Source organism: Mytilus trossulus, chromosome 9 (genome assembly GCF_036588685.1).
Source record: "Mytilus trossulus isolate FHL-02 chromosome 9, PNRI_Mtr1.1.1.hap1, whole genome shotgun sequence".
Lineage (NCBI taxonomy): Eukaryota > Metazoa > Mollusca > Bivalvia > Mytilida > Mytilidae > Mytilus > Mytilus trossulus.
The window spans coordinates 15,887,326-16,003,183 of record NC_086381.1 but is presented as its reverse complement, the minus strand read 5'-3'; the positions used below and the strand labels follow the sequence as shown (position 1 = coordinate 16,003,183).

At 32.1% G+C, this 115,858-nt stretch overlaps 3 protein-coding genes across 4 annotated transcripts; 2 read left to right on the top strand and 1 right to left on the bottom strand.

Moving 5' to 3' along the window:
• Positions 1-14,482: 14,482 nt before the first annotated feature.
• Positions 14,483-71,280, bottom strand: LOC134685205 (uncharacterized). 2 transcript variants are annotated; one of them, XM_063544704.1, is made up of 24 exons: positions 70,998-71,280; positions 70,780-70,868; positions 69,550-69,656; positions 68,944-69,127; positions 67,231-67,370; positions 66,763-66,915; positions 65,857-65,988; positions 58,313-58,429; positions 57,206-57,325; positions 56,220-56,312; positions 55,675-55,809; positions 54,238-54,489; positions 51,892-51,990; positions 50,171-50,570; positions 27,439-27,528; positions 25,438-25,576; positions 23,062-23,185; positions 22,593-22,633; positions 21,530-21,621; positions 20,914-21,040; positions 19,666-19,871; positions 16,821-18,701; positions 15,973-16,080; positions 14,484-15,089 (listed from the first exon to the last, which is right to left on the bottom strand). In XM_063544704.1, the coding sequence occupies exons 1-23, from the start codon at positions 71,002-71,004 to the stop codon at positions 15,982-15,984; spliced, it is 4,827 nt and encodes a 1,608-aa protein (XP_063400774.1). In that variant the 5' UTR covers positions 71,005-71,280; the 3' UTR covers positions 14,484-15,089; positions 15,973-15,981. The 2 variants fall into 2 exon arrangements, with proteins under 2 accessions (XP_063400775.1, XP_063400774.1); XM_063544705.1 differs by lacking the exon at positions 15,973-16,080 and having other exon boundaries at positions 14,483-15,089.
• On the top strand, positions 42,972-46,742 carry LOC134685207 (uncharacterized). The gene is made up of 2 exons (XM_063544708.1): positions 42,972-43,782; positions 45,433-46,742. The coding sequence occupies exons 1-2, from the start codon at positions 43,577-43,579 to the stop codon at positions 46,109-46,111; spliced, it is 885 nt and encodes a 294-aa protein (XP_063400778.1). The 5' UTR covers positions 42,972-43,576; the 3' UTR covers positions 46,112-46,742.
• Positions 71,281-71,286: 6 nt separating the features above from the next.
• On the top strand, positions 71,287-114,116 carry LOC134685206 (glutamine and serine-rich protein 1-like). The gene is made up of 15 exons (XM_063544706.1): positions 71,287-71,421; positions 77,885-78,016; positions 82,984-85,554; positions 86,229-86,323; positions 88,671-88,750; positions 91,309-91,462; positions 92,481-92,621; positions 99,081-99,226; positions 101,714-101,829; positions 102,853-102,950; positions 104,928-104,993; positions 105,586-105,699; positions 106,773-106,868; positions 108,211-108,297; positions 112,460-114,116. Exons 2-15 carry the CDS (start codon positions 77,908-77,910, stop codon positions 112,496-112,498), a joined length of 3,912 nt encoding a protein of 1,303 aa, XP_063400776.1. The 5' UTR covers positions 71,287-71,421; positions 77,885-77,907; the 3' UTR covers positions 112,499-114,116.
• Positions 114,117-115,858: the final 1,742 nt, after the last annotated feature.

The following is a 115,858-nucleotide window of genomic DNA, read 5'->3' as shown; positions in this document are numbered from 1 at the left end:
CAACCCGACCAAATAAAAAACAACAGCAGAAGGTCACCAACAGGTCTTCAATGTAGCGAGAAATTCCCGCACCCGGAGGCGTCCTTCAGCTGGCCCCTAAACAAATATATACTAGTTCAGTGATAATGAACGCCATACTAATTTCCAAATTGTACACAAGAAACTAATATAAAAATAATACAAGACTAACAAAGGCCAGAGGCTCCTGACTTGGGACAGGCGCAAAAATGCGTCGGGGTTAAACATGTCTGTGAGATCTCAACCCTCCCCCTATACCTCTAACCAATGTAGAAAAATAAACGCATAACAATACGCACATTAAAATTCAGTTCAAGAGAAGTCCGAGTCTGATGTCAGAAGATGTAACCAAAGAAAATAAACAAAATGACAATAATACATAAATAACAACAGACTACTAGCAGTTTACTGACATGTCATTAAACAAGATTGCACACGCTGAAATGTCTCGCATTCTTCATAATCATTGATATTATGTTGATAGACCTGAATAAAAAGCTTTATTACAACTGTGACATAAACTCAACATTAACCAAAGAAAACGAAACATTGATTAATGAACCATGAAATGCGGTCAAGGTCAGATGAACCATGCCAGGCAGACATATACAGTTAACAGTTCTTTAGTACAACAAATATAGTTGACTTATTGCTTATAAATTAAGAAAAACAGACCAAAACACAAAAACTTAACTATAACCACTGAACCATGAAAATGAGGTCAAAGTCAGATGACACCTGCCAGTTGGACATGTACACCTTACAGTCCTTCCATACTAGACCTATTGCTTATAGAAACTGAGATATGGACTTGACCACCAAAACTTAACCTTGTTCACTGATTCATGAAATGAGGTCGAGGTCAAGTGAAAACTGTCTGACAGGCATGAGGACCTTGCAAGGTACGCACATACCAAATATAGTTATCCAATTACTTATAATAAGAGAGAATTTAACATTACAAAAAATCTTAACTTTTTTTTCAAGTAGTCACTGAACCATGAAAATGAGGTCAAGGACATCGGACATGTGACTGACGGAAAGTTTGTAACATGAGGCATCTATAAAAAGTATGAGGCATCCAGGTCTGCCACCTTCTAAAATATAAAGCTTTTAAGAAGTTGGCTAACACCGCCGCCGCCGCCGGATCACTATCCCTATGTCGAGCTTTCTACAACAAAAGTTGCTGGCTCGACAAAAACCCCGTCTGTATCCATCACTGCCCAAATGCAACTTACTTTAACTAAGAATACATTCCAGATATGACTTATCTACAATATATCGCCAGTCCGTTGAGTATCAATTTGTTCTTTTTCAAAATTTGACTCATTGTATTTTCATTAACCTTCTGATATTCACTCGACAAAATAGGGTCACTAGAATATACACCAAGCCATGTATACTTCATGTGTACATGTCTAATGAGCCTGACCTAACGTAGAAAATAAGTTAAGTCGCAGAAACTTGACCTAGGGATAGTGTCCCTGTGGCGGCGGCGACGGTGTCAGCTAACCTGTTAAAAGCTTTAAAATAGTTCAGAAGGTAGAAGACCTGGATCCTTCATACTTTGTATATAGATGCCTTATGTTATAAAGTTTCCATTGTGACTACTAAAAAAAGTTACCATTTTGAGCATCTTAATTTCTCTATTATTATGAGTAATCGGACAACCATATTTGGAATGTGCGTACCTTGCAAGATCAACATGCCTGTTAGACAGTTTTCACTTGACCTCGATCTCATTTCATGGATCAGTGAACATATTCACCCTACAGTTATTCCATACAACATATATAGTTGACCTATATTACTATTAGTATTAGTAAAACAGACCAACAACAAAAGAGGTTAAGTTTTTGTGGTTAAGTCTATATCTCAGATACCACAATCAACAGGTCTACTATATTTGGTGCATTGAATGATTCATGATGTACATGTCCAACTGGCAGGTGACATTGACCTCATTTTCATTGCTCAGAGGTTCATAGTTAAGTTTATGTGTTTTGGTCTGTTTCCTCTAATACTGAGTCTGTGAGAAATAGGTCTACTAAATTTGGTGTATAGAATGATTGTAATTTGAAATTGTATATTTGGCAGGTGTCACCTGACACTGACCTCGTTTTCATGGTTCAGTGGTTAAAGTTAAAAGTTTATGTTTTGGTCTGTCGTTCTAATACTGTATACAGGTCAACTGAATTTGGTGTTTGAAAATATTTTACGATGCACATGTCAGTCTGGCAAGTTTTATTTGATCTTGACCTCATTTTATGGTTCAATGCTCAACGCTAATTTTTGTTGTTGGTCTGTTTTACCAGTACTAATAGCAACAGTCAACTATGTGTTGTATGGAATAACTGTTAGGTTAAGAGCCAGTCTGCCATAAAACCATGCAAAATCTCAAATTTCGTCCAAATTAGTAGTAATAACTTTGCAACATTATATATATTTCCAAAATCTTTGGGTATTTAGGAGTTAAGATAAAAAAAAAAATTTTGGTTAATTCACACGATTTTCAATTTAACAGCCTTATTTGCATATTTGTGAATTATAAAAAAAATAATGCCAAAAAATCACCAAAATTTAGGTACTTTTTAAAGGTCTGAATAATTGATATATCTCTTAAATATAGCATTATCTTGTTATATTTTGCAAAGAACATTATAAAAAAAAAGAAAAAATGCATTTTGACATACTTCTTACCTTTTGGCAGGTTACCAGAGAGATTCGTGCAACAGATGTATTAGATAACTTGCATGTAGTACATGTACTCAGTAGGTGTTTTCTATCAAGATCATATTTATTTTTTTAAACTTTTAGGATTTTTTTAAAGGTGCATATCAGTTCTAAGACAAGTAAAAAAATTTAGCCTGGCAAATAACGGAAAGTTAGTAAAAAATGCCCCCAAATATCTATAAAATGCACTATTGTAATAGTTTTTGGACCTTAACATTTTAACTAAAACTGATCAAAGTAGACTTATATTTCGGACAATAACTTTAGTTTAAGTGTATAGATCTTTATGATTTTTTTCAGAAAGTTCAATACCACAAAAGAAAGCTTTGGAACGATTTAGGGGATGATGGTCCCTAACGTTTAGGAATAAAGGGCCCAAAAGGGGCCCACAACAAGCATTTTATAGTTTAAGGATAATAACTTGTGTATAAGTATTTCAATTGCTCTGATATTGTATCATAATGTTTAAAACCACAAGTAGAAGGTTTGGATTCCTTCAAATGGGTCATGGAATCAAAGTTAGGAATAAAGGGCCAAAAAGGGGCCAAAAACAAGCATTTTTCTTATTTCAAGACGATAACTTGTGTGTAATTGTATGGATCTCTTTCAAACTGTACCACAATGCTCCATATAACAAAGGGGAGGCTGGGATTTAGTTTTGGATTAATTGCCCAAAATTTGTTGGAATAAGGGGCCAAAAAGGGCTGAAAAGAAGCTCATTTCTAGTTTCCAAACAATAAATTGGGTTTAAGTACATGTATATAGATCTCCCTGTAATTGTACTACAAGGTTCTATACTAAAAAGGAAAGGATGGGATTATTTTAAGGGTTATTTATTGCTGAAAGGGGGGTTTCAATAAGTTGGGGGGGGGGGGATTTGTTAAAAACAAATAATGGATTTTTTTTTTTTTTTTTTTTTTTCAAATTTCAAATTTTCAAAATTTTCAAGAAGAAATCTTCAATTGCACAGTATTGTGCAATAGATTTGTTGATCTTTGGTCACATTTATTTTGTAACAAAAACCTTTTTTTTGTCAAAAATTCAATCACAATCCAAATTCAGACAGCATCAAGCTTGAACATTGTGACCATATTTAATTTGCCCCAACTGTTCAGAGTCCAACCACTGCGGTTGTATAAAGCTGCGCCCTGCGGAGCACCTGGTTTTCACATACATTCAATTGATGACAGTCTTTTAAAAAGCTTGTTATATGAAACAGAGTTGTGAACATACTTGTACTTCAAAAAATCTTCCTCTTTGAAACTTTTGATTGGAATGCAACCAATAATAGGGCCAATCACTCATTGAGTGTCTTGATTAGAAAGTTGTGTCTATTAGAGCGTATGTAAAAAGATTGTGGCCTTTTTTTTTTTATCTACGAAAAAAAATTATGTTTGCATATATAATGTGCCATATAAAAGTTTTTGATTTATATTTCAGATTAAATCAAGATAAAAGACATTTGAGGTAACCCCACTTCTTCAAAAATCGAAAGCTTTTCCAAAATTATCTTGAATGTTTCCTCTCCAAAGAGCATCTCTTTCGTGTTTGTTGATACTTTGAGATTTTGATTTTTAGTCCCCTAACGGCTAACGTCTAAGTGGACTTGGGTTTGCACTTCGTGTCTATCAGTCTGTCTATCTGTCAGTTCGGCAAATCAGTTTTTTTTGTGCTTGTAGATTTTGATTTGATTTATCATGACAAGTTACAGGTCAAATTCATTATTCACGCTTTTCTCTTTGTTCAGTTGAAGCCCTTTCTCTAGAATTAAATTTTTGATGAAATACTTATTCATTAGAAGACTTCTGTTCAAACGGAAATAACTCATTTTTTTAAAGACAAAATGACATTTTGAATGTTTTTTCTTTTCTTTGGTATTTAGTGATTCAATTTTGTTCCAGTTTGATATTTGTGTGCAGAGTTTTGGTTCTAGGACATAGGAAATTCACTTAGATAGTCAGAATTCAACAAGTTTTTACGTTTTTGCTGGAAGATTTTGTCTCGATATTTTTATGTAGTTTACATTATGACAAATTATAGATCAAATTTTTGTTCCATTACAATGAATTTGTAACGGGTTGGGGACTATGTATTGCCACGTATTACTCGCAGAATGCTTGTTTTTATCAAAAAATGTTCAACTCTGAAAAAATTGTTTAATATTTAGTTAAAATAGATATTGATGACTTTATTATGTGAAACTTTTTTTTAGATCTATCATACTTTTACTCTTTTTTGCTAATACCTTCATCATGTTCAAACATGACTAAAACTTGTATTGAGACCATTTTGCACGTTTTTCTTTACGGTAGACCACAATAATATTACTTGTATATGAACAGTAAAATCTTACCATTTTAATGACAATATAAAAAAGATGATGTGGTATGATTGCCAATGAGACAACTGTCTACAATTAAGAGACCAAAATGACACAGACATTAACAACTATAGGTTACTGTACGGCCTTCAACAATGAGGAAATCCCATACCGCATAGTCAGCTATAAAAGGCCCCGATAAGACAATGTAAAACAATTCAAATGAGAAAACTAACGGCCTTAAGTATATAAAAAATGAACGAAAAACAAATATGTTACGCATAAACAAACGACTTCCACTGAATTACAGGCTCCTGACTTGGGACAGGCACATACATAAATAATATGGCGGGGTTAAACATGTAAGCGGGATCCAAACCCTCCCCCTAACCAGGGACAGTAGTATAACAGTAAATCATAAGAACGAACTATAAAAATCAGTTGAAAATGGCTTAACTCATCCGATGGACAAAAATACAAGTGGACGTGGTAGGGTAATTGTATTTCTGCTCAACAGTTTAACCATTTATCTGTGTATATTTGTTTTTATACAACCGAAAAAATTGAAAACAATTGGTCCTACATTGGTATGACGTTGTCGTTGTCATCGTCGTCGTCATCCTAAGACATTTTGTTTTTGCACTTTAGTAAAAGTAAATAGAAATCTATGAAATTTAAATACAAGGTTTATGACCATAAAAGAAAGGTCTGGATTGATTTTTGGAGTTTTGGTCCCAACAGTTTAGGAATTGGGGGCCAAAAAGGGTCCAAAATTAAACTGTTTGCTTTCATAAAAAAATGAATTATTGGGTTTCTCTAATATGCCAAATCTAAAAGTGAATTTAGATTCTTAATTTTTGGTCCTGTTTTCAAATTGGTCTACATCAAGGTCCAAAGGGTCCAAAATTAAACTTAGTTTTATTTTAACAAAACATTAATTCTTGGGGTTCTTTGATATGCTGAATCTAAAAATGTACTAAGATTTTTTATTATGGGCCCAGTTTTCAAGTTGGTCCAAATCGGGGTCCAAAATTAAATTTTGTTTGATTTCAACAAAATTGAATATATGGGGTTCTTCAATATGCTGAATCTAACCATGTATTTAGTTTTTTTAATATTTGGAATTGGTCCAAATTGAGGGTCTAAAATTGAAAATTATTTGATTTCTGACATCAAAAAATTGAATTCTTGGGGTTCTATGATATCCTGAATATAACCATGCATTTAGATTTTGGATATTGGACCATATTAGGTAAATGTTAAATTTTTTTTTTTAAAGTTTTTAAGTTTAAGTTCTTAGACCACACTCATTGTGTTGTGTCAATTGTTTAATCCCAATCCAAATTCAGAGCTATATCAAGCTTAAATGTTCTGTCCATACTTTCCCTAAATGTTATCTTTAATTGTTTTTTTATCGTAATAAGGTATCATTTGCCGAGCACCATTTTCTAGCATTTTGTAGATGAATATATAAGCTTCATGAAAAATTACATTTTATTGAAAATAAAACATGATCTTACAAGATTTAAGCCTTTAAAAATATACAAACTTTGCCATTAGTGGCAAGGTTTCGGTGCAAAATATAGTTGACATGCATTTTGTGTCCGGACACATGGACACAACGATAAATTACAAATACTGAATACAGTAATTCAGTTTAACATAGATGCTTGATTTAATATAAATGACCACATGACAAATGACACAATTGAAAATTCAATCAGATTCAATTTTCTTAAATAAATAAATTATACTGCAAATCTCTTTTTGCATTGTTTAGGCACCGGACCCATCCATATAGAACACCAATGGCTATACTAATATTTAAATTTTAAATCATTCCTGGATATAATCAAGATATTGAGTGAATTAATCGTCAATATAATACAATATTATACCCTTGTATGAAGTATGAAAAGGGACAAACTTGCGTTGGCCAAATTCTTGCAACTTTTATTGTAATCAGAGACATATAATACAAAAATCAAATCAAATCAAATCAAATATTTTATTATAGTCTCACCTCTCTACATGTACAATACAAACATGAACACAATGTAATGAACTTAAAATACGAAATGCGCATGCGCACGTACAATCTATTAATCCAGGGTACAGGGAAACCACTTGAAGGTGTAGAGCCGACTTTTAAATTGGTCCTCATGACTATTGATAATAAAATCAAATGGCAATGCAACTATTTCAAAGTAAGAATATGTATTATATACCTAGATAATTATCAGATATCTATGCGTATTAGACGTTTCACACTCGCCTGGCGTTAATGTTCATAATTATAGCGAAAAAATGGGGGAAATAAAATATTTATAGCAGTATATGTAGTATAACACTAAATGATATAAAATATTTTAGTATAACACTATTTCAAACTACTAAAAATATTTTATTTCCTCCTTTTTTCCGCTATATTAAAGAAATTGCAGGCGGCTGCATTTCTGTCAACTGACCTGTATCCTGTGGGTGTTTCACAATTCTCAGGGTTACCTGTGATACTCGCTAGTCCGTTAAATAACCCAGGAATTCCGAAAATGATCCGTTTTCATTATGATTCCTAAGCCATCAGACTGATTTCTTAAAGGGAAATTCCGCGATTTTTTACTTATTATCTAATTATGTTCATCTTAACATAAAAAACACATTTGCAAAGTTTTAAATTTTTATTCCTTCTAATAACGGAGAAAATCAAGTATTTGTAACTTTTTTGGTTGAATTCTCGAGTGGGTCGTGACGTATTAGCCCGATTTATTGAATTCTGGGAAAAAATAAAATCTGTTTAACTCTTATAGCTTATGGACAATATACGTAATTAAAAGCGCACAGCTGACGAATGGTCGAAGTTATTAACCACAATATAAGAATGAACGAAAGTGAATATGCATATATATTTCGTTTTGTATTGATTGAATTAAACTCCTATAAAATTATCTCTAGTAAATGTTTTTGAATAAATTTAATTAATTATTGTTGAGATTTTTTTCATAAAATATTTATTGAACATTTTTACTGATATTGAACTGAAAATATTTCAGTTCTATTTACCGTTATTGTTTTGATAATCATTTCAATGCAACTAATGTGTGAGCAGAGTGTGTATATTATTTTGTAAAGGTCACTGTATATTTCTCGACTTGAGGTCAATTCGTTTACCTTGTAGCTATTTAGCCGCAGGTGTGAGTTCAAGCGTACACAGGTATAAATGTTGTTATTTGGAAAGGATAAACAGAAAGGATTAGAAAGAGTATATGCTGTCATGATGTTAGTACACTAAGATTTAATACACGATGAGAATAAAGATACAATAATTAAATTGTGTAAATTAATTGAAAATAAAATTCAGATTCGTAATTCCGAAAGTGTATAAAAATAAAAGGAAACAATTTTTGATTACTTTCTTAGCGGCAATTGGCGTAAAGATTCAAATATGAAGCAAAAAATAGTAGTTTTAATCTTTAATAAAAACTAAATGCAATATTACCCAATTTGATATACCATTGTACATCTGTTTGATATCATTGACTTTACCGGAATTTCTTAACTTGTATTCAAATCTGGCTGTGTTTAAATGCTAATAAAACTATTGCAATTTTAAAGTTTTTAATTGACAAAAAAATACAACACAGTCTTACACCCATGGTACAATATAGGGCTTAAATATAGCTCTCCTCTTATCACTTTCCAATTACATAATAATAACATACAACATGCATATTTTTTTTTAGTTTCTTTTTAACATTTTATTCTTACATAATTAAATTCATTTGACAATCATTTACACGAACTTTTTGTGAAAAGAATACCAAATATCTAAGCTAAGGCATTATTTCTTTTGAGGATTTTTGAGGATTTAAAAAAAAATTCTATGATAATATTTGTGCAATGTTGAACATGATAGCCGTCATTAATCCAAATAAGTAATACAGTAGTTGTAATAAAAGTTATATTTTAGTCATGCATAACAGATATTGACGAATTTATAATAGTTCGTTCATACATCGTTGTTCATGCAACAATCATTATTAGTATACATGTAAGTTTCCTGACGTATAAGAGCCATTGAGGATGAGCTCCAGAGAAAGCAGACTAGTGGCGTTTCGTTTTGTTGTTTGTTGGGAAAGGAGAGGAAATGCAACCGCTTGTACAGATAAACGACAGAATTACCATACAAGCATTTATAGTCAACACAATCAGAACGAGTTCCCATCGTTAGACGGGGAATATGAAGGCTTCCAAGAATGAACAAGTGACATGTCTAACTCTGAACAGTTAGAAAACAGACTATCGACATCGACCGCTTGTTCTTGATATTTGAAACTGTATGCATATATATACGTATACGTTTATGATACAGTGATGAGTTCTTGCGTCTGACAAAAACTAAATTCCTTCATGGTTATATCTTGCCATATATTTATATTGGTTTGTAAGGTGATTACTCAAAATCGTTATTTGAAAATCCTGTTTGTGAGATGTAGATTCATTTCAATACAGAAATTTCGTCTATATATTTCACAAGTGTATAACACGGAGAAGCTCTGAAGGTTCAATACTCCCATTTTGTTTGGGTGTGAACCATCGATGTTTACAGCAATATCAAAGAATAAGGTGATGATGGTAGAAAGAACATGGGGGTCATGTGGCAAATATTACATGCATATCGGACAATGAGTTGTCAATCTGTATGAAAAGATTTTCAATACAACCATATTATTGAGAAGGAATGTTTACATGCTATACTCTCGTACTAGTATTACAGGGTTCTTGTGGCGTTCACCTTAGACACACATCGTTTTAACGATGTTTAAAAAAAGACAGAACCAATTTAATGTCATATTTCCCTATTTTTTTAAATATAACTAAAATTCTTTTATCTGACAAGAATACCCCTATTCAGCGAACACGCAATTTATTCTTTTTTCTGTTATTGAATACCAAGAAAGAAAATAAATCCCGAAATTAATTTGAAACTTTGATACTCAAAAGTTTCCCAGCAAAATATTCACATCCCCTGGGGATAATTAGTGTTCGTCCAGTGGCATATATAACAATTGTGATGACGAATTCCTTCCTTTGTTCGAGAACAATCTTATTGAAATATAAATCTGTGATTTTCCTAGGTCCACAGCTTCAATGAACCAAAGCAAAAGTTATACATCGACCTGTATTTAAATCAAATTGGTTCTCTTCTTCTTTTGGTATACAACTGTAGTCTATCTATCGACATTCGATGATTACATACTGTTGGCATACGTGGACTAGTCTATTTACAACACTTTAACCCCTATTTATTCAAAATATATGTTTTTTTTCTTATGTTCAATGTATACACGTATATACTTTAAATTGCGCTATAGTTCCGTAACTTTCTATCCAGTCGTATAAACGAATCGTCGGCAAGTGCGTACATTTTTTTAAATCAATATTTCTGGTCTGTTCCAATCTGTCCTTCACTATTGACAATGACTATATATTACTTGTGTCCGCCTGTGTCCCCTCATTTCTAGAAGTTTTATATTGAAATATCACTGTGTCCAGTTGTGTCCACCTGTAGCCAGCAGATTTTATAAGTCTTATATAGAAATTGCGTTGTGTCCACTTGTGTCCGCCTGTATCCCCTCATTTCTAGAAGTTTTATATTGAAATAGCACTGTGTCCACCTGTAGCCTGCAGATTTTATAAGTTTTATAAAGAAATAGTACTGTGTCCAGCTGTGTCCGCTTGTATCCCCTTATTTCATAAAGTTTTATAGAGAAATACGTTGTGTGTCCACTTGTGTCCGACTGTATACCCTCATTTCTAGAAGTTTTATATTGAAATAGCACGGTGTCCAGCTGTGTCCACCTGTAGCCAGCAGATTTTTAAAGTTTTATATAGAAATTGCGTTGTGTCCGCCTGTAGTCAGTATTTTTTTTAATGTTTTATATAGAAGTAACCGTGTGTCCAGCTGTGTCCGCCGAAATCACAAGTTTTATATAACACTTGGGCTTCTGTAGTAACCTTGTGTCCAGCTGTGTCCGTCTAAATCACACGTTTTATATAACACTGGGCTTCTGTAACCACTATAATAGACATTGATTGTTCATCTGTTTATATAGTTACATACATACGTGTCCATGTATCCCCGGACACAAAATGCATGCTAACTATATTTTGCACCGAAAATAGGACATATCTAAATTTTGCTCAATCGGCACTTTTTCAAAACCATGCAATTTCGACCTGTCAGTAGGGGTATTGAGAAATCTCACCACTTTTTGAATTATCATTATTTTTTTTCATTTCAAGTTGTTTGTTAAGATATATGTTATCATTAAGCTAAAAATTTTCTACAAAACAAAAAAAATCAGGTCAAAATACCCTAAAATAGGCTTAAAATGGCCATTTTTCAGTACAGAAATGGACAATTTTCGAATGTTCGGCATACACAAAAAATGGCTGAATATTTTTTCAAAATATTTTGCACAAATAGTTATTACATACAAGGTATCTAAAATACAAAATATCAGCCTGATTGGAATATTTTGGATAGGACCATTTTGCATGGTTTTATCACAGACTGGCTCTTAACAGGTCTCCATTCAATCAAGACCTCATTTTCCTGAATCATTGCTCAATCTTAAATTTTCCTTGTTTAGCTTATTACATAGATACTTTAAGAAAAAGGTCAACTAAATGTTATGTATGTAATGATTATAAGGTGTACATGTCTGTCTGATCTTGGCTTAATTTTCATGGTTTATTGATGGCAATGTTAATTTTACCTGGTAAAGTTCGTTTCTTCGATGTACAATAGGTCAACTATACTGTAAATTCAGAAATTATTGCGATGTTTTTATTATTGCGAGGTTTTTATTATTGCGAATAATGGGAGTTGTAAACGCAATAATTAAAACTCGCATTTTGAATATTTTAACTGAATTAAGCATGACTTTTCTCAAAATCGTAAAAATTAAAATCGCATTCAATTGTAAAATGACAAAATCGCAATAATAAATGCACGCAGTAATTTCTGAATTTACAGTATTTAAAGCATATTTGGTGTATGGAATGATTGTAAGGTGTACATCATACTACATGTAATTCCAGTTTGGTTTATCTGACCCCAACCTAATTTTCTTTGATCATGTTAAACTGATGTGATAGTTGTTTTAAAGCCTTATATTTAGGACTAACAACATAAGGCAAGGGTTAGTAAAGAAGGCAAGACATTTCAGCGTGTGTACTCTTGTTTATACTGTAAGATAATCTACTATGGTTATCATGTTCTTTGGTTGCTGTCTCAAGTTTCATCTCATTCATATGAAACAACAAAAAAGGTTCCCACAAATTTTACAATATGAGCTATACACCAAGATTGGTGCAACTCATGGTTCAGTTATGTTTGTTATGATACAGGTATAAGATAGTTTTATGTTACTAAATACTATGAAGTGCATATGACAAAATAAATTTGCCACACTTGCATTATTAAAGAGGTGTAATTTTCTAATGTTCAGTTGTATGCCCCTTTATACTAACCTCATTGAAGATTCAAGATGGACTATTGGTTCTTCTACTTTAGTAGATTTTGTTTTCTTTATCACAGCCATTTGCATTTCTTTCCAGGTCTATCATAAAGGAGAAACAAACGACTGATTCAGCATTTATCTTGCTTATAAAATGATTTGTCTGTGCAGATATGTGTTATATATAAGAACAAGCCTCTCATTTTGATATGCCTTCATCTTCATTTTGTCAATTTGTTTTCAACCTGTAACCTCAGTGGAGTACAAAAATCATGGCCGAAAGTTTTATGACCTATTCACTCTATCTGCCAAAATATATTGGTGTTTCATAGTGTGTCTATTAGCTTTCCTTCAACATTATTCAATCGATAGCACACATAAACCAGTCAGATTTGGATTACTTGGATACTATTTTTGAACCAGTATCTATTTATAATCATAGAATGGTAAAGAGCCAGAAGTTTACCATTTTTTTTAAAATGTTATTCCAACAGTTTGTTTCATCATTATGTGGGACAAATTGAGGATTTTTCTGTTTCGATGGAATTCTTTTTGGTCAACTGCACTAAAACTTTTTTGAAGTCTAAATTATTGGCGGTTTGCTAGTCTTTTGAATGAATTTAACCTATCTGATTAAGACAACCCTTTTTTTTTATTATTCTTTTGCAAATGGAACAAGATGTTTGGCCAAGAATAGAAAAGAAATTGTACAAAAATGTCATTTATTAAAAAATACACAAGTTATCATCTGATCATCTAACATGTCTAACACACTGAAACAACATTTCAGACTGGTTTTATAAACATATGTATAATATATATCTCTCTCTCTAAGGTCTTTTGGAGCCATAAAATAACTTAAGTTCATATTTCATAAGATAGGATTTTTATGTTCTGTATGTATGCATGCATTGTTGTCATTTATAAGAATTAAGATATTCATGATTAATCATATGCAATCATATTTTGTATTTTAAGTAACTTCTTTTGTAAATAAATAGTTTTTTCTTTACAAAAAATACAGAATGATTGCATAGATTAAAAAGTTTTGAAACTTTCGTCAGTAAGCTGAATGTTTTTTCAATCATGGATTGCAATATTGAAAGAAAATAGATGTGAGAAGCTTCGTAGATACTGCATTCAGTGGACTTCATTATGTGCAAAAGTTCGAACAGATTAAAGGCAAAACCCTTCATCTACTTTTTTTCCCCAAATTTTTCAACAATTCAACCAGAAAATATATTTCCCCCCAGTCCTCTATTGGCTAACTTTTTTTATTCTTTCATCGTTTGTACAATTGGTAACAACAATAAAGGATTCTTAAATTTGTTTGAATAATTTTTCTCTTTTTTTTATATTATGTTTTGATGCCTAATATCTTTGAATACAGTGCTCACTAAAAGAAACGTAAGAAATTCCTTAACAGCTCCACAAAAAAAGAGATATCAATAAAATGTATTTCATAAACTAGTCCATCCTTCATATCAGAAAAATAATTCATTCTTAACATTCAAAACACAATAATCATATTTTGTTTCTATACATTTATACAGCATTCAATAAAAAATAACAAAAAATGGTCTTAAGTCTGAATAGTTTAAATAATTAATGTTAAATGATGAAGTAAAAAAGCAGTTCATAACAATGGTTTTCTGAATGTTCTAAATTCATGGAATTAGATATTCTTTTTACTGCAAAATGTCATATTATTCAAATCATTTTTTTCTCTCCATTAATGCCATTTATAATCACGTTATAGTTTCCCAAAAATCTCTCCCTAAATAGTTTAAATGTATAAACATGCAAAACATAATTTTGTTTTTATGATGAAAATATTTTAATTAAACTTTAAACTTTTAACCAGCCCCCCCCCCCCCCCCCCCCCCCCCCAACAACAACAACATGATTATAAATCAAAGGATTTCTGGCCCCTAGTGACACACTTTTTTCTGGAATAGCCCTTAGCAAAACAATTTCCCCCTAAAAAAAAAAAGAAAAAAAACCCACATGAATAAGAATTAATTTTAACACACATAACAAAATTTAATATGAAATTATATTAGTCTTTAAGTAAAAATTAAAAAAAGAGCTGTCAAAATTTCATTTTTAAAAAATAAATCGGATCAATGCTTAAAGCTACCTTTGATTAACTTCCTATTACAAGTATAAACTGATGATGTAACATTGTATCTGTGTCATAAATCTAAAGATTTAAACATAAACCCTGTATCACATGCAGATATTTATAATATCACAATCAATGTGAACCAGTTTTTATCATTGGTTCTCCGATTTAATAATGTACTCAAATTTTAAATGTTTATTAGTCTGCTTTTTATATAAAAAAATATTTCAAAAATTTCCTCAGATAGAAGGTTATGACATAAAAGTATTTGTTGTGAAGATATGCTAGACATGTAATTATCACAGTATCTAAATCCATCATCAGATCATGGTAGATTTCCTTCTTTGTTCTGAGATAAACTTTGTCCTTTCTGAAAAAATAAATAGAACACATTTATTTATACAAAAGATTTGTACATTTGTTCAGACACATGAATTGCCTTCTGGTGTGATCAACCTACAACAAATTAAAATATTTTTCAAATAGTTGTCAGAATCAGGTTTACATATTTCATTGTATTATATACACCAGAAATCAATTACCATCACTTTTTTTGCAAAACTTTTTCAGAATTTTTGGTCTTGTATTATTGTATTCCATTTTCCCTTTAACTTTTTTTATTCTAGCATCACTTGAGTCTTTTGCAGACAAAATATGGATCTTTCCTATAAAATTAAAAGCTTTGTATTTTTAACCTTGCTTTTCTGTTTTATATCCCCTTTTATCATGTTCAAGGCAAACTCCAGTTAAATCTTTTATTTGTCTCCCTTCATTCACAGCTTGTCTTAGGTGTTGAAGCATGCCCATATGAGACACCTTGTAGTAGCTGGTGCATAGATGTGTATTTATAGTGTTAATCTCTCACAGGCATTATTCCCCATTCTTCATGTTAACATATTGCTCAAATCAACAAAATGAGGGAAATTCTATATTCATGTTTTATCATGTATTTTTTCAATTTAGAATGAGAATATGCTAGTTATCAGGGCCTTTTATAGCTGACTATGCAGTATGGGCTTTGCTCATTGTTGAAGGCCGTAGGGTGACCTATAGTTGTTAATGTCTGTGTCATATTGGTCTTTTGTGGATAGTTGTCTCATTGGCAATCATACCACATCTTCTTTTTTTTATGTAGAATGCAGAATGAGTGCCTGTACAGTGACCACAATACATGCAATATGTCTTATATACTTAAAGGAAGTACAAATTGTGTTACAGTTGAAATCAAATAGGTTTTACATGTATTATCTTACACAATTCTATCATATACTGGGAGATTCAGGGTGACCTTCTACAGAACTTTGAGAGTTTGCATGACTAACGGGAACAATGCTGGAATCTTCAATGAATTCTGTTATAAGCTGAAAAAGGAATGCTACTGTAGTTAAAGCCATGCAATGAGAAGCATACAGCTAAAAACAAAAGTCAAACTAAAGAACTAATAAACCAAATGACATTAAAATGATATGTGCATTGATGAAAATAGAAAGTATGATTGTCTGAAATGGTTGAAACAATCAGTGATCAAAATGCAGCAAAGGAACTTGTATAAATCAATATTAAGGCAAAAACATTGATCAGAAGGAAACTATTTGCAATAATCAAAATATTGAATATTCATTATTTTCTTGCAAGTGTCGACTTCTGTGTTACAAGAATAAACAGTGATTTATAGCTACTATATTTCATGGTTTTGAAAAATTCTGCATACAAACATAATGTATTGGAGGTTTTTATGTTGTTGAACACCTGACTTTGTGTTTTTATTTTCTATACTCCTAAAATCCATGAGAATAAGTACATCAGGAATAATAATTTGAAAAAATAAAGCATTGGAAAGTTGATTTTCTAATAAATAATGTAACTAATGTAACTAAAAGGTAAGCATGCCATGCATTATGATCATATTTGTTGAAATTATAATTGGGCACATTGAATAAAAAAAGGCTTTAAATGAAAAAACATGGGACTGATGCATGCTGGTGTATTTATAGAAAAAGATAATATGAATCTAAGTTCACATGAAATTATCAAATCTGTACTATTCAAACTTAGTGAAATGAAGAAAGCTAAACAAATAATGAATCCCATGATAACATACCTGATCATCTTTCGTTGGTGATTTCTGTAGTAAGTGAGATGGAATATTAAGTTGACCAGACAGAGTTTTTGACTGTAAACTTGCAGCAAATGTAGACACTTTGTCCATCATGCCCTTTGACAACCCAGAATCACACGACTCTTGTGAACTTGAACTTTCTGCTTGTTTTGAAGATTCTGTTAAATTTGTTTTTAAGATTTCAAATAGATTTCCTTTATCAGGAGAATTTGAATGTGCAATTTTATACGGTGGAAATATATCACTAGAACTGGTACTATTTACCATATTTTGAGATTGGTTGTTCACAGAAGCACCGACTGAATTGTCATTATCACAACACAAATTGTCTGCCGTATCGGTTGAATCAGAGGATCCCATGAATTCAATATTAGGTGGTGATACACGACTTTCAGATTTATCACAGTTTTCAAACACATTATTAGAAGGAGAATGCCCTATCACATGTAGAAGTTTTGGTGGCAGAATTGATTTGTTTTCTGGACTGCCAGACAGTTTACGTTTTGGCGGAACCAGTAACGGTGGTCCCATTAGAGATTCTTCACATTTTTTTATGACCTCTGTCTGCAACACAGAATCCTGGGATTGATTAGTCTTTTGTGGGTTTTCTAAATCAGAAATATTTGGTATATTTCCTGTGACTAGGACTTGGTCAGTACTAACCTGCACAGGACTAGATTTTACAACAGTATTTGTATGTGGAGAAAATGCTGAATTTTGATTGGATAAAATGGGAGATGATAAAGAAAATGTCTGACATAAACTAGTAGCCGTGGCTGTAACTGATGGCCGTACAGACTTTGGTAAAAGACTACCATCACAAACACTGGAAATTTGTCCAACAGATTTAAGTAATGAAGATGGTTGCACTGTTTTAATTGCTGGAGTTACTGAACTTGCTGCTATAATAGGTTGTGTAAGAAGACTAATCGGTTGTCCTGCTGATTGTACTGTACTTTGGTTCATAACTACAGGCGATGCCTTTGCAAGTATAATAGGTTGTGCAGAAGTTTGCACTGTAGTCAGTCCACTGACCTGTCCTGTTGATAACAGGCTATTGTTTTGTCCTGTAACGGCAGGTGTCATAACCTGACCAACTACATGAGAATTTGATCTGACGGCTGGATTAGTACTTCCTGTTGGATTAACCTGGCCACTTGTTACCATGATAGCACTTTGTTCTGTTGAAGTAGTTTGACTACTTGATACTGCCCCTCGATAGATTATTTTTGTTTTTCCAGAGATATGAATTCCAGTTGGTTTACCGTCCAACAGAAGCATACCATCTGATATACGAATTGCCTTCAATGGTGTACTTGCAGGCACTGTGGGTTGTACTGGTGATTTACCCTGGCCCAAATTAGGGGACATAATCCTTATGATTTTTGGACCAGTAGGAGTATTGACGGTGGCTATACTTGATGGAGAGGAGGCAGGCATTGATGACACTGGTAAAATAGCTCCTCCAGCTGACGGAGGTCTCACTAATAATTTAGGGGATGCATTAAGTGTATTCATACCACTATAAGTCACATTTGGTAATTTAATAGTTGTAGTTTTCTCGGGTGATTGTGATATACTATAAGCTGGTTTCTCAATGATTTTCTTCTTTGTATTCATAGGTGTGGTATTAAACTTGTACACAAATGTTTTGCCATTGACTGTTAATATTTTGGTTTCGTTAGTTGTTTCTGTAGATTCTGTCCACACACGGGAGGCAGAATTAGTTTTATTTTCAGGGTTTTTGAAAAAGCGTTCTCCATTTATTACATTCTTTGAAGGGGAATCAGCTGATAATTCAGGAATAAGTCTTTTCTTTCGCGTGCTAGAAGCATATTCATGCCCAGGAGTTGAAGTAAGTTCCTGTAAAATATTAAACAATTATTATTATCTTTTCGTATGTCATTCCTGTCTTGACCTATTACCTTCCACATTCTTTATTTACCTCCATGTTTTTAATATGCTTCAACATCCTCAAACTTTTTTTCAGCAGATATTGGCGATTACAGCTATCCAATAAAACAAAGTTAACTTAAATTTTTAAAACTTTAAACAACTGCTTTGTTGAATTTTTTGGGAAAGTTAATTGTAAATACATGTAATCGTATGCCAAGTACAATCTTTCTGTACCACCAGTCACTCATGATGATCCTGATTTACAGATTGCAAAGACTAAATCAGACATCATGTCTCATTAAAAACATCTTAATAAGATGAAAATGAGATTGATTTATATCATAAAGTGTTAACAATGCATACCGTATCAACACTCTTTGGTTGATCCAGGAATGATATTGAAAAAGCCATATAATATTCTCTATCTAAAACCTGAAGTGAGACTAGAATTTTGTTTTCTGCATTGTAATTTGGAACAAATCTATTTTAGGATTGAGTCTTCCTGTACAAATTGGAACATTGCTGTAAGCAATCTACTCCAATGTAAATCTAATTATATAACAGTGCTTGCATCAATGACTGGGAGCATTCAAACATAGTGTATGATTGTTTTACTTTTACATGTAATAAACTATTTATTACTCTGTGGTATTTTTAAAAGCTAGTTACTTTTACAGTATTGAGTTCCAATGTACTTTTTTATGTGACTTTTGCTAGCCCATTATTTTGGTATTTAAAAACAGTTAAAACAGTTGACATCTTAAAATATTAGTTTAATTTACATGTGTATGTGGTAAATTACTTGTCATTTGGTTCTAATTATAGATCTTTAATATTCTGTATCAAAATTATTAATGGAACTCTTTGTTTTTCTTTTCTTTTCATTTTTTAAATGTATGATTATCAAGAAATAATTCCTTTCATTGTCTACCTCAAACTTGTCATCATCAAATGCCCCTTTAATTGTATCTAAGGCTCTAGATGTTGCAGCTCTACGAGGACGCCATTTCTTCTCTGTTTGTATGGCAACGCTGCCATGGAAATCTTCATCATCCTGATCTTGGTCAGTTTTGTCTACATAAATCTTGATACATTTGTTAATGTATTTCCTCAATCTGGTTGCCATTCTTCCCAGTTCTGCAGAAAAGTAAAATTGGATCGTTAATATTTCAAGACAACCATTATAGTTGAAAGTTTGAGGGCATCTATCATAATCTAATTATTTTTTCAGAAAATAATTTTCAAATTAGGGACCAAAACAGTCATAACAGACATGTGATTATAAAAATAAAATAAAAATCCAAAATTAGTTTCAATTCGTAAATATTGAACCAGTAACTAAATTTTGATAACCATGCTTTTCCAATAACAAAACTGTCATCATTATTTTAAGGACACAACAGCTCCTTCTAGTTAATGTTTTGATACCCCAGATGATAAAGAGCTAAGGATGCTATTCTCTTGTAGCTGTGTTCACACCTGTCAAGCATGTGACTATTAGATGAACCTCATTACTTGATAATTTTAGCAAAGGATGTGAATTTCTGATGAACACCAAATTTAGCTATCAAGAATCTTCACAGGAACATATTTGTCAAGTTTATTTCTTTTTGTTTAAAAGTACTTGAGAATATGTTTTTAAAAGCTCAGCCAATCAAATGTAAGAAAATGTCTTTTGTTTGACATATCAACTCCCTAGTTACAACACTTGGAAAGAACCGTGTAGTAACATACCTGCCAAGTTTTGGTTCAATCTGATCAGTTCTTCTCTAACAAATATCAAAATTTCATTAGGAAATAAAAATAAAAAACACAACAGATGATAGGATATATCAAAAGATAAAGGCCAGGTGAGCTAAAAAGTATTGTGTCTACAGATGGATAACAACAGACTATTACCATAGTAATACAGTGAACATAAATAAAGGCAGCACTAGTCATAGCTGGGCCCTTAGTAACTTGTTGGTCAGTGTGAGTCAAGGCTCTATGTTGGAATGCCGTACTTTGACCTTTAATTAACTTTTATAAATATTTACTTGGATGAAGAGTTGTCACATTGGCACTCATACCACATCTTCTTATTTATATATGCTAATCAAGGAGTTCATGAATACAAATATTTCTCAACTATAACATTATCAGTGAATCTATTTATGTCCTTCTTCCTATTGTTACTCACCACTGTCAGCCCCACTGAACTGGAAACAATTGTTGATCATCAGATTAAAGTCTGCCACAAATTTCTTTGTCGTCCTATATCCCCCACTTGTCAACCTTTTCTCTATTGTTGACAGGTCCATTGGTTTCTGTTAAAAGACAATCTATGATGTTATTCTGTGGATTCCATCAACTTTTTTTCTGCTGCGTTTAAGATTATCAGAAGATTCTTATTCATGAGTTATTAATGAATGTTTCTTTAGTACATGTTTTCTGATACTTATAATAGATGGGAAAGATTGTAATGCCTTGTTTATGTATGTTAAATTTAACCAAGAGTGTGCATATTGTCGCGTGTCTAAGAATATACCCATGTAATTAAAAGTATCTTAAAACAACACAGTAGGTGTCTGACAGAACAAAAAAGATTACAGACAGCACAACTCATCACCCTCGAGCTGCTGGCCAAATATGAAGTCCATCTATTCAATTCTAATTATGTATTATATGTGATGAGGTCTTATTTATATGAAGTAATTCTGTCGGTTTCAGTGGGATGAAATATTTGTTGGTCAAACACAAAACGACAGATAGACAAGGTAACGTGATATGTACAATGTATATAATAGTTTATTTACTTTTATAATTTCATGATATCCTGGAGCAATTTCTTCTTCAACTGGGTCCAGAAAAGGCCAGGAATCTTTATGGGACTTAATTTCTTCAACCACTGAAATAAAACAATTTTAAAATTTGCATTCAAAAATATATTCATTGTAGATGTGTACAAAACTAATACAACATTCTAACATGACGTCCTTCAAACGCTTTGAGTACACACCCGTGGTAAAATATGAATATATTTGTTGGGCTGTTGCGATTGTACTCCCACGTCATATGATTATTTATGAATGAAGTACACGACGTCATAATATGATGACGTAATAATTTAATAATTTTACGGGAAAATACACGCCTCTGATACCGAAAATCATCACAACAAGGAAACGTAAACAAACGATGCTAAAATGTGGTATAAGCCCTTTTTTATATACATAGAAGATATATATGTAAATTATCATTAAAATTCATTCAAATCTATCTAAATATGTTATTGTAAATAGTTTGAGCATGTCACTAATTCTGTTTGCTCCCGGTTCTTTACCGCCAATCTAAAAGTGCGTTAATTTATGGGAACGGCAAATGTTGTCTCCACCTAGAGAGCTTCGATCCAAAAGAATTGCCGTATTTGTCTTATTAGAATCGAAATAATTCATGGGGGCTTGAATATATCTAGATTTTACCACGGGTTGTCCCTTTATGCCGATATTTTACCCCTCGCTATCGCTCAGGGTAAAATATTTGTCATAAAGGGCCAACCCGTGGTAAAATCACGATATATTCAAGCCCCCATGAATTATTTCTTAAATAATCAGGATAAAAAAATACAAAAAAAACCTCTTACTTGTTATAAATAAATACACTTTATAAATCTGTTCTGTGTTCAAATGAAATTTCTTGCCATTAATGTACCTTATATTATAACACTAATGGAAATATATTCTATGTTACTAAAGAACAAATTGTAGGATTTTCCAAAATCTTTTGCAATAATGTCTGTTTATCAATATGAAACCTATCATTATGCAAAATTATAGAAAAACAAATGGGAGATAACTCTAGCAGTACTCCAATACTTACTTTTCTCCATATCATCCAAAGTTTCTCTGTCCAATTCTACTCTGTAAAACATCAAAATAGGTATAAAATAAAACATTAAGTGAATGAAGACTTTATAGAACCTTCAAAAGAATAAGTCTGTGACAATTAACAAGGGGCTCCCAAAAGCATCAGCAGTTCACCTGGTGACAAAAATAATTTCATTTGGATATTATTTTCTGGTAAAGCTATATATTGTTGTTCTCTATTGATCTTTTTTTTTAGTAAAAAATAAGTAAATGAGTAAAACATTAATTCAAAGGCAAATAAAAGGAGTTATGGAAGCCATAGATTTGTTGTCATTTTTACTTGGCTTAGCCTGTTATAGTTGTTGATTTTACACACATGATCAAACTTGAATATAATGCAATTTCAACAAATCTATGGCTTCTATGAACTATTTCGTATACAACCTATATGTGTATTGATCAGTGTAATAGCAACTTCTTACCTGTCATCATCTATGTATTTACTGTTAGAGGAATTTCCTGTGTACATAAGTTCTGGTGGAATCTCTTTACCCAGAGCCAGCAGGGCAGCTCGTTGTTCTCTCTGCACCAAACGGTTTTGTCTATCTGAAATAAATCAAGTATGAAAATGATCTCTTGAACTTCTTTCATACGACGTTTCTAGGCTATATATGAACAATCTTAAAAGAAGCTCAGTTTTCAATTAAAAAGAAAGCAGCAGCAAAAAAAAAAAATATAACCAGATGCTCCGCTGGGCGTAGCTTTATACGACCGCAGAGGTTGAACCCTGAGCGGTTGGGGCAAGTATGGACACAACATTCAAGCTGGATTCAGCTCTAAATTTGGATTGTGATTAAATAGTTGACACAGCATAGGTTTCTGACACAGAATGAATGTGTTCTAATGAACTTAAAATTTTTGTTTTCTCTTAAAGCAATTCACTATGCTGTTGAATATTAATCCTCTCAAAAAAATGTTTGAAGAAATTTTCTTTTTATTTATGAAATTTCAAATGAGAAAAATTGAACCCAATTTTTTAATCACATCCCCCTTTCTCTTATTCCAAAACTAATCTCAATTAAAATATTCTAATGGAGTTTGCAACAATAACTACTCATTTAAATACATCATAAAATATTAAGATGTAAAAAACTGCTTGTTATCACTGAATGGTAAAGATCATTTAAATTTATCAGTTGGTAGTAAAAAGTGAATATACATTGTATATTGTATATAACAAAGATTTAAGTTGATTCTGGACAAAGAAAGATAACTCCAATTAAAAAAAAATCTTGCAATAAGATATTTCTTGCTTACTATTCTGGACAAAGAAAGATAACTCTAATTTAAAAAAAAAAATGCTATTTCACAATATAGTGAAATTAGATATTTCTTGCCATTGCACAATACTGTGCAATTGAAAAGACTTGCTATTGCACAAAACTTAATATAATAATTTTAGATCCTGATTTGGACCAACTTGAAAACTGGGCCCATAATCAAAAATCTAAGTACATGTTTAGATTCAGCATATCAAAGAGGCCCAAGAATTTAATTTTTGTTAAAATCAAACTTAGTTTAATTTTGGACCCTTTGGACCTTAATGTAGGCCAATTTGAAAACGGGACCAAAAATGAAGAATCTACATACACAGTTGGATTTGGCATATCAACGAACCCCATTTATTCAATTTTTGATGAAATCAAATAAAGTTTAATTTTGGACCCAGATTTGGACCAACTTGAAAACTGGCCCAAAAATCAAGAATCTAAGTACATTTTTAGATTCAACATATCAAAGAACCCAACCGATTTATTTTTTGTGGTCATAAACCTTGTGTCAAAATTTCATAGATTTCTATTAACTTAAACTAAAGTTATAGTGCGAAAACCAAGAAAATGCTTATTTGGGCCCTTTTTGGCCCCTAATTCCTAAAATGTTGGGACCAAAACTCCCAAAATCAATACCAACCTTCCTTTTATGGTCATATACCTTGTGTTAATATTTCATAGATTTCTTTTCACTTTTACTAAAGTTAGAGTGCGAAAACTAAAAGTATTCGGACGCCGACGACGACGCCAACGTGATAGCAATATACGACGAAATTTTTTTCAAAATTTGCGGTCGTATAAAAATTATTTTACACACTATCGATACCAGGGATAATTTTGAATGCATTGCATAGCATTGTATCATTTTTTGTTGAAATCATACCACAAAATCATGTTCAAATTTTTTAACACAAAGTATTAGATGTTTATTTTTGCACACTAGATCACTTTGAAATAGCATGTTATACCTTATCTAAATCCTAGCGTAAGAAGACTTTTCTCAAAATTTGTGATTTTTAAACAAGACATAAGTTTTCAGCTCATTTAGGCCAAAGTTATATGTTAATTTGATATAAGGATTTTGGATATTAAGCACATGCAAATTTGATATAAGAAACTAGGACACTGTGGATTCATTATTATTCATTTGATACGAATTTTCATGGTTTTCATGGGAACAGGTGAACAATGAATTCAAATATTTAAAGAACTACACATTTTCTACAGGCTTTGTAAGCCCAGACTGGGATAAACACGAAATCAAATATCCTCAAAAATGCAGATTTTCCTCAATCCACAAAAATTGATTCCCACAAAATTAAATGAATCCACAGTATTAAACATTTGAAAATTTGACATAATGAATTTTGATAATAAGAAGGCTACTTTTTCACTTGACAAAATGAAATTTGATATTGAGAAGGCTACTTTTTCACTTGATAAAATGAATTTTGATAATGAGAAGGCTACTTTTTCACTTGACAAAATGAATCAATGATGATAGCAGACATAGAAATATCAATGTACCTTCTCTAGCTTTTTGTCTTTCTTCTCTCAATCTCCTTTCTTCCTCCTGTCGCTCTATTTCCTTCTGTCTTTCTCTCTCTTCCTCCTCTTCTTTTCTAGATTGCTCTTCCAACTGATGTGATTCTTCCAATATTCTTTCCTTAAAAAACATGTATGCAACTTTGAGGATCAGTACAAATTAATTTTTTCAAACCGGTGAAGTTGATATATATATTGTTTTTCGCTTTTTTAATATAAATATATTTATTATCATACATTGTGTTGAGTCCTTCAGGTTCTAAAGTTTTTAATTTTTTCATCCAAAAGCTTCTTTAGTTTTTCTGTAAGTTTCTGTCCCAAATACTCTTTCTATGGCGGTAACTTTTAAATTTGTCATTGAATGATTGTTCTGAATGAAATGGTTGGCTACTGGATCTTCTGTTTTCTTTGTTCGTATTTTTGAAAAGTTCAATAGCATTCGTTGATATAGTGTATCACCTGTTTGTCTAACTTAAACCGTAATGGCCGAAACGTTCGGGAATTTGTGTTGAAGTTTTTATTATACAACCATTCAGAGACTTTATATATATATATATATATAAACCTTGTGCAGTGATCTGGAAGGTTTTTTTCACAATGGGCCCAGGGCCCCTCAAAAATAAATTCAATGGGCCATTTTAAAAAATATATAATGGGCCATGTTGTCAAATGAGTGGGCCATTCGAATTGACTTCTGTAAAAAAATAAAAAGAATCATTATTTTCTCATGTTTTGGAAAAGAGGTGTTGGTACAAGTTTACCTTCATGATTTTAAATAATATTGTTCCTGTGAATCTGTAATTTCAATGAATATACAATAACTTCTTCCAAAACGGACAATATTAAAGATAAACCTTTATTTACAATGTTTAAACTGTTACTGTTGCCTTGGCTTGTTCATGTTCATGTTTTTTTTTAACATTAAATTTGGGTCTTGGTCGATAGCATACTCATTCCAGACGTTCCGTATTAGAGGACATTTCAGGAATGTCCTCTGCACTTCTTGTATTATTATTATTACTTCATCAAGATGACATGAATAACAGTAGAGAGTACCATTAATTGATAGAACAAAACAATAATTCGCTGAAGTCATGTTTACAAAATGTCAAAACGAGCCAAAGACCAAAAAATGACAAGGACAGTTAAGCGCCTTTTATGGAGACAAAAACTATATTTATAAAAAGGCTTCAGGGGTTTTCAATCGTAATAATAGCAAGCTAAACTAAATTAAAAGATTATTATTAAAGTTAAATCTCGTCTGTAATAGCCATTTCACAAATGTAAAGTTGTTTATAAAAAATTATATCATGAATGATGGTAAATTACGTTTTTTGGGTTATCAGTTAAACCGCATGGTTCTATTATTACCATAGGAAAACACCCGAGACGTTAAACGGCATGGTTCTATTACCATAGGAAAACACCCAAGACGTCCTAAAAATATATAGGTGCTCCTATGTTTGGAGGAACAATATACAGTTGTGTACACACACATGGCGGCACGGAACACGATCGGAAATATATTTGACGATATCTAAACGTTTCGAAACGATGTGAAAAATATCATGCGCCACATGGGCGCTTACATTTGTCACTCTATGCGCCATTTCTGGTGAATATGCGCTATAGGCGCAGGGCGCACGTCCTTCCCGATCACTGCTTGTGATCTATAGTTGAAATGAGAATATTTTCGAGGCAAGAGAAATCTGAGCTACTGCTCACTAATTATACCCCTGCTAAATGGTTTTGGCTAAAAAAAAATCATAAATGTGCACATCACAAGTTTTCTGCAAACAGCAGGTATAACATTAAAGGAAATGAAAACCTGTTGCATGGTAAAGCATTTTTGTATGAAACTTAGTGCCTTATAGCAAGAAGCTATTACATGTACCTGTAGTTCCTAAAGAGTGGGAGTTTACTAGTATTTTGAGAACTCATCTGTCTACCATTTTAAAATCTTGATTACATGACTATAAATACCTGTTCTTGGAACTCTCTCATCTTCATAGTAATTCTTGCTGACACTCGCCTAGGAGCCATTTCTGCCTGACGTTTTCTCTTGTCATGTTCCTGAAATGAAAATGAAATATTTTTAAGCCATGTACTCTTCCTATTATCATACCTGCTGATAAATTATTATATCTATATATACATAGATATAGGAAGATGTGGTGTGAGTGCCAATGAGACAACTCTCCATCCAAATAACAATTTAAAAAGTAAACCATTATAGGTTCAAGTACGGCCTTCAACACGGAGCCTTGGCTCACACCGAACAACAAGCTATAAAGGGCCCCAAAATTACTAGTGTAAAACCATTCAAACGGGAAAACCAACGGTCTAATCTATATAAACAAAACGAGAAACGAGAAACACATATATATTACATAAACAAACGACAACTACTGTACATCAGATTCAGTTTACTACAACATATTTTAGCTAAGATGCATCTATAGCAGTTCCTGCTCCACTTGAAACACCTGTCATATATCTCATTCCAGTTAAAAATTAACATAAATGTCAATCTCGCAAACAAGGGAAAGATTCTCCATCTATAGGAACTGTATGAATGTTGCAATACAGAAATGGAAAGTTTACAATGAGAAAATTTAAATCATTTTCTTTTGTCTAAAACAACCTGGATGGTTAATTTCTATATGATAGTAGACTTAATGGTTTCTGTGGTATCCATTATTTAAAGTTTGTTGGGATAGATACCATTGTTTCACCTAACATCAATTATTTAGTGAAAGTACTTCATCTATACAGCAGAGACTGAAGTTGAAGGTTGATGCCAGCTTCTATTTATTGTTTAGAAGCTCTTGTATAAAGCAATCCTCATAAGAATAAAGGAACAAGTTGGAAAGAAGAGTTCACAGTTGGTTACCATAGGAATGTTGATAGACTTGAAAAACCTGTCCTCTGAACAATATAAATAATAAAATTTGTGTTGTACACAAAAATATGTCTATTGTAAACAGATACTCCACTCACACTATCAGTTTCTATGTTCACTGGACCGTGAAATAGGGGTAAAAACTCTTAATTTGGCATTAAAATTAGAAGGATCATAGCATAGGGAATATGTGTACTAAGTTTTCAGTTGATTCAGATTGAACTTTAACTTCATCAAAATTTGCCTGACCCAAAAACTATATCCTGAATACAATGGAATAGGCTTAAATATAAATTTTTAATCAGAGTTGTTTTATACAAATAATAAGTTGTACAATTTGGAGACAAGATATATTGCATCTGCAATTTAGCAATTTAAAAGTCATGCTAGAATAACAAGTGAAACTGCGAGCTACTGCTCACTGATGATACCCCCGCCGCAAGTGGATAATATAAATAGTGTAAAAATATGCAAGTGTTCGGTAAACAGGAAGTTGTCGAGTGATGTATCTGAAAACGCATCACACGGTATAGGTGACTAATATAAATCCTGAAACCAAATTTCAGAAATCCTTGTTTTGTAGTTCCTGAGAAAAGTGTGACGAAAATTTTCAACTTGGCTATCATGTGTAAAATCATACAAGTGTTCGGTAAACAGGAAGTTGTCAAGTGATCAATCTGAAAACGAATCACACGGTATAGTTGACTTAGATAAACCCTGAAACCAAGTTTCAGAAAGCCTTCAGTTGTAGTTCCTGAGAAAAATGCGACGAAAAAATAAATAGTGTAAAATATGCAAGTGTTCGGTAAACAGGAAGTTGTCGAGTGATGAATCTGAAAATGCATCACATGGTATAGCTGACTTATATAAATCCTGAAACCAAATTTCAGAAATCCTTGTATTGTAGTTCCTGAGAAAAGTGTGACGAAAATTTTCAACTTGGCTATCATGTGTAAAATCATACAAGTGTTCGGTAAACAGGAAGTTGTCAAGTGATCAATCTGAAAACCCATCACACAGTATAGCTGACTTAGATAAACCCTGAAACCAAATTTCAGAAATCCTTGTATTGTAGTTCCTGAGAAAAATGCGACGAAAAATATTCATGGGACGGACGGACGGACTGATGGACGGACGGACAAACGGACTGATGGACAGACAGAGGTAAAACAGTATACCCCCCCTTTTTTAAAGCGGGGGGGAAGCGGGGGTATAATAATAAAGGCAAAACACAACTAAATTCCTCTATTCACCAACAAATTGTTCAAAAACATAAGTAAACAAAAGATAGACAATAAAGAGAAAGCACTGAATCTCCTCAGCAACTTATATGACTAAGCTCTATAAATAGACAACAGAAATTCCCTAGTATAAATAAGGCAATCTATTTAAAGTTATGACAGAAGTTGTCATGTTTCATTATCAGTCAATTATTCGGCAACAGATGGCATCTGTGTTGTGTTATAAATATAGGTCTATGTAATAACACAATCAACTTATCAATTTCTATAACTATTCAAAAGGAAATTGCAATGACTCCATCTACTTTATATAGATATAATGCAATTACACTGGCTGCTTCATTTTATATGATGGCAAATTGATAACCATTTGCCAACAGTTCATCACAATTTAGACAAAAATTAACAACTGGTAAAATTCCTATCGACCCAAAAATACACTGAAACATATAACAAGTATATATTTTTCAGGGAATATCGTTTTTGTAATATTATACAGAAAAATCAAATTTCATTATTTTCTAGTATTTCAGGAAGTTATGACATCAAAAGTAACAGTCACGCTTTGTGAATAATGTTCTCAGAATCATCAATATAAGAATATATAATAAATGGTGTTTAACCTTGGGATAGGCTTGTCAACGTATATCCACAGCTGGTATTCTCTCAACCATATTCAGGATGTTATAAGAATTTGTATATGAACCCTGTTTTGTAGAACATGCACTTGTTGGGTTGATCTTAAAAGTGTGTAAGCTCATAAGTTAACATTGCAGTAAGTTCATTACACATGACCACTGTACCGTGGAATCAAGGTCACACTTTCTCTTTGCATAGTTTCTGTAGTAAACTTTTACATTGTAATCTTATCTGCTTCACATCAAACTAGTTTACCATGACCACTGAACCATGAAATCAAGTCAACACCATACTTTGGGCCTCTACTTTGGATAAATAACATAATTACACCAATCTAGCAAAAACCTTGAATAAGGTTAACAGATGTAATACAGGAGCATCCAATTTTCTTTGACTAAAACAATAAATTTGTTCATCCAATTAAACTGTCCATATACACTTGGTGATTTTTCATTCCCTCCTTTTTTAGTCAATGGGTCTGGTATCAACAACTGATGAGCCTATCTATTAGGTTGCATTTTGTTACTGCTATCAGTTTAGAAACACTTCATGGTAACGGTATAAACAAGGAATAGTTCTTTGAAGATGATCAAAATATATATCATGGACATTTGTATTATTATGTTTCTAGTGGTCATGTTAAGAGTCTTGGAGTCCTAGTTTTCATATAGATTAGATAACATCCTTTCATCATGGTCAAGACCAAAGACAATTTAGAACATTAATGAATCATTCAGATCTGTAAAACAATTTAATTTTTAATTTTAAGTAGATGACACTAACATTATTTTTTTTACAAGAACATACATATATTGATTTAATCAAAACAATTGAAAAAATCTGGGATAATATTTCTTTTGATCATAATACAAAACTCTTGTATTATGATCCAAAAAAATATGTAAAATTCATGATCTCCCTCTATTATATTAATATTTTATATTTTATTGTAAAAAATATTATCAAAAGAAATAAAAATCTATATTTGTGCACAAAAACTAACATGGTAATTATAAACTACTTCAAACCTAAATGCATATAAACCCTGAGTGCAGCACATGTTCTATATCAAGTGGGAGTGACACAGAAGTAGGCTAATTCTATCGCACACATTCATAAGTTTGTAACACAACTTAATACTCGTCCTTGAAAAAATACTACTACCACACTTTTCACAAAAAAAACCCGTACTATTGAAATTGATTGTTAGTCATACCGGAATGATCATAACTTTAACGCAAAAATTTGTTTGATGAAAAGAGCCGCTGATAGCAAGTTTAGATCTTAAGTATACCACTGCAAGATTGATTGATTATTGTCTGCTTTACGTCCAGTGGCAAATATTTCATGCATATTCAGAAGACCCTAATGTATATTTACCTACAGTAATTTCCCTTGTTTGTAATTGAAACATAAAAAGTTTCCTAAAAATGCAAATACCTGTAAATAATACAACTTACTTTAAGTTTAAGTAAACCAAGTTTTGAATCCCTTTTTGAGACAACAACAGCATGCTTTCCAATCTTGTTTTGTTTAGGGATCTTTTGATTTTTGTGCTCTCTAATGTTTTATATGTTTGGCAAACCTTGGTCTTGAGCTTACCAGAAATGTCTTGGACTGCCATATTTTTCTTTCTTTGACTTCCCAAATAGTACTTTTGATTATACAAATATAAGTTAACAAGCAAAACAATAGAATTAAAATTGTTAACAAAAATAGTATGACTCTTTCAGACCCACAGACCAGGTATTTGGCACTCCATAGTTAAAGGTTAATGTAAACAGATATTTGCTTAACAAAAAGTCCAAAACAGCATCAATCTAGATGAAGCTTTCTGGGGATGCAGACTCTCTGTGTGATTAAAAGGTTAATAGAAATATTATTCTTAATTTAAAATCTGTACTCAACATGCTGAAACAAAATTAGCATCTTTACAAGTAATAATATAATAAAGCACAATAGAGAGTTGTCGTTAATTGATCAATTCGTCCAGTAGGCAGAAATATGATGCTGAAATGATTGGGAATATTGGTACTTTTAATTGTATAAAGAACTCCAACAAAATATTGTTCATTTTATAAAATGTCAATTCCAATTGTACTCCCCCACACACCTACTTATAAATTCATCACTGTTCATTTCTCATTCACTATGCATATATATTTAGAAAGTAAATCAAATAAAAAACTATCAGTTTCCGTAAATTGATCCCAACTCGGTCAGAACAAAATTAAAAAGAGAAACAATGAAGACTTAGAGTTGTCACATGAAATTAGGCATCAGTTTACAAACCTACATATGCATTAGGGGATGTGTGGTTTGGCAAATTTATAATAGCCAATACTTTTCAATGGGACAACAACCCAACAAAACCATAACACATTGCTGATAGTCAACATTTATGAGGTCTTCAACAAAGAAAAAAGTGATCAAAGATCTTCCACCTAAAAAAGACATATATTAACATAGAACAAGACGGTGTCCATAGTACACATATTGCCCCACTTGAACAATATCACTTTCAATGTTCAGACAGTGGACCATGAAATAGGGTAAAAACTCTACTTTGGCATTAAATTAGAAAGATCATAACATAAGTAACATATATATGTACTAACTTTCAAGTTGATTGGACAACAACTTCATCAAATCTGAAGTAGGACGGACAGACGAATGTACGCACACACCATAAAACATAATGCCCCTAGGTTGGGCATACAAACAATAATAACTGATCAAATTGTTGGCATTGGACAGGCACATGCAATTGTGGCTGCTTTAAACTAGGTCTATTAGATCTAAAACTTCTTTCTATATTCTTTATTAGTGGAAAAGTATTTATAACTAGTCAAATTGTCTAAACCTTGACTTTAGTTTATCTACACTTCTGAAACACAAGGTGCTAATGTTCATTCATTTTCTGTGGTGAATTTTCTTTTCAACAAGAAATGGCTTTCCCATTGTGAGATGTTACAAATTTGCAATACAAAGTTAATGGACATAACATTTGTAAGAGGTTTGTCCATTAATTCTGATGTCCTCTTCAACAAACACCATGATGGGATAACAAAGCTTTAATTAATGAATGAGTAACAACTTGGCATTCCTTACTGACATCTGACCATTTCACTACAGTTCAAGTAAACATTTACAATTTAAACATGGTCAAATAACAATGTAAAAGCAAATAGTTTTTTTGCAGATTTAGACCCTTATAATATTTATTAGGTTTAGGTATGAGTGTGACAATATGATAGGCTAAAAATATATATATAAATATATATAAAATATATTTATATTGATGATTATATATTCTTAAAATGTTTATTAAATTGAATAAAATAAATACAGGGGAATATCTATTAAGAAAAACATGACCTTGTAAAAGGTTGTTCAATTGACCGCTGGGTTGCATATAACATGTTTACATGCAGACCAGGTGGTGACATATAGCAATAACAATTAGTTATAACACTGGACATACGTGTATTCTTCGAACATCAATTTCCAGGTTGGTCAAAACATGTCAATTAGAGTCAACTTAATAGATATTCATCCCTGCATCTTTTGATTTAAGACTATGATGGTCAAATTAATAGAAACCTTGACGCTGTTTATATTCTGTATATATACTTGTGTATTTTATGGTATTGGACACATCGACTTATGCAGCAGTTAATAAACTTATAGCAAATACCATCTTGTTATAAGACTCTTTTTGGTGAACCGTGCCAGGACGAATTCTGAAATACTAAGGTACGTGTGATATTTTATTTGATAATCTTAATTATTATATTCTCAAAAATGGCTGAACAAGAATTTAATGTAGGGTTAGTTTTTCAAAATTTAGCAACACAAGTTCAAAGTCTTACTCAAAAGTTAACTGCAAACGGTGTCAATACGATAGTTGAAGGTTTTGATGGTTCAAATTCAGAAATATTTTCTCAATGGATTCGTTCAATAGAAAAATATGCAATGATTACAAATTTAAGTCCAAATGATTGTAAAATGATATGTTATCAAACATCTGTAGGGCCAGTTAGTGATTTCATTGCTAGGTGGTTAAGAGAAACCGATCAGGAGAATAATAATTGGGAAAATCTAAAAACTCAATTGAATTTTCGTTATGGGCATATTCCTGATGCATCATATGCATTTGAGCTTCTGAATAAGGTTAATCAAAAAATTGGCGAAAATGTTCCAATATTTGGAGAACGAATTTTAACTTTGGCAACAGATGCTTTTAGGGGACAAAATATCAATCAACCAATAGTTCAACTTCAATTAGTTAACTTTTTCATAAATGGGTTGTATCAGGATTATTTGAGAATGAAAATAATGCGTGAAAATCCACAAACTTTGGCTCAAGCAGTAAATTCGGCAATGGCTGAAACACAATTACGAAGAAAATTTGATTTGAAAAAAAATAACGGTAATGAGCGTAATATAACACCAATGGACATATCGCATTACCGAGAAATAGGTGTGAAATGTAACAATTGCAACAGATTCGGCCATAAGGCAAAATATTGCAGGGATAAACCGAAATTTCATGTAAATGTAGTAAGTTCGCGTGCCGAATTACATGTACCCCGAGGCAATTCTAATGACAATACGATAAGTAATAATGCAAATACATATCCTAGAAGGTTTAATTCAGTACAACACAATTTTAATGACAACACGATAAGGCATAATGCAAATACATATCCTAGAAGGTTTAATTCTGTACAAAACAAGTCTGACTTAACAGGACAACAAAGAAGAACATTCTTCTGTTGGAACTGTGGTAAACCAGGTCATTATGAAAGAAATTGTAGAGCAAGATCAAATGAACAATTTAGGAAACCAAGGGAAAATTTAAACTAGAGCGGTCTCTTTATGCTGAAGCCAATAGGGAGACTTTTAAGGGAATTAAGGGAAATAAGATGTTTGAGAGAAAAATTAATTATGGATATACAAAACCTGTATATAATATATATGAATCATGGTTAAAAAAAATAAATAACAAATCAACAGACTTTAACAATGCATGTTCTAACAATTCTACCTATCACTGGAATAAAAATTATTATAAAAGATCTAACAATCGTAAATCAAAACCGGAAGTAAACAAAGAAAAAATGGCGCGAAATTTCAAATCAAAACCGGAAGTAAACAAAGAAAAAATGGCGCGAAATTTCAAATCAAAACCGGAAGTAAACAAAGGAAATATGGCGCGAAATTCAAAATTCAGCGGAAATAAAAAGGTTAGAGCGCGAAATTCAAATATTCAAACTAGAAATATTGAAACTTATCAAGAACGAAAATCATTTAAAAATGTATCAGAAAGCAAAATTGAAAATGAATCTGAACAAGTAGAAACATTTGAAATTAATTTAGCGGGAAATCCAAATTCTTGTTTGATTAAAATTGCACATATGAAAGTTAGAAGTTTAATTGACAGTGGAGCTTCAGTATCTTTATTGCATAATAAGATTTACAATTCAATTAAAGGATTACCAAAATTAGAAAAAAAGAAAGTCAATTTACAAGGAGTTAACGGGGCTTCTTTAAATGTTTTAGGAAGTATAAATTTAGACTTTAACATGAAAGGGAACAAAATGAATCATACCTTTTATGTAGTATCTGACATGAACAGAAATGCAATTTTGGGTCGTGATTGGTTAGTAAAATTTGGTGTTAGAGTTTATTTTGATTTGGGATGTTTAAGGATAAATAAAACTTATGTACCACTAGTGGAAGATATTCATATAGCTTCAATTGTTAGGCTTGCTCAAACCACTGTAATTAAACCTCAGACAAGTAATATCTGTTATGTAAAAGGTAATAAAAATTATACAACTTCAAGTTCTAAATCTTTTGAAATTTCACCAATTACTAAGGGGCATTTGAGTTATCAACCAGGGTTAATGGTTGCTAATTCAGTTGCAAACTTTAATGAAAAACGTCATATGCCAGTTCTTATAGTAAATACTACGAATAAAACTTATAAGTTTAGAAGGGGCATAGCAATAGGAAGGGCTTCACCAGTTTTAGAAGAAAATGTTGTCTCACTTGAATCTACTCAAGAGCACTCTGAAATTGAAAATGTTTTTGAAACTGATCTTAATGTGCCTGATATTCATAGGGGTAGGGTGTTACAAATGTTGAATAACAATAGAGATGTTTTTGCTTTCAAGGATACTGAATTAGGTCAAACTGACACTGTGAAAATGCGAATAGATACAGGGGATAATCCTCCGGTTCAATTGAAACCTTATCGAACTCCATTACACAAAAGAGAAATAGTCAATAAAGCAATAACTGACATGTTAGAAGCAAACATTATAAGAAGATCAAACAGTAACTATTCCTCACCAGTTGTTTTAGTTGATAAGAAAGATAAAACTACACGTTTCTGCATAGATTTCAGATCCCTGAATTCTTCTACTTTAGCAATCCGATATCCACTTCCGGTTATCGATGATATATTGACACTTTTAGGGGCTGCCAAGTTTTACACATTAATTGACTTAAGGGCAGGCTTCTGGCAAATTAAGATGGCGGAAGAAGATAAATCAAAAACAGCATTTGTTTGTCATAAGGGACTTTTTGAATTTAATGTTATGCCATTTGGATTGCAAAATAGTCCTGCTGTATTTAGTCAATTGATGGAAATAGTTTTACAAGATCTAAGTTTTGCTATCTCTTATATTGACGATATTTTGATATTTTCTGAAACTTTAGAAGAACATTTTGATCACATTCAACAAGTATTTGACAGATTGAGACAACATAATTTGAAATTGAAATTAAAGAAATGTCAATTTTTGCAGGAAGAAACTAATTATCTAGGTTTTAAAATCAATATCGACGGTGTAAAACCGGACGATGCCAAAGTTGAGGCAATAAAAACCTTACCAAACCCTGTTACTGTTAAGGAGGTAAGAAGTTTTATAGGGGCGTGTTCATACTATAGATGATTTATCCCTAATTTTTCAAAGATTTCTATACCTTTAGTTGCTTTAACTAAAAAATATGCTAAATTTCAATGGGATGATGAGTGTCAAAGAGCTTTTGATTTTTTGAAAGATAGTTTAACTGTAACTCCTTTATTAGCATATCCAGATTTGAAGAAACCTTATGTTTTATATACTGACGCTTCTAATGATACCATAGGTGCATGTCTTACGCAACCTTGCGAAGAAGAAGAGACTCATTTATCATGTTTAAGAAAAGAAAAACCTATTTACTTTTTATCTCATAAATTATCAGATACACAGTCTAGGTGGTCTACTATTGAAAAAGAAGCCTTTAGCATTCATTATGCATTACAAAAATTAGATCATTATCTTTATGGAGCTGAATTTATTATCAGAACTGACCACAAGCCTTTAAAGTACTTATTGCTTTCGCCACAATGTAACAAAAAATTACAGCTTTGGGCTTTAGGGATTGCAAGTTACAATTGTAAGATTGAATGGTTAGCGGGGACTGATAATACTATTGCTGACTATCTTTCAAGAAGACCTCCGGGTCAAGAAGGCAATCAAAATCAAAGTGAAACAATTGAAGTAGATATAAGTGACAAGGCTTTTCAAATCAATACTTTGAATTCAAATGAGTTCAATCCAAAAGATTTTGCAAGTTGTGACTATAAAGAAGATGATCAACTTAGCGTTAAGGAATGCACGATTCCTGGTTATGACATGAAAATTGAACAATCTTTAGACATAGAACTTTCGGAAATTATTAATCAAATAAACACAGGTAAGGCTTCAAAAAGTGTTGATAATAAACATATTATTATCAATGATATACTTTATTACATTTCTCACCCTGATGATGATTTAAAGTTAAGGCTTTATATTCCATTACAATTACGAAATGAGGTCATCAAAAGTTATCATGATAATCTAAGTCATTTAGGAATTGACAAATGTCACGATTCAATTAGGCAAAAATATTTTTGGCCAAAGTTATATAAAGAACTTAATTCCTATATTAATTCCTGTGTTATTTGTCAATCTCAAAGTGCAGGTAAAACAAAACCTTTATTACAAATATCTGATATACCACCATTTCCATTTGCTAAGATAGGGGTAGATTTATCTGGACCTTATCCTACATCATTGTCAGGAAATAAGTATATTGTTAGCTTTGTTTGTCATTACAGTGGGTGGCCTTTGGCTTTTCCTGTTCCAAATAAAACTTCGGAAAATGTTGTTCATTTATTAATTGAGGAAATAATCCCAAACTTTTCTGTACCTTTAGTTATAGTGTCAGACAATGGCGGTGAATTCACTTCTAAAATATTTGAAGAAACTTTGAAAGAATTAAATATAAGTCACATAACAACTTCTTTTTATCATCCACAGGGAAACGCGAAAGTAGAAAGATTTCACAGGACGCTTCATGACGTCATGGCAAAGAAATTGCAAAGTGATGCATCTACTTGGGACGTATGCTTGAATCAAACAATAACAGCTATTAGATTTCAAAAAAATGAATCAACTAAATTTTCTCCATTTTTTTCTTTTATACAATAGAGACCCAGTTCTTCCAATTGATAACCTGTTGAAACCTAGAAGAAAGTATGTAGGTGAAGATCCGCACAAGATTTTGTTAGAACAACAACACAAATCATTCATTTTAGTTCACAGAAATTTGAAAAAGTCTAAAGAAAAACAAAAACAAAACGCAGATAAAAATAGACAAGAAATTAATTTAGAAATTGGGGATCCGGTATATTTCAAAAATCATTTAAGAAAAAGTAAGTTAGATACTAAGTGGAAGCCTTATTACAGAATCATTGAAAAAACTTCTCCGGTAACATTTGTCCTTAAAAACCAATTAGATGGGTCTGTCGCTAAGAAAGTCCATTTAGAACACCTTAAAAAAGCTAAGATTGATGAATGGGTTATTCCAACCAATCAAGAAGGTAGGCAATTAAGGAAAACAAATTATGTTGTACCTCCCGAGGATAGTGACGATAGTGATAATGAACTTCCGGTCGCTGATCCTCGAGAAAGACTCATAAATCGTTACCGACAAGAACGAGAAACATCTTCCGACGAGGATGATATTCCGCTCGCTGAACTTAAACAAAAAATAGCAAATAGAAACCGACGTGAAAACGAGGAAGACAAATCTTCTGTCACTTCCGGTTCAAGCGAAATGTCGGATAATAATAGTTCCGATGGGTACAATTCAGAACGCAGTCAAAAAATGTCTGTTGATGAAGTAAGAATACCAAAGAAAACTAAACGAACTGTTCAAAAGTCTGAAAAGAAAGACGAATTAATTTTAAGTTTTCTCTCAAACATTTCTAGTTATCTTAATAAAATGAACGACTAACATGTCGTAGACGTAGGCTTCGTGATGATTGTTTTGAAATAAATATATGTGTATATAAAATAATTTTGTTTTGATTAATCATTCTAATTCTCGCTTCAGATGGACCACTGAAAAAATTTTGATTGTTTAGAAATCCTATAAATATCAGTAATCTCTGAATCACAGCTTTGTTTATGAAAAAGGAAGGAAAGTGTTGGTTGAATGTCAAACCTTTATTAAACAATTTTTCAGTACTAATACTAGAGAAAAGTTTATCTTATTAGTTTATTGTTTTTGTATTTGAGTTTAATTTTTTTATTCTTATTTTAATAAGATAACATATCGATATTTTTTTTTTCAAAATTGAAGCAGTTAAAACTTGAGGACGACTTTGAACTTTAAAAATTAGTAAATGCATTGATTTATTTTAATGCTATATTTATAGATATTTTGTTATTGATATATTCTTAAGTTTAATAATAGGTGTTTAGCCAAGAGAATTTAGTAATAGAGAGATTCAAATAGTCACACGATACCTTGGTGGCGATCAAATGGTGTCAACTTATGTTGAGGGCGATGGTACTGCCTACAGAGATGTTAAAATAGCTTCTGCACCATTACTGAGAACCAGCCACTAAGAACCATTATCCAGTATTGGATATTGGCTTTGATCATTGGACACAATGCAGACGTTAAGATGTACATAAAACTATACGATCACATAACTTTATATTGGTAGAGGGAATCGTTCTACAGCATCACAGGTAGATTTTTCCTGTAATGTTTCAGCCGGTGATAACTGAGCAACCTAGTCAGGGACTCTGAATTAACAGAGTAGGTAAGCTAGGTCAGTTAGGAGTAAATCAACAACGGATGGTGGATCACATGAAGGACGGATGGTGGATCACATGAAGGAGGGATGGTGGATCACATGAAGGACGGATGGTGGATCACATGAAGGACGGATGGTGGATCACATGAAGGACGGATGGTGGATCACATGAAGGACGGATGGTGGATCACATGAAGGACGGATGGTGGATCACATGAAGTACGGATGGTGGATCACATGAAGTACGGATGGTGGATCACATGAAGTACAGATGGTGGATACGTCGAACTTATAAACGACGGATGGTGGATCACATGCAAGTTGGAATGATTGCAGAACTTCTAAATAACGGGAATTGGCGTTGCAGATAAACAGATGGATTGTTGGAGTTGACAACGACGATCAGAGGAGCAGTTCACTGGAGTCGGGGTTATGAAGACGGTCCGTAGTTGATGGTTGCGCCTTTTTCTAGAAATAAGAAGTTCCGATATTTGATGTTACGAACTTAGTTATTCACACAAGACTTGTATGAACTATACATTGCTGAACATTTAGATGTTGTTGAACTTTTGAAATGATTTTATTTATGAATATTTTTGTTGTTTTTAGGAAAATTGCAAGCATTCATATTGTCACCGATTTTAACTAAAATATAAATTATATTTCTTAAGAAAGGGAGGAATGTGACAATATGATAGGCTAAAAATATATATATAAATATATATAAAATATATTTATATTGATGATTATATATTCTTAAAATGTTTATTAAATTGAATAAAATAAATACAGGGGAATATCTATTAAGAAAAACATGACCTTGTAAAAGGTTGTTCAATTGACCGCTGGGTTGCATATAACATGTTTACATGCAGACCAGGTGGTGACATATAGCAATAACAATTAGTTATAACACTGGACATACGTGTATTCTTCGAACATCAATTTCCAGGTTGGTCAAAACATGTCAATTAGAGTCAACTTAATAGATATTCATCCCTGCATCTTTTGATTTAAGACTATGATGGTCAAATTAATAGAAACCTTGACGCTGTTTATATTCTGTATATATACTTGTGTATTTTATGGTATTGGACACATCGACTTATGCAGCAGTTAATAAACTTATAGCAAATACCATCTTGTTATATGAGTGGTAACCACTATTGTTTGAAACGAAATTTTCAAAATTTTTTTTTATTTCAATACATTTTTTTTTAAAATAATTTGTTTTTTGAAAAAAACAATGCATGTGTTGTTGTGCTTCCACCCAAAAGCCACCCATTTACAAGAGAGCTGGTGATATCTAACCCATAGTTATGTAAGACAAATATGTTATTTTTCTGAAATGATATCATTATGATATATTTTTTTTATACAGAATCAGAATAAAATACAATCATCAACTAAAACTTTCATACTTTTCTCTGCTGACACTGATTATACCTTTCTATCAAATAAATATGGCCATCTTATAATGATTCCCCCAGCAGGGATTCATCACCCTCTACAAATACCTTTGACAAATATTTTCTTTAGCCATAATAGTCACTGATTAGTTGACCAAACAAAGACTCCACAGGACTTCCTGGTTAGAGTTTAGACTAAGCAGCTGATCCAAGCCCAATACATTCTATCTAACCCCTATTAGGGTGTTATAATTTAATTAGAACTGACATCGTTAGCAATCATCTGAATAAAATTGTGACAAACAAGATTAATCTGGTGGAGATCCCACCCCATGACATCAAGGCGACGCCCACTTTCATATGTCACATTCTTTACTGTGTCAAGTACTGATTACCTGACAGTTTTCACCTGTTTCATTCATAATTCTGATGGTTACAGCACCAGAAAGTACAGGTGAAATTTCTTATCTTTTTATGTAAAACTTAACTTATTTTAAACATGATTTGAATTATGAAAATTATGTATCTTTGAACAGGTTGGCATAAAATCAGTTGTTGCAACTGAGCTCGATGCATAATCTATGAGAATAAATATTACATTTATGAATGGTTGTATAAATATATTTGTAAATTTACAATCAATAGACCAAAGTATGAATTTATATTTATACTTTTACTTCTTTTTAATTGAATAGATTAGTTATTTGGTACAACAACGAACTGAATCTATGAATAAACATTTTAAATTTGGAATGAATGAATTTAAACAATTTCAGATAAATTTATTTTTAATGTCAATAAATAAACCAATTGTAACATTGCTTTTTAAATATGATAATTACGTAAATTATCATTGTATTATTGATACCCCTGAGATATTGGTAAGAGTGGGCTGACCAAACTATTTATAAATCCATTGATGTTAACTGATCAATATTCTAACATTGGTAAATCAAGAGTTACTACAGGCAGAGTAGTCAAGTCATTCAGAGGTAATTATCATTGCAGGACCGGGACTAAAGTAATACTTTAACTTTTTAGGGTTAATTTTTTTTTGAAAACATTTGTTATAAGATATTTTATTTTTTTTAATAAATCTTTTATAATTTTGGAATGATATATTTAAATGTAAAAATTTTAAGTTTCTGTATTTTTTTTTTCACAGGTTAAAACTAGGAGGAAAATCACTTCAAAACTGTGATAAACACGGGAAACCTTATCAGCCTTACAATAGTTGATATCTTTGATAGCTGAGGAACAATGTATAAGTTTTGACAATTCATTCAAGAATTTGACTTGAATTATTGTAAACTTCAACAAGGGAGTCAAAAAAATTATTGTAAAAATTAAAGGTAATTTACCTTTATATTTTGATCTTATTTACCTGGCTAGAATTCAGCTGGTTCACAGGGACAATAGAGCCAAGGTATTGTTTTATGGTGATGAAATTGTAGATATTAGACAACGATCTACCAAAACAATACCTTCATGTAAAACAAATGATGACTTCTGTCAACATGCTTGTACCCACAACAAAACAATTGGAAGGAATTTAACTTTAAAATGTGCTTATATCATGTATTAAACTGATTTTTAATCCATGAAGACTTTATTTTGAATGTGCTAATGGAGCAAGTGAAGTGCAAATTATAACGAAGAAGTTCGGGAGCCAACTTTAGACAGGCTAAAAAAATATTTTTGTAACTTTTGACTGAAATTGACTTGACAGTGTAGTACTACCTGGAATTTACACAGAAGTTATTGACAGGACTGTGGTATCATGAATTTATATCAAATGATCACACTCCTATGTAGCATGATTGGCAGTATGGCGACACATCGTCAGAAACATACAACATGTAATGAACAATTTTCCAACCGTTTAAACAAATGTATGGATACGTTTACGCCTTATATAGAACAGTATACAGGGATCAAACCCAAGGATCCGTTCTTACATCATGTTTTTGTAACACATGTTTGCAAGTAAGTTTAATATTATTTAATATTTATGTAAATTTGATAATCCAAGGAATTTAAGTACATGCAGAGTAGCATCTTGATTAAGAATTTATATTTCAATGGGTAAAACCATATTGGTTTAATCATCTCTTGTTTACTGTTTTCGATTTTAGAATTTAAATACATTTGTAAAGCAATCAATCTATTTTTAAAATGTTTCTATTTAATGCCAGAAATAATTTTGAATTTTTCTTTATGTTTTGATGTATAATTTAATAAATGTATATTGAGAGCTATATACAAAATTCCAAATCGTTGCCTTTGAGGTTTACCACAGGCAAGAAACACTTAATCTGTTAATGTTGTTAAAATTAGAAAATTTTCTAAACCATTTTTTAATAAGTGCCCCGTTTGTTATTCACAATTTTTATGCACATGACACATGTTCACTTACTGCACATGCTAAAATTAAAATATTTTTGAACAGCTATAGAGATTAACATATTAAATTTTTACAGAAGACTGCATGTTATAAATATGATGATACAAAAATAGATCTAATTCATAATGGAAGCATCAATTTCAGAATGTGACCCCACAATAACCTCCAATTATTTTGGGAAAATATTGAAATATTATTAATAACAGACATTTTCACAGTCTTGTGAGTAATCCAAGATAAGTAATGAAATAACAAGATATTGTAATCTATAATTGACCTACTAATTGCCTTTTTCTTTTTGGGTCCAGCAACATACTCTTATGATATTTTTCTTTTTATCATTATCAAGATATTTTTTTAAGGTGATTTTTTTTGGTAAAGCTGGCTAAAAATTCACTGTGTATGTACACTATAACTAATTTCACTAAAACTGATGTATTAAAAAAGAACAAAAAATCTGCTTCATAAAAGCCTTCAATATTGATTCACCTCTGACAAATATATGCAAATTAGAATGACAGATGGGGAGCAGAAAATGACACAAGTCAAAGTAACACTATGATAATCATCTAACAATTAATTGTTAACTATCCATACAAACAAACTGATGTAATATGATCAGAAAGATCATTCAAAGAGGACAAACATAGAACATGTGTGGAATGTCTTCAACAGCTTCAATCCAAAGTTAGATTCTATTTATATGCAAAAACCTTTCATTTTTTTCAAATGCTACTTAATACTTAACACAAAAAAAACTTCATTAGCATAAAAAAGCAATTATTCAACAAAAGTGACAAGCTGACTTTAAATGATCTGAAACTTAAAATATTACCTAAAATTAGTGTGAAACAGGTGCATTCTGAGTTTTTGTGGGTTACAATCAATAAATGATTTTTTTTTAACATATAAATTATCGATGGTTTTTAAAAACTGAGGGTGTTTCTCAGTAACAATCTCATCAAAGGATAACAGCCAATAGATGGATGTAGCTGAGAAACATCCTAGGGTCTGAAATACCATATTAACAATCTGTTTAAAATCCTAGGCAATGTTAATGGTGTTCCTTATCCTTCTTCATAAATTCTCTTTCCCTCCACTAACTGAGAAAAATCTTTTATCACTCAAGTAGTGTGATACGGTTTTTATACTGTTATAATTTATTGTCAAATAAATTGATTGAATTGTTTTTGTAGTAGTTTTTTTTAACATTATTTCATCTTGTATTTCAGAAACTACAAGAAAATGCTTTTGTGCATACATGTGCTACTTACAAACTGTAAAACTATGGACACTATGAAAACTGTGCAACATAAACTTGGACATGATTGGGTAATACAAATCAACCAAATGTGCAATATCCAATCAAATTCATCTAAAAATTTAAGTCTTCAACAAATGTCAACAGACAAGACAAGTGTAGATTTGTACAAAAGTAAGGATAAGGATAAAATACTAAGTGATTCAAATACTATCAACAATGGAGATCAAAATAAGATTCTCACAGAGAAACAAATGACAAATTCTCATTCACCTATGAATGAAGATCTGGCTAAAAGTGCCCTTTTCAATAAATTAATGCATTCCAGTGACACTGATGTGGAAATCATTACAATGTTTGTGTTCAGATCTGCACCTAAGACGACACAACAAAGAAGTTCATTGCCAAATAGTTCAAATGGCGCAGACAGACAAAAACTTGCTTCTGTGCAAAAATATCACCCATTAAATCTGTTGGAATTGTTGATTTCTTATTGTGGAACTAGCAGCAAAGATACAGACTCTGTGAAATACAGGTTTTTGGCGCAGAATGAAAATTCTTCTAACAAAAATGGAGCTTCGAGACATTTTTGTTGGCAAGTGGTTGTAGTAATAACAGTAATAAATTACTTGTACAATGTGCTCAGATAACATAAATATCATTAACAAATGTTCACTTCTCCTTTATCTTTCTACATTCTGTCGCTTTTTTCTCTCCTTCATACTGTTGGGTCAATTACAGACTTCAACATATTTCTTTTGAAGTGGGGGGTCAGAATTGATTATAGTTATTTATTATTTGAGCAATGGGTTGTTAGAAACTGCAATATAAACAAGTCATTAACCTTAGGTCTATGTAATATTATATAAATTACTGTCATTTTTCCTTAACTACTTTGCACTTCATATTTATTATTCTTCCTATTGTAAATATCAGCTACTGTAACAGAGTCTTATTCAGTCAGGTCTAGTGTACTCAATAGTCTCAACCATCAATAAAGGTACATCCAACCAAACAGAATAATTCAAGTATACATATATTTATAATGTACTTTTTTTAATATAAAAAGTGAAATAACAAATCATTTAAACTTGCTATTAAATGTTGCAAAATACTTTAGATTCATTTATTTTCGTGAATCCTAATTTTTATGTATTGAGAAAAACTTTAATATTACAATAATTTCATATTTTCATGTTTGGACCTATTAAAGTCGACTATGCATTATGGGTATTGCTCATTATTGAGGGCTGTATGGATGCCTATGAATGCTTACATCCACTTCATTTGAACTTTAGTGGATAGTTCTCTCATTGGCAATCATACCAATTCTCTTTATTTTCGTAGTGGTATTTTGTTTTGTGGAATTGCCAAAGTCTACAGAAAAGATTTAAAAAAATACATATATTTTTGAAATTATGCATTTTTTATGGATTACCTTTTCCATTTAATTATATGAATCCACATCATATTGGCAATAAGTTTTCAATTCCTGACTTTGCAAATGAAAACAAAAGGGTGAAAAGGTTTTACTGTGGAACAAGCATGACACTTGTAGGACCAACATTTCTAGTTTCAAGAGTCCAGCTTACCATATTTCAGTGTTTTATGTTTTTATTCTAACTGGAAGTGATGGTTCAATTATACATATGATACAAATAAAATAATAACCCTCAGCAGGTGTTGGTTGTAAGAATAGTGCAGGGAGAGTTGAATACTAGCAGTATTGTTATGATTGTAATTACCAGTAATTTACCAATTCAGACCACACAAGACTGCATATCTATACATCATCCACAGCAAAGCAAATGCCCAGAAGTAAGAAATCATTAAGGGTCTTATTTTCACCAAGCGTTCATGTTCATGTGATTCAAATGACATGAACTGATTATTGCACAGAATTTCTTTTGAATTCTAAGAAGAAAGAGCAATCCAAAAGTTGACTGATTGATTCAACTGAATATCCAGCGACAAGTATTACATGAAAACTCATGACAATGACATATTAGATGTAAATGAGTTACATTAAAACATCATTTATTGTTAACACTGACATTCTGTGTTGAATTTTTAAAAATGTGCTACCTCACAAAGATACAGTCCTCAGAAATACATTCCATACGTCACACACTCTTAATTCTGATTAAAACAAATTTTTAACAAGTCATTTTTCTTGCACATAAATGATTCATATATGTAGTTGGTAAAAAATCTGTAAAAAGCGATTTTTAAGTATTTGGTTTGAATCGTCTGCAAACATATATGCATGCCAACAAGCTTCCAGGAGATCAAAAATTGCCTTTTTCATCATTGTCTGAACTGCCTGGCAACGAGTGCAGCCTCATGCTTTTATTATATTATCATGATTACAGGTACATGTTTTTGTGTAGTACAAACATGCCAAACTGTACAGATAATTTACTGTAAATTTCATTGCTATTTATCTTAAGACCTTGTTTAGTAGAAAGTGCAAATACAAATGTAAAGATGGACAAAAAAAAATTACAAATAAATACTTTGATCAATATTATTAATAATCTTGCTTCAATAAGGATGAGGGGTATTGTGAAAAAAAATTGGGCCAAATAATACATTATGGATATTTATTGAATTTTCAATGTTGATAAACTATTTAATTATTTATTTTTTCACCAATTATCTTTTTTGCTGTTTAATACATTTAACATGTTTAATAATTCCCTTTTGCAATCAATTAATAAATATTGCTTAATAAGCTATTTTATTTGTCAATATGATAATGAATTATTATTTTTTTTTTACCAATAAGTCTATAATATTAGTAATGCGGTCATTATTCATACCATCAATGTTAATTATTTTAAAATGACGATGTCCAGTGCAACAAGTTTACCACTGAATACCAATTTTACTTTGTCCTGTCAAAGCAGTTTCATGTAATGAAATATGAAATGTATGAATATGTATAATAACAATGTTTGGTGCAACAGGTGTACCACTGAATGTCAATTTTAAATTATCTGGTGATAAATTTCATTCAATAAAATATGAAATGTATGAATATGTAAAACATCTCTTCCTATTTTCTGGTGGAAAATCGTGACTGCCTAATCAGTACCCATTGTCATATGTTCCCATTTGGATAAATACTTTATCAAATATAAAAGAAACAGGAAGCTGGAATCCTTTGGGTAAAACATTTCGTCTATTATATCTGTTATTGATTTGTATGTTGTTATAGAAAATTGTTTTTGTTATCTGTATCATCTTTTGATAATAAAATTGTGATGTATAATTCTGTTTGATCTGCCATATAAAAACTTTGACCTAATATTGCCCTCAGGCTGACAGGCCTACTGACAATATATCTAGGAATATATCAGGGGTCAGAGACAGTACCAGGAATTGGACGTACAATTCAGGAAGTTAGATTTCTATTTATTGATATATATTACCATAATGTAAAGCTTTCAATCCTTAATTTCTATACATTTTACATCTAGATATAAGTAGAACAAAAGTTATTCGTTCATGCTTCTTAGATCAAACAGAATGTGTTCAATCCCTTTGATACACTGCCTGCAGGAATATTAACAATTTCAATGTTGTCAATGCAAGCAAAAAATGCAAAAATGCTGAAGAAAATTTCTTTATGGAACATTTTGCATTCTAATGTATATCAATATTATGACCTAATTCTGGTAAATTCTACAATACACCTTAAGCCTTGGATCATTAAAGATATACACATGAATCATGATATATACCATGAGGATTGTTAGTATGTTATGCTGCAGAAAAAACTGAAATATATATACTACTATAAGGTTAAAGTCTTTGACATGGCGACCTAACACAGCCTAGAAATATGTTAATCCACTTATCATAAGGTTTACCATTAATGAAAATATCTTTTTCCTGAAAAAAACCTTCATAAGATTTGCTAAAATGTTTTGAGTGCAAAACCCATGAATCAACAGACTTACATTAAGGACAAACATGCCTAAAAGATCAGCCAAAATTGAATAGATCAATTTTGCTTTATGGATTTAAACCTTAGAAGGCTGTTGTTTTTTGTGTCCAATTGTTTCACATTTTGTCATATATATAGCAGCCTTTCTTAACATACTATAGAGTATGGGTTTTACTCATTGTTGAAGCCTTATTGTGGCTTGTAGGTGTTTACATCCTCATCGTCTGGTCTCTTTATTTTTATATTACTACAATGATTTTTATTTATAAAATGAAAATTTACAATATGAGTACATCATAAGATCTTGCAAATATTAAATCACAGATTACTGGAGAGATGAAACCTTTAGAAAAGTCCACTAGAAGCAACATCAACCCTCATTAATGCAGGTGAATATTTTGAAAAAGAGAAAATTATTTTTATAAAATCTAGAAAAAATGTATATTTTCCATTACAAATATTCAGCCAAAACTCTTTTGAAGTTGGATTCAGTCATTAGGAATATATTTCTTGTTTCAATGCACAAAAAAACACAACACATCCTTCATAATTTACTTTGTTCATGAGGATGCTCAACTAAAATATAATCGAAAGCTTAAATCTCTACAATGGAAGTTCTGAGAACCAATGACATAATTAGGAAAAGACTGCTATAATAGAAACTAATATACAATGGTTCACATTTGCTATAAACAAAGCCAAACTGACCATCAACCATGAAAACTACAAAATACAACATAAATAAATGTAAACTTACCCTGGCTTCCAAGATGGCTGGCATCTCCGGTAAGAAATCATTGACAATGCATTTATACAGGTCTTTTCCATTCTTTGTCGTGCTATCCTTTAAAGATTCAGACACTGCTGTCCATTCCTCCAATGTACAGCACACTAGATGCCATCGTGGGTTATGATATAATGGTTTAGGGGGAGGTTTGTTCTCAAACTTTAATTCACTGTCATGTTCATTAGAATCAGTTACATTTAATTCATCTTCATCACAAGTCATATTGGAATTTTCTTCTTTCACTCCATTAGCTTCAGATTTTATTTCTTCTTTCACTTCAGTAGATTCAGATTTAATTTCATTTTTTACTTCAGATTCAGATTTAATTTCATTTTTTACTTCGTCTTTAATGCCACTTTCTTGTGATTGACTGAAATAGACAATCAGATTTGTTTAATTCATGGCTTGATGTGATTGCTTGATTATTTAAGACATATAATGACCATTAAGATAGCCTGTAATTCAATAGTTGCGGTTTGTTTCATTATTTTTTTTTTAATAATAGTTTTGCCAAAAATCAGGCCATTATATTTTTCATTGTTTAAGAATTGTCAAGTCATAGCTGACTGTATGATATGGTGTTTTCTCATTGTAGAAGGCTGTGTGATAATTGACTCAGTGGCAATCAAACCACATCTTCTTATTTTAAATGCTTGCATCTACATATTTAGCTGTGTCATTGTTTAGATAGAGCGCTGTCTAAATAATATTTACACCATGTATCCTTTTATTCATATATTTTTAAAGTATTAACTCACTTAATTCTATAAAAGAAAGTAGATTGTTTTTCAGCAGGTATATTCAAATCAATGGGAAGTAACTCTACATACATTTATAATTCCAATATATTTAAATCTGTACATTACAATCAAATAGTATACCAACTTCAGTGTAAGAATTGTGGTTATTTTAAGTAGCCGATCTTCAAATTGTGTCCAGTTAGACCCAGATAAATGATACCAAAAATTAACTACAGGTGAACATTCTCAAACTTCTATTAGAAATATCAAACATTTTAAAGTCATAAGAAACCTCAAATCAAAAAAAAATAATGCATATGTTTTTTATAACTCAATGGATAGTTTTCATTGTAAAACTTATGTACATATACTTTTTTCTGAAGAAAATTCTTTAATTTATTCATATTTAGAAGAAGTTTACTTTATTTGAATTGCTTCCTTCCAGCAAGCAATTCCCCCCCGATATATTTTCCGTATGCAAGGTGACCTCAGTGTGACCCATCTCGTAAAAATCTGGTGACCACAATACGCATGGATGTCCTTAAAATAAACTATTATCTGAATTTACATGTTAAACACGTGCTCAATTTCCATGCTTTTTTGTTTATTTTTCGTCAATTGTTGACAAACAGGTGACAATCTTTAAACTTCGGCTTCAAAACACGAACTTCAATTACCTGCCATATTTTCACAACAACACTGACCGATTGAAAAAAAAATTGACGATTATACGAAATTTACACGAAAAAAATGATGAATTCGAGCACAGAAGACTAAGTTTATGATGTTTGTATGCATTGGTTTAAGAATTGGAAGAACATTATTTTTCACCGGTCACTCGTTTCTTATGACTTTAACATGTTTAAGAAACATATATAAATAAACCAACATTAAAATGTGAAATAACCAAAGTTAATAGGTTATCATTTTAGTTATTTTAACACAATTTACCTGTCATGGTTATTATTAGTATTTGGTACAGAACTATCAACATCTATCTTTTCTTGTTCTTCTTGTTCTGATTTAATATCAGGCTTGGTATCTTCATCTCTAAAATTGAAAATAAATATTTTAGTTCCCAGTCTAGCTTGTATTGTTGATTTCATCTCATCTACTAAAAAAGTAAACATTTAATTCTATGACCAGTTTAAAGCCTGTATGTTTGAATAAGTAAAAATTGAGAATGGAAATGGGGAATGTGTCAAAGAGACAACAACCCAACCAACAAGCAAGCTTTAGCTGACCCGTAAACAAAAATATGTACTAGTTCAGTGTGAATAGACGTCATACAAAACTCTGAAATATATAAATGAACTAAAATTAAAAATCATGCAAGACTAACAAAGGCCAGATGCTCTTGACTTGGGACAGGCGTAAAAATGTGGCAGGGTTAAACATGTTTCTTGATATCACAACAATCCCCCTATAGCCCTAGCCAATGAAGAAACAAAAGGGTGTCACAACGACAGCAAAACAGATTTATTAACATTTATTTGTGTCCTGGCAATATCACAAGAACCATTACTGATGATTGGTGAAAGTGAAAATTGTCAATATCAAATTTGACCTCCATTTTGTCATCAGTATCAACATATCAAAATTTGAAAAGCTTAGGTTTTATGGTTCATGAGTAAATGCAACAACATGAATGGAAACACCATTTTTCAATCTTTCAAGAACCATAACTCCTGAATGATAAAAGTCAAAATCATCATTATTGAACTTGACCTCCATTTTGTCATCAGTAACAACATATTAAAATTTGAGAAGCTTTGGTTGAACAGTTCATCAGTAAATGCACGGACACGACTGGAAACGCCATTTTTTAATCTTTCAAGAACCATACCATCTAAACAGTCAAAGTCAAAATTGTCACTATTGAACTTGACCTTCATTTAGTTGTCAGTAACAACATAATAAAATTTTAAAAGCTTGGGTTGAACGGTTCATGAGTTAATGCAGGGACAACATTTGATTGCCGCCCGCCGTACATCCCAAACTCAATACCATATTCGGCCGTGTATAGTACGCATTTATGTATAGTCCGCACCCCCTTTACATCCCCTTAAAATCGAGAGAAAAAAGTTTTGTGATAAAAAAAAAAAAAAAATATTGTAAAAGTCTAGTTCACTGTAAAAATCAAATTGAAAGAAACCTGTTCTCCATGTATTTTATAAAAAAAATAATTATGTTTTATCTATTTCATAAAAAAATGAAATGGTAGAACTTTTCATCAGGTAATTAATATTTAATAATTTTATATAAGTAGTTATTAATCAAAAGATTCATTTTAAAATCAACATTTGTCTAAGTATGTCCAAGCTGATAAATAATATAACAGAAATAAATTGAATATTATGGAACAAAAGAAAACAGAGATCAAATAATCTAAATTAATTAGCAGTAATCAAAATTTTAAAACTATTTAATCTTATATAATCTTTTTATTGATCATGTTGTTTTATTGCCTGGGATTATAATATTTAACACCTGTCAAAACTTGACATCATTATTTAATTGCTACACACCCATACATAATCCTTAATTACCTCTCTTGATTACCTATGCAGGATGTCACACCTTTACTTTTAATAATCAATTTTGACAAAGAAATTTCGAAAACCGTATATAGTTGTTTATAGTCCGCATCCCTTGTACAAACTACATATTTAAGGAAAAAAAGTGCGGACTATACATGCCCAAATACGATAACCAATATTTTTGTCAGAAAAATCCGGTTAAGAACAAACAAACAGCAATACCCACAGTAAAATTCAGTTTAAAAGAAGGCTGTTTCACATGAGACTTTATTATTATTTACACATACTCAACTGCATTACCGATCAAACTTGTAATAACTATTAATGCCAACAAGGCATAAACAAGAATGTGTCCCAAGTAGATGGATTTCCACACTGTCATTTTCTATGTTCAGTGGACCATGAAAATGGGAGAAAATGTCTACTTTGGCATTAAAATTAGAAAGATCATATCATAGTGAACATGTTAACTAAGTTTCAAGTTGATTGGACTTCAACTTCATCAAAAACTTCCTCGACCTTTAACTTTAACCTGAAGCCGGACAGACAGACAGACAGACAAACGGACAGATGGACGCATGCACGGACCAGAAAACATAATGCCCATAAATGGGACATAAAAAAGAACATCTAAGCCTCAATTCCGTGCCTTACAGATTAAGTCAGCAAAAAAATAAGGAGTTGAAAACAATTTTTTTCACCTGTGACAAAATCTGCATCTAAAGGGAGACAAAAAATAAAACAATTGTGAAATTACCCTGAATCCTGTTTAACTGTTGACATCTGGTTATCGTTGTCAATCTTTGAGTCAGTTTTATTTGAAGCAGTATTTAATTCAGTTTTATTTTCAACATCTTTCATATCTGCTGCATTGTCAACCTCTTGAACTTTAACCTCATCTTCCTGAGGGTCATCTGTTTCCATTGGTTCTTCTATTCCATTAGTATCCTCTTTCATTTCTGCGGTCTGTTCATTTGCATCATCATTTTTACTATCAGCTTCCAAGGTTCTGTTAACAAATCAATTGGCAAAAAGTTAAGTACACTAAAATTTCTTTTATATAAAGTTGACTTCTGTAAATAAGAAGTCATACTAGTTTACCATGATATGATAATTTCTAACTCTTAACTTCAAAATTACCACACTTATTTTTTTCTGTAAAAAGAAAAATACTTTTTGTGATGAGACTTCTCATTAACCCTTTCACCAAAAGCCATAACAGTAAAATAGATGAAATTCAGGAAAAGTAATTTTCTAATCCAATTACACTCAACAATGTTCATTCCAATAAAATTGAGAATGGAAATGGGGAATGTGTCAAAGAGACAACAACTCAACCATAGAGCAGACAACAGTCGAAGGTATTTCATGTCAAAAAAGTTTACTAGTCTGCCTAAAATTCTTTAAAAAAAAAAGTTCCCTCTATTCAAAGTAAAATTTGTAAATTTTCAACATGTTTACAATCTCATCCAGGCATTAAACAAAGAAAGATAACTTGTGTTCTCAATGTTTTTCCAGCAGGAAATATAATAGGTTACAAGAGCGCAATTATTCGTAATGCATTTTCCATAGGGTACCACTAGTGTTCCATATTTTTTTTCTCGAAGACTACACAAACTATGGTAAAACGGGTGGCAGTTCCTGTTACTACAAATGCCAGTGCTGCATTACAACCAAAAACAAATATAGGGTTGTGCGGCTCAAATTGACTTAAAATGCAGTTGAAAAAAATCGTCTACTTTTTTCGCTTACTGAAAAAGGCATATGTTTAATGGCTCCGATGTGCAGAAATTGAAGATATTTTCTATACTTCGTAAAATGTGAATATGATTTTCGGAAATTTTTAAACCTATTTGGATAAGCTTTCGATTAAGTGTAATTCCAATCCTGTATCAACCAATCAGAAGCCGTATAGGATTCTATTCTCAGTACCATCTTGGGGTAAAAAAACTTGCCGGTAAAATGTTAACAAATAATTGCGCTCTTGTAACCAATAGAGGTATTCTGGGATCATCGTCAACTGTCTAAAATGTGAATCCTGGTAAACATAAGATTCTTTGGTAAAAGGGTTAAATGCTGTTTACACAATTGTCTGATGAACTTCTGTCTTTGAATATCATTATCCTATTTTTGAAGTCCTTGCAAATGAATATGTTGTAAATTTTCTGTGGGATATTAAAGATAATACACTCACTCTTTGTTCTCTATGCTATTTCTCCTTGAACTTTGACGGCTACTACCTTGACCTCTAACTTTGTTCTTTATCTTATTAAACCTCATATCCAAGTCTTCATCCATCATGTCATCTATGTTCTGGTCGTCAGCATCACTTTAATAAACAGTCACAATAATTAATTTAAGATGTAGATTGTGACATACTTATCAATGTCCAATCAATGTATATCATAAGGATGTACTAAAAATATTAACAAGATATGGACATTGCTCATTGTTGAAGGCTGCACAGTGACCTCTATTTCTCAATGTCTGTGTCATTTGACCTGTTATGGAGAGTTGTTTCATTGGCAATCCTACCACATATTTTTGTATATACAAACCTTAATTCTGCTATGATTTAAGATATACCAACACTTTAAAATGTTTAAGAAAATTAGGTACATATTTTCAACTTTCAGCAATGCTCATTAATACTGGTTATCTCCAAATAAATTTCTTGTAAGAAAGTATCTATAGTCTTGTAGTACAATTTGTTGTTCTGAGTAATGGAATCATATTTACCCATTAACTGAGGAATCTGGTGTAATCTTCACAGAATTTCTGGGTTTTCCTCTCTTTTTTGGTTTTTCACTTTCTTCTGCATCACACTCAGCACTACAAAATAATCATTGTTAAATTAGAAACAAGAGTTTTCTCCAATTTTTGAATTTGTTAGGCACAAAAGTAGAGGTATACAAATACCAGTAAAATCAAATTTAAATCATATCTACAAAATTTTATATTGTTGTGTCCTTTAAATTGGTAAAACTACAAACAGTGTATAAGAATAGATAATGAAAATGCTGAACACCTCTTTTGATGTGGGTTAATACATCTTATGTAAACTATAATCCATCATTGATGTCCAAAACAATGACGTTTTCATAATGTCTTAATTTGTCCATTTAATTAATTTTAACTGATCTCTGTAGAATAAATAACTTATAACCTAACATATTTTTTTTCATATTGCACTACTTTTGACTCCGTCGTCTATATTTTTCAACAGGTTACCTTCTCTTTCGTCATGCATGTAGGGCATCCTGGTACTCTGCCAAACAAAAGTAACATTAAAAAATAAAACCAAGTTTTCAATCGGTATATTTTTTTAGAGAAAATAAACTGTTTTTCTTTATATGACAAATTGATAAGAAAACAGTAAACTTTCCCTCTTTAAAAGTGCAAAGATTATGTTCGATTTTACTTCTTTTTATTTGGTTGCTCTTTCATGACCGAGTACCAGGATATCCAGCCACAGATAAGGTAACCTGTTGAAAAATTATATCGTCCAGATTCAAAGTCTTAGCAATAATCCACCTCTTTATTTTTAACACAATTTCCTCTGTGCTATACAAGGTATAAATGGTCTTTATACTTACCTTAGGTTTTTGCCTTAGGCTTAGCATTTCATGTTCTTATTTATTTTGATTTTTGATGCCTGTAATTTCATTTGTTTAAGACCTTTTACATTCTGCAAACCCCCCAATCAATATAAAGGAAGAACTCACCTCTCCACAGATGTTTGCCTTGCTTTCCTTCCACGGCCTCTAGATGAGGTTGGTGTTTTCTCCATTGTTTTGGATAAGGGGGTATTCCAGTCATCATCACTATCGTCATCAGATAAATTCCTAAAATTACAATAAACAACAATTAACACACATCAATCAAATCAAAGGAAACACTACTTTTTATTTTTGTGAAATTTTCATTTTCACATGTATATTATACTATCATTAAACTTCTTAATGTGTGTAATAATTGCATTCAGCCACTTATCTAAATTAAAAAAAAAAATACCACAAAGTATGATCATTATATATATAAAAGGTAAAGTGGGTTTAGTCAATGAAACAAGTGAAACTGCGAGCTACTGCTCACTGATGATACCCCCGGCGCAAGTGGATAATATTAATAGTGTAAAAATATACAGTGTTCGGTAAAAAGGAAGTTTTCCTGAGAAAAATGTGACGAAAATTTTCAACTTGGCTATCATATGTAAAATCATACAAGTGTTCTGTAAACAGGAAGTTGTCAAGTGATCAATCTGAAAACACATCACACGGTATAGCCGACTTAAATAAACCCTGAAACCAAATTTTAGAAATCCTCGTATTGTAGTTCCTGAGAAAAATGCGACGAAAAATATTCATGGGAACCCCCCCTCCTTTTTTAAAGCGGGGGTATAATAAACATACAATCAAAAGTGGTAATTTGAGAATGTGGGTTTAAAATCTATTCAGGCTCAAATACTTAACTTTATTTTTAAAAATGGAACATCTTTTTATTACTGGTCTTCGTTAAAAACAAAGTAATTAGCTCCATCTTTCAAGTTTTGCATCAAATAGTTTATGTTCATTTTAGTGAAAGATAGATTGGCCAATTTCTCATTGTCCTAGAACTCAAAATATACTTGAATTGAAAACACCACCACCCAAGGATTCAATAAGTTATGTTGTGCATGTTGTGGTCAACAAGTTTTAAACATTTTGACAATTTTTCAGGTGATGCCTCCTAATTAATCTGTCCTAATGTGTTGGTTCCTTCGCCACAAGCTATATAAGTATAACACAGCACTACTTGTAAAACTAACGCCGAAAGGTGTAAAAATGACATACCCATTAACTGTAGAGTTTTTTCTACCACCTTTGGTTTTCTTCTCTCTTACAGGTGTACTAAGGGCAGACAACCTTCTACTGGATCTTCTGGTACCCAAATCTTTTGGTTCCTCTTCACTGTGTATGTAAATATTATCATTAATTATGTAACAACAACATTTCAATAATACTTGTAATGAAAATTTACTGTAAAACCACTAATTTTCAATAGTAGAAAGAGAATGTGAATATTATCATTAATCATTTTGAAAATGTAAAACAAGTATCTTAACTAAAGTCAATGCATCAAGAAAGAAAATTGCAGAATAAATCACCTTGAAATCAGCTAGAAAGTGCTAAACATGAACAAAGTATCCCTAAAAAATATGTTGAATTTTCAGTATATTTGTAGTGCCTGAAAAAATGTATTTTTCTTGGATTTTATGACTGTAATTATCAGAGGGAGCAGTTACTGTGTTCACAAGTTGATTTACAATTTAGTAATTATCAGAAGGAACAGTTACTGTGTTCACAAGTTGATTCACAATTTAGTAATTATCAGAGGGAGCAGTTACTGTGTTCACAAGTTGATTTACAATTTAGTAATTATCAGAGGGAGCAGTTACTGTGTTCACAAGTTGATTCACAATTTAGTAACTATCAGAAGGAGCAGTAACTGTGTTCACGAGTTGATTTACAATTTAGTAACTACCAGAGGAAGCAGTTACTGTGTTCACAAGTTGATTCACAATTTAGTAATTATCAGAAGGAGCAGTTACGGTGTTCACAAGTTGATTCACAATTTAGTAATTATCAGAAGGAGTAGTTACTGTGTTCACAAGTTGATTCACAATTTAGTAATTATCAGAAGGAACAATTACTGTTTTCTCATGTTGATTCACAATTTAGTAATTATCAGAAGGAGCAGTTACTGTGTTCACAAGTTGATTCACAATTTAGTTATTACCAGAAGGAGCACTTACTGTGTTCACAAGTTGATTCACAATTCAGTAATTACCAGAAGGAACAGTTACTGTGTTCACAAGTTGATTCATAATTCAGTAATTACCAGAAGGAACAGTTGCTGTGTTCACAAGTTGATTCACGATTTAGTAATTATCAAAAGGAACAGTTACTGTGCTCACAAGTTGATTTATAATTTAGTAATTATCAGAAGGAGCAGTAATACTGTGTTCACGAGTTGATTTACAATTCAGTAATTACCAGAGGGAGCAGTTACTGTGTTAACAAGTTGATTTACAATTTAGTAATTATCAGAAGGAACAGTTACTGTGTTCACAAGTTGATTTATAATTTAGTAATTATCAGAAGGAACAATTACTGTGTTCACAAGTTGATTCACAATTTAGTAATTATCAAAAGGAGCAGTTACTGTGTTCACAAGTTGATTTACAATTTAGTAATTATCAAAAGGAGCAGTTACTGTGTTCACAAGTTGATTTACAATTTAGTAATTATCAAAAGGAGCAGTTACTGTGTTCACAAGTTGATTTACAATTTAGTAATTATCAAAAGGAGCAGTTACTGTGTTCAAGAGTTGATTCACAATTTAGTAATTATCAGAAGGAGCAGTAACTGTGTTCACGAGTTGATTTACAATTTAGTAACTACCAGAGGAAGCAGTTACTGTGTTCACAAGTTGATTCACAATTTAGTAATTATCAGAAGGAGCAGTTACTGTGTTCACAAGTTGATTCACAATTTAGTAATTATCAGAAGGAGTAGTTACTGTGTTCACAAGTTGATTCACAATTTAGTAATTATCAGAAGGAACAATTACTGTTTTCTCATGTTGATTCACAATTTAGTAATTATCAGAAGGAGCAGTTACTGTGTTCACAAGTTGATTCACAATTTAGTTATTACCAGAAGGAGCACTTACTGTGTTCACGAGTTGATTCACAATTTAGTAATTATCAGAAGGAACAGTTACTGTGTTCACAAGTTGATTTATAATTTAGTAATTATCAGAAGGAACAATTACTGTGTTCACAAGTTGATTCACAATTTAGTAATTATCAAAAGGAGCAGTTACTGTGTTCACAAGTTGATTTACAATTTAGTAATTATCAAAAGGAGCAGTTACTGTGTTCACAAGTTGATTTACAATTTAGTAATTATCAAAAGGAGCAGTTACTGTGTTCACAAGTTGATTTACAATTTAGTAATTATCAAAAGGAGCAGTTACTGTGTTCAAGAGTTGATTCACAATTTAGTAATTATCAGAGGGAGAAGTAACTGTGTTCACAAGTTGATTCACAATTCAGTTATTTTCAGAAGGAGCAGTTACTGTGTTCTCATGTTGATTCACAATTTAGTAATTACCAGAAGGAACAGTAACTGTATTCACGAGTTGATTTACAATTTCGTAACTATTAGAAGGAGCAGTTATTGTGTTCAAAAGTTGATTCACAATTTAGTAATTATCAAAAGGAGCAGTTACTGTGTTCACAAGTTGATTTACAATTTAGTAATTATCAAAAGGAGCAGTTACTGTGTTCAAGAGTTGATTCACAATTTAGTAATTATCAAAAGGAGCAGTTACTGTGTTCACAAGTTGATTTACAATTTAGTAATTATCAAAAGGAGCAGTTACTGTGTTCACAAGTTGATTTACAATTTAGTAATTATCAAAAGGAGCAGTTACTGTGTTCACAAGTTGATTTACAATTTAGTAATTATCAAAAGGAGCAGTTACTGTGTTCAAGAGTTGATTCACAATTTAGTAATTATCAGAGGGAGAAGTAACTGTGTTCACAAGTTGATTCACAATTCAGTTATTTTCAGAAGGAGCAGTTACTGTGTTCTCATGTTGATTCACAATTTAGTAATTACCAGAAGGAACAGTAACTGTGTTCACGAGTTGATTTACAATTTCGTAACTATCAGAAGGAGCAGTTATTGTGTTCAAAAGTTGATTCACAATTTAGTAATTATCAAAAGGAGCAGTTACTGTGTTCACAAGTTGATTTACAATTTAGTAATTATCAAAAGGAGCAGTTACTGTGTTCAAGAGTTGATTCACAATTTAGTAATTATCAAAAGGAGCAGTTACTGTGTTCACAAGTTGATTTACAATTTAGTAATTATCAAAAGGAGCAGTTACTGTGTTCACAAGTTGATTTACAATTTAGTAATTACCAGAAGGAGCAGTTACTGTGTTCACAAGTTGATTTACAATTTAGTAATTATCAGAGGGAGAAGTAACTGTGTTCACAAGTTGATTCACAATTCAGTTATTTCCAGAAGGAGCAGTTACTGTGTTCTCATGTTGATTCACAATTTAGTAATTACCAGCAGGAACAGTAACTGTGTTCACGAGTTGATTTACAATTTAGTAACTATCAGAAGGAGCAGTAACTGTGTTCACGAGTTGATTTACAATTTAGTAACTACCAGAGGGAGCAGTTACTGTGTTCACAAGTTGATTTACAATTTAGTAATTAACAGAAGGAACAGTTACTGTGTTCGTAAGTTGATTCACAATTCAGTTATTTCCAGAAGGAGCAGTTACTGTGTTTACAAGTTGATTCACAATTTAGTTATTACCAGAAGGAGCAGTTACTGTGTTTACAAGTTGATTCACAATTTAGTTATTACCAGAAGGAGCAGTTACTGTGTTCACAAGTTGATTTACAATTTAGTAATTATCAGAAGGAGCAGTAACTGTGTTCACGAGTTGATTTACAATTCAGTAATTACCAGAAGGAACAGTTACTGTGTTCTCATGTTGATTCACAATTTAGTAATTATCAGAAGGAGCAGTTACTGTGTTTACAAGTTGATTTACAATTAAGCAATTATCAGAAGGAGAAGTAACTGTGTTCACAAGTTGATTTATAATTTAGTAATTATCAAAAGGAGCAGTTACTGTGTTCACAAGTTGATTTACAATTAAGCAATTATCAGAAGGAGAAGTAACTGTGTTCACAAGTTGATTTATAATTTAGTAATTATCAAAAGGAGCAGTTACTGTGTTCACAAGTTGATTTACAATTTAGTTATTACCAGAAGGAGCAGTTACTGTGTTCACAAGTTGATTCACAATTTAGTCATTACCAGAAGGAGAAGTAACTGTGTTCACAAGTTGATTTACAATTTAGTAATTATCAGAGGGAGCAGTTACTGTGTTCAGAAGTTGATTTACAATTTAGTTATTACCAGAAGGAGCAGTTACTGTGTTCACAAGTTGATTCACAATTTAGTCATTACCAGAAGGAGAAGTAACTGTGTTCACAAGTTGATTTACAATTTAGTAATTATCAGAGGGAGCAGTTACTGTGTTCAGAAGTTGATTTACAATTTAGTAATTATCAGAAGGAGCAGTAACTGTGTTCATAAGTTGATTTACAATTCAGTAATTACCAGAGGGAGCAGTTATTGTGTTCACAAGTTGATTTACAATTTAGTAATTATCAGAAGAAGCAGTAACTGTGTTCATAAGTTGATTTACAATTCAGTAATTACCAGAGGGAGCAGTTACTGTGTTCACAAGTTGATTTACAATTTAGTAATTACCAGAAGGAGCAGTTACTGTGTTCACAAGTGGATTTACAATTTAGTAATTATCAGAAGGAGAAGTAACTGTGTTCACAAGTTGATTTACAATTCAGTAATTACCAGAGGGAGCAGTTACTGTGTTCACAAGTTGATTTACAATTTAGTAATTACCAGAAGGAGCAGTTACTGTGTTCACAAGTTGATTTACAATTTAGTTATAATCAGAGGAAGCAGTTACTGTGTTCACGAGTTGATTTACGATTTAGTAATTATCAGAGGGAGAAGTAACTGTGTTCACAAGTTGATTTACAATTTAGTAATTATCAGAAGGAGCAGTAACTGTGTTCACGAGTTGATTTACAATTTAGTAATTAACAGAAGGAACAGTTACTGTGTTCGTAAGTTGATTCACAATTCAGTTATTTCCAGAAGGAGCAGTTACTGTGTTAACAAGTTGATTCACAATTTAGTTATTACCAGAAGGAGCAGTTACTGTGTTTACAAGTTGATTCACAATTTAGTTATTACCAGAAGGAGCAGTTACTGTGTTCACAAGTTGATTTACAATTTAGTAATTATCAGAAGGAGCAGTAACTGTGTTCACGAGTTGATTTACAATTCAGTAATTACCAGAAGGAACAGTTACTGTGTTCTCATGTTGATTCACAATTTAGTAATTATCAGAAGGAGCAGTTACTGTGTTTACAAGTTGATTTACAATTTAGTAATTACCAGAAGGAGCAGTTACTGTGTTCACAAGTTGATTTACAATTTAGTAATTATCAGAAGGAGCAGTTACTGTGATCACAAGTTGATTCACAATTCAGTTATTTCCAGAAGGAGCAGTTACTGTGTTCTCATGTTGATTCACAATTTAATAATTATCAGAAGGAGCAGTTACTGTGTTTACAAGTTGATTTACAATTTAGTAATTACCAGAAGGAGCAGTTACTGTGTTCACAAGTTGATTTACAATTTAGTAATTATCAGAAGGAGCAGTTACTGTGTTCACAAGTTGATTTACAATTTAGTAATTATCAGAGGGAGCAGTTACTGTGATCACAAGTTGATTCACAATTCAGTTATTTCCAGAAGGAGCAGTTACTGTGTTCTCATGTTGATTCACAATTTAGTAATTATCAGAAGGAGCAGTTACTGTGTTCACAAGTTGATTTACAATTTAATAATTACCAGAAGGAACAGTTACTGTGTTCACAAGTTGATTCACAATTTAGTAATTATCAGAAGGAGCAGTTACTGTGTTCACAAGTTGATTCACAATTTAGTAATTACCAGAAGGAACAGTTACTGTGTTCACAAGTTGATTCACAATTTAGTAATTATCAGAGGGAGCAGTTACTGTGTTCACAAGTTGATTCACAATTTAGTAATTATCAGAGGGAGCAGTTACTGTGTTCACAAGTTGATTCACAATTTAGTTATTACCAGAAGGAGCAGTTACTGTGTTCACAAGTTGATTCACAATTTAGTCATTACCAGAAGGAGCAGTTACTGTGTTCACAAGTTGATTCACAATTTAGTAATTATCAGAGGGAGCAGTTACTGTGTTCACAAGTTGATTCACAATTTAGTTATTACCAGAAGGAGCAGTTACTCTGTTCTCAAGTTGATTCACAATTTAGTAATTATCAGAAGAAGCAGTTACTGTGTTCACGAGTTGATTCACAATTTAGTAATTATCAGAAGGAACAATTACTGTGTTCACAAGTTGATTCACAATTTAGTTATTACCAGAAGGAGCAGTTACTGTGTTCACAAGTTGATTCACAATTTCGTAATTACCAGAAGAAGCAGTTACTGTGTTCACAAGTTGATTCACAATTTAGTTATTATCAGAAGGAACAGTTACTGTGTTCATAAGTTGATTAACAATTCAGTAATTACCAGAGGGAGCAGTTACTGTGTTCACAAGTTGATTTACAATTTAATAATTACCAGAAGGAACAGTAACTGTGTTCACAAGTTGATTCACAATTTAGTAATTATCAGAAGCAGCAGTTACTGTGTTCACAAGTTGATTCACAATTTAATAATTACCAGAAGGAACAGTTACTGTGTTCACAAGTTGATTCACAATTTAGTAATTATCAGAAGGAGCAGTTACTGTGTTCACAAGTTGATTCACAATTTAGTTATTACCAGAAGGAGCAGTTACTGTGTTCACAAGTTGATTCACAATTTAGTCATTACCAGAAGGAGCAGTTACTCTGTTCTCAAGTTGATTCACAATTTAGTAATTATCAGAAGAAGCAGTTACTGTGTTCACGAGTTGATTCACAATTTAGTAATTATCAGAAGGAACAGTTACTGTGTTCACAAGTTGATTCACAATTTAGTTATTACCAGAAGGAGCAGTTACTGTGTTCACAAGTTGATTCACAATTTAGTCATTACCAGAAGGAGCAGTTACTGTGTTCACAAGTTGATTCACAATTTCGTAATTACCAGAAGGAGCAGTTACTGTGTTCACAAGTTGATTCACAATTTAGTTATTACCAGAAGAAGCAGTTACTGTGTTCACAAGTTGATTCACAATTTAGTTATTACCAGAAGGAGCAGTTAATGTGTTCACGAGTTGATTCACAATTTAGTAATTATCAGAAGGAACAGTTACTGTGTTCACAAGTTGATTCACAATTTAGTAATTATCAGAAGGAACAGTTACTGTGTTCATAAGTTGATTTACAATTCAGTAATTATCAGAAGGAGCAGTTGCGGTGTTCATAAGTTGATTCACAATTCAGTAATTACCAGAAGGAGCAGTTACTGTGTTCACAAGTTGATTCACAATTTTACAATTTCTGCATACCTTTAATGCTATCAGAATGAAAAATGAGTTTTTCTTTTTGTGAAATCAATGACTTTTTTACACAATGATAAAATCATTCTAATACACAATATATAAATAACCATTGATAAAATATGCACAACTGGTCAGAGAATAAACTTGTGAAGGAAATGGGGAATGTCTCTTAAGGCTTTGCAATGAATGAGTATACATTGAAAATATACAATTGTCTTACATTTTTTCAGCTGTCTTAGATTTCCTTGTTGACCTGGATTGTCTCCCTTTGGATGAAGATTTTGGTTGTTTTGCTGGGGTAACATCTTCTTCACTACTGCTATCCTCATCTTCCTCAACTTCTTCTTTCTCACTTATAAAAAATATTATAAAGAAGTTCAAGTACTAAGCATTTCTTATAAATTATCCCAATATATTTTGCATGTCAAAGCTTCCCTGAAAAATCTACAACAGCAAAACCTTTTCATCGCTCTTTGTTCTAATTTTTTTACATATTTTTTTTTATAACTACAACAGAGTTTTGGTCCCATTTAATAGACTGCCAAACATTGCTTAGTTATGACAATTCTATGTGAAGTGGATCATAATGTTGTTCTATTATATTGGCAATTATACAATTTCTCCTGATATCTATATTATATATTTGTTGCAGTTTTGTATATTTTTGCTTCCTAGCCTTTGTTTCACAAAAAAAACTAAGTCGTGAACAATTTAGTTTAGGTACTATCAATTTTAACTGTAAGATTTTGAGTGAACTACAGGCCTGACCACTAAAGCTTGCCAGTTGTTTAAACACAGGTAAACAAAATCATGTATCCTCTTAATGAACCTTAGTCAAATTGCATTTAAAAAAGCAGATTTCTGTGCATTATATCCTAAGTGTAGTTTTATTACAATACATGCATTTAAATCAGGGATGACAAACTATTCATGACAAACTTAAAAGTTAACACCCTCATACCAGAAGGATAAATCAGCAGAACTCATTCTGGCAAACGATGTTTGTTTTTACCATAGACATAGTTAGTATCCATTAGGACTTCATTGTAAAATATCTTAATTTCCTAGTGTATTTTTACTAGATAGTCTTAACCTTTTCAACTAAATATCATAACTTGGTCTATACCTATCACTTGCTCCAAAATGTCTCTTTTTTGACAATATTCTTCCTTTTCTAGAACGAGGAGTTTCCTCTGTTTTCTTTTTCTGGGCTTTCCCTTTCTTCCCTTTGGATTTCTTTTCTGTTTTTTTGATTTCCTTTTTATCCTTTTCTTTTTTTCTATATTATAATAAAACAACAAAATGTGTATCACAGTGGAATTTGAGGAATAAATATGACTGGATCAGTAAAATGATTTTGGGGGATATTTGATTTTTAACTATAATATACAGGTATAATGTAATAAGCAGACTTGTTCGATAATCAAGTTCTTTTAGACAAAATTTGACAAAGGAAGCATGTACAAATCTTATGCTTAACAGAAGAATGAAAATTAAAACAAGTATTCAAATACTGAAATTCCTGGATAAAGCATAAGCCATTAATACTAAAAGAAGAAAGGACTTTTATCAAATACATTCCAAGGAGGTTTACTTTTTCTTTTCAGGCTTTTCTTCCTCAATAACTGGTTCTGGGTCTTCCTTATACAGTCTGTTTCCATAGAAATACCAATAGGTGGCACCACTATCCTCTGATCCCAGTGGTGACACACGCATGTTATCACCTTCCAATCCCTTTAAAAGAGGCAAATTTAATACATAAATATTTTAAAGATTTTTCAATATTTAAAATATTCTCAGGCCTAAATTAAAATATTGTTTGTTTGCCCTTTTCCGACCCTATGTTTTGAAACAGGGTAGGAAGGTAGGTAAAATATTTTATTTTTTCCCCCAAAAAAATAACTTGGCTCGGTATATTATTTGTCATGGGTAGGCAGGTAGGTATAATATTTTATTTTATAGATACAAACTCTGCATAATGTCATTTGTGTCATTTGCAAATAAGTTTTCTGGGACTGTTAGTTTAAAAAAAAAATATCACATAGAATGTGAAGCTAATTCATATGCACAGTACTATTTTGTTTTAAAATATCAAAATATAGAGCTGTGCCGCATATCTTCAACGTTTATATGCCTGGAACTTTGAAGAGTTTGAACTTGCACTTATATTCTGTACTACGTACCTTGTATGTTTACCTTAAGATTTTCTGTAAAAGATAACTTTGTACTGATAAGATATGTCCGGACTGACAAACATAACTAGTAGAAAAAGTCCCTAGAGTGTTAAAAAACATCGTGTGTGCCTTTGTTTCCAATAAAAATGCTACAAGACCTAAAACTCTGACAATTGTCACGTATTTTACATCGCATTTATAAATGATCTGTATGGACAACTTGGCGATTTTACTGCCAGATATTCTCCACTTTACAGGGTTTTGTCACTTTTGATTCAAATCAGATATAAATAATAAAGCGACATCGTTAACATAATCATCCCGATCTGCAGATCACAAAAGGCCATCCCTACAAAGAATACAACATGTGTCCGTTCACAAATTAGTTTGTACACACGTTGATAATTTTGTATCAAACGAACTCATTTGTAAATGAACCCTGCTCTTTAAGTATAAAGGTTCAGAGTAGCGTACGTCATATCATGATTTCAGGAAGCGTTCACATGCTGAACATGGATTTCAAACAAATGCTTTGAAACTTCAAATGCAAGTGTTCATGTCAAACGCTCAGGTGATACCAAACGGACTGGACCTTATACGTTAAAGATAAAACCCGAGAATTCCGGATAAAATAGTTTTGAGCAGGAAATACAAATATAAGATTTTTGGTAGGAACGAAAAAATAAAATAAAATAAAATCTTGCTGGTAAATACAAATATAAGATTTTCAGGCACAACAAATTTATAGGGTCGGTCGGTAAAGGGCAAACAATCAATATTTTAATTTAAGCCTCATCTGACAAGCACATAGTTCAAAGAATTGAGTTTTAATTGCAGATCGTTGATCAATGTTAATTGTTTCTGTTAAATCCATTCACAACTTTTATAGACTTGGAATGAGCTGGACTTATTGAGTAGACAACTGTCTACTGTTGAAAGCTGTTGAAATGCAATAGGGACAATAATTGAATGAAAATATATAATTTATTCTTTTGATATTTATAAAGAATAATCTGTAAGTGTTTGCAATCATGATCATTTATGAAATATCTGTGTTGCATGCATTGATCATGGTAACATTTGTATTTCTTTTATAAAAACTACATTCTATTATTTCATGCAATGTTTAATACCTTAAGTTGGTCCATAACATCTGCAGCATCTAGACGATAATCACACAACTGATGAAGTACTTCAACCTTAGTTCTCAAATCTAATGACTTGAAGTCGGAATTCACAAATGGATTTTCTTGTTTTTCTTCAGTAGCAGCTCGATATTTAAATATGTCTTTCAAGTAAACTTCATAATTATATGATCTGTAAATACCAATTCAACAAATAAAGACTTGCATAGTTAATGGATTATTTTTTTTTAATACATGTACCAATCATGCAATTTTATGTATCAATCATGTAATTTTCAAGTTTCTTTTCAAAACAAGTCAAAATAACAAAACTATTCACAAAAGTTACACAATGAAATGCATTGGTATTCCATGATTTTAATTATTGGATATGAAAAATATTCATTTCACCAAAATGACCAATCCCATTATTGAAAAAAATATTCATATCCTTTATTGCATTTACAATGTATGCAAAAATATATTGCAAGAACTCCTTGATGGGGGTTTCAAACTTTCTTAATTAGCCCCTGCATAGTATCTTATTTCTGTTGATTATACCTTACTGAGGTAGTTTTCATTCATTACATTTTATCTTTTCTAATATTAACATACTCAATATCTTTTCTGCTATAGCATCCTCTAAGTAGTCTGCAGATTAAGTCTATAACAAACGGACTTTCTTGATCTTCACAGAAGGCATATAAACAGTTCTCTAAATCCTGTTGATATAAATTCATTTTTAGCAAGCATCCAAAAATAAGGTATCATTCTATATCATGATAATGGCAACATACTAATATATATACATATATCTATGTGTACTGTAAAAGCATATGCAATAGTCTCTTTAGTCCAACCTGTCCCTTTTCTGAACTAATTATTCTTATAATTGGGATTGAATATGATAGTAGTGTCAGTGTGAAGAGTTCAGTATGGGACAGGAAAAAGATCTGAACTATGATTCCCAGTAAATTTACAGTGTCTTTAAGAAGAATTTTGTTCATTGCATTGCTTGATGAACTTTTATCGTTCCCCAATCATATCAATTTTTTTGCCTAAAATGTTGGTATATTCTATGACAAACTAATGGTTAAAATCAACATTACAACAATTTGTATGGGAATCACTTGTAAATTTCAGTTTCAGAAATCAATTTATTGATAAAAGGACATAAATATAAAAAGACAAGTCTAGTTTATAATCTAATAAATGATGATTTACTTTAGTTTCTAAGAGTTGCTTCCCTTTGTAAACAAATTTACAGTAAAACCTGTTTAGTTCAGCATTTTTTTTTATTTTCCTTTTTGGATACATATAACCTCTTAAAATAAATAGCTTTTCAAAAATGAAAAATACTTATAAGTATTACACTGATGATTAATTGTGAAATAGTTGAGATGACATTTATAAATATAAATCAACAAGACTGCCAAGAGCCTTAGCAGCTGTAAAATTGACAGTCGTGAAATCTTAATCAGCCATGTTCTTAACAAACAGCATTCAATGAATTATAAAGCTGAGGTTGCTGAATTTTAAATCTAAGTTGTAAACAAATGAGCATTGTACTATCTAAATTCAAAATAATATTTAATAAATTGGTGATTTGGTTCAAATATTAAATAGTATGTCTTGATGTACTGATACCAGATCCATGTTTTTTTTTTTTTTTTTTAATGAAACCCTATTATAACATAAGCATTAAGTCAAATGAGGTAAAAGTCACACGATATAAAATGAAAGTACATGTTTTATCCTATCAACATTCAAGTCATACAAATGATACATGGAAAATGTGCGCATTTATATTGTGTATTGAATGGTTATGCTCTACCAATAATTTACCTCTATGTCAAAATCAGGGAGATCAAATGCTGCTCTAAATAATGAACAGAAATGAGCTATACTTGGAACTTCCCACCAAGACCTCAGTGCTGAAAAATATGAAATAATAAACATGCATAAATAATTAGATGATGCAAAAAAAATATGCACTCAATATCAAATTGAACAAAGCTACATTTCAATGTAAGAATAACAGTATGTTTAAAATGTCAATTTACCTTCCATTTTGGTGACAAGATCAGTGGGATTTGAAATTTCAATCAAGCTTGTCTTCACTATAGGCAAAATTTGCGACTTCCGGTCCGCATGTCATTTAAAATTTGATAATGAATTTCTTGACATCTACTTTCGCTTTCAAAGCCTGATATGTCAAAGGGTTCTACTTGGCGATAAGCTTATTAAATATGGAGTGACATTTGTTGTGAGGAAGGGTTTTCGATAAAAATCAAGCCTTCCAAGTCGGTGCGCTGCATTCTTCTACTCAACCAATGAAAAACTGACTTCCGGTGAGGAACTTTGGGTAAATTGAGAGGCTGAACATGGCGCAAGAAAACAAATACACACTTTTATATTCATAATACGTCTTCAGTGCATTAAACTACAAACCAGTCTAAATAAACTACCACCCTTAACAACCATAAGGTAGAAAACTTTTTCTCGTGCATGTTTGCTGTATGATTAATACCATCAACGCAAGTGCACCCTTTCAATTTTGCTGTCAGTTTTTCATGATTTTGTACACTGGCACTGCTATAGGCTGAAGCAGATTTTAATATTTATTTTTTGGATTATTATTTATCAAATATTTTTCATATCGATCTGATAAAATTTATAGTAAAATATAGAAGTAAACCTGTCACATATGTCCACATTCTCTGTATGAAAAAAATTGAGGAACATATCAATACCATGAATACACCTTATCGCTATTTGCCTTCTCGGCCAGCTGACCCGGCTGCTTGACCTTTTGACGCATACAACAATCACTTTTCCATTGTGGTGTCAGATATTTTGGTTTATGACGTCTTTAGTCTTTAGAAGTGTCAATTTGACACTATAATCTCACTGTAATTTGAATCACACTGGTAAATTTACGTCACTTTTGTATAAAACTCATTGGTACATTTGATTATAAATTATAATATAAATATAATTTAAAATTATACGGGAACCTGTGTGATATCCATTAATGGCGGACAAATAGCGAAAGGTGTATACACATTATAGCTATTTGGAAATGTGGGTCTCTTTGGGGTCTAAGCGAGCTGCGTGATGCGGGATTGCTGATTTTTCGTAAGCATGACATGGGAAAGTCAAATTATTGTGATGTGAAATCGGGAATTAAGGTCTAGCGGGACACGGGAAATTACAAAAAAATGAAAATTGCTTAGGTACATAGTATAAGCGGGATACAGGAATCTGACAAAACAGTAAGCTGGATCCAGGATCAGAACCCCCCAATGAGACCCACCTAAATGGCAGTGTCTGCGCATACTTCACTTGCATGTGCCTACAAATAGTCAAAATGCCATTTGTAGGCTACATGTACCCACATTCAGTTGTTAAAAAAATGCCAACGGATCGGGAATGAAACTTGAAATGTAAACAGAAGTTATCGATAATATGGGGATTTCGTGTAGAACGAGTGAAGAGTATGAAAATTGATATTTTCAAATTGTATTAGTGTGGTTCAGATATATTGACGATATATTCATGATTTGGCCCCACAGTCGCGAGGCATTAAATGCCTTCATGTCGGACCTTAACGAATTTCACCACTCGATCAAATTCACGTCTGAATCAAGCGAAACATCGATACCGTTCTTAGACACACGCATAATGATAGATGAAAAAGGAAATCTAACCACAACCCTGTACAAAAAACCCACAGACGCAAACATGTACCTCCACTTCAACTCATGCCACCCACATTCACAAAAAACAAGCATACCAGACAGCCAAGCAATACGGCAGATTTTACAATAAGAAGGAATTATTGTTTTTTTGTATCCATCAAAAAAGCAATTGCTGAAACTGTGAAACAGACTGTGTAATGGAGTAATGCATTATGTTATTGAATAAAATGTGTCTTTCTGAGTAAATAAAAATAAAAATTACTCTGTGCTTGTGTTTTTTGTTAGAATTAGAGGGTTTTCAATTTCAAAATATTGGACATGGAATAGACATCATGACCTACTTTACTGACATCCAGCTTATTTGGAGTGGAATTTTGAAGTATTATTTATAAGTTGAGCCTTATCACATGGACTTATATTTTAATAAAAAGTCTTCTTTTGTGTTTTAATCATAACTTTAAGGCAGATTTTTATTGGTAAAGGCTAAAAAAGGTAATTTAATAATATTGTTGCTAACGTCACGTCTTTTCCGTCCATTGTGGTATGTCACGATCGCAATTTTCTTGTTGGTTCTCAGACAGGCAATTGTAGTTATTTTTATCCCGGGTTTTATAAATAATTGAAAATAGCAATCATATTAAATTTGGATGACGTAAGGGGGTCAAAGGACTTGAGGAATCAATATCATTGGCTGTTTTATTTTTTGCGAACGTTACTACTTGAGGTTTCCGTCCAAATCAGTGTCACGTGAGCAACATATATTTAGATCTGTAACTCTCCTGTATAGGAGTTACGATATCGCCCTTTGCAGGATTAGATTCGGAGTCAGTTCCTTCACATGATGGGGTAGCAAAGAAGGTTAGTTGTATGTAATATCGTTACAAGAGGACCTTAAATGTATTCCGTCCATCAAAAAGACGTTCGCAACAAAACGTAATGTCATGATAGTAGATGTTGCTAATGTTACTATTACGAATTGGTTTCATGTGTATTCATTTGATATAAAGTACACCTGCAAATGACATTCTGTATATTTAGAAATTCTAAACCAGACTGTACAATTTTATTACTTCAGGCATATATTAAACATCACTGTGTGCATACATTTGAACTTTTAAAGATGTTGTTGCTCATGTTACATGTCCAAATGTCGCTAACGTTACTTATTTTTGTCTCCGTCACGTTAGCAACATGAAAGTAGGAGACAGAACACAATACTGTAAAATCTGCCATACGCATAAGACGCATCTGCAGCACATTAGCCGAATTTCACAAGCATGCACAGGATATGAAAGAGAATTTCCTCAAAAGAGGTTACCCCACAGAGATATTAGATAAAGCAATTAGGACCGCCGGTGAAAAAGATCGAGCAGAACTTTTTCACCCAAAAGATAAGTCACAAGAAGAAAATATACAATTCATAGTCACACACAACCCCAACAACCCGCAGATAAAAGACATCATCATAAAACGGAGAGAAATACTTGAAAGATCACCAGAAACATATAACATATCCCGCACGAACTTTCGAGTAACCACACGCAGATCAACCAGCCTACGCCAGATACTAGTGAGCACGGACATAGAACCACTGGAAATAAGTGGAAAACGGCCTTGTGGCCGGGGATGCCACATATGCAAAATGATGAAAACAACCACGCACATCCATAGCAATTCAAATAATAAAACAATTAAAATTAAAGAAAACATCACATGTAAAACCAAGAGTGCAATTTACATCATTACCTGCAATAAATGTAAAAAACAGTACATAGGCCAGACAGGAAACACCATATGCGAACAATTTTATGGACACATGAACGATATAAAAAATAATAATCAATATAAACCGGTATCAAAACATATCACCGCCGAAAACCACAATGCCGGTGACGTGACAATCACCGGCATAAGAACAACAGTATCCAACGTAAACATTCGACTAAGAACAGAGGAAGCGTATATCCACCTACTCAATACACAATCACCGTGGGGAATGAACTTAAGAAATTAACATGGCAAAGACGAAAACCACACCACGGAAACAGAGTAACCATATCTCACTGGATTGTACTAAATGTACAAGAAGATACAGCAATATAGGAAGCCTTCGTAGGCATTTCGCTTCAATGCACAGCCCTACAGTCACATACCACATTTGCACATGGTGCGAGAAAAGATTCATTAGGCGTGACTCTGCAAAGAGACACATCAAAATAGAACACGAAATGAGCAATACAAAAGGAATAATAATAGAAGAAAAAACTCCGCGAGAACTTGCTGAAAAAATTAAAGAATGGAAGCCCCCGATGGCAGCCACCAGAAAAATCGACTGGAAAAAACCGCCAGTCTTCCGCATAATCGCCCAAGCAGATTTAAAACACGATAATGAAGAAATTGACCTAGCCGCCGACCTCTACTTAAGCAATGATGAAGAAGAAATAGAAGAGGAACCCACCAACTATATATACACCGCCACAAATTGGAACACAGCAGGGAAACTCAACAAATATTCGCACTACCAAGGCCTAGAAGAATACAGATATACACCGGGAATATATCTACAAAATACAGAAATTTACGGAATAGACACTAATTTTAATATCCAGTGCTACAGAACAAGAAAGAACTAACTTACTAACTATATTTATTATTCATACTTACGCTAACATTTTATTCTATTTATATATTTAATTCTAATTTTAAATTACTTTTACTTTCACTTTCAAAGACGTCACCATAACCACCATCAATTTGTACTTCCGGTTAAAACCGCTAACCGCTAAATTTATACTACACTGTCATATTTCTTTGTACAATTGTCCTGATGATGCCTATCGATTAGGCCAAACATGTAGACCCAATAAACCATACTATGCGGTAAAAACATGAGTGTTGTTGTCTTTATTGTCGACACATTATTTGATAATATAGAATACATAATAAACATTGCAAATTAAATGCACACTGATGGAAAATGAAACTGTAAAAATGAAAAACATGATAAAAATTAATACTATGATAAAATGTAAATGCAAATTTCGAGAATTAAATTTTGCTTTCCTCACAATCAGGTTTTGTCCATCTTTAGTAACAACAAGTTTAAAGTGGAAAGGACATTCATTTGAAATGTATTAAAATAAGGCATATCCTTTATATAAAGAACGGTTTAAAATAGGAAAACTAGAAGTATTCAGCGACATAATAAAAACTTGCCTAAGACTACTACAACACATACATGTAGTAGTCTCAGGCTTGACTGCTAAATGAAATGTGGCAAGTTCGATTTAAAACTACACATTTTTGGGATACAATTGCTTTCAAGCAATCTGAAGACTTATACCATTTGTATACCATTGGCTCAGGGCCATGCCCTCATGTCAATCGTTTTATTCTAAACATTAAGGAACATCTCAGATTCTTATGATTGTCATGCTTTAAAAAGTAAATACAAACAAAGGGATGTTCTTGGACAACTTTCCTATAATGTTCTTTTCATTTTAAAACAACCAATGATCATGATGTCAACAGATGGTAACTTTCCAAATACACAATTACAAATATTAATGAATGGAAGTCGTTTTACAGGAGAATATTCAAACTCTTTAAATGGACACTGCCATCAGCATGATCAATGCGTTTTATATGAGCATGATGGGTTTAAATTACCTATGTTTGATAATGATAATGATATTTTATAAATAGTGTACATAATTACATTTAAACACCTGGACTCTAATGAAGCTTTTAAATTAATATTGTAGTTCACTTTGAAAAAAAGGGTCCCATGTTACAAATTTTACCACCTTATACAATTGCTGGTGAGAGCACTGGGCAGTGGAAAAATAGCAATAAAGTGTATACTGGCTTTCCTACAATGGTGAAGGGAGTAACATATCTCAGTAAGGTTACAAGTCTCCTGCAGACTGTGAATGTTTAATTGTGAACTAGCACATTAAAAATCCGGCTTAGTAAGTCAGTCTTTTTCAAAACAGGTTTATAATAATTTTTTTCTAAATATGCATTAATTTGAATGCCTACCCATGATACCTCAATTCTGATGATCTAAGAAATTGTGTGCTAAATTTTGTCATCACTTTTTAGAAAAATTATTATAAAAATCAACTAGTGAAGACAAATGAATGTCAGTGGTCTCGTTAGCCCAAAATAGAAGGGCACCGCGCCCTTGGTGCCCTAAGCTGCGCCCTTGGTGCCCTAAGCTGCGCCCTGTGTGCCCTCAGCCACGCCCTTCTCCCCTGACACTCTGTTTTCCGAAAACCCTTGTGCTGTTTTGGTAAAATTGCCTTTTGTTTCATCGATTTCTTATTTGAAGATAAATTACATGTATGACACCTGGTGATTGCCACTGTCTTTGAACATACAAAAGCAAATATATTGCAATTTATTTTTGATAATCATACTTTTGGCAATCCATGTTTTATACATTCTCAAGAAAGAAATATGAATTTTATAATTTTTGAATGGTGTCCAAGCTATCAACTTACTAAAATGAAAGTGTGCAGTTAAACTCTCATCACAAATCTATATGAAGCTATACTAAATAACATATTCCTGAACACGAACAAGAAATACATCTACTCTGTCATGTACATGTATGGTAAACTATGAGATGTTTAGTTTATGTTCTTTCTTTTGGAAGGAGAGGGGGTGGGGAGAGTAGTAAGTTTATTTTGCCTCTTTTGGTTAATAGTATGAATGTGTATTGCCATGTTTTATGAACATGTAGTATGAATGACTTTTCGTATGCAAATTTTATAGAATAAATAATCAAAACAACAACTTATGCATCTTTATTAACAATATATGCAGTAAAAAAATATGTGAACTCGTGACAAAACAAAATGAGCAGTGCCTCCTCCTATCATAAAAAGGGCCCTGCCCTCCACTGGCACCCTGCCCCTTTTGAATTCTAGCTGGAGCACTGAATGTGGACGTGATATTGAATTGGACAGCAGTCAATGGTCAAGTGACAAAACAAAAAGTCAACTCCCCCTTTACAGCCATGCTACCAAAGCTAGTAAGGCTATTAAGAATAGAATATTTCAAATTACTTGGGAAGTTTTCGAAGATATGATAAAAATTAGGTACATGTTCAGTTGTCAAATAAAAAGGACATGCATTAGATCCTAAAAATTACCCATGGAGAAGATATAATTGGCTTCATGACACTCTAAACATAATGTAAGAAATAGATGATTATTTGATTAATTGATTAATTTTCTTTTTAGTTGTGATATTGCAGACATGATGGATGTATGGTAGACCTGTTATGGATCCAAACCAATGGAGAAATCAAGCATATAACTCTCTAGTTCAAGGATTTCCCTCATTAGATCCATACATATCTACTGAACAAACAGGTACCTAAGACAGTGATGTGACCACATGAAACAAAATAAAAATCAGATGAAATAATACCATGTGTAAATTGCAATTACAAGTTACATACAGATACAAAAGTAAAGATAAAAGAGTGTTTGTATATCCTTGAAGAAGCTTGACCAATGCCCAATTACAATTTGCTTTTCTCAGACTAAATTATCTACCACATTTATTAATCTCTTATAATTATGGATGGCTAAAAGATTGATTCAAATTTTAAATATAAAAAAGAAGATGTGGTATGATTGCCAATGAGACAACTGTCCACAAGATACAATTAGGACACAGACATTAACAACTATAGGTCACTGTACGGCCTTAAACAATGAGCAAAGCTCATACCACATAGTCAGCTATAAAAGACCTTGATATGTCAATGTATAACAATTCAAACGAGAAAACTAACGGCCTTATTTATATAAAAAAAATGAACGATAAACAAATATGTAACACATAAACAAACGGCCACCACTGAATGACAGGCGCCTGACTTGGGACAGGCACATACATAAATAATGTGGTGGGGTTAAACATGTTAGCGGGATCCCAACCCTCCCCTAACCTGGGACAGTGGTATAACAATACAACAATTTTCCAGTCATTTTCCAGTAGATCTTTTGAGCCATCTGGGTACAATGTAATTACAGCTGAAAATGCCAAAAAGGTGCTTTGGTTTTAATGCCCCCTTCATAGGGATTAGGCATTAAGTTTTACCCTCGAACTTGTGTATGTCCCATAGTTCACTGGTATTAAAGAGATAATCGTAACTGCAATTACGATTATCCCAATATGGCGAGGGTAGATATAGGTAAAATCTTTACACTCGTTTTTCTTAAATGTAGCATGTTTTTGTCAATAGTTACTCAGCTGCAAGGTTTATCTATACCATTTCATCATATTTGAATCGTAATGGTGCACTGGAATTGTCTATGCGCTGTGAAAATAGCCGTTGAAAAATTCGGGATGATAATCGTAAGTCTATGGTATTTTTCTTCTTTGTTAATCGTAATTTTCTTTATCGGATAATAGTAACTGAAACATATTAAATGTGTCTTTCAGCATTTCAATGGTATTTTGTTTGTTAAAAATGTAAATGCCCAGTTTAACGATGACATTAAAGCATATTAAAATAAATAAAGAAACTTACAGGTTAATATCTAGGATATATTTACCTATATATCTCTATTCGATGAGAAAACGAATGGATAAGCTATATCCCATATTCCAAAAGTGCAATCCTTTCAATTCATTGCTCAAAATGAAAGTCATGTATACCACATTTTCATATATCATATGTTTTGCCTCTTAAATCACGTTTATACTAAAATTCTGTGCGAAATGAACAAAAGTTTATGTCAATAACTTTTTTTATAGCTATTTTGTGCATTTTTCCTTTGATCTTTTTTGTGATAATTTTCATATCATGCTTCTCGCTTGTGATGGAAAAATTATCGCTAGAAACTAAGGAGGCCACGTGGCGTTGCTAACGAAATTAATATTGAAATTGACAACGTCATCATAGGTAAAATAGCGATAAACAGATTCTCATTAGTCATCTCAACTCGATTGCTTTTCTCACTTTCGCTGTACCAGCTCAAGCGAGAAAATCAATCTCGTTGATATAATCAACGATAATCTATAAAACTGCATTATCGCTATTTTGTGCATTTTTAGGACAGAAAATTTTCGCTAGAAACTAAGCATGCACGTGGCGTTGCTAACGAAATTGACATGAAATTGACAACGTAAAATATCAATAAAAAGATTATTATTGTTCATCTCATCTCGATTGTCTTTCTCGCTTTTTTATTGTCCCGGCTCAAGCTAGAAAATCAATCTCGTTGAGATGATCACCGATAATCTATAATTATCGGATTTAGTGTTCATATCTCCCTTTTCCTTATAATTCAATAAATTCAGCCGTCCATATTTTTCCCTTGGATTCACTTTTTTCTATTTTATACTGATATAATATATGATTTTAAAAATTAAGTTCAAATGTTTTGATCAAATACCCATGTATTTTAGGACGTTTCTTTAAACAGTGTGGATGGTAAAGGATCTAGAATAGTTACCAGTTTATTGTTACAATTGTTTATTGTCACTTTTGTTTTGTTTTTTTTACTTTTGTTTATTGTTACTTTTGTTTATTGTTTCTTTTGTTTTTATAAGCCTTACCTATAGTCTTACGAAGCATTAGACAGACGGAAAAAAACACAAATATGTGTATTGATAAATTACATCAAAGGGCATAAAATGTAGATCATCACAGTCGGAACTGGTTTAATTACATTTACAAAGATTTTTATAGATTTTAAAACAAATATTTTGTGCTTCAGAAAAATGCATGAAAATTAGGTAAGGCTAATTTTTGTTTTCATTCAATAGAAAAGTACTAATTATATGGCAAGTATGCAAATACAAAAATTTTCCTTGTTTAGTACCTTCAATATTTTTCTCTACAATATTTTCCATGCATATGTATGTAGCATACTTTTCATATACCGAGTATTTATGAATTTTTAATAAGTTTTTTTCTAATTTTGCGGAATATGCGTTATTTAATTCTCAACTTGGCAGTTATTCTTTGAATAAGTATTTCTAGTAAGAAAATTTAAAGCCACATCAATTTTATTTCTTGATTTTCGGGCTTTAGGCCAAACTATAAAAGAACACAAATCCATGTTTGTCAATGAACTCTACGTTACTTAATTTCATAATACACAAATAATGCCATGTAGGGCTAGGGCCAATCTTTCTCTAGTCTTATATAGCATTAAATGTTTTAAGGATGTCATATTATCATAATTCAAAATTAAATTTGTGTTGTTTATAGTTTATATCTGAGATACTGAAATTTCAGTGACAGTCATGAAGCAGCTAATATAAATAAGAAGATGTGGTATGTTTGCCAATGAGACAACTTTCCACAAGAGACCAACAGGACTCAGAAATTAACAAATATAGGTCACCGTACGGTCTTCAACAATGAACAAAGCCCATACCGCATAGTCAGCTATAAAAGACTCTGAAATGACACTGTAAAACACTTTTCAAAGTTATCACTTGTTCATCATAACTTTTAAGTCCATCCATGAAAAATGATCGAAATGACATGAAAACTACAGCCACTAATTTTTCGTCAAACTGTTTATGACGAATACTAAATGTCTTTCCTACGTTATGGCATAATAGGGTATGTTCTAGAATTAAATCAGCAGTGGCTTCCCGGGGGGAGGGCAGAAATAGAACACCTGCAATAAATAAATTTAAACAATATAAACTATATTTACTATTTACTTCAGGATAAATTAATTTTTGTTTACTGTCTTAATCATAAATCTTATATAAGGTGACACATGTGTGTCGCCTGACAATTATTGTCATGTATCATAATTTCCATCGCTCATTCACATATTTTGTGGCGTACCTAGTTTTTGGAAATTTCTGTATATTAACAAAGTTCGTGTTTTCCCATTTCCAAATTTCTGGATGCTTGTTCACCCTTCAAATTTTATGATATACTAGTATGTAGCTGTTTCCATAAGAACTATTAATTATATATGCATAAAAAGAAATGTCATAAAATGTTGGTATGTTTCGTAAATAATTCATCGCCATAATTTCATAATATGCTATCAGATTTACGTTTTTAGTGTCAATATCAATAAAACAGTTTCCAGTTACGATTATCTTTTTTATTTTTAGATACCATAATTACGATTATCTTTTTTCCGAGTTACGATTATCATTCCGAATTTTTCAACGGCTATTTTCACAGCGCTTAGACAATAGACCACTTTCGAGTTCATCCGTCACCGGAAAAAACTCGTCAATTATACGCGCCTTTATCACCGTCATTTGTGCGTTTAGGGGCGTCGTCACTTCCTTACAATGTTGAGCGATTGGATGGAAAACTATAATTCTATATTGTACGAATTATTCGGCAAATTGAATTCTCAAAATTGACAATCAACACTGCTGTCATTAGGGAATTGTCAGTAAGTACCTACAGAGCAACCATTATTTCTAGTTTATCCTGCACAAAGACGATCACTAAGACGCTTGATGAACGTAAATAGTGCAGGGATATAGGCGAGCCCCTCTATCTGGTAAATGACGTCATAAAGGCGTGCATAATTGACGAGTTTTTGCCGGTGACGGATGAACTCGAAAGTGGTCTATTCCAGTGCACCGTTACGATTCAAATATGATGAAATGGTAAAGATAAACCTTGCAGCTGAGTAACTATTGACAAAAATATGCTACATTTAAGAAAAACGAGTGTAAAGATTTTACCTATATCTACCGTCGCCATGTTGGGATAATCGTAATTGCAGTTACGATTATCTCTTTAATACCAGTGATAGTTGGTTCCGTTCTCCTTCTTTAGTTTGCCTCAACCAAATGTTATGAAACTTATACACAATGCTCATTACCAATAAACACAGATCAAAATTTTGATTTTGATGGTTTCAGTTTAATTTTTTTTTTAGAGTAATGCCCCTTTACAATTGCGGAAATTTTAACTTGTTCTCTAACTTTAGTTTGCCTCAACCAAAAGTTATGAAACTAATATACAATGCTTATGACCACAAAACACGTATCATATATGAATTTTAGTTGGGTCAATTTCACTGTTGATGCCCCTTTCCAAATGAAAAATAGCTGAATTGTTCGTTTCCGTTCTCTAACTTAAGTTTGCCCAACCAAATTTTCTGAAGCTTTACACAATACTTATAACCACAAATCTAAGATAAAGTACAAGTTTTGGTAGGATCTCGTTTACTTCATTTATGTCCCTTTATAACTTAATATGATGTTCTAGCGGTGGTATCATCTGTCTTATTGACACTTTCACCATTTATTTTTAATTGACTTGAACATTTTTATTCAACCTGAATACATGTAGTACATTCATTAATTATTATTTGATGTCTTTCAGTTGGAGCCTTGTCACCTCATCCTCATTTAGCTGGGACTAGACCAGTACCAGGTCTTTCTGGTTCATCGACAGGGTTTACAGGACCATTTAAACCAACAGCATTATCTCCCTTGGAATTTGAGGGAGTTCGTCAAAGAGAGCCTGTTAATTTTGGGTTAGATTTATCACCTCCAAAAACTTCATTTGCACAGGAGAGAAATCATAATTGGAGACAGCCTAATTTAGCTCAGACTTCACATAGCTTAATTGGAAGTTTACCAACTGAATTGTCTCCCCTTGGTCAGCGCTTTTTACCACCACCAGCACATTGTGGAGTTTCTAACTTGCATCAAAGTTCTATTCAGGAGAGTCCAACACAAAACAACCTTATAAATTCTCCACTTCCATCTCCATTTCATTCTCAGTTTTCTGAAAGATCTGATACTTTTGAAAGAAATTCACATCTACAACAGGAACAAAGTGACATTTCAAATTCTAGGAGGGAACAGTTGTTAAGATCATCAGAAGGAAACTTTAATTATTCTTTACCTACTTCACAGCCATATATAGATAATCACAATGTAAAACATGGTACACAATTTGAACAAGTGAGAACAAGCATTTCATTACCTGACCAAAGGGGAGATAATTTCAATCAATATTTTTCAACAGGAAGCCCCTACAGAAATCCACAACATTTGTCTTTTCCAAGTTCACTACACCAACAAAATTTTGATACTGAGCAATCTCAGCAAAGAATAGTTTCTACCAATCATCAACAAAATATCTACAACTCTCAAAGAATATCAGTCGCTGAGGATAATTCTGAGTCTTTTATTAATTCTAATAGAGGCCCAGTGACAATTCAAGCAGTAGCCGATTCTACAACAAAACCAAAAAAGGGAAGAGGTCGGAAAAAGAAAGAAACTGTTATAGAAGAAACAAAATCTGCCAACGAGAAGAAATTAGTTGACTCTTTTATTCAGCAAGAACAACAATTAAAGGCTTTCTCACATACAGAAAGTCAAGAAAATCTATTTAAACAAAGTCAATCATTAATGTCAGGTAATATTTATGGACAGAATTATGGAAACAATAACCAAAGCCTAGTTCCTTTCAGTATGCAGAGCTCACAAATTTCAAGTTCAAAACTTCCAGATATGTCTCAGGGTCAGCTAATATCTCATTCCCAAAATATGATGGGTGCTGGATATTCCCAAAGTCCCTCTAAACATTCACAGGCACATGGAAGTTATGATTTTGCTTCAAGTGGGACCATGATGGAAAATTTAGGGCAGAGGAATATAAACAATGATACATATAGAAATTCTTCTGTTCCAAATGAAAACTTTAATCCCCAAGTGATGGCTTCATCAAGAAATAATTTTATGTCCTCAAACAATCCGCATGTATTCAGTGATGGAAATGCTGCAATTCAAAATCCACATGGACAAAATAGGATTATGGATAATAATCAGTATTCCTATGATGGGGATCCAAATCAATCTTCTTTTGTGGCTCAGTTAAATTCAAGTGAATTTGATGCATTAGAAATGGACCAAGGAGTATATTCAGGAAATGGTAACCTTTGTAATTTAGACACATTTAATTCATATGGTCAAAATTTGACTCAACAAAATTATTGTGCAAATCCACAAAGTAATCCATCTTCTACTGTGGATGAAGCAGCATTATCAAGTCTTATTAGTGATCATCCACATGTGGAGCCGCCAAATCCACATGGTAGACTCTTTGAAGGATTTACAGAAGATTATTCACAAAATAAACCATTTATAGCAGAACCTGCTTTGCCACCAACTGCTGTATTAAACCCAGTAGAAGAGGATGATGAATTTCGACATTTAAAAAAACCACCTGTCATTGAGAAAATAACCAGTGAACAAACACAATTACCAAAAATTCAACTTCAGGGTCAAGCTAAAGCTGAACCTCCGCAGCCTCAAAAACCTGTTGAAAAACAACCACCTGCTAAAAGTAATAAAAATAATGCATTTATGGACTCATTTTTAAGTTTCATTCAAGGTAAGAAACCAGAGACATTATCTAGTGTAAATACTGCTGTAACCAAAAAACCCCAACTTCCTAAATACATCCCTGAACCAAAACGTCCACGTCAAACTTCAGTGGAAAAGAGTAGTGATAGTGCTGCTAGCACACCTAAACCTGACACTGACAATAAATCTGATACTAATTCTCTATCAAATGGAGATACATCTAGTTCTAAAACAAAAATGTCAGATGATGATGATGAAGCAAGTACTGGGTTAACTGGTACCGTAAAAAATATTGACACTGGTGATAAAGACCATCCTAGTCTAAAAATGAGAATTAAGTTACAAAAAACTCCTCCAAAACAGAAGAGATCAAAGACATCTGGACAGTCAATAGTCAAACATAAACGCTCCAGGAGTTACAGAGAAAGTGATGATGAACATGGAAGGTCCTCAGGGGAAGAATATCAGGTTGACTCCTCACAAGAAGAAGAAGAGGAAGAAAGGGAGAGAACTCCTTCACCAGAAGTGCCAGCTAGAAGAACTTCTACAAGAAAAGCTAAAGTATTAGCTCAACAGAGTAAGTATATTTAAAACAATTAGAGGAGATTAGGGGTCAAACAGATCATGCAGACAGCAAAATAAATGTATAAAAAAAATAATCTAGACATATAAGACCTTCAAAAATGGATATGGTTAGATACACAATGTACGACCTTCAAAAATGAATATGGTCAGATACACAATGTACGACCTTCAAAAATGGATATGGTCAGACACACAATTTACGACCTTCAAAAATGAATATGGGCAGATGCAGAATGTCAAGTTCTTTATTGGCCGTAGAAAGTCTAGAAAGGTTGTGAATAAATTTAATAGAGACTATCAAAGATCCACTTTCAACACTAAATTAAAAATAAAGGACAAAACCTTGCAGATATAACTAAAAACAACCACAATCAGCTGAGTAACCGAAGAGACTAGGAAGATCACACAATTAAAAATCAATTAAGAAAACCCACAAAATTTTATAATACAAAACAAAAACCCTCAAGCAAACCAATAGTAAACAATATTTTACCAAACTATAAATTTGATGGCTTTTACTGACAGAAAGTTGTTTCAGCTTCCTACAAAAAAGAAATCAGCCTCTGTATTTCTGAGTAAATTTTACACAGAAACTTTGCACATGGTACACATTGACACAATCTTAAAAAAATGTCCATTGTAAATTCCTGCAATTTTCTTGTGCAGAAAAATATAAAGACAGTGAAAGTGAGACTGAAGGAGACAAAGTTCCTGAGACCTATGATTCTGACTCAGATCCAGCCTGGACACCAGTCGCAGACGTAAGTCAACAATTAAGGTGGTACCTAACACTACAGGGAGATAACTCCGTAAAATCAGCTGAACATTATAATTTTGTTGCGTTGTTAAGGGAATATTAAGCTTCTCAATGATCAGAATTAGTGTTTGTCAAACTGCTATATTATCAGTATATTGTTTCTGATAAAATGATTGGTTCAAATTTTTAGAAATTTTTATATTTTTGTTAAAGGGTCAAAGTTAATACTTTGTAAAAATTTTATGAAAATTAAACAAGCCAAATTGATTTTAGTGAAAGTGTTGGGTACCACCTTAATATAATTATAAGTATTGAATGCTTCTTTTAATAACTTCATTGGGGTGTAAAAGCATTGACCGAAGTACATTTTGTATGAAGCGCGGAAGCACTTATTTTCTAAATGAACGGTCAATGCTTTTACAACCCTATGAAGTTACAAAAAGAAGCATTCAATACTTGTAATTACATTTTTTAGCAAGGAGCATGAAAACACAAATTAAGTTTTATTGAATTCGCCTGTGCACTTTATTGTGGGACCTATTGTCATCATGAATGATAAATTTTATTGTGTACTGCATTTGACAATGATTGATAAAGGAATAACGTGCAGTTAGCCAATCGGAATAACGTATTATTAATGAAACACACATCTAATGTAATTACTGTGGAATACAGTACCTTAGCCTCCAGATTTTATTAAACCTCTTTTTGTATTGTTGGTTTACTTCCTAATTGATTCAATGTGTTTTACCTCATGCATCCTTTAATTCACTTGAAAGCTACTGAATATTTTGAAAATATTGCAGTTGAAAATATTCTGTACACTTTTTACAAACTTGAGGCTTCTTGTCAGCTAATGAGATTGAAACCAGTTGTTGATTTGTTTTGTTAATTTAGAAATGCCAGCATTACAGTCCTTTTATTAACACGATCTGTATATTTTTAGCTCACCTGGCCTAAAAGGCCAAGTGAGCTTTTCTCATCACTTGGCGTCCGGCGTCCCTCATCGTCCGTCGTCGTTAACTTTTACAAAAATCTTCTCTGAAACTACTGGGCCAAATCAATCCAAACTTGGCCACAATCATTATTGATGTATCTAGTTTAAAGTTTGTGTTTTGTTACCCGGCCAACCAACCAAGATGGCCGCCATGGCTAAAAATAGAACATAGGGGTAAAATGCAGTTTTTGGCTTACAACTCAAAAACCAAAGCATTTAGAGCAAATCTGACATGGGGTAAAATTGTTTATCTGGTCAAGATCTATCTGCCCTGAAATTATTAGATGAATCAGACAACCCATTGTTGGGTTGCTGCCCCTAAATTGGTAATTTTAAGGAAATTTTACTGTTTTTGGTTATTATCTTGAATATTATTATAGATGGAGATAAACTGTAAACAGCAATAATGTTCAGCAAAGTAAGATTAACAAATAAGTCAACATGACCAAAATGGTCAGTTGACCCCTTTAGGAGTTATTGCCCTTTATAGTCAATTTTTAACCTTTTTTCGTAAATCTCCATGATCTTTTACAAAAATCTTCTCCTCTGAAACTACTAGGCCAAATTAATCCAAACTTGGCCACAATCATCATTGATGTATCTAGTTTAAAATATGTGTTTTGTTACCTGGCCAACCAACCAAGATGGCCGCCATGGCTAAAAATAGAACATAGGTGTAAAATGCAGTTTTTGGCTTATAACTCAAAAACCAAAGCATTTAGAGCAAATCTGACATGGGGTAAAATTGTTTATCTGGTCAAGATCTATCTGCCCTGAAATTTTTAGATGAATCAGACAACCCATTGTTGGGTTGCTGCCCCTAAATTGGTAATTTTAAGGAAATTTTACTGTTTTTGGTTATTATCTTGAATATTATTATAGATGGAGATAAACTGTAAACAGCAATAATGTTCAGCAAAGTAAGATTTACAAATAAGTCAATATGACCAAAATGGTCAGTTGATCCCTTTATGAGTTTTTGCCCTTTATAGTCAATTTTTAACCTTTTTTGTAAATCTCCATGATCTTTTACAAAAATCTTCTCCTCTGAAACTACTAGGCCAAATTAATCCAAACTTGGCCACAATCGTCATTGATGTATCTAGTTTAAAATTTGTGTTTTTTATAATTTGTAAATTTTTACTAACATTTTCCACTGAAACTACACAGACAAGTTCATTATAGATAGAGATAATTGTAAGCAGCAAGAATGTTCAGTAAAGTAAGATGTACAAACACATCACAATCACCTAAACACAATTTTGACATGAACTGCCTGCTTCCTTTGTTTAATTCACATATACCAAGGTGAGCGACACAGGCTCTTTAGAGCCTCTAGTTCTTTTATTTACAGGATAAAAAAGAGCCTGCATTTGATGGAGACTTAGGCAGTTCACAGAGAAAAGGTCGTTCAAGAAATACAAAAATCAAAATGTAAATATTTAAGTCACCAAAACGGAGTTTTTGGCGACTTATTGTTTTTGTATCGTTTCTTATTATTATGGCACCCTAAACGGAGTTTGGGTGACATACTGTTATTCTTCGTTTCTTTTTTTCTTATTATTTTTAATATTATTTTTCTTCCACTTTTTTTGTCCAGGCAATTTCTCGGAACTGTATGGACCAATGCTAATGGAACTTAACAATAATGTTAACCACCATGTGCAGATTTGCAAATAAGGGTTGGCACCTCCAACATGGCCGCCGTTACCATGGAAACTGGTAAAATGCGAAAAATTTCAAAATTTTCAAAATGCTCCAATCATTCTAAAACTTCACAAAAATGTTAATAGGCATGTATAAATCCGGTCTTTGACTTTGGAATTTTCAAAATGGCTGCTGTAACCTTGGCAATAGGGGAAGGGTGCCATCCGTTATTGCTAGCAATTACAAATCTAGTTATTATTCTTATTCTTCTCTTTCTGACCCCTTAAACTGTCGTACCATTTTCTTTAAAGCATTAGGGGATGGAAACTTGATATTTATTCTGGGTATAGGTCTGCATCATGGGGGTTGCAGAACCCAATGTCCATGATACCAGGGTGTCATCTTGGCATAATTAGGGGGGCTCAAAGATGGGTGGGGTCAATTTTTTTTTGCATTTCATCAATTTTCTGCTGTAAATAGAGTAGATGGTATTATATATTCTTTTATGAATATTTAGAGACACATGTCAGCTTCAACTTGGAACTAATTTTATTTCAGTAGGGGGTCTCCTTGGCATAATTTTAGGGGGGTGAATTTTTATGGAACATTCCAGAACATCAATTTCAAATTAGTTCTAGAGACATTAAATGGTACATGATTGTATATAATTATGGAGGGAACACATTACAGTGGGGGTTGGACTTTGGAATATTCAAAATGGCCGCTGTTACCATGGAAACAGCAAAAATATGAAAAACTTCAAAATGCTTCAAAATTATTGAAACTTATAGCAAATGTTGCCTAATGTATGTAGACTAAACTTTTGAGTTTGGAATTTTCAAAATGGCCGCCGTTGCCATGGAAACAGCAAAAATGTCCAAAAATTTCAAATTGCTTCAAAATTGATGAAACTTAAAACAAATGTTGCCTACCATATGTGGACATTACTTTTGACTTCAAAATTTCCAAAATGGCCGCCGTAACCATGGAAACGGCAAAAATGTTAAAAGATCAAAATACATTCGATTTAATGAAACTTTACACATAGGTAATTTGGCATCATTGATCCCGCAGAACAAACGATTTGGGGTCCGTTTTGGTGACTTTTGTGTTAGCATCCTAACACAGGATTACTTGTTGAAATTGTTTTTAAGCTATCTCATTCTTTTGTTCATTGTCCTTCCTAGAATTAGATCATCTAGCCAAAAAACAAGCTTTGTCTATTATCTAAGAAACTTCTACAGATAAAGAAAATTTCGCTGTTGCAGGATTTTTTATGGCCCCGCAACAAAGTTGTCTGGAACATATAGTTTTACCCTTGTCTGAAATTCTGTAATTCCATAATTCAGTCATTCTGTCATTCCGCAAACAAACCATTATACAGTTTTTTTTTGTCTAAACAGCTTTAGATATTGGACTGAATTTCGGTATGTGAGTTCACCATGATGAGTTACAGATCAAGTTTGAGTTTCGTTCCGCTTCACTAATTTTTGTTGAAATTACGGGCTTTGGACTTTGATAAATTGTTGAAAATCACAGTTATACAGACTTTTTTTACTAAACTCCTTCAGATATTGGACTGATTTTTGGTATGTGAGTTAACCATGATGAGTTACAGATCAAGTGTGAGTTTCGTTCTGCTTCATTAATTTTTGTTGAAATTACAGGCTTTTGACTTTGATAATTGGTGAAAATCTCAGTTAAATGGATTTTTTTTAAGGCCTTAAGAATTTGAGCAGATTTAGTATATGTGAGACTTTCATGTTGTTTGTGTCTGCATGTGTTGTTGAAATTGCAGATTTTTCAAATTTTTGGAACGGGGCCATTTGTGTCGTTTGACACATCTAGTTTAAGTGTAAAAATCAACCTACAGTCAATTTTTTTTTAGAGCAACTCTTAAAGGATTTTGAATTTATTGTCCTAAGTTGATGAATTTTACCTTTTTCTGTAATAATAGTTGCTTTTTATCTAGAAAACTTCACCATGAAAGAATATTTAAATAGCAAAAATGATCAACAAGACAAGTTTGACAGATACATGTAGGTATGCTGTAAACTTAACCTGAATTGTCAAACAGCTCTTTGTAGGAGAAATGGCCTTTCAGTAATGATTTTTATGGAATAAAATAGAGAATGTGAATACAAACCAAATTTTATATTTTATTTTTAATTGTAAGAAATACATGCAAATAAAATACAAATGATAAAAAATCAGGTATAAATATCTGAATATTTCCAATAATTGATTTTAATTATCTAATAACCCAAGACAAAGTGAGGCATGTATTTGATATATAATAACTGAAGTTCGATATATATGAAATGAAAGTTAAAATTCACTTGTAGGAAACTCAAACGGCCATCAAAAGCAGCAAAATCTATCCCTGCTAAATCACCAAGGGTGGAAAGAGTTGCATATCCCAGAGTTCCCAGTCCAGAAATTGAGTCATCATCAGAAGATACAGAGGAGGATAATGCAACAGCTTCACAAGCACTTGTGGTAAGACTATTTAGATTAATAACTGTATCAGAAAAGGATATTTTAATTGTCTGTCCTTTGCAAATGTCTTTTTTTATGGTAATTTCATAGTCAATGAATATATCATTTGTCTGTTATCTTCAAAACTCTACTAAATGTACAAGCCTTCACGGGGGGGATAATTGAAGGCCTTGTGCAATTACATAAGATCTTTGCCAATTAATTTCTTTGTTGAACTAATGACATGAAACTTCAAACTCTTTAACTGATTAAGGCATGTTTTTACACTCAAAACTTGGGAATATTTACTTGAGTTAATGTTTTGAGAAATTTAAGGGGTGATTATTCAAATTATTTATTTTCAAGTCTATTACTATTAACTTCTTCAAATAATGAAAATATCTTAGTATTACCCCTGATTGAACGGTGTGGTGTTGCAGCATTATCCAGTTTAATTATCTCCCCTTGAAAGTTTTTGAGTGAAAGTTATCTCCCCTGGAAAATCACTGATTCTGAAGATTTACCACTCATGTCAATTATCTAATGAATTTCTTAAAGCATTCAGGAATTTAAGCAAGTGCATTTCCCAGATAAAAATGATATATATTTATTTTTGTCATGATTGATTACCATAATTACTCAAGTGGTGACAGACTAGTAATCCTGCAGATGACTACTTTCATTGAATAATTACGGTCATGTATCATATTGTGTCTTTCTATTTTATGTCTACATGTCTACAACTGGCTGTCAATGATGTACTTGCTGCTACCTTCCTGTTATAGTGTAAAATACAGTTCTTGAAAAATTTTGTCAACATTTTCCCCTTTGATGATATCTGTTGGAAGTTGAACTTCACAGGGTGGTCCAATTTGTTACTTTTGTTTTATTTCTTTCTGAGTGTGTTGAATTTACAGACTTAAAACAGGTGTCATATATCATAGTACACACTGACAATTATTTAGTCACATGACTGTTTGCTGATTTTAACACTAGTGTAAGATGGTTTTCTGATTGTCATTTATTTTATATCTTTCAGATGGGTGCATTTGTCATTAATAAAAAAGATCTCAACAATTTTGAAGGATTTCCTATCTGGAAAATTGAAGCTGGTAAAATGATGAGAAAATATGAATTGTATGTTGAAAAAGGAGAAATCCTTCATAGATCCTTATCAACAGTAAGTATACTTGATAGCTCACTTGAGAAAAATAAGGAGGACAGTTCAGTGTTGTCCCCCATCCTTCATAGATCCTTATCAACAGTAAGTATACTTGATAGCTCATTTGAGAAAAGTAAGGATGACAGTTCAGTGTTGTCCCCCATCCTCCATAGATCCTTATCAACAGTAAGTATACTTGATAGCTCATTTGAGAAAAATAAGGATGACAGTTCAGTGTTGTCCCTCATCCTCCATAGATCCTTATCAACAGTAAGTATACTTGATAGCTCATTTGAGAAAAATAAGGATGACAGTTCAGTGTTGTCCCTCATCCTCCATAGATCCTTATCAACAGTAAGTATACTTGATAGCTCATTTGAGAAAAATAAGGATGACAGTTCAGTGTTGTCCCTCATCCTCCATAGATCCTTATCAACAGTAAGTATACTTGATAGCTCATTTGAGAAAAATAAGGATGACAGTTCAGTGTTGTCCCTCATCCTCCATAGATCCTTATCAACAGTAAGTATACTTGATAGCTCATTTGAGAAAAATAAGGATGACAGTTCAGTGTTGTCCCTCATCCTCCATAGATCCTTATCAACAATAAGTATACTTGATAGCTCATTTGAGAAAAATAAGGAGGACAGTTTAGTGTTGTCCCTCATCCTCCATAGATCCTTATCAACAGTAAGTATACTTGATAGCTCATTTGAGAAAAATAAGGAGGACAGTTCAGTGTTGTCCCTCATCCTCCATAGATCCTTATCAACAGTAAGTATACTTGATAGCTCATTTGAGAAAAATAAGGATGACAGTTCAGTGTTGTCCCTCATCCTCCATAGATCCTTATCAACAGTAAGTATACTTGATAGCTCATTTGAGAAAAATAAGGATGACAGTTTAGTGTTGTCCCTCATCCTCCATAGATCCTTATCAACAGTAAGTATACTTGATAGCTCATTTGAGAAAAATAAGGATGACAGTTTAGTGTTGTCCCTCATCCTCCATAGATCCTTATCAACAGTAAGTATACTTGATAGCTCATTTGAGAAAAGTAAGGATGACAGTTCAGTGTTGTCCCTCATCCTCCATAGATCCTTATCAACAGTAAGTATACTTGATAGCTCATTTGAGAAAAATAAGGATGACAGTTCAGTGTTGTCCCTCATCCTCCATAGATCCTTATCAACAGTAAGTATACTTGATAGCTCATTTGAGAAAAATAAGGATGACAGTTTAGTGTTGTCCCTCATCCTCCATAGATCCTTATCAACAGTAAGTATACTTGATAGCTCATTTGAGAAAAATAAGGAGGACAGTTCAGTGTTGTCCCTCATCCTCCATAGATCCTTATCAACAGTAAGTATACTTGATAGCTCATTTGAGAAAAATAAGGATGACAGTTTAGTGTTGTCCCTCATCCTCCATAGATCCTTATCAACAGTAAGTATACTTGATAGCTCATTTGAGAAAAATAAGGATGACAGTTTAGTGTTGTCCCTCATCCTCCATAGATCCTTATCAACAGTAAGTATACTTGATAGCTCATTTGAGAAAAATAAGGAGGACAGTTTAGTGTTGTCCCTCATCCTCCATAGATCCTTATCAACAGTAAGTATACTTGATAGCTCATTTGAGAAAAATAAGGATGACAGTTTAGTGTTGTCCCTCATCCTCCATAGATCCTTATCAACAGTAAGTATACTTGATAGCTCATTTGAGAAAAATAAGGAGGACAGTTCAGTGTTGTCCCCCATCCTTCATAGATCCTTATCAACAGTAAGTATACTTGATAGCTCATTTGAGAAAAATAAGGATGACAGTTCAGTGTTGTCCCTCATCCTCCATAGATCCTTATCAACAGTAAGTATACTTGATAGCTCATTTGAGAAAAATAAGGATGACAGTTCAGTGTTGTCCCTCATCCTCCATAGATCCTTATCAACAGTAAGTATACTTGATAGCTCATTTGAGAAAAATAAGGATGACAGTTTAGTGTTGTCCCTCATCCTCCATAGATCCTTATCAACAGTAAGTATACTTGATAGCTCATTTGAGAAAAATAAGGATGACAGTTTAGTGTTGTCCCTCATCCTCCATAGATCCTTATCAACAGTAAGTATACTTGATAGCTCATTTGAGAAAAATAAGGAGGACAGTTTAGTATGGAAGCGCATATGGTACACCCCTTGTAAAGTTATTTTGTTGCTAATAAGTCGGAATTATAAGTTATGTTGTGTGTTATAAGCTGGAATCTAATAATCATGTGGAGTCAACTTGTCGGAATGATAAAGAAATAATTACATTACAAGGTCGACTTTCTAATATAAATGTAATGACATAGTAATAAAAAGTCGACATCATAAATTCAACTTGTTAATTGATTAAGTCGACAACTTGTTTATTTGAAGATGACAAAAAACCACGTGACTACTTTGGAAAAACATAGGTCTATCTTATATCGATTTCCATATTTCGTTTGTTTAATATGCTTCGGTTGTGTGAGTTCTTTTGTATGAAGAGGGGTTACAGTACGACAGTCAAATATCAGAAAAAAGTACTAAAAAATTACCATATTCCGGACATAAGGGGGATTTACCCCCCCCCCTTATTAAGTCAGGCCGTTTAATTTCCTTAGTTCTCAAATGGATTCGGTATAATGATAAATTCGTGAAGGATTCAACGGAACTTTCTGTTGTATGACATTGCTGAGTGTCAGTGTAAAATTGAAATGTTGACTATAAAAAAAAAAAAATCTGTAACATACAATATTTGATAAATTGGGTTTCTTTTTCTGTACATGCTTATATTTTGGTCTTTGAGATCAAAGCATCTACAAAAAAAAAACATTTAAAAAAATCTTGTATGATCTAAAGTATTACCGGTAACTCCTCTCACAATTCATAGAGATTTACGAAACAGTTTTACTCACTGTCTTGTTTCCTACTATCTATGTCGAATCGCAGAGAATTATATCGAAGGAAGCGCACGTGGAGAGATCCGCTAGCTAAATAAAAAAAAAAGAAGATCAGCAAAACCTTAACCGCGTATAGAAAGCTATGAAAGCATCCGAATTGACATGTATAACTACACAGGCGGGAAACATAACAATCTATATGACCAAGACGCCGACGCCACTACTCAATAAAGTTGTGAGATGTGGTGTGATTGCCAATGAGACAACTAGCTACCTGAGTTTAAATAAAGAGGATGTAAGCAATCACAGACAGCCGTACGACCTTTAACAAATCTAATAGACCTCCACATGGAAATATGAAACAATTCAAACGAAAAATGTATCGGCCTTATTTATAACAAAACAATTTACAAAAAAAAACAAATATGAACCAACGTCAACTTTTGAACTACATGCTCTTGATTTGTGACGGGCATGTAAAGAATGTGGTGGGGTTAAACATGTCTGTGAGCGCTTAACCTTACACCAAACATGGGAACGCCGTGTCACAGCACAACAAAATCAATAAAACATCAGTTGAAGCTAGATAACTCAATATATCGGTATTACTAGTCAATATAAATTCATCAAAATCCGGCAAAGATCTCGAAAAGTGGGTTGATCCTGCTCAACGTGAGTCAGCTGTCGTCATGTTATTCGTGAAATTACAAACCCATTGATTTTGTCGAATATGGAAGGTCATCCTCGAGGAAAAGCGGAAGGAATTATGGTTTCAACAATTGGAACATATATTATTCTTTGTGTTCCTGTAATTGAGTGTGAGATGATTAAAAGTGTTCCATTTGTTGACAATAAAGTACTAGTCATTTGATGTATGTCGAGCCTGCGACATTAATGTCGCGGAAGTGAGACAAAGCAAATAGTTATGCAGTCGTCAATAATAATGGCGTCGGCGTCTTCGTCTTTCTCATGTTTCTCATTTTTTCCCCACATTTATCATTTCGGGATCTTTCATAGCTTACTATGCAGTATGTTTTGTTTCTCATTGTTAAAGACCATATAGTGACATATAGCTGTTTACTTCTCGGTGATTTGGTATGTTTTGGAGATATGTCTTATTGGCTTTCATACCACATCTTCTTAGTTTTAAGTATTAAGAAAGTAGACGTGGTATAATTGCCAATCAGATAAACAGTTCAAACGAGAAAACTAACGAACTTATTAATGAACAAAAATTGAACGAAAAACAAATATGTAAAACATCAACAAACGACAACAACTGAATAACAGACTCATGACAGTGGGCAGGCACATACATATAGAATGTGGCGGAGTTAAACATGTAAGCGGGTAAGCGGGATCCTAATCCTCCCCTTACATAGGATAGTGGTGTTACATAACAACATAAGATTGACCTATAAAAATCAATTGAAAAAGGCTTTATTCATCACATGCATCAGATGGATACAAATAAAAATGATACACAGAGTGCACATGGCCAGAAACTTGTATATCTCAACAACAAACAGACACGAAGTACAATTCTGAGAGTTTTGTTGTCCTGATAAAGTAAATCTCCATTTATGTTATAAATCGTGTATTGTTGTATATGAGTTAATCTTTTAGATCTTCAAGATTAAGCATCTACAGAAATAAAAAAAATGTTAAATCTTGTATGCTACTGAAAAAATAAACTTTTTAGAGACAATAGCAGTCTCAGGCGAAACAGAGGGTTTCGTGGAAACCTTCACGAATTAAGTATAGTACCGATTCCATTTGAGAATTAAGGAAAATAAACGGCCTGACTAAATGACGAGGGTATATCCCCCTTTCGCCCGAAATATTGTATTTTTTGGTATTTTTGTCTGATATTTGACTGCCGTTTCCCCATTTCCTACGAAATAACTCACACAGCCGAAGCACTTTAAACAAACGAAATATGGAAATCGATTTAATAATAGACCTATGTTTTTTCAAAAGTAGTCACGTGGTTTTACATAATCAACAAATAAACAAGTCGACTTAATCAAGTAACAAGTTGAATTTATCATGTCGACTTCTTATCAATATGTCATTACATATATATTAGCACGTCGACATTGTAATACAATTATTTCTTCATCATTTCGACATGTTGAATCCACATGATTATTAGATTCCAGCTTATAACACACAACATAACTCATATTTCCGACTTATTAGCAACAAAATAACTTTACAAGGGGTGTACCATATGCGCTTCCATACTTTAGTGTTGTCCCTCATCCTCCATAGATCCTTATCAACAGTAAGTATACTTGATAGCTCATTTGAGAAAAATAAGGATGACAGTTTAGTGTTGTCCCTCATCCTCCATAGATCCTTATCAACAGTAAGTATACTTGATAGCTCATTTGAGAAAAATAAGGAGGACAGTTTAGTGTTGTCCCTCATCCTCCATAGATCCTTATCAACAGTAAGTATACTTGATAGCTCATTTGAGAAAAATAAGGAGGACAGTTTAGTGTTGTCCCTCATCCTCCATACATCCTTATCAACAGTAAGTATACTTGATAGCTCATTTGAGAAAAATAAGGATGACAGTTTAGTGTTGTCCCTCATCCTCCATAGATCCTTATCAACAGTAAGTATACTTGATAGCTCATTTGAGAAAAATAAGGATGACAGTTCAGTGTTGTCCCTCATCCTCCATAGATCCTTATCAACAGTAAGTATACTTGATAGCTCATTTGAGAAAAATAAGGATGACAGTTCAGTGTTGTCCCTCATCCTCCATAGATCCTTATCAACAGTAAGTATACTTGATAGCTCATTTGAGAAAAATAAGGATGACAGTTTAGTGTTGTCCCTCATCCTCCATAGATCCTTATCAACAGTAAGTATACTTGATAGCTCATTTGAGAAAAGTAAGGATGACAGTTCAGTGTTGTCCCTCATCCTCCATAGATCCTTATCAACAGTAAGTATACTTGATAGCTCATTTGAGAAAAATAAGGAGGACAGTTTAGTGTTGTCCCCAGAGATTTCATATAGAATCCTGATAAACAAGAGAAATTTAAAATACCATCTTGTTTCTAAAAATCATAGCATCACACCCATAACACAAGCTATAGAAAATCACTTCAGATAGCATCACATTCAAGAAATATAGCATCACATAACAATGATGCTAAAAGGCCCTGCACTTAAAGCAAGATCCATAAGTTTAATGAACTAAAATAAAGTGTAAACAGATTATATTTATAAGATCAAAACAACATATTTTTCTTTACAGTACTGCATTATTACATTAGTGTCAATTTGCACATTTGCACATTTTCACTTTGATCCTATTGCACAATTTTTCTTTAGATCATGTAAAAACTTTTATTTCCATCTGCATTCATATATCAATCATTACTAGATGGGTAGCTAGATATTTTGGCATATAAAGTCTGTATTAAAAAGAAAAAAAACCCACATTCTATATTTATTTCAGACAGGCTGAGACAGCTCTGTAAAAATAGTGAAGATCTTTTGTTATAAACTATTCAAAATATTATTGATTATAATTTCAGTATTCCAGCTGGCTACCAAACATGGAGAAGAACTATGTATCTGTGAGAACTAAACAGATCCCTCATACTCGGGCCACCATTAAAGATAGTCAGTATATAGTACAGGTCTTAGATGAGGATAGGCCTAAACCAAAATTAGATTCAGGGTATTTGAAATACTACTTTATGATTATTTTAGATTTACTTTTATACGACCGCAAACATTTTTTTGTCGTAAATTGCTATCATGTTTGCGTTGTCGTCGTCTGTGGCGTCTGAATACTTTTTAGTTTTCGCACTCTAACTTTAGTAAAAGTGAATAGAAATCTATGAAATTTTAACACAAGGTTTATGACCACAAAAGGAAGGTTGGGATTGGTTTTGGGAGTTTTGGTCCCAACATTTTAGGAATTAGGGGTCAAAAAGGGCCCAAATAAGCATTTTCTTATTTTTTTGCACTATAACTTTAGTTTAAGTAAATAGAAATCTATGAAATTTTGACATAAGGTTTTGACTGCAAAAGTAAGGTTGGGATTGATTTTGGAAGTTTTGGTTCCAACAGTTTAGGAATTAGGGGCCAGAAAAGGGCCCAAATAAGCATAATTCTTGGTTTTCGCACATTTACTTAAGTATAAGTAAATAGAAATCAATGAATTTTTAACACAAGGTTTATGACCACAAAAAAAGGTTGGCATTGATTTTGGGAGTTAAGGTCCAAACAGTTTAGGAGTTAGGGGCCAAAAAGTGGCCCAAATAAGCATTTTTCTTGGTTATCGCACCATAACTTTAGTATAAGGTAATAGAAATCTATGAAATTTAAACACTAGGTTTATGACTATAAAAGGAAGGTTAGGATTGATTTTGGGAGTTTTGGTCTCAACAGTTTAGGAATACGGGACCCAAAGGGTCCAAAGTAAAACTTTGTTTGATTTCATCAAAAATTAAATAAGTGGGGTTCTTTGATATGCTGAATCTAACTGTTATGTAGATTCTTAATTTTTGGTTCCATTTTTAAATTGGTCTACATTAAGGTCCAAAGGGTCCAAAATTAAACTTAGTTTGATTTTAACAAAAATTGAAACCTTGGGGTTCTGTGATATGCTGAATCTAGAAATATACTTAGATTTTCGTTTATTGGCCCAGTTTTCAAGTTGGTCCAAATCGGGGTCCAAAATTTAACTTTGTTTGATTTCATCAAAAATTGAATAAATGGGGTTCTTTGTTATGCCAAATCTACCTGTGTATGTAGATTCTTAATTTTTGGTCCCGTTTTCAAATTGGTCTACATTAAAGTCCAAAGGGTCCAAAATTAAATTAAGTTTGATTTTAACAAAAATTTAATTTTTGGGCTTCTTTGATATGCTGAATTTAAACATGTACTTAGATTTTTGATTATGGGCCCAGTTTTCAAGTTGGTCCAAATCAGGATCCAAAATTATCATATTAAGTATTGTGCAATAGCAAGAAATTTTGAATTGCATAGTATTCAGCAATAGCAAGAAATCCTCAATTGCACAGTATTGTGCAATAGCAAGAAATTTTCAATTGCACAGTATTGCGCAAAAACAAGAAATCTTCAATTGCACAGTATTGGGCAATGGCAAGTATTTTCAATTGCACAGTATTGCGCAATGGCAAGAAATATCTAATTGCACAATATTGTGCAATAGCAAGAAATTTTCAATACTCTTTGAAAATTTGAGTAAGCTTACTTTGTCCAGAATAGTAGTTGAATCAACTTAAATCATTGTTTTATACAATGTACAATGTATATTCACTTTTACTACCAACTGATAAATTAAAACAATCTTTAGCATTCAGTGATAACAAGCACTTTTTTGCATTTTAATATTTTATGATATATTAAAATGAGTAGTTATTGTTAGGGGCCATTAGAAATTTGAATTGAGATCAGTTTTGGAATAAGGGAAAGGGGGATGTGAATTTGTTTTTATTAATATTTAACAGCATAGTGAATTGCTCAAAGACAAAACAAACGTTTTTAAGTTCATAAGACCACATTCATTTTGTGTCAGAAACCTATGCTGTGTCAACTTTTTAATCACAATCCAAATTTAGAGCTGAATCCAGCTTGAATGTCATGTCCATACTTACCCCAACCGTTCAGGGTTCAACCTCTGTGGTCGTATAAAACTGCGCCCTGCGGAGCATCTGGTTTTAAAAGTAATTATTTTGAATTGTAGGCCATACATAACAATAACAGGGATGCATTATTTACCAGTATTCAATTTCTGCTTACATTGTGAATTGTTGAAAAGACAAATTAATGAATACCTTCTTAACAGAATCAAATATTTCCAAAAAAATTAATGACGCTTTAATTTTGAGTTAAGAATTTCATATATAAATGTTTTTATGATGTAACTCTGTTAACAAATATCTTGTTAAAATCTGGTTTAAAAAATGGATTCTATTGACAAAAGAGTAACCAATTAAAATCAACTTTTATGCTTGTTAGTAAATTCAAAAGTCTTTCTCATATCACTGACTAGACTGTATTCAAACTAAACTTATAAGATACTTTCAATAATACCACATCTTCTTCTTATTTTATATTGTTAAATAATTGTGTATTTAAAGTCAGTGAGTATGATCACCATGTATATGTGTTTATTGCTAATCTATATTTTCAGTAAAGAGACAGAGTATGAGAAAGATCCATTAGCCGAAATGTTTAATGTCTTTATGCAAGTATTCCTAAGTCAGGCGATGGAGCCAACATTTCTGGAAGCAATACATGAAAGTGGCGGTAGGTATATTTGTCAAATTTTTTACAAATTTGTATGTAGATCACACAAAATTTTACAGAACAATGACATTTTTGATGTGCAGTAGATAGAAATGTGCGCTTGTTTTTAGAAGGACACAATATGCAAATAAACAAAATGAAAGGTTTTACAGCAGATTTCATTGAGTGTGTAACCAAAGGTAATATCTTTGGTTAGCTTGTTGATTAGCTGAACCGTGAAGTCATTGTTAGGTTAGGTAAACTACCCTGAATTCAGAGTAGACTAGTCCGACATATCAAAATATCTGTCTGTTGAACTAGGCTACTTAGAAAGGAGGGTATTATACCTGACCTGATAATGACTTCACGGTTCAGCTAACAAGCAAGCTAACCAAAGATGTTGACTTTAGCTACACACTCAATGAAATCTGCTGTAATTGACTAACATTTGAAGACAAGATATCAAGGATTCAATAATATTCATAGATACCAATTTTTATGGCTTGAACGACTATAGATTAGATATGTGAAAACTTGATCTCTTTTGTCAACAAATTCCTCATAGAAATCTACAATATAATTCTATCAGGCTTTTAAAATGTTATATTGACTTTTACCATACTAGTTCCCAAAAATGAAAATGCATTTACTATAAACACATTAAATGTAGTTACTATACACATGTTAAATGTAGTTACTATTTTATTTCATTTTACATTCTGCATTAAACACTAAATGTGGGACATTTTGAGATGATGCTTTTTCAGGAGACTGTAACATTGTGTTCACCTACAAACTTCTGAAATAGTAAATATATACAGTATATTTTGATAACTTGTTTCCATATGTATAAGTCTTAAAATTGAGAATGGAAATGGAGAATGTGTCAAAGAGACAACAACCTGACCATAGAGAAAACATCAGCAGAAGGTCACCAACAGGTCTTCAATGCAGCTAGAACTTGTCCATATGTTTAAGTCTTGTCATGTTGTAATGGTTAGTATGGTATAAATGTCTTGAACTACAGTATAACTTTCTTTTTAGATGATTTCTATTTGAAACCATTAAAGAAGATTGATCATATCATAACTAAAAAGCTGCTAGAAATTAACAGTAAAGTAAGATGGATGACAGATTTTAAGGTTGGTATTAAAGAAAGGCCAAATTGATTTATTGGGATACATATATACACTTTAATGATAGATAACCTTGAATTATATTTCAATTCACCTGGTATTGCAGTCATTCCTTTTTGTTTGTGTACACAGTTGAATTGCATATCTTGACTATATATGTTAACAGAATTATAGTACTTTCTATACAGCAGTGAAGTCTATATCAGTTGGTGGAATAGATAAGAAAATCAGATTTGACAAGAAAATTTTAGTACAAATGATGTTGTTTTGAACCAATCATGAGTGCTATCAGATATATACTTCAATGAGACAACACACTAACTATACAAAAAAAACCAAGGTTTTCCCTAAGGTCAACAAACAAACTTCAACAATAACAAAATAGGTATTTATTTTCATTATTAAGGAGGCTCGCGGGTATAAAATTTTCAGAAAAAAATCAAACGTTTATTTTTCATTACAAATTTTAATAATTACCTTAAGAAGTTGTTACTTTATCATATGGTACAAAAATTATTCCAAAAATTCAATATGTGTTGGCCCCAAGTGACTTTTAAAATGTAGATATCATTGAAAAAGCTCCAAATTATCTCCCTTGGGTGCAAAAATGCCATATTTTGGAATTAAAATTTAAATATCTTTTTAAACTCATCGGTGACCTATACTTTTTATTGTTTTTTTCGAAAAAGCTGTACATAAACTAAATAATTGTAAAATTTTAGCCATTTCTGTAATTTAGTTCTTTTTTAATTTCTATATTACCGCTTTTTCTCCTATTAGTTCAACAGAAAAAAAAGAACATTAGCAAAAATGTATGCTTTTTTCAAAGGCAGATTGTGAGCGTAAATGAACGGTGACCTCATTTTTTTATTTCATTTTTCTATTAGATATAAGATAAAGTTAATTTATAGAAAAATATAGCGAAATCTTATATTAAATAAAAAAATTGATTTAGACCCGCGAGCCCCCTTAAATAGTGATATAAGTTTTATGCCCCTGTTATAGGGGAGAGGGCATTTAAGTATTACTCACACTGTCTGTTATTCTGTACATCCAAAAACTAGTCTCTTTTCTAACTTTTGTTTGCCTCAACCAAATGTTTTGAAACTTATACATGATGCTTATTACTAAAAAAATCTCAAGGAAAATTTAATTCGTGTTTAGAGTTATGCCTCTTTACAAATTGAAAAATTACTAAATTATTTGTTTCTGTTCTCTTTGTTTGCCTTAACCAAATGTTATGAAACTTATACACAGTAATTATTACCACACACATTAGATCAAACACAAATGGGGGTAGATTGACTTTTATAATGTTACATGCAAGCAGAGGCATCATCTGTGTCCAATGTGCATTCCCCTGGGGGTAGATTGACTTTTATAATGTTACATGCAAGCAGAGGCATCATCTGTGTCCAATGTGCATTCCCCTGGGGGTAGATTGACTTTTATAATGTTACATGCAAGCAGAGGCATCATCTGTGTCCAATGTGCATTCCCCTGGGGGTAGATTGACTTTTATAATGTTACATGCAAGCAGAGGCATCATCTGTGTCCAATGTGCATTCCCCTGGGGGTAGATTGACTTTTATAATGTTACATGCAAGCAGAGGCATCATCTGTGTCCAATGTGCATTCCCCTGGGGGTAGATTGACTTTTATAATGTTACATGCAAGCAGAGGCATCATCTGTGTCCAATGTGCATTCCCCCTGGGGGTAGATTGACTTTTATAATGTTACATGCAAGCAGAGGCATCATCTGTGTCCAATGTGCATTCCCCATTTATATAAAAAAAATAAAGCAAGTATCAAAAATACATAAATTAAAAGTTTATTTTCTTTATCACAAAATTTGTTCATGTGAAGGTTAACGTCAACAAAAAACAAAGATGAAAGTCATATAAAACCAAAAAAAAGAAATAATCAGCAGTGAATACTTATCAGCCATGGCAAAATAGGTAACATTTAACATTTTTTTTCAGAAAACTGCTGAGAAGAGACCTCACATCAGAGAAGTTGACAAACCTCACCTCAAAACTCTGTGTCAGGTAAAATATTATAACCTCAAAACTCTGTGTCAGGTAAAATGTTATAACCTCAAAACTCTGTGTCAGGTAAAATGTTATAACCTCAAAACTCTGTGTCAGGTAAAATATTAAAACCTCAAAACTCTGTGTCAGGTAAAATGTTATAACCTCAAAACTCTGTGTCAGGTAAAATATAATAACCTTAAAACTCTGTGTCAGGTAAAATATTATAACCCCAAAACTACATCTGTCATGTGTATCATAACATAATTATTAAACGCAAAAAAAATAGAAAAGATCAATTCTTGAAAATATACACGTAATATTCTTTGTCAGATATCTTTAGCATTAAAGATAGCCACATGGGTCCACTTATGAACAGGGCAGTAGATATACTCAACATTAAGTTCTATTATTGATTATATTGAATAAAATAACAAATACCTTAGTAGATTAAAGTAATTTTTCATAAAAAAAAAGCACTGAGTGACTAGAAAGGATCTGGTAAGAATAAAACCTTACTTACAGTTCTAGTTCCAGAAATCACAAAACTTAAACTTACAGTATTTGTTTTCGCCTTTATATTAATGGAATGTCAATTTGTATATTGCAGGCTACAGAGAATGCCACACAGAATGCCATTAAGTCTGTGCACTTGTTTGGTCAACCTTATGATAGAAGGACTTTGAAAGAAATTCCAGATAATACTTCTCATCAAGGCAGTGTGGTAAGAAAATGTATAAATCATATACACCAACATTCACATTTTAAGTAACATACAAAAACTTACATATATATTTTATTGGTGTCATGATTAATGCTACCAATTAAAAACAACAGAACATTTAAGTTAATTTCCCAAGGGCGCACTGTTACTTTCAATATTAATAAAAGGAGATTTTTGTTAACATCAATGCATGGGATAGCAAACAAAGAAAACAAGTACTTCAGAAATAAATATATATATAAAGGTTCTGTTGGGTGCTCACTAATGGACAGGGTTAAATGATTTTGGGTCTATGCAAGTATTTATAATTTAGTAAAGACAACTAAATATCCAGCTCTTATGTGGGTTTCATTTGGGTCTAAGCGTGACGTTGGATTGCTGATTTTTTGTAAGCGTGACAAGTGAAAGTTAATTATTGTGTCGTGAAAACGGGAAATGAGGTCTAGCGGGACCAGGGAAATGACAAAAAATGAGAATTGCTAACGTACATAGTGTAAGCGGGATACGGGAATCTGACAAAACAGTAAGAGGAATAGGGATCGGAACCCCCCAATGAGACCCCCTCTTATGGACAAAATATTTCAGAGAGAATGACAAGGTTATTTACATTAAAAAAAAACCAAGATATTTTTAGATTAGGTCTGTGAGACCAACTCTCACTTGTTTTCTTTTGAGTAAGTTTATCAAAAAAGTAAAGAAAGTGTTGCTGACTGGTTAAGTTTTTCAAAGCTTTGATATAAACTAAGGAGATGTGGTATGATTACCAATGAGACAACTATCCACTATAAATCCAAATGAAATAGATGCTAGCAACTATAGCTCACTGAAAGGCCTTCAAAAATTCGCAAAATTCTATGAGTTTAAACATTTTTATGGGTGCTCAACTCTGCTGACAAACCTGACGGTTGTGTAACAGCACAGCAGAAGAACAAAGATGGGCTCATCAGGCTGATATCAAGCTAAAAACAAAAAAAATAATAAACAAAAACACTAAAGATACAAGTTACCTATCTGAGAGAATACTCCCAATTACTGATGTTCAGTTCAAATAAAAGTATATTATTTTTTTGTAGGAATACCTGTTAGGAAAATCAGCATCACATTACATAGGTGCCTACCATAGTCTTCATCATTTCAAGTATAACCTGTATAAAAGGTGCTTAGCAAAGGTAGGAGAATTCAAGTATAACCTGTATAAAAGGTGCTTAGCAAAGGTAGGAGAATTCAAGTATAACCTGTATAAAAGGTGCTTAGCAAAGGTAGGAGAATTCAAGTATTACTTGTTTAAAAGGTGCTTAGCAAAGTAGGAGAATTCAAGTATTACTTGTTTAAAAGGTGCTTAGCAAAGTTGGAGAACTCAAGTACTACTTGTATAAAAGGTGCTTAGCAAAGGTAGGAGAATTCAAGTATAACCTGTATAAAAGGTGCTTAGCAAAGGTAGGAGAATTCAAGTATAACCTGTATAAAAGGTGCTTAGCAAAGGTAGGAGAATTCAAGTACTACCTGTATAAAAGGTGCTTAGCAAAGGTAGGAGAATTCAAGTATAACCTGTATAAAAGGTGCTTAGCAAAGGTAGGAGAATTCACTTGTATATATGGTATTGTTTTAAAGAAAAATATATTTATCAGAGTTGGTAATTTGGAAACAACATGGACCAGGCTTTATTTTCAACTTCAAGGGAAGACTCTGTTTGTCAAATTTAAATCAAAGGTTTATGTCAGCAATATCTGGGAAACATTCAAAAATCAGTACCAATCACCTTTTTTAATGGTTTATATGCCCTTGTAAAGTAGGATTGATATGAAAAATTGCATTGTAAGTGCTCTCATGTGTATAATACTTTTTTTTATCAATTAATACCCAAAGTTTGTAAAATCAATGTATCAGACAATTCAAAATTAATGTTGATAATTTATTTATATCCCTTGGAAAATTCCATTGTAAGCACTCTTATGTGTACAATTCTTGGATTCTTAAATGGAATTATAAAGTTTTATATCAGCAATGTCTCGGACAAGTTCAAAAAGCAGCGCTGATAAAAGAAAAATAATTGCATTGTATGTGCTGTAGCATGTACAATTGAGGCCATATATTTTTAAAATTCATATCAAAGGTTTTAATCAGTAATGTCTCTGACAAGATATAACAAGCAGTTAAGATTAAACTATTTTAAATAGACTTATACCCCATGGAATTATATTACTTATATGCTGTGGTTCATGTTCACAGCATAATGAATATATTGATAGAACATGATAACACTATTGAGATTTTCATTTAAAGGGAAACATAATCCAGCATGAGTTGTCACTTTTTTTAATTTCTTTATTAACTATAGGCACAGGTTCATCATTGTGATATAATTACTGTCCTGAAGTAAAAGAGAACAGAAAAATAAATGATCACTTTTCTGTCAAGAATAAGTTCTATAATGAATTGATGCTATTATAATAAAAATCCTTTTTATTTTTGAAAATTTAAAAGTAGATAAAATAATTTTTGATTTTGTAGGTTGATATTGTGAGAGAAGGAAACACAAATTTAGATAATTCTGAAATCCTGGATAAATGTTTAAATAATAGAACATGGGTGCTTAAGGTGAGAGTTATTTGTCATATCTTACAACACATTGTCTTTTATTCCTATACTGATTAAAGAAAGTGAAAATGATGAACGAGGCACTATCCTGTTCAAGATCAAACTTAACAGGTTAAATAAAACGTTTCATGTAGATCAATAGAACACAAGAATTCTCTTTATATTTATTCTGCTTTGAAGATTGTACATACAGTAAGATGAAAAATTAAAAATTGTAGATTAATTTTTGGGGAAAGACGGCTTCAAGCCGTCAATCCCCTATGGGGTTGACCAGAGTGACACTCTCTCACATCATTCATTTTGTTTTTATACATATTATAGTGTGGAAAACCCCCCAACAAATCTTACTTAGATTGAAGAGAAGGAGACCCAGAAATGAATAGTTTGACTTTAAACACTTTTTTACACATTTCCCTTATGTTTCTCACGAAATTATCGTATCTTGAACTCTCCTTTACACTATTTACGTTTATTTTACAATCCGAAAAAAATAGTATGACGAGATATTCTAAATATATCCAACCTACATTGTATTTTATAGTGACGTCATTCTTGGAAGAAGCAGGGATATCCTTCACCAGTTCACTGGTTATTTAAATCATTCTTAGAGATCGTGCACTAATTACAAATTTGTATATGTTAGACCTAAACATAGTATTGTTTACTGTAGATGATTTAAACATCAACATACAATACTTTAATTTGTAGGTAAACAACTTTCAAAATAAACAAAGATCGTGGGGTTACATGAGACAGGGGAAAGAAACGATTTTATTACTTTTTTCGGGTCTCACTAATCAGAGACAAGAAGTGTCAAAAAGCGACAAGAAGCGTCAAGAAGACTATTTAGCGACAAGAAAAATCATTCTTCCTGTCGCTAAAATTCTTCTTGTCGCTAATTAGTGAGACCACTTTTTTCTGTAAAAATTCTGAGAATCTTCCTCCAATTCAGGAGCATCTCAATTTATGAGTAATTATCCACTAAAATAAAAGTTAATGTATTTAAACACTTCAAATGTGACATTTCATTGGATTAGTAGTCTTCTATTAAAACTAAATTTTTGTGTACCTACATAATCATTGTAATGGTAAAAAAATAAATAATAAAAATTTGCATTTTGTAGTTTAAACATATTTATTGTTTACAAATATTTCAAAATTAAGATTTGGAAACAAGCTTCACACAGTTTACATCACTCATATTGTTTTTATACGACCGCAAATTTTGAAAAAATTTTCGTCGTATATTGCTATCACGTTGGCGTCGTCGTCGTCGTCGTCGTCCGAATACTTTTAGTTTTCGCACTCTAACTTTAGTAAAAGTGAATAGAAATCTATGAAATTTTAACACAAGGTTTATGACCATAAAAGGAAGGCTGGTATTGATTTTGGGAGTTTTGGTCCCAATATTTTAGGAATTAGGGGCCAAAAAGGGCCCAAATAAGCATTTTCTTGGTTTTCGCACTATATCTTTAGTTTAAGTTAATAGAAATCTATGAAATTTTGACACAAGGTTTATGACCACAAAAGAAAGGTTGGGATTGATTTTGGGAGTTTTGGTTTCAACAGTTTAGGAATTAGGGGCCAAAAAAGGGCACAAATAAGCATTATTCTTGGTTTTCGCACAATAACTTTAGTTTAATAAAATAGAAATCAATGAAATTTAAACACAATGTTTATGACCACAAAAGGAAGGTTGGTAATGATTTTGGGAGTTTCGGTCCCAACAGTTTAGGAATAAGGGGCCAAAAAGGGACCCAAATAAGCATTTTTCTTGGTTTTCGCACCATAGCATTAGTATAAGTAAATAGAAATCTATGAAATTTAAACACAAGGTTTATGACTATAAAAGGAAGGTTGGTATTGATTTTGGGAGTTTTGGTCCCAACAGTTAAGGAAAAAGGGGCCCAAAGGGTCCAAAATTAAACTTTGTTTGATTTCATCAAAATTGAATAATTGGGGTTCTTTAATATGCCGAATCTAACTGTGTATGTAGATTTTTAATTTTTGGTCCCGTTTTCAAATTGGTCTACATTAAGGTCCAAAGGGTCCAAAATTAAACTTAGTTTGATTTTAACAAAAATTGAAACCTTGGGGTTCTTTGATATGCTGAATCTAAAAATGTACTTAGATTTTTGATTATTGGCCCAGTTTTCAAGTTGGCCCAAATCGGGGTCCAAAATTAAACATTGTTTGATTTCATCAAAAATTGAATAATTGGGGTTCTTTGATATGCCAAATCTAACTGTGTATGTAGATTCTTAATTTTTGGTCCAGTTTTAAAATTGGTCTAAATTAAAGTGCAAAGGGTCCAAAATTAAACTAAGTTTGATTTTAACAAAAATAAAAATTCTTGGGCCTCTTTGATATGCTGAATCTAAACATGTACTTAGATTTTTGATTATGGGCCCAGTTTTCAAGTTGGTCCAAATCAGGATCTAAAATTATTATATTAAGTATTGTGCAATAGCAAGTCTTTTCAATTGCACAGTATTGTGCAATGGCAAGAAATATCTAATTTCACAATATTGTGAAATAGCCAAAAAAAAATTTAATTAAGAGTTATCTTTCTTTGTCCAGTATAGTAAGCAAGAAATATCTGCAAGAATTTTGTTTAAATTGGAGTTATCTTTCTTTGTCCAGAATCAACTTAAATCTTTGTTATATACAATATACAATGTATATTTACTTTTTACTACCAACTGATAAATTTAAATAATCTTTACCATTCTGTGATAACAAGCAGTTTTTTTTACATCTTAATATTTTATGATGTGTATTTAAATGAGTAGTAAACTCCATTAGAATATTTTAATTGAAATTAGTTTTGGAATAAGGGAAAGGGGGATGTGATTAAAAAATTGGGTTCAATTTTTCTCATTTAAAATTTCATAAATAAAAAGAAAATTTCTTCAAACATTTTTTGAGAGGATTAATATTCAACAGCATAGTGAATTGCTCTAAGAGAAAACAAAAAAAAATAAGTTCATTTGAATACATTCATTCTGTGTCAGAAACCTATGCTGTGTCAACTATTTAATCACAATCCAAATTTAGAGCGGAATCCAGCTTGAATGTTGTGTCCATACTTGCCCCAACCGTTCAGGGTTCAACCTCTGCGGTTGTATAAAGCTACGCCCTGCGGAGCATCTGGTTTTTATTAGTATCTGTTTCCCTGTGATGAGAGTTGTAACTCCGAATTTAACAATGGAAATTTAAAACTGAATAGATTTTTCAGTCCACACTTTCTAAAGAAAAAACTTAAAAATCCAAGAGTACTGTCACAAAATATGGAAAATGGCCCTAGCCTGCAGTTCAGTGGTACACAATCAAGATTTCAAAAAATATTGTAGTTGTTGTGAAATGACAGAATTCAGTTGAGTTTTAGATAATTAGCTATCAACTTTAATCAAATGTTTAGATTTAGAAGATGCAGATCTCTTCCATTGGTCCAAATTGAATCCTAAACTAAGGAAATGAAATTACATAAACAACAATTGATTTCAATATTGTCAACCTTTCTACAAGTTTTAGCTTTTCTCTTTTTCATTCTTCATATGAAAACTATCAAAAGATACCCCCCTTTCCAAAAACATAATTAAATAGAAACAAGGGCCTTTACCTTCAGAGCTATTCAGCTCTTTGATTAGAAATAATACAGCCCAAACCGTTTTAGTGTCTACGTTTTGGTATACATGTTCATCTACATCTTTCTTTCTGTCGCATATCAGCATCTATAATTTATAGCTTTATGATGTATGGCACCGAACTTCATTTGCCAAATGCCACACTTTATATTATAAAAATGAGAAGATGTGGTATGGTTGCCAATGAGACAAGACTTCTCCAGAGACCAAGTGATATAGAGGTAAACAATCATTGGTCACCATATACACTTGAACAATTAGCAAAACCCATACTTCATAGTAAGCTATAAAAGACTCGTGCAAGCTCATAGACAATGCCTAGAACCTCAAAAGATCAAATTTGGGTTGTGAGTCTTTACTGTTCTAGAGTTATGTCCCTTTTTACCTTGAAAAATTGCAAAGGGTTATCCAGGGCACTTGTGTCCTCAGACATTCTCTTATTTTACAAAATATTGTACTATTTTTTGTTTGAAAAACACATAAATTGTTTTCAAATTTCTTGTATTTTATTGCAGATATTTGATGACTTAAAGAATATGTTAGAAAAAGGATGAAGAAGATTGAAGACAACATTGGTACAAAGCAATTAATTCATCATAGTGTTGTGAGAGATAGAGATCTGATGTTTATAAGTCATTAAGAGAATATTGAATGCTTTATGTATGTCAGAAATTATAGGATTAAATATAAATGTGCTGTTATATTTTAAAATAAAACCAAGACAATATTGTTATTGAAATGTTGAGAATGGGCACAAATCACTTATTAAGTTGTACAATTTATTTATTGTTAGAAAGATGATTTCATAGTTTGTTAAAACTAACAAAGATTTGAAAGGATGCAAGTCCACTATATGATATATTTTTGTTTGTTTCAAAAATAGAATAGTTAAGATATACTGTTGTACCACATCTCCTTATATCTACTTTAAGATCAAAATAACCGAAACCACCAGTAAATTAAACTACAAAATATTTTTGCACTTGAAAACTAATGATATTAGTAAATTTTGATACACAAATGATGCACTATGATTTTATGTTTGATTTTTTTTATTAAAATGGATATATTTTTTTACTGTTATTGAATTCTAATTTGATTTGATTTCAAACAAATAAGGTGAAAAAATTGTTTTTGTTTTGAAAATAAGATGAGAGATTTGGAAAAAAATTATCAATTTTGTTGTTTTATCAGTTTAATTGTAATGATTGATTATTTTCATTCCATTCAAATTGTTTACTAATATATTGGGAACTACCCAAGGATTTGAATAAGTTATGAATTGCAAGATTTTAAATGCAATTTTATTAGAAAAAAACAGTTTCAGTGCCAACTTTAAGTATTTTGTTATGTCTCTTATTTAAGATACCTGCCTATGAGAGGTGTATAAGTGGGCATTTCCTGTAGTCAGTGGTTTAAGCAGGTAGATGCACTAAGATTGGTTGTGCTTTGTAGCTTTATTTTCATTGAAACTATGTCTTTTTTAGGGGGAAACGTGCCATACACATCTTTTACACTAATTAAGATGCATTCATACTTCATTTTTCAATTCAACTTCATCAGATTATTTATGAAACAGAAGTGTGTGAATTATTTAACCCTCATTGTGTGTCAGATATGATTGAAAGAAACAGCTAAATGATATTTAATTATACCCCACGCAACGAGTTGCGGAGGGTATAATGTTTTTGACCCGTCCGTCCGTCCGTCAGTCTTGTTTCTTGTCATCGCAACTCCTCTGAAACCACACAACAGAATTTCACGAAACCTTTTCAGATAATAAGGACATACTATGTAATTGTGCATATCGACGGGAAATTGCGATTAAATTTTTTTCTAGGAGTTACACCCCTTTGAACTTATGTACTTTAATGTACTACTGCAACAGTTTGTCATCGCAACTATTCTGAAACCACATAACAGAATTTCACAAAACCTTTTCAGATAATAAGGACATACTATGTAGTTGTGCATATTGACGGGAAATTGCAATTCAAATTTTTTTCTAGGAGTTACACCCCTTTGAACTTATTTGCTTCAATGTACTTCTGCAACAGTTTGTCATCTCAACTCCTCTGAAACCACACAACAGAATTTCATGAAATTTTGTAGATAATAAGGACATACTATTTAGATGTGCATATTGGCAGGAAATTAATTTTTCTTATACAATTTGTTTTTCTTACACTTATTTAATTTCTCCAATGACAATGTGGGGACGTGGGGTATGTGCACGTGCTCACTAAGGTTCTTTAATTACAAATGAAATTTCATTGAAACTCACAAAATATGAAATATTTTTTATGCCCAACTACGATAGTAGAGGGGCATTTTGTTTTCTGGTCTGTGCCTCCATTCGTTCGTCCGTCCGTCTGTGCGTCCAATCGCTTCATGTTAAAGTTTTTGGTCAAGGTAGTTTTTGAAGGAGTTGAAGTCTATTCTAATTGAAACTTAGTACATATGTTCCCTATGATATGATCTTTCTAATTTTAATTCCAAATTAAAGTTTTGACCCTAATTTCACGGTCCACTGAACTTAGAAAATGATAGTGCGAGTGGGGCATCCGTGTACCTGGGACACATTCTTGTTTGTTATGAGTTCATCTAGAATTCTTTCATAAAAATGTATTCCTCAAAATTTCAAAAGCATAAAAATGTGCTTTTATTTTTACAATACCTACATGCAAAGGATATTTATAGGTAAAAGAGCAATTTTTGAAACTTTTTAAATATTGTTATAGAAATACTTTTTTTAAAGTATGGTGTTCTTAAATTTTTACTTGTCATTAGTTATTAAAGCAAATAAACTCATCATAGATACCAGGACTAAATTTTATATATACGCCAGACGCGCATTCGTCTACAAAAGATTCATCAGTGACGCTTGAATAAAAAAAAGTTTTAAAAAAGCCAAATAATGGTACATGCATGACATCAGATATTAACAACTGCTTGAAGTGTGGGAATATAGAAACTAACAATATTTTGATGTTCAAACATGATAGGTTGCAGGTTTTAAAAAAAGTAGTCCTGGGGTGAAATGTATTGGAAAATTCAGCAAGTTGGTCAAATCTCATAAAAACCTCATCATTACTATATTTGGTCAATATTTTATTTAAAAATACTTGACAACAATGAGTATATTTCACTTTCTTAATTGTCTTTTCATCAAATTGAAACACTTTAATCTTGCAAAACTGAGCTCATATTTTGAACCAAATATAGCCTACCAAACATACTCCATTATTAAATAAAGTATATCTGATGTGTTGTTGTACTTTGATATGCACCAGCCCAGATTGTAAAAGTTAGCATTGAATTTTTAGCAGTCATTATCCTACTAGATAACAATCTCCATTATCAAATCATTTTCCTTATATCTGTATGAAATGTTCCTATATGATGATTGTTTTGTAAGGAGAGGCAATTCAGTGAACACACCTAACTATCTAAGAGCTATGAAATATTATCACTTTTCATAATGTGGATAAATCTTTTTTTTTGATTTGGAAAAAAAAAAGTTGGAATCAGAAATGCATTTATCTCATTTTTACGAAATATCTTTCTATGTAAATAAATACAGATACTAATTTTTGGTGCAAAAATAATAAAAATTGAATTAAAGTCTGTTTTTAAATTACTGCATTATTTCATCATTAAAACATGTCTATTTTATATGCTTTATAATAAAGCTATGTTCACATGGATGTGATCGTAAAGATTAACAGTAGGTAGCAGTTACTGTTTCCTTGAGTTTTGTTACTTGTGTATACTGAATTTTTTTCAGTTAACATTTTAATACCTTTCATTTCATTTATCATTAGTATTTTTACCAATGTACATTTAGTTATATTTGAACCATTGCATTCTAACCTATATCAGATTTATTGATGTACAGAATACTGTTTTAGTAA

Bases quoted from the DNA above. Each gene is read 5' to 3' on its own strand.
- LOC134685207 (XM_063544708.1), top strand. From the start codon at position 43,577: ATGAATTTATATCAAATGATCACACTCCTATGTAGCATGATTGGCAGT. The intron at 43,783-45,432 runs GTAAGTTTAATA...CTTGTATTTCAG, and splicing joins TTTGTAACACATGTTTGCAA to AAACTACAAGAAAATGCTTT.
- LOC134685205 (XM_063544704.1), bottom strand. The intron at 19,872-20,913 runs GTGAGTAACAAT...ACTTTTCTGCAG, and splicing joins GTTCAGTGGGGCTGACAGTG to AACTGGGAAGAATGGCAACC. The intron at 16,081-16,820 runs GTATGTTATCAT...TTCCTTTTTCAG, and splicing joins CACCAACGAAAGATGATCAG to CTTATAACAGAATTCATTGA.
- LOC134685206 (XM_063544706.1), top strand. From the start codon at position 77,908: ATGTATGGTAGACCTGTTATGGATCCAAACCAATGGAGAAATCAAGCA. The intron at 88,751-91,308 runs GTAAATATTTAA...ATTCACTTGTAG, and splicing joins AGAAATACAAAAATCAAAAT to GAAACTCAAACGGCCATCAA. The intron at 92,622-99,080 runs GTAAGTATACTT...TTATAATTTCAG, and splicing joins TTCATAGATCCTTATCAACA to TATTCCAGCTGGCTACCAAA.